At 42.7% G+C, this 108,195-nt stretch overlaps 2 protein-coding genes across 2 annotated transcripts; one reads left to right on the forward strand and one right to left on the reverse strand.

Annotated features, from left to right (window-relative positions):
- Positions 1–301: 301 nt before the first annotated feature.
- Positions 302–68,962, reverse strand: ATP6V0A2 (ATPase H+ transporting V0 subunit a2). Its single transcript, XM_068244116.1, is given in 21 exon segments — positions 302–438; positions 5,013–5,034; positions 5,037–5,186; positions 7,914–8,031; positions 11,498–11,620; positions 18,284–18,403; positions 20,476–20,689; positions 21,731–21,849; positions 22,994–23,084; positions 23,168–23,310; positions 28,092–28,231; positions 29,150–29,300; positions 33,140–33,352; positions 33,924–34,017; positions 34,647–34,729; positions 48,105–48,231; positions 50,277–50,377; positions 54,273–54,410; positions 56,743–56,840; positions 62,225–62,303; positions 68,588–68,962. Coding segments are annotated over 21 exon segments (2,544 nt in total). The 5' UTR covers positions 68,705–68,962; the 3' UTR covers positions 302–335.
- TCTN2 (tectonic family member 2) lies at positions 68,884–100,706 on the forward strand. Its single transcript, XM_068244128.1, has 18 exons — positions 68,884–69,185; positions 72,136–72,240; positions 72,437–72,516; positions 80,246–80,441; positions 82,714–82,814; positions 83,127–83,326; positions 86,141–86,267; positions 89,286–89,427; positions 89,542–89,598; positions 89,678–89,812; positions 91,115–91,189; positions 91,871–91,951; positions 92,659–92,767; positions 93,578–93,681; positions 95,460–95,613; positions 98,494–98,604; positions 98,895–98,983; positions 100,493–100,706. The coding sequence occupies exons 1-18, from the start codon at positions 69,104–69,106 to the stop codon at positions 100,612–100,614; spliced, it is 2,070 nt and encodes a 689-aa protein (XP_068100229.1). The 5' UTR covers positions 68,884–69,103; the 3' UTR covers positions 100,615–100,706.
- Positions 100,707–108,195: the final 7,489 nt, after the last annotated feature.

Genomic DNA, 108,195 nt, shown 5'->3' on the forward strand with positions numbered 1-108,195 from the left:
GGACAGACAAAAAATGGAGAGACAGTATTAATTTGTAAGGAAATACTAAGTATTTTTGTCAACAGAAAGCACTTGGGTAAACCTTTAATTATTTTCTCCGTGCCCATTTAGACAACGTTATCTATATCATTTTTACTTTCTATGTGACATTAACAATAAACAAATGTTTATCCAAATGCTTTTCTTTACCAAAATAAAAATTTGACCTAGATAAAAGATTTAGAAAAGGAAAAATATATATATTAAAAAAAAAAAACTTGGGAAGAAAAAGTTGAAACACATTTCACTATGAAGTGAAGAATTCGTTCACAGTCTTTAATAGATAGGGCGTAGGTCTATGGAAAGCATTCTTTGTCCAGGTCCACAGACATGTGTTGAAAAGAGAAAGGATTAAATTTGTATCCGGAACCAGAATAAAACTTGTTCTGGAATTCCACCCTGTAGAGAGAAAAAAAAACAGCTGTGTTAGTTAATATATGGTTATATTAATAAACACAGAGCACTTAAGTGGTCACTTTATATTGCCAGTTTAACTTCAGGGACACTTTAAAACATGAAACTGTACACAATTCCTTAAAGGCCTTGCTTACTTTCTTACACCTTGATGGAGTACTAAAGTTAGAGGAATATGAACAGAACCATTAATTCATCAGACTAACTTGAGCTGTATTGAGTGGTGTTAAAAAATAAAATAAAAAAAAAGTTATATATATATATCTTCTGTATCTGGGGGAGAACAGAGCACTTTCTCTACTTTGTTTACACAGCAATTACTTAAAGCAGGGGTGTCAAACTCAAATAGATGGAGGGCCCAAAAAGTATAACTTACACCAGGTCGAGAGCCAACAATTACATTTATTTCCCCCCCCCCCCCCCCCATTTGGAATGATCACAAAACACCTCACAATTTGCACCGCATGTTGGAGCCGTAGGTAGCCAGGCATAGGTACCCCCAGTATAGGTAGCCAGGCAGAGGTGCTCCCAGTATAGGTTAGCCAGGTATGCGTCCCCAGTATAGGGAAGCCAAGAATAGGTGCCTCCAGTATAGATAGCCAGACATAGGTGCCCCCTGTATAGGATAGCCAGGCATAGATGCCCCAGAATAGGTAGCTAGACATAGTAGGTGCCCCAGTACAGGTAGCCAGGCATAGGAGCCACAGTATAGGTAGCCAGGCACAAGTTCCCCAGTATAGGTAGCCAGGCATAGCAGGTGGCCCAGTATAGGTAGCTAGGCATAGCAGGTGGCCCAGTATAGGTTGCCAGGCACAAGTGTCCCAGTATAGGTAGCCAGGCATGGCAGGTGCCCGAGTATAGGTAACCAGGCATGGCAGGTTACCCAGTATAGGTTTCCAAGCATAGCAGGTGCCCCAGTGTAGGCAGCCAGGCAAAACAGGTGCTCCAGTATAGGTAATAGCTAGGCATAGGTGCCCACTATAGAAAGCCAGCCAGCCTGCGCCACCCGTGGGCGGCGGAAGTTCTTTAGTCTGCACACCAGCATGACCCCCACGCTGAAGAATGACACCGGAGAACAGTGTGTCCCTGTCTGATGGTGCGCGTGTACAGGAACTTCTTCTCCTGTGTTCATTGCGGGGGGTCACACTGGTGTGTAGACTAAAGAACTGCCACCGCGCCCGAGTGTGCAGCAGCCAGCGGGGATGCTAAGAGAAGGTGGGGGAAGCAGATCAGCTGCTCCGGGGAAGACGCCACCTGAATGGGTGGCTCGGTGCTGACCTCATGGTGTTGGGAGGCGGAGCAAGGAGCTAGGAATAATCACTTGTACAAGGAGGGCGGAGCAAGTCAGGAGGGGGCAGAGTCACGAGTGTGGCCGCGTGCCATGCTAATTGCCTGTTTGCGGGTCAGGGTATACAGCGCCGCGGGCCACAAACCATGTTAACTGCAGGAGGCACTGGCGGGCCAATTTGGCAAGAGTTTGACACATAGGACTTAAAATGAACGTGAAGCAAGAGGTATATAGAGGCTGGCTGCCATATTTATTTCTGGTTAAACAATACCAGTTGCCAGGCTGCCTTGCTGAACAATGTTTGAATCACACACCTAAAACAGTCAATCTTATCATAAAACTCTGACCTGCATGCTTGCTCAGGGTCTATGGCTAAAAGTATTCTAGCGAAAATCAGCAGGACTGCCACGCAACTGATATTGTTTAAAGTTACATAAATATGGCAGCCTCCGTATCGCCCTTACTTTAGACTCCCTTGTATTAAAAGCCAATCTGATAATTTGTCCTGCAACCAGCAATGCGGCCATCTATCTATATGCTGTTTTTAATGTAAAAATTATTAGACTAGGCGTGGAAAGGTGTCAGGTGGAATTGTGCACTTATACTACAAGCATTAAACATATGACAGATGCATATGGTTTTTCACCATTTACCCGCAACTACATTTATAACTGGCACACTTTAAAGGACCCTGAAGTGAGAGGAATATGAAGGCTGCCATCTTCATTCACAAAAAACAAAACATCCCAGTTGCCTAACTTCTGAACTGATGTTCTTCTACTACTCTACTAAGTCACTGGCCCAGAATGATCATGCAGATCAGATGCCTTGACTCAGGTCTGACTCCACTGTCTGCATGCTTGATGCGGGTGTGTAAAAACTAAAAAGTCAGCATGACAGCCAGGCCAGGCAACTGGCATTATTTATAAGGGAGTGAAGATGGCCCCCTCCATATAACTCTCACTTTAGGTTCTCTTAAAGCGGATCAGAGATGAAAAACTAACTAAAACATGTAACTTGTCTATATATCTTATCTAAAGTTTAGATAGTTTACTCAACAAAATCTAGCTGCAAACAGCTTCAACAGTTTATTTATTCCTGGGATACGAGGGCAGCCATGTTCTGTTTGTCACATTACACACAGGCAAGCTAATCTGCATCTCCAGCCCTAAGCCTGTGAAAACTTCACTCCCCTCTCCTCCTCCCGTCTGCCTCTGAAATCTCTGGCTAGTAACCTCCTCCTCCTCCTCCTGCCCAGACTGAGCTCCCATAAGCCCGTGCTACTAAGGCTGAGAGTGCCAAGGCTCTCTGGAGAAGCTGTGGGCGAGGCTTGTTTAGTTTATAGGGAATTAAGAGTATTAAAAAAAAATAAAATTAAAAAAATTAAAAAGAAAAGTATTTGGCTTGAGGAATGCCCTATAAACTATATGAAAGGAACACAATTATGCAATAAGTAAAAGTTTATCTCGGATCCACTTTAAGGCTCCTTTCACACTGCAACGACCATCACAACAGACAATATCAGTGAATACTAATGCGATGCAGTGATATTTCTATGGTACATTCACATCATGTGCAGTGAGCATGCTGTGCAATTACTAAGCAACATGCATGTTAACAGTGGCAGTGTATTCACAGTATGGTTGCTTCACAGATAACAGTGGCAAAAGGTGGTATTACATCTGTAAAGTGACCTATTGCCACCATTGCATTGCAATTGTATCACAATGCAACATGTACAGTGTGAAAGAAGCCTTAAAGAAAACCTGAACTGAAAATTAAAAAAGTCAAAATAAGCATACACAAGTCATACTTACCTCTCATGTAGTCTACTGCTCGGTGTCTTTCTCCTTTCCCGAATCCTGTTTGTTCACTGTGATCAAGGGAATTTTCCGTCCTCCATTTGAAAATGGCCATTACCCATAACAGCTTTCTGGTCAGCACACAGTTAAACTGTAACATCGCCCACTTGAACCATAGGGAAACATGGACATTACCTGGTACATCAGTTTTCCTCTCAGCTATAACTGACAGCAACTGATATTTTACTGACAGCAACTGATATATTTCAGATCTGACAAAATATTGTCAGAACTGGAAGGGATTATTGTCAGAAGAAAATGGTAAACTTCTGGGAGGAACTGATGACAAGGTAACTATGTAATGTTCATTTTAAGTACCTCATGTGTTTATTTTAAATATTTTTACTCAGTACAGGTTTCTCTTTAACTATTTGACATTCCTGGACGTGAAACTCACGTCCAGGAAGCCATGTGCGCTCCTGCGCGTCCACGCGGCCAATCGCGCGCGTGCACGCGCGCTCCCAGCCCGGCGGTTTGTTAGCCAGTGAATCAGTGAAATCGGGCAACGGTGCCCGATCACTGATTCCTCTCCCCGCAGAAAAAGCGACAGCTTCTCTCGGAAGCTATGCTTTTTCTGCTTCCTATGTCGCTCTAAGCGTACGTGGTACGCTTAGAGTGACGTCACTGTAAACAACTCATGGCTGCCATCTTGTGGCCAAAAAGTAAACTACATCTAAATGTTAAATAAAAATAAAAATACACATATTTACAAAAAAAAAAATACAATTTCAATCCCACCCTCCCAAAAATACCCACATAAAACGTTTAATTAAAAAAAAAACAAAAAAAACATTACAATAAAAAAAAAAAAAAAAACACAAATATTTACCTAAGGGTCTAAACTTTTTAAATATCTATGTAAAGATGAAATATTTCTTTTTTTTTTATTATTATAAGCTTGTAAATAGTGATGAATGCAAAACGGAAAAAATGCACTTTATTTCCAAATAAAATATTGTCGCCATACATTGTGATAGGGGACATAATTTAAATGGTGTAATAACCGGGACAAATGGGCATATACAATACGTGGGTTTTAATTATGGAGGCATGTATTATTTTAAAACTATAATTGCCGAAAAGTGAGAAATAATGATTTGTTTCCGTTTTTTTCTTATTCTTCCTTTTAAAATGCATTTACAGTAAAGTGGCTCTTAGTAAAATGTACCCCCCAAAGAAAGCCTAATTGGTGGCGGAAAAAACAAGATATAGATCAGTTCATTGTGATAAGTAGTAATAAAGTTATAGGCTAATGAATGGGAGGTGAACATTGTTCGGATGCATGAAGCGAAAAACGACTGAATGCGAACTGGTTAAGTTGCAAATATGTTGTCAACAGAACATAGGAAATATATTATAGTTTAGACCGAACAGTATAATGGATGTAAGTTATACCTGAACCAACTTACCAGTGTAAACGGATTGCATGTAGAAGGCAGACAGTCCCTCCATTACTAGAAGGATGAAAACGGTCAATGCAGCAAAGGCAGCCATAGCTGGTACCAGAAAAAATGCACCAACACTGGTGGGGTTCACTTTGAGTCCCAACCTCATCACCATCGTCCACAAGACTTCAGATAGCTCTAAAGAAAGGTAATTCATATGAATAAAGTGTAATCTAATCAGTGTTACAAAATCAAAGAAGCAGTTGGGATGGTTAGTGTACTGGTTAAGGGCACCGCTTCTGACATAGAAGACAAGGGTTTGAAATCTTGGCTCTTCCTATTCAGTAACTCAGTACCTAGTCTGTGGGAGAGACTCCCTAACACTGCTACTGCCTACTAAGCACACCCCTAGTGCCTGCCCTCCCTAACACTGCTACTGTCTTCTGTGCGTTCCCCTAGTGCCTCCTCTCCCTAACATGGCTACTGCCTACTGAGCGCACCCCTTAGTGCCTCCTCTCCCTAACACTGCTACTGCCTTCTGAGCGCACCTCTACTGCCTGCCCTCCCTAACACTGCTACTGCCTTCTGAGCGCACCCCTTGTGCCTTCTCTCCCTAATGTTGCTAATGCCTATTGAGCGCACCCCTAATGCCTGCCCTCCCTAACACTGCCACTGCCTACTGAGCGCACCCCTAGTGCCTGCCCTCCCTAACACTGCTACTGCCTTCTGAGCACTCCCCTAGTGCCTTCTCTCCCTAATGTTGCTACTGCCTACTGAGCGCACCGCTAGTGCCTGCCCTCCCCAACACGGCTACTGCCTTCTGATTCCCCCGCTAGTTCCTTCCTTCCCTAACACAGCTACTGCCTACCGAGTACGCCCCTAGTGGCTGCAGCTTTCAAGCACTTTGAGTCCGACAGGAGAAACAGGTTATATAAATGTTGGAATTACTATTGGAATTAAAAGCAAAGAGCAGGCCTACTGCCGACTGGTTCAACACTGCCCTGTAATCTTCACGTTTTCCTAGTTTTCCATAGTGTTTGTTTTCTTATTTGGTGGCTAATCAGGATTATGCTGCATTATATATTTCAAGCAACTGGACTCTTGTGGATGTATATTAGCCTGCATAAACTATAAACCTTCTATTACTGGAATAACCTAAGTTTGTCCTAATGCAGCGTATAGTGGGAGTGGTTTATGATACTTCTCCATCCATCCATGTAACTATACTTTGTAATGGTTGTTATATTAGTTATTACAATTATTAAAATTAACTGCGACATTACATAGGAGGTCTTTGATATAATTATTAGTTGTAATAAGTGTATATCCTATATAGAAATATTTTTGAGGGTAATGAGAAATACTTCTATATTAAGGCCCAGTTCACACTTGCATTAAAAAAAACAGTCCATTTGAGAACTGGAATGGATCCTAATGGATCCAATGTTAACTGTTCACATTGGTCTGTTAGAACGGATCCGCTCCACACGATCCGCTGAATAGACCCCCAATTGGGTTTTACAGCAATTTTCCGAACCGCTGAGCCCAGCGGAACAGTTATGGAAGCTGAAACACTATATTGGGGGCAATGAGAAAAAGAACGTTTCTTCACACTAGTGAAGAAACATACCGTTCTATCCAACAAAATTCACTTTGCTGATTGGGGTCGGGGGGGGGGGGGGGGGGGGGGGATATGGGGAAACGGAATAGAAGCAGCTGAAGGCAAACGGATCCGATCAATTGGTAATCAGAACCGGTTTCACAGATCAGTTTGCCACTTAACACAAGAGTGAACCGGGCTTCATACATAATTCTAAGATGTTTCAACATTGTAATGCTTATATTATCCACTAGATGGAAGCAATGCATTAATTGTGGAATACTGTAGTAAAATACCGCACATTCCTGATTTAAAACTTCTTGCATAGATCATATAGGTTGATCATATAGGGGTCCCCAACTTTTTTCTTCCCGGGGACCGCTATCCAGACAAAAAAAAACTTTTTCGGGGGGTGGGGTGCACCCTGGTATAGGGAGTATAGTCGCCCCAGTATAGGGAGTATAGTTTCCTCCAGTAAAGCTAGTATAGTTTCCCCAGTTACCTAGTGGCGGCCGCTTTCTTTTTTATTTACCGCCGGTCGGCCCCTCTCCTCCGTCGTCTTCTCTTACAGCAGCGTGTCCTGCGGCTGCTGTTAAGAGGCAGGAAGCAAGAGAGCAGTTCCCCATGGTAACGGCAATATACATCGCCACCACAGGAAGCCGCTCTCCTGCTCCCTGCCTCTTCACAGCAGCCGCAGGACGTGCTGCTGTGAGAGAAGAAGACAGAGGAGAGGGGCCGACTGGCTGTATATGAAATATGAAGCGGCTGCCAGGTAAGCTAACATGAGGGACGGCCGTGGGGGTGAGGGGGGGAGCAAGAGGCTGTGGATCGGCAGAAAAAAAACCCATGGACCGGCAGTGGGCCACGAACTCGGGGTTGGGGACCCTGGGTTAAATGACATAAGGGTATGTTGTGGATGTTGTGGATGAATCTGAAGTGGGAGGAATATGGCGGTGAACATACTGCAAAGTTCCCGTTCTCTGGAACTCAGACAACTGGAAGTCTCAACTAACCGGCATGTCCGAGTATGGGGAGAAAGCTGCTTGCGGGCTATAAAATACTAACAGAGCCTTCAGCGCTGTCTTATAACCTTCCTGTAACTCCGTGCTCAGATGCAGGAAAGCCGCTAGGAGCTGTCCCACCTGTCAGAAAAATATTCTAGGGAGACTGAATTTGCATATCCAAGCTGAGAAGAATGGGAGAATCTCCCATTAAGTTACCACAAATTCTTACAATCTATGGAGCTGTTCAATTATTTGTTTAACAAAACAATGATTTCAAAGGTTGTTAACTGTCACACATTTCAGAAAGAAAAAAAAAATTACCTGCATGTGCCAAGCTTAATGCCCAAAGTCGTAGATAGGATGCTGTATTAGAAATACACCCCAGGCAATATTCTATGGTGTGAATGGCCTGATGAATGCACACTTCAGTTATGTCAAACTGCAAAGCAGAAGGGAGATTATCTATTAAAAATAAAGACTACCCAGGCAGCTCATGGTTACCCAGAGCCACTAGGAAAGTATACAGGGCTAAAGGTAACCAAAATTCACTCTGTACAAAAGCAAAGCTAAATGTAGTGTTGCCTTCTTAAAACACATCTTTTGTAAAAGGAAATAACTATTTTTACTGATCATCTCTGAAGCGAAATGGGTATATGCTTCTAACTCCATATTTCACAGATTTACCTTGGTTGCTTTTTTTATTTTTATTTTTATTTTTTTTCCCTTCCCTTTAAGCCGAATGCAAAAGGGTTGCTATTAAGGTGGCCACTAACGATCCAATCTCCAGCGAAAAATCATTTGAGCGATCAGTGAAATCGTTCACTACACCATCAACGGACCAATATTTGCTTCCTATCTATCACAACCAACAAGAAAATCCAAATTTTGGTTTGACAAAAATCCAATCGGACGACTGTTTTTTATAATAGTTTGTAACTGATTGTGTCCATCAACGGAGAATATTTACAACCAATCCAATCAGAATTTCTGATCGTTCAAACAATTTTTCGCTAGAAATTGGACCATTAGTGGCTACCTTTAGAATATCTAAGTGAAATTGTATCCGTTAAGTTTTAACAACCTTAATTTGAAAAAATAAATAAATTCTATAACATCTACTGCACTTATATCACAATAAGATTTGTGCATTACAAGTTATTATAAGAAGGCATTATTGTTGGCAATATCATATTATTACCAGATATGAAAATTATTCAACAATGACTCCGGCTTTATAGGGTCTAGGTCAGCCTTTCTCAACCTTTTTACCCTGGAGGGACCCTGCAAAAAAAATGTTGGATCTCAAGGAACCCCTGCATTTATTTTTTCAGGAGGCATGGACTTTAACCACTTTGCATCCAGACCTTTTTTCCCACTTATTGACCAGAGCAGTTTGACAGTTTAGCTATGTCCTTATTTAATCAGAAATAACTTTATCCCTACTTAGGACACAGAAATGAAATATTTTTTTTCAAGACAAACTAGGCTTTCATTGTATGCCATTTTTTTCCCTCGAACAATTTTGAGAGAAAATTTATTTTTAAACTGGTATTGGTAAAATTGAGAAATGGTTTTTCTATTTTATTTCTTTGTTTTCCCATTAAAATTTTTAGAGAATGTTAATGGGAAAACAAAGAAAAAAAATAGAAAAACCATTTCTCAGTTTTACCAATTCCAGTTTAAAAATAAAAAGTGCTACTGTAGATAAAAAATACAAATTTTGTTTGGCTATTCTTACTGCTTATCACAAAACTTCGATTATGTTGTGGTCACAATTTATGGTGAAGATATTTGATTCTGAAATAATGCTACAGAGTGTAGTTTTCACTATGAAATGAGAAAATAAAAGTATTTTTAATAGTAAAAATCTATCTCATTAGCTCAGAGAACATGTATTCCCATTCACCAATTAGTGCTGCATCAGATAGTGCCAGAAATGTGCACAGGAGCAAGCCCAATCCTGCACAGCACTGCTTCTGTAAAAGTCAGTAAATCTACTGACTTGTGGCTTAGATGAAGTCACAGAGGACGTATATCTACTGATTTGTGGATAAAGTGGTTAAAAGTAGGAGTGGCTGTGTATTTCACTACCACCTATTACACTGGCACTTATTATACTGTCTTTTTTTCTAGGGCTTTTTATTATAATGTGCTCATTATTATTCTGACCCTCAATTTAGTGCTTCTTTTTACAGTATCCCCTATTATAATGTGCTCTATCATACTTCCCTCATGATGGGAGAAAATGCCAAGGAACCCCAGCAGAGTGTTCAAGGGAACCTTGGTTGAGAAATTCTGGTCTAGGTGGTTATTTGACTATCAGGTGTCTGCTGCTAAAAATTCCACAATCTGCTGTAGGTCTTCAATAGTCTCATATGCAATACTATACATTTATTACTATGTTTTACCCGCCTCCTACCTGCACTTGCCATTTATATAAAGAAGACAGTCATTGTCGGAAATATCATATCCTGACTAATAAAAGATTATGCAACAATAGCAGCTCCGTTTTAGACTCCAGGTTGTTTGGCTAACAAATAACATTTTAAGAATATTGGACAAAACAAAGAAATAAAATGCACAAAATAATACACAAAATAAAACTCCTTAACGACTGCAACTAAGAATCCATCTTTGTGGTGCAAACACTGTCCTTGGTACAGTCACAAAATCATGCTTTAGCTTTACAACAGAAGGCCAGGATCCAAAAGAGACCCCTTTCCCTACTGGCAGATTTCAGTTGACTTCACCCCGTTTGCTCACCTCGTGTCCTTAATGTGTTTCTGCTGCACAGAGCAAGATTGTTGCTGAGGAGGAGGAATAATCACCTTCACTAAGCTCAAAACCAGAAAAAATAACAAAAAATATTCACGGCTCTGGCAAAAAGGCTGAACTATGCATGTGGCCTTCTCTACTGATAAAATCTGAACGAAGGGGTTTCCTTTGTTTGTTTTTTAAATCAACAGTGGATTATCATTAAAATATCAGTTCAAAGGGACCCTGACCTCGTTCATAAAAAAAAAAACTGGACTTACCTGGGGCTTCCTCCAGCCCAGCGTAGGCCGTGAGGTCCTCGGCATCCTCCTGGCACCCTCCGCGGTCTCACTGGCAGCTCTGGTAATGCGTGACATCGGGTAAATTCGCACGTGTTCGCCCCCACAGCGCACCTGTTGTATCTTCACGCCGGCCGCTATAAGAGTCCTGCGTGTGCGCTGTTCAGTCTTTAGAAAATCATGCAGGACTCTTACGGCGACTGGCAGGATGACGCGACGGGTACACATGGGGGTGAGCATGTCACGACTTCACCCAAAGTCAGCGCATTACCGCAACCGCCAGCGGGACTGCAGAGAGGGCCCAGAGGATGTCGGGGGAGCTTGCAGGCTACGGTGGCCTGGAGGAAGACCCAGGCAAGTTCAATTTTATTTTTTATCAACTAGCTCAGGGTCCCTTTAACTCTCAAAAGCTGCAGAGTACAATGCAGGCACATTGAATGAACATAAAATGTGATTGTAGTCAAGCTTAAAGTCCTACTATTTATAATGACAGTTATTACCCATAAAACATTAGCGAGCTTGCCTATTGCAACCAATATTGCTCCTGGTCTTCTCCCTTGTAAACTAGTTTGATAGGTTTCTACAGGTATCCAACATAAGAGTAACGGATAGTTCTGTGCTCCAATTTTCCATAAAATCTCTGAGCAGCTGAAATGATGCACTCTCCGGTCACTTACCTAGCCCTCTGCAATAAACATTTGATTTGGAACCCTGGTGATATAGTGGTATCCTTTAAGGAAGTATTCTGCTGCAGAACTGTACCAATTTTTTTTTTTTTATGGCTGGCTTTATCAAAGGCATCAGGATCAATTAGACTTAAAGTTAGAGATAGGTTAGCCAAGCTCTTCTTACCTTTTCCTTTTCTATGTCTCTTGGGACCTCATGCACTGTATGGATGTCCCCTTCCTCCAGGTCATTTGCCCGTAGCAGTGACAGCTCTTCCTCACTTCCTCGGCGGACTAAAGTGTATCCTTTCTGCAGATTACAGGAGAGAACAGCAAACAACCAAATTGAGCCTTGGAATGCAGTTACTATACATTTCAAAAAGTAAGGAACAGTACACAAAAAGGCAAGCTTCAGCAGTTAAAATCCCATCAGTGTACTAAAGTGTATACTGTACACAAGTAAAATAGACATCACTTATAGAATTGCAGGTATACCAAGCAAATAAAGTTCTTAACATTCATGTTCATAAATAATATACAAAATACAGAAGTCATCAGCACTCAAGCCCTGTCAGTCGTCAATATATGCTGCAGAAAAAATCATTTCTACAAGAAAAAGAACAAGTCTACAATATGATGCACGTGAGAAACCACATGGAAGCATCCCTGTAAATCTGAGGAACAGACACATTCCAGGAGTCAAGTAGCCAATGCACCACCTTAAAATTACAGCTGAAAGTGAAGTTTCAAGTTTTTCTGTTTGATGGAAATGGCATTGGCTCCTAAAAAGGTGTATGTGTCACAGATACGGCCTCACTCAGCAAGTGCTGAGATACCAAGAACATGTAAAGCTTTACGTGTAACCCTGTAAAGGTACTGTATGTATATCCTTGGCTAGAAATCAAGATATGTAGGCCCAACATGTGTATGTGCAGAAGACCCCAATTGACGTGACAACCAGTTACCGAGGCTGATTGCGGCTGAACGGCAGACCGTGGGAGGACAGCGAAGGACTCAGACGTGTTTATGGGGCTGGACGAAGCCCCGGGTATCAATTCTTGTGACTGTTTGATCCCTGGTTTACTTTAATGCCCAGGGATGTGCGGCAGGAAATCTGGAGAGATACAGCTAAATGTTCAGTAAATATATAGAGCATTGGAATCAGCGATACAATACAATGTGTATTGGTTTCCAGCTACAGTAATGCAGGGAGCCCACTTGTCTGCACATTTTCCTGCACACTATTTAAGTTTGCATGTCGGAAAACATACTTTTTTTTCCACAGAAGCGAATGTAATGGACAGGGAAAATGCACAGTGCTGAACTGCTGTCAGTTTTTTTCTGCATGTGAAAAAGTGTGAACAATCCCACTGATTAACATGGGTTCTCAGTTTAAATGTTTTCTTGAGCAGACAAAATGCATGAAAACAGATAAGTGTGCTTCCTGCCAAAGATTGCCATAATAGTGACAGATGTTTTAGGGGATGCAGTGGGCTAGGACACATAAAAGATCTCATCATTTTTCAATCACAACAAGGATCCCTAGATTGCTCTGTTGTGAACGTACAGCACATCACCTTACTAAAAGCAAGTATGTCTGGGCACACACTACTCTAATCCAGTGCCACTTCCCTATGGGGTTCCACAGGGTTCTGTACTATCACCATTACTCTTTGCAGTCTACATGCTCCCACTGGGCAAAATAATCCAGAACTATGGCCTAGGATACCATTGTTATGCAGATGACACACAACTGTATCTGTCCTTCAAGCCTGGCACCCAAGACCCATCAGCATCCATAAATGCGTGTCTAGTGGATTTACAAAATTGGATGAACGCCAGCTGGCTGAGGCTGAACTCTGACAAAACAGAGGTGTTGGTGGTAGGTGGTCCACACATGATGGATAAAGTTCAAAACGCTCACCACCTCAAACTAGCAATTGGGGGAGATACTGTACAGTATAAAGACTCTGTGCGAAACCTTGGGGTGATCCTGGATGGAAATCTAAAACTCAAACAGCAGATATCAGCTGTCGTCAAGTCTTCCTTCTTCCATCTAAGAAATACAGCGAAAATCAAACACCTTATCCCAGCTGAAGACCTACCTGCCCTAGTTCATGCATTTGTATCCTCCCGCCTAGACTACTGCAACGCCCTGTTCATCGGATCTTCAGAAAAGGTTCTGCGCCCCTTACAGCTAGTACAGAATGCTGCAGCCAGACTCCTAGCCAATGCCCCCCGCAGCTCACACATCACCCCAGTACTGCAAACTCTTCACTGGTTACCAGTAAAATGGAGAATCAATTTTAAGATCTGCCTGCTGACATTCAAGGCTCTACACCACATGGGATCCAAATACATAGCGGATCTATTGGAACTTTATGCCCCTCCACGCACCCTCCGCTCTGCCAACAAGATGAAGCTGATTATTCCCAGGATACACTTAACATTTGGTGCTCGGGCCTTTTCCTACGCAGCCCCTACTCTATGGAACTCACTTCCACAATCAGTATGAGAGGCTCCCTCTCTGGACAGCTTTAAAAAAAGGCTAAAAACTCACCTCTTTTCCCGAGCCTTTGAGACTGCATAATGCAGGGTCACAGCGCTTTGAGTCCCCAGGGAGAAAAGCGCTATATAAATATTATTGTTATTGTTATAAAAGACTACAATAAAGTAGTTGGACTTCTTGTCCCACTTGATCCACTTGTCTTGATCCCACTTTTAGACATAAATAGAACTTTTTCCAATAATTTTTTTTCTCCTTTTTCGTTCTTAATGAGAAGATTAATTGTTTCCTTACGGAGTTCTCCAGTGCAAATTACAACAAGTGTTGAACCCATTAAAACAAGTGGGTTGATTCGCTATAACAAATAACGTGCCTTATCAGAGTCAGCGTGCCTTATCAGAGCCTGCGTGCCTTATCAGAGTCTGCGTGCCTTATCAGAGTCAGCGTGCCTTAGAATAGCATAGCTAATTGCCAATGACGAGAGCTCCACTCGTCCTGTCCTGAGCCCCTGCGGGTCCAATAACTTTAGGGTAGGTGCACACATAACATGAAAGGCTGCGTTTTATGTCACGTGTAAATTGTATTTTGGGTGCATTTTTGCGGCATTTGCGTTTAACCGCAGATGCGGTTTTCAAGCATTTTGTGTGCGTTTTAATGCATTTGTGGTTCGCAATATGTGTTTTATGTAAATTGATAGGAAGACAACAGGAAGCAGAAATACATCACAAAACAATTTTTTATTTTGTGATGCATGAAAAATGCATATCATTGCGTTTCCATTGACTTTCATTATGCACGCATACAAAAAGCATATGGGTTTTTTCCATGCGGCCCATAGACTTCCATTAGCGGCAAAAACGCAGCGTTTTACGCAACGCTTGCGTTTCTGCTATGTGTGCACCTAGCCATAAAGGACATTATCCCCAAACTTCAAGTTTCCTGTCAAGTGACAGGCAGCCTATTGGGCCAATCAAAGTGCGGGGATAATGTCCGTATAAGTGATTGTACCCGCAGGGGCTCAGGGCAGGACGAGTGAAGCTCTCGTCATTGCCAATTAGCAGGCATAAGTTCATAGCACTTGCCATGCCACTCTGATAAGGCATGCTAACTCTGGTAAGGTATTCTAACTCTGATAAGGCATGTTAACTCTCTGAATGGCAAAAGACAGACTGGGTTCCTAAACTCCCTTTTTCCTCTCTTTGCTAGACTCATCCTGCACTACCATTCTCCTCATCTGAAAGGACCCTGAACTAAGAAGGATATGGAGGCTGCCATCTTTATTTCCTTTAAACCAGTGCAAATTGCCTGGCAGCCTTGCTGATCTCTTTGGCTGCAGTAGTGTCTGAATCACATACCTGAAACAAACATGTGGCTAACCCAGTCAGACTCGAGTCTGACCTGATCTGCATGCTTGATCTGGGTCTATGACTAAACATATTAGAGACAGAGGATCAGCAGGACAGCCAGGAGACAACTGATATTGTTTAAAGCGGTACTGTCACCATAAAAATCAATTTTCAACAGCAACTGGTCTGAGTGTATTAAGAGATAAAGATGCTAATCTTGCATTCAAAACTTGCAAAACTTTTTCTGCTGTTATAGTTTGGAGTTATCACATACTTTAGGAGCACTGGCCCTAGTGCCAAACAGTTGAATGCTGGGAGTTTTTTTTATCTATAATATATTCCTCTTCCATTTATTTCCCTGCCTTGCTGCTTATCAGGAACACCCTCTGATCACTTGTGTTTACAGGCAAGGCTGAGGTGTCTCAGTGATTGGACGTGTAAATAAAAAAAATAAAAAAAGTCAGTGCAGTAGTTAGTATACACCACAGTGGGAGTGCCTGAAGACTCTGGGAGGAGGGCAGCTAACGAATACACAATAAGCAAGAGAAGGGAAGGGGGGAAAACAAGAGTCAGGAAGGATATGATGTCAGCATTAGCTTGGCAAGATGGCCACTGCCTAGAATAGGATTTTCTGCTTTTCCTTTGTAAAATTCACAGGAATCATTATGTGGATAGCACAATACATCTGTTATGTAAGTAGAGTAGTATTTATCTACTTATAGGGCTGGTGCACACCAAAACCCGCTAGCAGATCCGCAAAATGCTAGCAGATTTTTAAACGCTTTTTTTTATTTTTATGAGGCGTTTTGCTAGCGTTTTGCGGATTGCTGCTGCGGTTTTCAGTATAGTAGATTTCATATATTGTTACAGTAAAGCTGTTACTGAACAGCTTCTGTAACAAAAACGCCTGCAAAACCGCTCTGAAGTGCCGTTTTTCAGAGCGGTTTGCGTTTTTCCTATACTTAACATTGAGGCAGAAACGCATCCGAAATCCAAAAAATGCCTCACCCAGGCATTTTTCGTTTCTGCAAAACGCCTGCCGCTCTGGTGTGCACCACCCCATTGAGATACATTGACCAAGCAGATCCGCAGCCGCAAGCGGATCTGAAAACGCCCAAAAAGCCGCTCGGTGTGCACCAGCCCATATATGTGTTTTTTATTTCTAGGTTAGCATGGGTATCACTTGTTCTTTAAAGAGACTCTGTAACACCAAAAAACTCCCCTGGGGGGTACTCACCTCGGGTGGGGGAAGCCTCCGGATCCTAATGAGGCTTCCAACGCCGTCCTCTGTCCCACGGGGGTCTCGCTGCAGCCCTCCAAACAGCCGGCGACAGAGCCGACTGTCAGTTCAATATTTACCTCTGCAGGCTATAGCGGGGGCGCTGTGGCGACTTTCGGCACGGAAATAGACGGAAATACCCGATCTCCGTCGGGTCCGCTCTACTGCACAGGCGCCGGAAACTTGCGCCTGCGCAGTAGAGCAGAACCGACGGCGATCGGGTATTTCCGCCTACTTCGGCGCCGACAGCCATCAGAGCGCCTGCGCAGGAGCCAGGAAGGTAAATATTGCGTCACGGCTGTACGGAGGGCTACAGCGAGACCCCCGAGGGACGCAGGACGGCGTGGGAAGCCTCATTAGGATCCTGAGGCTTCCCCCACCCGAGGTGAGTACCCCCCAGGGGCCGTTTTGTCGTTACAGTTCCTCTTTAAGAAGAAATAAATAGGTCAGCCTCCATCCTTTAGAAATCAGTGTCCTTTAATTACAACAAATAACTGAGTAATCCCAGTTTTCACTACAATTAGGCCTGGAACCAACTACATGTTGCAAATGGAAATCGCTGGCATTTTGTAATTAGCATTTTGTAAGCAATTACATGACCGTTTTCTGGCGATTTTGGTAGTAATTTTGAAGTGTAAGCTTTTCCAGTTATTGTGATTAGTGATTTTAATTCTGATTGGTTGTTTCAAACTTTTTTTTTTTTTTTAAAGTTTACAGTAATTCAAAAATCACACACAAATCACTATGTGTAGTGACTCATTAGCAATTTGCCAGCGCTTATATAGATGTTACATTGGAGCGCAAACACCTCAAAAATGCTGCATGTCCTGTGTAAGCCATTTCCCTAATCCCAATCGCTCCTGTGGAAACTGTCCCATCCATTTACATTGGCAGAGCATTTTGGGAAAATCGCTAGCCATTTAAAGCGATCCCTAAACGCTCAAAAAAACGCTGTAGTGGGTTCCTACCCTTAATGAGATTTGGTGAGTTTCTTCAGGCAAGCATGGGAAATCCAACCTAAACTGGCCTTCTGTGGACTGACAGACAGCCTATAAACTGTATGAGGCTCCCTGCACACTGCAAATCCGTTTTGCAATTCTGATTCCGTTTCCGATTTGCAATTCCGATTTTCCCTGAATGCAATCAACAGAAAAACGGAGGAAAAAACGCAGCATGCAGTAACTATTAAAAATCGGAATCAGATGTAAAAACCAATTAGAAATCGGAATTGCATGCAGTGTGCAGGAAGCCTGAGGGCCTTTTTCCACTAGCCTGCGATTTGCTTCTGATCGCAAATCGCAAGGTACATTAAACTAATGGAAACTGCAGCAGCAATTTCCATTAGTGCGATCCGATTGCGATGCGATTTTGGTCAAAGCGCAATCGTCGTCCTGCCGCGTTTTGTATGCGATTGAGCTGGACTATAATGAATATAGTAGCTCAATCGCAATTGCAATCGCATGGTGGAAATTGAAACGCGATTGCGATCGCATTTCATAGTGGAAAAGAGCCCTGAGGCTGACTGTACGATGAACAGTGACAATAGTTCGCACCACTTAACTAAATAAGCGAATAGCAGGAGATACGGTTTAATGCTCAAATGGGATGCTTACATTTAAAAGCTGACTTTAAATTATGATGATATCGGTTGGGATATTTGGTGTTATTTTTGACTTCAATAAAAACTTAAAAGATAAAAAAAAAAAAATACATTTTACAATACTAATAAAACTAATGATTATGAAATTAGCAAAACAGACTAAAAGGAATAACAAAATGCTTGAACTAGTCTTCATTAAAGGGATACAAAACAAAACCAGGAGCTAAAGACATGCCACCTACCCTATAATTCCCAAAAGTCTGTCCTCCATGGTGTTGCCAGTACAGGTACAGAGGTTTCCCCAAGAGCAGCACAGGTATACAGAGGAACACAATAACCACCAGAAGTATTTGGAAAATAAACTAGACAAAGAAAGAACAAACACCATCAAAACTGGCCATCATCACCACTGTACACAGTACCACCATTCCTTGTGAAATGTCGTTTCAATCAAAAACAGTACAAAGGTAATTAGAATGTGCAATCAAAATAATGAAAAAGATTTAGGGCTGTTTTATAATACACATGATTTTGCTGCATTCTCAAATGACATGCAAATTGCAAGGACATCAGCAAAATAATGAGAATTGTAGGGTCATGCTGTAATTTACACATGGTTGATTCAGTTGCCCATGTGATCGGGCTTTTTAGGGTACTCAACCATCTGGCTTCAGTTCATGATATTTAAAGGGGCATTATGGCGAAAAATTGTAAAATGTAAAATATATGTAAACATACACAATTAAGAAGTAGGTTTCTTCCAGAGTAAAATGAGTCATAAATTACTTTTCTCCTATGTTGCTGTTACTTACAGTAAGTAGTAGAAATCTGACATTCGACAGATTTTGGACTAGCCCATCTTCTCGTAGGGGGTTCTCAGGGTTTTCTTTATTTTTAAAAGCACTCAGTGAATGGCAGTTGCTCCTTCCAACTGCCAAAATAGTGTACGGTGAGCAGGGAGGCCAGCATCTTCGTATAAATATTTTTCAGGGAATGTCTTTATATAGAAGATGATGCTGAGAATCCCCCATAAAACGATGGACTATCCCAAAACCTGTCAGTAATGTCAGATTTCTACTACCTACTGTTAGTGATAGCAACATAGGAGAGAAGTAATGTATGGCTCATTTTACTCTGGAAGAAATGTACTGCTTATTTGTATGCGTTTTAAATTTTAAGATTTTCACGACAGTTCCTCTTAAGTTAACTGATCGATTTTTTTCAAGTGCACACTGAACTTTATTCTTCAGTTGGCTTCAGAAATCAGAAAGCAAACTGAACTGAAAGGACTTTGTACATGAGCCCTTAGGTTAGTCATAGATATTTCAGATATAAGGCCCACTTCTGTTATGGAAGCAAAGGGGAGATAAAAGGGAAACATCCACAATACCAGCTAACATCAAATAAATCAGCACTAATGCTGGGGATACACGGTACGTTTCTGTACCGTGTATCGGCCAGCTGATAATAATCATCTAGCCCGATCATGCCGCTCGACCCCCGCACGTTCGATTCCCGCCGGCGGACAATGGCAGGGAATCGAGCGGTTGATAAGGACCGGCGGGGACGAGCGCGAATCGATCCACGCAGACGAGTGGTGACGCGCGGGGGGGGGGGGGGGGGGGGGGGGGAGGATGGGGGGTATCGATCCAGCGGCTAACCGGCCGCCGGATCGATCCATGTATGCCCAGCATAAGTCAATATTTTCTCAACAAGCCTGATGACTTTCTTCGTAAATCAGTGGTGTGTACTAGGGATGAGCTGCGCAAATCGAATTTCTAATTCCAAGTTTAGAATAAAACAGAGGTTTTACAAATGCAGGACGTGGCAGGGGTGGGTTAACTTAACGCTCCACAATGTGTTCCATCACTCTGATACTTCCTGCTTCATAGCCGGAAGTAGGAAGTACTGAAATAATGTGGAACATGACACAGAGCACGGCAGTCAGAGGCGGTGAGTGACAAGAGCGAGTTAACCCCCTCTGCCACCGTCATATGTAAGGCCTCGGTTTTATCTGAAACTTATGCTAGGTACACACATTACATTTTTCCGCTCGATAGATGCGTTTGATAAATTCCATCATGTCCGATATTACTCTTGATCGTTTTACTGCTCAATTTCTCATAGACGTGAATGGAAAAATATAAGAAAAACGAGCGGAAGAGAATCAAGCGAAGGATCAAGCTGACAATCGAGCGGAAAAAACATATCGTGTGTACCCAGCAACAGAATTTGAGTTGTGGAGCTCATCCCTAGCGTCTACACCACAGATATAAGTACATTATCTACACCACAGATATAAGTACTTTATACTGGTTGAACTCGATGGACGTATGTCTTTTTTCAACCAAAATAACTATGTAACTATATTGCATGATCTGTCTGGGATTCACAGCATTAACAAAAAACCAGTACCAGTCTGGTGGTTACTGACCTGTCCTGGGTAGAGTTCAAGGTTACTGTAATCCCGGGTGAACATAAACATGTTTATAAAATGCAGGAGGATACTAGGCGCACGATGGGAATTCTCTGCAGAACACGTCAGCCACTTGAGCACAATCATAAAGACAAGATAACCAAACATACATGTCATGAAGACTAGCTCAGGAATGAAGACCAAATACACACAGAATTTCTTCTTGAAGTGCCTGGAAACACACAGAACATGACAGAAAATTATTTCTAACAAGTAAAAGTTTTCTGAAAGATTCGCTTCAACAAAGCAAAAATACTGGACACTAAAAAACCTACAATCATTTTATTATAAATCTTATTTCAAATGAAACCCAGATTGGCCTATACTATGAATAAAGCTATAGTTACCTTCACTGAATTAACCTCCCAGGTGGTATGGACAAAGGCCAATTCGTCCAGGGGAAAATAGTAAAAAGCAGTATGGACGAATCAGACACATCCAGCAGTTCAAAGACAGGGTTCCATTTTTTTTGCATGCCTTTTAATACATCAAAATTCCCATTCGTATGCAAATTTTCAAATGCTCAGGAAACCTCCAGGTGAAAATTCGCACTCAAACATGACTTTTAATGTGATAAAACTGCATGTTTTCAGCCAAAAGGCTGAAGAATGGGGACATTGTGTCCTGCCACAAAGGCAAAACTAAATAAAATTCATATTTTGACACAATTTTAGGTTTGAAACTAATTGTACCCTAAATGTATGCTAGACTTTTGCTTGACACATTTTGGTAACTTACAGGCAAACATTCCATAAAAATTATTTGGAGCACATTTTGCATAGAAATCCAGAAATTTAACGCCAAGGAGGTTAATAAAAGTAATTATCTTTAAGTTCATTCTAGACAAGATGTTCAAAAACAATATTAATAGGTCAGCAAGATGTGTAGATGGATGTTCCTCCTCACGTGTGCTCAGTACCAGGTTCCTTGGTGATTTCCCAGGTGAGTCAGCTCCTACTGTAGGTATTAACATGCATCAATTACCACAGCAGCTGTAGTCTGACAGACAGGTCACACCTGCAATATGCTAAAAAAAAAAAAAGAATCTAGATCACATAGCCATTTGGCTATGATGCTGAATGACTCTTATAGACCAAGTATGCATACAGAGCCAGATCAGCATTACAGCCAGGAAACTAGAACTTTCTAGAAGGAAGTCATGATGGCAACCTCCACAAATGTGTTTTCATGAAAAGCAGCTGTGTCCACTTACATGTAGTTGAAAGTGCTCAGAACTACTCCAAATGTCATGTGTACCACACCTAGGATGATGGACATTTTCATCTTGAAAGAGTTCAAGAAAGAAAGACGATTTGTTGCCAGATTCCAGATCTAATGTATGAAAATAAAGGTGAGGGGGAAAAAAAAAAGACAATCTTCGGAAATCTGGTATTGTTTATATAACAAAGAGTGGATATGTAAAACTAGCGAAAAGAAAGGGGGGTTTACGTTGGTGAAACTTTAGCTGTGAGAACAAACAGAATTCAAAGAGGTGGCACTAATGGCAAAAAAATAAACGGAGATTAGTTGTGAGAAAGAAGGGGGAGGGGGAGTGGCAAATCACGCTGACATGAAAGGAACTCTGAAGAAGGAAGTAGCTTGAGAAAAGACAAGCAAACAAACAGAGAAAAGACAGGTGGCAGCATATCAAAGAAAAACAGGAATCAGGTCAAGAAGAGTAAAGCTGGTCACATGCACAACTTACATAGAAGATGATTTAGAAACAATCTGATAAGCAAAATATATCTTTTTTTTACCCCCAACCCCCCCTATTTTATATGAACAAGTGCTGATAAATCTGACCCCCCACCCCCCAAATTGGAAAAACTATTTTTAAACTCAAAGTAAGTTTATTTAAAATGGTGGATAGTACACAAGCACAGATACAGAAAGTCAGAAAGTATGCATTATGCCATTCCGGTTATAAAATGGCTGGTTTTACCGATAAATCCATTGTTAATTACCAGTTAATGTCAATCTCTTGCTAATACAATCATTTCAGATTAAAATGCTATTTATCAGACAAGTCCTCATCCACTGTGTGGTAAACATAAAGCCCTGTACACATGCCTGACTAAAGTTGTCCGAGGTAGCCGACTATTACCGCCTCAGCCAATAGTCAGGCATGTGTACAGCGACCCCCAACCAGTGATCCGCCCACCAATACCACTTGGCCAACTCCTTTGAAGCTGCCGCTCCCCCACCCGCCACATGAGGTCATGCATGTGCCATAATCCTTCCAAGCCCCCGCATAGCAACAGAACGTGTTGTCCGCTACACAGCTGACATGCACCTGTATAGGCCGGCCCAGCTATGTCGCCCAAGGGGATCGTATCCCAATCACGAAGGGCGACAACAATTGTCAGGTGTGTAGGAACATTAAGAAGCACCAAACGTTACATCAGAAACACCAAAACTCAGAGTTAAGAATCAGAAACCATTAGAAAGTCAATGGAATAAAAATGACATTACTTACAGGGTCTATTCCAAAGGGGTAAACTCCAGCAAACACTCCAGGTTTGATTGGATCCAGAGATGCAACAGAGTCATGGATAATTTCACTTTTACTGGTGTGAAGGAGGAAACACATTTAAAGGTTTTCTGAAATTATACAATATCCGTACATCCCCTACAAAATCCATAAACTTACTTATACATGGCTGACACATTCCAACCAGACCCAAATATGTTCAGAGACTTTGAAAAGCAGTCATTGTAGATAAGTCCAGTGTAAACTGAAAACAGCCCCATGAGTAAGATAATGTATCGACCGTCAAAAAAGGTCCTTGTAATCTGTTGTGATAAAGGGAAAAAAAATAATAAAAAAAAATAAAACTGCAAAAGAGCAAAAATTTCAAGTGAACGTAGATTTATTTACTTTACATACAGTAAAATCCCTTTAGAATCCCTTTATAGCAAACTCCAAGGGACCAGGAAAAGTAGTTTACTATATCAGAATTGATCATACATTGTATATTTTTACATACACATTTGTTGGGACATGAACACTGAGTTTACTGTACCAGACTTTACTATAACGAGATTCTACTGTATTATAGGCATTGCTTTCAAACTGCTGGTCCTGGATACAACAGAGTTTGGATTGGGCATGCTTACTTATGTAATGCCTGGTACACACTGAGATTTTCTGGCAGATTTACTGTCAGATCGATTATTTCCAACATGTCCGATCTGATGTCCGATTGATTTCCGATCATTTTCCGACCGGTTTCCATTCACTCCAATAGGAAATCGATCGGAAAATTATCTGTAATCGATCGGAAATCAGATTGGACATGTTGGAAATAATCGATCTGCCAGTAAATCTGCCAGAAAATCTCATAGTGTGTACCTAGCATTAAAGAGGAACTTCAGCCTAAACAAAAATACTGTCATTAAGTTACATTAGTTATGTTCATTAAAATAGATAGGTAATATAATCTCTTACCCACTCTGTTTTAATAGAACAGGCAAATGTTTGTGATTTCATGAGGGCAGCCATCTTTTTGGTTGAAAGGAGGTGACAGGGAGCATGAGACACAGTTCCAACTGTCCTGTGCCCTGATCACCCCTCCCAGTTGCTAGGCAACGAGAACATCAGAAATCCCATCATGCTTTGCACAGCATTAGGGGAAAAATGCACGGGCAGTTCTTTGATGGGCGGAGCTTCTGTGCAGCTAAAAATTAGGCTTTGGTAAGAAAAACAAAGTTCTGATGCTGTGAAACGGTTAAAGGGAAGGTTCAGGGAAACATTTAAAAAAATAAAAATCCCTATCCACTTACCTGGAGCTTCCTCCAGCCCGTGGCAGGCAGGAGGTGCCCTCGCCGCCGCTCCAGAGGCTTCCGGTCGTCTTCGGTGGCCGACCCGACCTGGCCAGGCCAGAACTACTGCGCATGCGCAGTACAGCCCGGAGGACGTCCGATGACGTCAGCGCGCCCGCGTGGGACGCAGAAGTGCCGGGATTTGGAGCGCAGAAGAGCCCGACCTGGCAGCCGGCCTGGCCAGGTCGGGTCGGCCACCGAAGACGACCGGAAGCCTCTGGAGCGGCGGCGAGGGCACCTCCTGCCTGCCACGGGCTGGAGGAAGCCCCAGGTAAGTGGATAGGGATTTTTATTTTTTTAAACGTTTCCCTGAACCTTCCCTTTAAAGAAACACCAAGCCTTTTCAGTGCTGCTGAGTAGATTTTTAGTCTGGAGGTTCACTTTAAGTGCTCAGTGGCTGTTCAGGTAAAGAATGGGCCAAATGAAGGATTTCTGCAAAGTGTACAAAGGGTCAAGATGAACTTAAACTCTGGTTGTCTTTGTAACTAAAAATGTATTTGTATGTTCTTCAATGAAACAGGATTAGCTACATACTTTTACTCGGTGTGTGATTACCCATTGCTGAAATGCCCTGAGATATTTAGACTAGCATACCACAAAAAAAGTCAATTGTTCCTTACAAGCAGGGAGATTTCCCACCTGTCTGAAAAAAGCAACCATCAGGTCACTATTCAAGAAACCATCCTTACACCCAGATGCTCTAAACAGCTACAGACCTGGCCCCAAACTAACCTTTCTGGGGAAAGTTCTTGAAAAAGTTGTCTATCTTCAACTTGAAGCCAGACTCTCAAGAAACAACATCCTTGACCCTCTTCAATTCGGCTTAAAAAACATCACAGCTGTGAAACAGCCCTTATTCAGATTTCCCACGATCTGCTCATGGCAAGAAACAGAGGCCAATGTTCCATCATGATTTTGCTCGGCCTCTCCACGGCTTATGACAGTTGATCATGAAATCTTGCTGAACAGGCTACAACAGTACTGTGGCATAGATGGCCTAGTTCTCCAGTGGTTCAACTCCCTCCTGGCTGGCAGAATACAAAGGGTATTTTGGGGGCCTTCCCTCTCCAACCCTGTACACCACTAAAATAGGGTGTACTCCAGGGTGCAAAACTATCCCGTTTGCTGTTCACAATATACATGCTGCTAATTGGAAAAATCGTCCAAAACATGGCCTGAAATACCAGTGCTATGCTGAGGACACCCAACTATATTTATTATTCATACCTGGCATCACAGACTCTACTCCACAAATAAAAACGTTGTTAGCTGAGATTCAGCAGTGGATGAATAACTGCTGGCTAAAATTAAATGCTGATAAAACTGAGGTTCTTGTTATTGGAGGTGAGCGCCCAACAGCAAAGCAGTTCCAGTCTCAGCTAGCACCCCTAAGGATAGGGAGTTCAGACCTGAACAACTCAGACAAATCAAAAGTTGGATGACAAGTCACTAATTTACCACAGTCACAGTACTTAATTTCATAAATGAGGGCACTAATCCTTTATGCATTGGGCGCCTCCACCCGTTTTAAGTGCCTCAGTCTGTGTTCACTTCTGCGGCTGGACGATGGGGAGTGGTAATAAAGATTAGCCAGCTGCAGTAGACAGAACATACAGGATCCCTCAGTCTTCTAGATACAGGAAGACACATGATACAAGATGAAGATCTGAAACAGAGGAATTGTGCTGGGAGTGCCAGATAGAGGCTAGACCAAAAATAATTTATTTGGACCACACGATTAGGCAGAACTATAATAAAATGTAAGTATTGTACTTGGTTTCAATGAGTGGTTGCAGGAAAAAAAAAAAAGGTGTGTTAAATAGGACAAAAATCTTTGTCATTGTGACAACCGAAATTGTACAACGAAATTCTAAAGTGCAATTTTCCAGCAAAAGCAAAACATAACATTCCATTCCTACATACATTACACACACCCCTTAAAGAGTAACTGTTAGGCATAATATGTTAAATTATTTTCTATTTTAGCCTATTACATACACAAAAAGGATTGCAATAAGGCAATGCAAAAAGTTAAAATCCTTCTTACTTTTTTCCCTAGGAGGTTTTTCTCTCCCCATGCCTGCAGGACGCAAGCCGCAGAACAGAAATGACAGGCAGGCTGATTGGCTAAAGCCTCTGTCAATCACCGCTCTGCTCTGCGATTGGCCGCCTGCTCTCCCCTTGTCTGCGGCGGTGTAGCCGCTGTAAGAGCGCACGGAGGGGGGCTCACTGTCACTGTCCTCTGCCCCCCTCCTCCAGTGTGATGTCCGCGCCCCCCTTCTGCCGCCCGCCGCATTATCCTTCTTCCCCGCACAGAACTTTGGGGAAGGATAAAGGCAGCGCATAGACTCCAGGAATAATGTTCCCAGGCGCTGCAGTTCCTCCCATACTCTCTGCACTGCCGCCGGTGGTAGTGCAGAGAGTATGGGGGGAACTGCAGCGCTTGGATCTATTGTTAGGCGAGTCTTTGCCAGCTGCAGCTTTTCCTCCCCACTGTGCTGAGGATAAGTGCGGGGAGGAGGGGGGTGCGGGGAGGGGGAAGAATATACCCGGAGGAAGCAAGATGGCCCCTGCCATGAAGAGAATGTCCCTTTATTTATAATCTAAAATGATACGGATGGAAACCGAGGACAGTGCAATACATCTGTTATGTAAGTAGAGGAAGTATTTATCCTCTAATTATCATAATTATTTATGTGTTTTCTTTGATGGGCATGTTTTTGCTAATAGTGCCTCTTTAACATGGCCACTTAGCAGTATTTAACATAGTAATGGGAGAAGGATAAAAACTGTCCTTTAATCTATTTGTCTTAGTTTTCATAAAACTAAAACAGTTTCCAGAGGGCAGACGTACAAATAACACGTGTCCTGGATGTGAGGCGTCTCTTAAAGAGAAACCGTAACCAAGGACTGAACTTTATCCCAATCAGTAGCTGATGCCCCCTTTCCCATGAGAAATCTTTTCCTTTTCACAAACGGATCATCAGGGGGCTCTGTATGGATGATATTGTGGTGAAACCCCCTCCCACAGTGTGATGTCAGCACCAGGGTGCTGACATCACACTGTGGGAGCCTTGCTGCATTGTGGGAAACAAGAACTGTTTCCAACTGCCGAAAATGCATCATCTCTTTCCACAGACATCACCTGCCAGCGATGTGGTGTTCAGTGGTAATCGTAATGCTAAACAAGGTTGGTGATGGTATGGGATAGATATACAGATGTTACATTTGAAAAAGTCATATTAAAAATAAAAACAGGTCAAAAGTTGATTGAGTAAAATGTCTTTCAATTGAGCCAACTTTTTTTTTCTATGAAATTGCGGCAATCTTAAACAACTTCCTCAGAATTTTCAATCCACTGAAAAATTGGATTGATTTGGTTGAATCAGAATTTAGAAAAAAAATAAAAAATAAAATTGTAACATGTGTGGCCACCTTTAGAATCATTCTTCAGTTCACTTGCAACTGTAATGACAGTAATAGGCGACGCTACAACGTACTGACTTGTTTGGAGGTAGTGGTGCATACCTATGCAAACTCACGACTTCTGTCTTTGTGTCATAGTAAGACTTTAGAGAGATAAGCATGTTGGGTAAATGAAGGGGTGCTTACCCACACAATTCCATTTTAATTCAAGGTTGTAGTGAGACAAAACATGACAAATATGAAAGGGTTTTTCCTCAGTAACAACAACTTTTAATGGGACTCTTTCTCCTACAAAATAGCTGGAAATGAAAATTATTTTCCTTTACCTCATCTTGAGTACGTTGTAATCTTGGACTGTTTTCAAAGTAGACCAGTAACAAAGCAAATAGAGACATCAGGAGTCCATGGCCAAAATCTCCAAACATGACCGCAAACAGGAAAGGGAATGTAATTATGGTATAGGGTGCTGTTACAAAACAAAAAATAGTTAAAAATCTTCAAGTCTGAGTGTAAAGGAGCCTACAGAGACAGGAATATGGAACCAGGCACTAATTTCCTTTAAAAAATACTGGGTACCTTAATGTCATGCTGGCTTTTTAGTTTTAGCACTTCATACAACATGTATGCAGCACACCTGATCGGCATAACAATTCTTAGGCAATTATTCAGAGACTGTTAACCCTTTAGCAGCCAATTTATTTAGAGGCTTGCAAGAACTGCAGGCTAATTTATTTTAGCATATTTTTAAGTCCTATTTGTTACATTTTCTTACTACTAATTACTACTGTTCACGCATATCAATTATCGTACACCCATCCTATGGATCTGAGTGAAGTTTTAAGTGAACTTGACTTGCCTAATCTCCATGCTCCCATCCAGTGACTGACTAAGCATTACCTTATAGTCATACTGTGCTGCGTGATCTGGTTTTTCTTGTATTCCTGTATTGTCATATTGCTGTTTGTCAACCCTAAATATTGTCTGTAACCTTAACTAATGTACAGCGCTGCGTAATATGTTGGCGCTTTATAAATATAATAAATAATGTATGTATATTTATGGACACCTGTCACTAGGGGGCTGTGTGAGACAATAACAGAGGACTTCTGCTTTCGGTTTCTGTATCCTCTGCTAGCAGAGTATCATCAAAGCATTCCAAGAATTAACAGTACAACGAGTTCTGCCGGTTGAGGTGAAAAGCAGTGCACTTATCTCAAACAAGATCATTCCTTTGTAGCTGCTAATGGATTAAAGGCTGACATTTAGCACAAAAGTTAAGTCAAGCAGTATTTTAAAAGGAATTTGACTGTATTAACATCCACATTCTATACACTGCTGGTTTTGTTTACTTCCATAAACAGCTAGAGGTTAATGGTGAATTTACCTGGATTTACTTCTCCATAGGCCCCCACTCCATAGGCATCTACAATGCTCTGAAAACCAGCAGTGAACTTGTTTGTTCGGATTAAGGTTGGTGGTGTGTCATTGGTGGGAATACGATTTATGAAAGATGGTACAGATGCACCACTCTTTCTCTGAAGAACAAAAAAAAAAAATAATAATAATTATGTAATGCTAACATTATTTAATCACTTTCCCCGCCCCAGGACGAGTAACTACATCCCTGCAAAATCCCATATCTCCTTACTACGTTTCTACCCGAACACAGTTCCCATTCATTGATCTAAGTCCTTGTGTGAATGTCCACAGCCATCTAAAGGTGGCCACTAACGGTCCAATTTCTAGTGAAAAATCATTAGAGCGATAAGACATTCTGATCGGATTGGTTGTAAATAATCTCCATTGGTGGACACAATTGATTATGAACGAGTGAAAAAAATGTCGCCCGAATGAAATTTCGCCGAACCAAAATTTGGATTTTCTTGTTGGTTGTGATAGATAGGAAGCAAAGATTGGTTCGTTGATGATGTAGTGAATGATGTATTACAATATTTCCCTTCCGATCAGAATTTCTGATTGCTCAAACGATTTTTCGATAGAAATTGGACCGTTTGTGGCCAGCTTTAGACGCTGCCATTCACAAAAACAGATACTTACACATCCACGTATCACTTCCTCTTTGCGTAGTAATACTACGTGCAGGGAAGTTATGCATGAGGACATCTTGAGGGTAAATTGTAAAATTACATCTACATTTTTTCTGCATTAAAATACTTTTTTTTTTTTTAAACATTTAAAATTAACCCCTTACCTCCCACACTCCCCCCCCCCTCATTTTTTTCCGCAATTTTTTTTTATAAGAAAAATATACAATTAAAAAAAATTACATAACTAGTTACCTTAGGGACTAAACTTTTTTAATACGTATGTCAAGAGGGTAAATTACTGTTACATTATAAATTATGGGCTTGTATTAGGGATGGACGCAAAACTGAAATAATGCACCTCGATTTCCAAATAAAATACTGGCGCCATGCAATGTACAAGGGGAAAAATTTTAAACGATTCAATAACCGGGACAAATTGGCAAATAAAATGTGTGGGTTTTAATTACGGCAGTATGCATTTTAAAACTATAATGGCCGAAAACTGAGAAATTATTTTTTATCTTATGTTTCCTGTTAAAACACATTAAGAATAAAATAATTCTTAACAAAAAGTACCCCCTTCCCCCCCCCAAAGTAAGCATACTTGGTGGCGGAAAAAAAAACCCAGGATATAGATTGTTTCGTTGCGATAAGTAGTAATAAAGTTATAGGTGAATCAATGGAAGGAGCACTGACAGGTGAAAATTGCTCTGTTTTTTTAAGGGGAAAACCCCTCCGAGTTGAAGTGGTTAAAGATCTGTCTATTGAACATCCTTTCTTGAATCTGTAACAAACACAACAAAGAAACCTCATATATCCTATAACTTTGTACAGTCAAATCAACTAGGCAAAAAGACAAAAACCATATTTAGGTGCTCCTCAGTATGTACTTTGGACATGATAACCAATGAATTTCATCATATCCTTAATAGCATCCTGTAAAATACATATTTTATATTGCCAGAATCCTTTTACAAGTAACATATTAATTCAGATTGCTAGTGTGTATTGCATACCCAAAAGCCATCCATAACATTATCTAGTATTTTCATAGATCTGACACCTTCCACAGTCCTTTACAGAGCACAGAAAATCCCTTTATAGTAAATTCCAAAGGGACCTGGCCAGGTGGTTTGCTGTATCAGAAGTTTACTATATAAGGATTCATTATATTTTGTATATCCATACAGGTGCATGGTCGGGACCCGGGGACTGAGTTCATTATAGGCAGGGGCTTACTATAACAAGATCCTACTGTACATAGTATACTCTTAAAGGGCCCCTCAGATCCATATGTTCTCTCCCCCCAAAAAATAAAAACATTTTTTTGACAAAACAGCAAATAATTCAAAGGTATCTTTATTTTTGTAATTATTCAATCAAGTGGAAAAATTACTCTGGGCAAAACAAAAAAGATGTTAGATTCCTTCAGATCTCCAATGCTTGCACTTTTGCTGCTGTATTATTTCCAGATCCTTTTCTATCAGGGAGATGACCTTTCCAATGATCATCACAAAATGTAGCCTATTTAATTAAGTATCCTGTAGGCATAAGAGGTGTCAGCCAATTGGATGCAATGCAGCATCTTATACTAGTAGTGACCTTGCTAGTTTTCAGTATTGTTTAGGGAGGTCTAGCATCATTAAAATTGTTCACCAAGGAATCTCCCCTAATCCATCTTCTCCTGTTATGCGGGACTGGCTGAACCAGATCTTATGCTCAGTTTTATCACAGGTATCCTTTGCAGGAAATCATATATCTCCGTGAAAGATGGGTGACAAACTAACCCTTGATTATCCGTGAGCAGTTCTGAGGGTTTATGCAGGGATAAAGCAGGCCATATACACATTGATTTTCCCATTCGATCCTCTGAAGATTTAATCACCATCATCAAATTGATGCCACAAAAATCTACAAATCAATTAAATTGGAATCAAATTTGGCCTTAAATCAATTGGAAGTATTGATCGGACCGGTCTGGAAGTAGAGTAGGAGCAGCAGTCATTCGTCGGCCTATGGTGATGCAAAAAACAGTGCAAAGCTGTGGTTCAATCATTTTCAACAAATTCCCTGCTGGAATCTATTAAATATTGTTCAACAGTGTGTAGACAGACTGCCCTCCGATCAGAGAGAAAAATCAATCTTTTGGGACCTCGGAGCAAAAATCTATGTGTGCATGGCTAGCTTTAGCATCTACGCAGCTGCCAATACCAAAAACTGTTGGACACATCAACACCGACCAACCAACCAAATTTGGCTCTGAACAAGTGCCCTTACACTTCTAGCCTTCCTGTAAATACAGGGGTTTAAACACTTTAAACAAGAACTTCACAACTAGGCTTCCACAAAAATGCCTCATGGGTTTTGTGTCATTTCTGCCACTTCTGTAAAACAAAATAAAATCAGGCTGTCCAATTTTTACAGGAGAAAATAATCCAGTTTGCCTGCCAGTTGGGACACAGGGGATGGAATGCTAGATGTTCTTATTAGCACATAGTTATTATTGATTAGTATTTATATAGCGCTGACATCTTCCGCAGCACTGCACAGAGTATATTATCTTGTCACGCAACTGTCCCTCAGAGGGTCTCACAATCTATTCTCTACCATAGTTATTTGTCTATATTGTGTAGTACTGTAGTCTACAGCATATTTTAGGGGGAAGCCAGTTAACTTATCTGTATGTTTTTGGTATGTGGGAGGAAACCGGAGTGCCCGGAGAAAACTCTTGCAGACATGGGGAGAACATACAAACTGTGTGTAGCTAGTGCCCTGGCTGGGATTCAAGCCGGGGACCCAGTGATGCAAGGCAAGAGTGCTAACCCACTTTGGCATTGTGCTCCCCCTACGCCACTGTGCTGCCCAACCCATGCTTGCCAACCAACTTCAAAGTCAGCTACCTCCTGTGTGCCACCAAGAAATCTTCCTACTGCCAAGTGCTAATATCCAAACCTCTGCAACAAACTGTCACGCTTCACTGTATGTATCTGTGTCCACTGGAATCTCCAGGTGTCAGACATTAACTGAAAACCTCCAATGTACAAGTCAATGAGAGCTCATCACCTGCTCATAAACACATGGATTATTGGTTTGTAAAATACAGCAGGATGGAGGATGGAGCTCCAAATCAGAGAAGTCACTGAAATAAGGATCCTTCTATGCCAGTGTGGTGCAGTGTGGTTCTGAATTAAGCAGCAATAAAACTTTATAAACACTGTAAATACTGTCTTCCTCAAAATATTTAATATGTCAAGTTGTAAGCAGTTGTATCATGAACCATCAATCACTAAGCTTAAACAGGAGGGGGAAAATGCAATTAATCTTACCGAGCCTTCTTCAAGAGCTTGCTTCAAGTTCTGGAGATCCACTACAGGGCACCAAACCTCAGCAATTAGGCACTTATTGGTGACATCAAAACTGCACAAGTTCAGGACATGATATATAGCTTTCATCTTCTTCACCTGAATAACCCACTGGAAGATGGACTCTGATGCCTTGTAAAGAACTTGTCTAAGATAATCCTCGGTCTGGGATATCACCTGCACAGAGACATACATATGTGGAAATGTATCCAAAGATTGGGTATACAGTTAGGAAAGTAAAGTGGTGGCGGTAAAATGTAGAAGTGCAGGTCTAGTGACATTATTAAATGCTTCCACTGTTCTAAAACAACAGTGAACCTTGGAATGTTTAGTAATGAGGATATTTCACAAAGTGATTTCTTACACAGGTGGCGTCCTGTCACAGGACCATGTTGGAATTCACCTCTTCCTTTTACAAATGTTTTAAAAGTGGTCTGCATGCATTTTTTTAAAGGGGGTGTCCCATCTTATCAATCATCTCAAATAATCTGAGTACGTGTATTTTCAAGCCCCCCCTCCCTCCCCCCCAAATAAAAAGCAGCCATGTACAGTAGGAAGGTGCTAAAAGTGAAGTACAGATTCCTTCCTAATTATTCACTCAACGTCAGTATAATGAAAATGACAAAATAAGTACACCGATCTAAAAACCAAAGTATAAACAGCTTCCCCATTATTCTACAAAAAGTAGATAGAAATGCCCATCCACTAGTTTTTAAAGACACTGTCTGTATAAAACAAATTTTCTTACTGCTTGCAAGTCTTGAATTCTTGTATTTAGCCCCAAGATGATCTCTTGGCGTTCCTCAGAGGAGTTTGGATAAGGGTACACATGACAGTGGAAACTGGAACAACAAAAATACAATTTATTAACAGAGACCTCTATGAAGTGCCATCGGATTGGACAAAGAACACAAACATTTGTGAAACCTTTCAAATAAAATTTGACTTCAAAAGTGATTAGCTCCAGAAGTTTGAAAAGTAATCAGCTGGTTGACTATTTGTACGAGTCAAGAGATCACCAGAGAAAAGACGAATCCATTCACAGACGCAATAGTCTCTTTACATGCAGTAGCATGGCTGAGCTCAGCCTGAGAGAAGTTGCTCACGATTAACACAATGGGTGGTGTGAATGTTTATTTAAAACTCACTCACATTATACACTGTGTCAACAGAACAGGAAATACTGTTTACATTACTAAAAATGATTATTAGGAAAGAAAAACCATAATGTAACTGGACAATAAGATAATATAGTGCTTCATAAATCAGGGATAAAATGGGGGCACCTACACCGTAAGCCAATCTCATTATACACTACTAATACAACTGCGATGCATATATTCAAGATTAATATAACTTTTGGTTTGTAATCAGGTACTCTGGAGGTCTTGAGTAGTGCGGTGTACTTGATCTGGCAAGGAAGAGATGACAGGTGACAGATTCAGTTCACCTCCCACAGAATAGCACTTACCATTCACAGATCTTTTTCACTTTTTGTCCAATCTGATCTCCCCAATAGGAAATTAAAAACACAAACCATTTTGATGGTTCTTCCTATAAAGTAAATAAACAAGACATGTAAACAAAAAAAGCGCTCACACAGAAATATCAGAACAAATACTCTCCAATATTAGTGATGCAATAGCAACAATGAATGCAAATCACAGCAGAACCTCCAGTAGCAAGAAAAAGTATGTGAACCCTTTGGAATTATATGGATTTCTGCACAAATTGGTCACAAAATGTGATCTGATCTTCATCTAAGTCATAACAATAGACTATTACAGTCTGCTTAAACTTATACCACACAAATAATTAAATGTTTCCATGTTTTTATTGAACACACCATGTAAACATTCACAGCCCAGGTGGAAAAAGTTTGTGAACTCTGATTTAATAACTGGTTTAACCTCCTTTGGCAGTAATAACTTCAACCAAACGTTTCCTGTAGTTGCAGATCAGACGTGCACAAGAGTAATTCTTGACCATTCCTTTTTTCAGTACTTTTCCAGTTCAGCAATATTCTTAGTCTGGTGTAAATAGCTTTCTTGAAGTCATGCCACAGCATCTCAATTGGGTTGGTCAGGACTCTGACTGGGCCACTCCAGAAGGTGTATTTTCTTCTGTTGTTGATTTACTTCTATGCTTTGGGTCGCTGTCCTGTTGTCACACCCATCTTCTGCTAAGCTTCAGCTGGTGGACAGATGGCCTTAACCACCCTGGCGTTCTGATTAAATCGCCAGGGTGGCTGCGGGAGGGTTTTTTTTATATAAAAAAAAAACTATTTCATGCAGCCAACTGAAAGTTGGCTGCATGAAAGCCCACTAGAGGGCGCTCCGGAGGCGATCTTCCGATCGCCTCCGGCGCCCAGAATAAACAAGGAAGGCCGCAATGAGCGGCCTTCCTTGTTTTGCTTATATCGTCGCCATAGCGACGAGCGGAGTGACGTCATCGACGTCAGCCGACGTCCTGACGTCAGCCGCCTCCGATCCAGCCCTTAGCGCTGGCCGGAACTTTTTGTTCCGGCTACGCTGGGCTCAGGCGGCTGGGGGGACCCTCTTTCGCCGCTGCTCGCGGCGAATCGCCGCAGAGCGGCGGCGATCAGGCAGCACACGCGGCTGGCAAAGTGCCGGCTGCGTGTGCTGCTTTTTATTTCATTCAAATCGGCCCAGCAGGGCCTGAGCGGCAGCCGCTGGCGGTGTTGGACGAGCTGAGCTCGTCCAGACCGCTCAGCTGGTTAAGTTCTCCTGCAAAATGTCTTGATAAACTTTGCAATTCATTTTTCCTTCGACGATAGCAATCCGCCCAGGCCCCAATGCAGCCCCAAACCATGATGCCCCCACCACCATACTTCACAGTTGGGATGAGGCTTTGATGTTGGTGTGCTGTGCCTCTTTTTCGCCACACATGGGGCTTTATTCACAAAACTTCTCATGCATGACTTATTTATTACCTAATTGACAAAAGCCAAAATTACTTACGGTAATTTCTTTTCCAGAAGTCGGAAGGACAGCAACCCTGAGACTTGTCTCCATCCACATTCACTGGACAGGAACTAGATTAAAAGATTTGCATAATTGATTAGGCAGAGAGCACATATAACAAGCATCATGTCCTTACCCCTTCAGTTATTAAAAAAAGACTCCACACCATATGATGCTTCAAATAATTTTAATAGAAACAGCGGTGGGTTATAAGGGTGCTGTCCTTCCGACTTCTGGAAAAGAAATTACCGTAAGTAATTTTGGCTTTCCCAGAACGTCTCAGGACAGCAACCCTGAGATGATATACAAGACATAACTTTTAGGGGGGGGACTACAGCTTGCAATACTTTTCTGCCGAAACTTAAATCAGTACTAGACATTACGTCCAGCCTGTAAGGTCTTACGAAAGTATTCTGACTCGACCAGGTGGCTGCCTTGCAGATTTGCTCAACAGATGCTCCTGCCCTCTCTGCCCAAGAGGTCGAAACTGCCCTGGTCGAATGTGCCTTGATTGAAGATGAAAGCTGCTTGCCTTGTTGGGTATAGGCCACTGTAATAGCCTGTTTGATCCATCTGGCTATGGTTGCTTTTGAGGCCTGTTTACCCCTGAATTTTCCCGCAAATAGCACTAGCAGTGCATTAGATTTTCTCCAGGACTTGGACCGATTGAGATATTCCAACACACACCTTCTGACATCCAAGCAATGTAACTTCTCCTCCTCCTGATTTGCCAGGTTGGCGCAAAAAAAGGGAAGGAAGATTTCTTGAGACCTGTGAAATTCTGAGACCACCTTGGGAAGGAAAGTAGTATCCAGTTTAAGAGTGATCCTGTCATCTGATATTATACAGTAAGGCTCCAGAACAGATAATGCCTGTAACTCCCCCACCCTCCTGGCCGATGTTATTGCCAAGAGGAACGCTGTTTTTAGGGACAAGTGTTTGTCTGAACTCTCTTCCATTGGCTCAAAGGGGGGTTCACATAAGCCTTGTAACACTGTGTTTAGATCCCAGGGAGGCACTCTGTTCTGAATAGTAGGTCTCAGTCTTTTAATTGCCTTAAAGAACCTGATTATATACTCTTCTTCAGCTAATTTCCTATCAAGAAACACACTCAAGGCTGAAACTTGCACCTTTAAAGTACTAGTGCTTAACCCTTTCTGAAATCCACTTTGGAGAAATTCTAGAACTGAATTAGACTGGGAAGTGTCCCTAGTGTTGGATTCACACCAGGTATTGTATACCCTCCAGGCTTTATAGTAAATCTGACGTGTTACTTTTTTCCTGCATTGCAAAAGTGTCTCTGATAATTTATTTGAGAAACCTTTACTCTTCAATAATTGCCACTCAGGCTCCATGCAGTAAGGTGAAGCAGGTTCGGATTGGGATGCATTGCTGGTCCCTGTGACAATAAGTCTCTCTGTTCTGGAAGGATTAAATGCTCCGTAGCTAACCGTTGTAGCAGAGCAAACCATGGTCTTTTGGGCCAATATGGGACAATCAAGATTGCTTGAGCACGGTCTCGATGAATCTTGTTTATTACCCTTGAGATCAAATGTAGAGGAGGAAAGATGTACATCCTGTGATGACTCCAGGTGATCGAAAAAGCGTCCACCGCCCAGGGCTTGTCCTGGGGACATAGAGAGCAAAACAGACTGCATTTGGCGTTGTTCTTTCTGGCAAACAAATCTACCTGCGGAACCATCAAGTGTTCCGTTATCTGTTGAAACACCTGTTCGTTCAAACTCCATTCGTCCTGGGAAAGAACTCCTCTGCTCAGGAAATCTGCCAGACAATTCAGAGTTTCTTTTAGGTGAACTGCCCTTAGGGATCTCAGATTCCGTTCTGCCCAATGCAGAATTCTTGACGCCTGAAGCTGTAGCGATCTGCTCCTCGTGCCTCCTTGATGGTTTATGTACGCTACAACTGTACTGTTGTCCGTGCGCATCGTCACATGTGACTGAAGAATCTGTATACTGAAGGCTTGTAGAGCTTCCCAGACCGCTTGCAGTTCTCTGCTGTTTGATGAACGATTTTGAAACCTGCTTGACCACTGCCCCTGGGCTGTGAAAGAATCCAGATGAGCTCCCCATCCCCAAGAGCTCGCATCCGTTGTGATAACAATTTGCGTTGGAAACTCCCACAGATTCCCCTTTAGTCCATGTTGTGGCTCTGTCCACCAGAGTAGTGACTGCTTGACACTCCAGGGAATCATGAATCTCTTGTCCAGCGATGAGAGATGCTTGTCCCATTTGGAAAGTATCCAACACTGCAGGCCTCTTGAGTGTAGTTGACCCTATTGAATCGCTGGGAAAGATGATGTTATTGTCCCCAATAAAGCCATAGCCTTCCTCAGAGATATTGCCTTTAAGCTCTGAAAAGAGAGAACAGACTTTAATAACAGAGAAGATTTTCTTTTAGGTAGGAACAGTCTTGTCAGCAGTACAGATCTCAAACCCCAAAAATTCCATGTTTTGGAGAGGCTGTAAGGATGATTTCTCCCAATTAATTAACCACCCCATGGTCTGAAGAAATTTTAAGGTGAAATCTGTTTGTGCCTTAAAGGGGAACTGAAGAGAGAGGTATATGGAGGCTGTCATGTTTATTTCCTTTTAGACAATACCAGTTGCCTGGCAGCCCTGCTGATCCTCTGCCTCTAATACTATTAGCCATAGACCCTGAACAAGCATGCAGCAGATCAGGTGTTTCAGTGGTTCAGACTTATAAGTCTGATCTGACAAGACTAGCTGCATGCTTGTTTCTGGTTTTAATCAGATACTACTGCAGAGAAATAGACCAGCAGGGCTGCCAGCCAACTGGTATTGATTAAAAGGAAATACACATGACAGCCTCCATATACCTCTCTCTTCAGTTCCCCTTTAACTAACTGCACAGAAGGTCCCCATATAAGTAAATCATCCAGGTAAGACATAATGTGAATAGACTGAAGCCTAAGCACTGCTAGAACTTCGGCCATGACTTTTGTAAATAGCCAAGGGGCTGAGGACAACCCAAAGGGAAGAGCCACAAACAGGAAATGTCTTACCTCTCCGTGTAACCTCACTGCGAATCTCAGGAACTGCTGCGATTCCAGGTGAATTGGCAAGTGAAGGTAGGCATCCTTGAGATCCAGAGACGTTAAGTAACAGTTCTCCTGCAGAAGGTTCAACACTGAACGGATGTTGTCCATCCGAAACTTTCTGTATCTGACCACTCTGTTTAGCCTTTTCAGATTTAAGATGAATCTGTAGCTTCCTTGAGGTTTCTTTATGAGGAAGACCGGTGAGTAAAATCCTAGTCTTTCTTGACATCTGGGGACTCTTCGAATGACTCTCTTTTCTAATAGAGAATGGACTTCGTTTTGGAGTGCTTGGGCCTGAGCTGGAACTCTTGGGGAGGGGGTTACAAAGAATTGAGCTGGAGGTGGAGCTACAAAGTCTATTCTGTAACCCTGCAGAATAATGTCCAATAACCATTTGTTTGTGATTTTTACCTGCCATTGTTCGTAGAAGTGAGCCAGTCTGCCTCCTACTGGAATCCTGGCGTCATTGTTTTGGCTGTTGATTTGTAGTGGCGTAATGAGGGTTGCTCTTGGATCGTTGGGACTTATTGGGGAGCCACTTCCTTCTCTGGTTCCCTTTATTTTCTTGCTCACCTTTCCCACGAAAGGAACGGTTAGGGCGAAAGACCTTTCTTTTATACGGAAAATTCTTTTTCTTATCAGCTGATCTTTCCAGAGTCTCTTCCAGCTTTGTCCCGAATAACAAACCTCCTTCACACGGAATACTACACAGCTTAGATTTAGATGAAATGTCCCCCTGCCATGTCTTCACACAGATCCCTCTTCTGGCTGAGTTCACTAGGGCCGTGGACCTCGCTGTGAGCCTCACAGAGTCATCTGCTGCATCAGACAAATAATTAGTCGCATGTAATATCTTTGGAAAGGAATTTAAAATCTCCTCCCTAGGCTCCCCTGAGGCGATCTGTGATTGAACCCCCAACAGCCACAGTTTCAAGGATCTTGCCACTGCTGTAGAAGCAACAGAAGGTTTAAAGTTCAAAGATGTTGCCTCCCAGGCTCTCCTCAGATTATTATCCATTTTCTTATCTAATGGATCTTTGAGACTACCAAAGTCCTCAAACTGAAGGTCTGATCTTCTAGAAACCTTTGACAGGGACGGGTCTAATTTAGGTGCAGAACCCCAAAATTTCTGGTCTTCCGGACTATACGGATATCTCTTATTTAAAGATTTTGGCCAAAACGCCCTTTTATCAGGATTTTCCCATTCTTTCTTGATAATATTTTTAAGGCTGCTGTGTACCGGTATAAAGGAAGTCTGAGGTTCTGACAGGGTTTCATACATCTGGTCAAGGGGGGATAAGGTTTTACGTTCTATCGTAATTCCCATAGCTTTATGCATAGCTTCTAACAGTTCCTTCATAAAATCAGTAGAAAAAGCAAACTTCTGATTTTTAACAGACTTATCTGTAGACCTTTCAGTCTCTGAGGGGATATCCTCCAGAGAGGAAATTTCTAATACTCCATCTGACATCTCTGAATCCTCGGATTCGTCCCCCTTTCTCTTTTTCTTTAAGCTGGGGTTCTCTATAGGAGCTGAACCCGACGGGCCCGGTATATCCGAACCTGCCGGAGGAGTAGGAACTGACACAGGAGTATGAGCAGTCTCTATATTAGATACCACCACCTCTGGGGCCTTAATAGTCTGCACCGCAGATGAAATTTCTGACCTTATCCATCCTTTTAACTCCATCATAGTGGGGGTCTCGTCCCTGACCACCTTCTTAGTACAATCTTGACACAACATTTTTGAAGTAGAAGACATATAATTTCCACAAACAGCACATTTCTTTCCAGCTTTATGTGTAGATTTTGAACCTGAGTGTTGTACAGATTTATCAGGTTTATCAGGCTTATCAGCTCTCTCCTGTCTTGAAGCAGATGATTTAGAGTCTGATTTTTCCATTTTAGGCTGAAATGAGATAAAGATATAGCAGCCATTAGCCCGACTAAGCCTAATAACCCCCCCAAACAGATATGTAACAATATCCATCATGAAACATACCAGAGAGGGTACGGAGCTTGACTCCACAGAGCCCTGGGAGGAAGATCCGGAGGCAGCCTCCATAGTCACAGCATGTCAGAGTGACTAAAAACCGAAGCTTTATATAGCTCACCTTAGCTTTGGCCCGCCCATCCTTCCAGTGCTGATCCGGTGGACTACTGATCCCAGAAGCGCTATCGCTTGCTGCGCCTGCATAGGCAGCCTGGACGCTGAGATCCACGCTGTACCGCTCTGGAGCGCACGCCGGGCTAGGAACTTCCTGCTTCCGGCGTCTGGTCACGTGGGCGCCGGTCACGTGATCCGCGGTGCGGGACTTCCTGCACGCCGAACTCTTCGCCGCTCAGTCACTTCAGGGGGAGGCAGATAGCGAGTAGCATGACCCCGCGCCAGACAACTAGCTGCCGCAGACTCAGGGGATCACACAGCCCGCGGCTCCTGCAACTAGCATGGGTGGCCAGCCATCCCCCACATCTAGATCCTGCTGGACAGGAAAACAACTGAAGGGGTAAGGACATGATGCTTGTTATATGTGCTCTCTGCCTAATCAATTATGCAAATCTTTTAATCTAGTTCCTGTCCAGTGAATGTGGATGGAGACAAGTCTCAGGGTTGCTGTCCTGAGACGTTCTGGGAAAATAACATTTCAGCACATAACAAGCAAAATAATCACTCAAAGTTGTTCCTGATTAAATTCCTTTCAACATTACTTTGCTTACCTTAATTATATTATGTTTTTGCTCATAATTTCAAAGGGTTCAAAAACTTTTTTTTTTTTTTTTTTGCTACTGTAGGCCATATGCAATTCACTTTTTCTCCTGAGTTTTCTCCTAGGAGATAATTTTTCATCTTCGATTTACAATACCTTTCTAGCACTTTGCAATAGAAAAAGTACCAAAAATGCTAGAAAAAGTACTATCAAAATTATTTTGAGCATTTGTTTGCTTGCTGGAGATTTAAAGGACATTTTATTGACAAGTTTGAAAATTTTACCTAGGTGAAAACTCAGGTGAAAAAGTGAATTGCATATGGCCCCGTATCTCTTACCAATTGGTGGTCCTTATCACCAGTCAAGAATTGCATATACAGATCAACAGAGTAGCGCTTAAGTGGCAGGGGTTGGCCATACACCCCACACAAGCTTACAGACCCAAGCGGTTTCACTTACTTGCGGCTTCCAACAGTCCCCTGCAGACTTCCTGTGACCACACCGTCACTCACTGATCATCCGGTCATCCGCCATGGGACAACTGAGCCACGGCAGGGGACCGAATGATTGGCGAGTGAAGCTTTTTATTTTTTGTTTGCTGGCTCAGTTAAGGTTAACTTTAAGCAAAATATATGAGATGCTTAAAGTGGAACTCCGAACATTGAAGAAAACTTGCCAGTGTAAAGAAAGGTACATAGCTGCCCCCTCTATTGCAGTGACAGACAGTCCTCATATCTGACCTAGCTAGATAGTGAAAAAAGAGGATTCACAAAAGCCAAGTCACATATGCCCCAGTCATGCCAGTCTTGTTTCTCCTATTATCAAGTACTAGAAAAACAGATAGGCTAATGAAAGCTGCAACATTTTCATCTTGCATTGTGCTGAAGAGATAGAGTCACAGTGACAGGAAGGAAAGACTGCAAGAGCCACATTAAGATCTGATCGTATTCCTGAGTCAAATGGTCTGTTAAACTACATTTACTGTAAGCATGACACTCTCCATTAGCAAGTATTAAGAGCCCTTTGCAAACTAAATCTTCTGTAGAACCAGAAAAGGCTGATATCAAATGAAAGTTCTGCGGCAGTGAAAAGTCAAAATGTGAATCCATTTAAACTCTGTGAGCAGAACGTTTCACCTTGCAGACTTGAGAAATGTTCCAAGAATGGTAGAACACAACTGCAAATTATTTCTCACAGATTATGGATAAACACTGCACTTCAACCTGTCAACTAAAAAGGAACGGAGCCTAAGTTCTATGTTTCTCTGTTCTGGAACAAACTTCCCATAATTACGCTGAGAATATATCTGTAACAGGGATATAAAACCTATGGAAGGTCTAACTACCATAAAATTGCTCATAAACACTTTAAGCATGAAACACCAAACCTTTTACAGTGAGTGTCAGGAACCGGCCCGTGGCACTCCTGCGTATACGGTTCCCAACTGCCGGTTTGACCAGATCAAGCGGGGAGCAGCCTTATTCAAGCTAAAAACAAGCCTGGGACCCCTCAAACACTTCTCACTGCCACCACTAGCTGTTGCTAGACACGTTCACTCTGCTGTCGAGTGCTCAGCACGCAATCCGCGTTTTCGTACTCGGGTCAGCTTTGTGCTTTAAGCCGAATACGAGAACGCCACGCACACACACACACAGTTGCAATCTTACACTGTAGTGAAGCAAAACCACTAACAGTCGTTCCGAACAATACTGTTAGCCACTCAGACTTCCCACTCTGCTGTCAAGCGCAGAAGTGCCGCATACACACAATGCAATTACAATCTTATACGGTAGTGTTGCTCAGTCATACAATCAGGCATGGACTTATACACAGTTACACTTCAGTCTCTTCTAGGCTATGAGTGTTAGTTTAGTACAGCAGAAGTCAAACTTATTAAATAACGATTTAATATTCCAGGGGGAAAAAAAAGTGGAACAATGCAGAAAATAATATATACAAAAGATGTATAAAAACAAAGTAACAGTTACAAAATAAAAGTTACAAGGATACACACAAAACAAGTTGCAAAAATAAAAAGGGAAATAAACGTAAAGTGAACTTTTACCAGCGCAAATGTCCAACCGTGGAGGGACACGGATTTACCGATTCGATCGGGATCAGCTCTGGCGATGTGCTACCCTCAAGAGAAGATAATTTTTAGGCATCTGGCCCTGCTTTTTATACTGGGATATATGCCTGGAGGCTGCAACTTCATTGGGAAGGGGAGGAACTAGTTTTAATTAACTTTTCCAGGGCTGTGGAGTCGGTACAAAAATCTTCCGACTCCAACTCCGACTCCTCAGTTTATGAAACCACGACTCCGACTTCAACTCCAACTCCGGGTACCCAAAATGGCTCAGACTCCGACTCCTTAGTCTAATACTTAACAGGGCTGTGGATTTTGTACAAAAATCATCCGACTCCTGACTCTGACTCCTCAGTTTATGAAATCAACGACTCCGACTCAGACTCCGGGTGCCCAAAATTGCCCCGGCTCCAACTCCTCGACTCCGACTCCAAAGCCCTGAACTTTTCAGACATAATTTAATTCCCAGAGATCTAACTTCCACATGTAAAAGTGTATTTTTGCACACACATCAAAGACTTTTTGAGTAAGGCTGTCATATGTAAACTCCTGGCTCAGGCTGGTGTGGTCTGCAGCCAGTCTAGGTGACACATCTGAGACAGTATTCAGACCAAAGGGTCTGACCACCTGTATAGGCTTCAAAAGCAACTGTCTGATTAAGTGTTATCTAATTAGAAGCAGACAATGGTAGCTTCCCCCTGCTGGACAATGAATGCAGAGTTAATTTACATCTACATACAGACTCACATTAGCCTTCAGTTTCCTCTGGCCAGGTGACCAATTACCCTGAAGCCCGCTGGCTTCGATCAGACGTACACATGACATAGGCAGGAAAATGAAAGAATATGTTCCTGTATCATACTTAACATCATCAGCACCCCAATATATCACCACAGTGAGTAGTCAAAATAAAAAGGCAAAAAGAGGCCTCAATGAAAATACAAAAAAAATGTAAACTGATACAAAGCAGCAAATAATTGGCAATAATTACACATGCCAATTTATAATTTTGGTTAATATTCAACCAGCATTTAAAATAGACTTAAAAGCAAACCTGTGTTGTTTTCTGAAGTGTATTTTGGATACTTACCTTGAAAAAGGGGTTCTCCTGTCCTCCTAAGCTGGCCGATGCAGCAATGAGACCCCAAAAAGTGGCTACACTGCGCCGTAGCACTGAACTGCTCGGGCGTGTGTTTTTTTCTGTCCGAGCAGGTCCGAGCTAGTGCACATATGAGAGACATCAACAAGCGGCTTTTCGGGGATCCCAGTGCTGGAACGGGCTTGGTGGAGTAGGACAGGGGAAGCCTCTCCAGGATCCAGAGGCTTCCCCCTCCTGAGGTGAGTACCCCATAGGAGCACTTTTTTCCCTACAGGTACACTTTAAAAACAATCTTGGATGTTTGGGAAAAGCTGGAGATCCCTGCTGAAGGTATCCTTACTTTGTCGTAGTGGTGGAGCTAGCATGAACAAATGATCCTGAGAGCCATGCCGGCGGTAGCCTAGCTAATCTGTAAGATTAGAATAAAATTAGAATGGAGGAACATAGGATCCTAAAAAAGATCTTTACAAGGTGCATGGATGGCCCAATTGGAAGACATAGAGAGATGGGCAGATGAAGTTGACAAAGATGTCAAAGAACTACTAAAGATACGCGAATGGAAGGAGGCAGCAATAGACATATGGATGTGGCCAGGAAACTGAAGGAGGCCAGGGCTCAAATTGGACTGTAGTGTCATTGGAGGAGGATGTGGGGAAAACAAACAAACAAACAAATAAAGCATTTATTTATCAGATAAATAATAGCTTGTGAACTTTACAGCTCTGTCTTGTTATTAGCAACGATTTCTCAACCAAGCAAAAGTGTTTGGGTTTCTATTTAATTTTCCAGGAGAGCCAGGGATGAATTTGACTGGTGTTCAATACCATCATCTGCATAAGCAAAAGCATTGGTTTGTTTAACCCTTGCAATAAGAAAAAAGGGGGGGGGGGGGGGGGGAGAATACCTCACACGAATTATTACCGGTAGTAGGAGAAGCAAATTATGTATCCATGTTTACCTCATCATGTCATTTGTCAGATCAGGTACACTTTAAAGGGAGTTTATTTAACCTCCTTGGTGGTTAATTTTTTTTTGCCTAATTGGCAAAAATCCTTTTTTAAAAAAAAAATAAAAATTTTTTTGTTTCATGTAAAGCTACCAGAGTGGTAGCTACATGAAACACCACTAGAGGGCGCATGTGTCCCTCTAGTGCGATCGTCGCCGGCATCTATAGCAAACAGGGGAACGCGTATATAACGCGTTCCCGTTTGGCTTCTCCTGTCGCCATGGCGACGATCGGGATGACGTCATGGACGTCAGCCGACGTCCTGACGTCATGCGCACTCGATCCAGCCCATAGCGCTGCCCGGAACTCATTGGTCCGGGCAGCGCAGGGCTCTGGCGGGGGGCCCTCTTTCGCCGCTGCGTGCGGCCGATCGCCGCAGAGCGGCGGCGATCAAGCTGTGCGCGCGGCTAGCAAAGTGCTGGCTGCGCGCACAGCACTTTACAGAATAAAAATCGCCCCACCAGGGGCTGAGATCTCCCCCTGCGCGGCATAGCCCGAGCTCAGCTCGGGCTTACCGCCAGGGAGGTTAAGAAAGAACGTCTAATGATTATAAATGTACATGTCACAGACTGGTTTAGTGTAATAAAAATAAGTAAATAAAAAAAAAAAAAAGTCTGACCTAATATGGAAAAATATGTTATGCTGGGAATACACGGTTCGTTTTTGCCTTCGTTTAAACCTTCGATTCGTTCGGTAAACGAATCGAGTGTTGAAAACGTATGTGAAAATAGTCATAATCTCATTATAGTTTCGATTAATAGACCCCAAAAACGAACGACTAGTGATCGAACATGTTTGATATTATCTCTCTTTATCCATCTAATCGAGCCATTGGTAGGCTTGATGGCTGTTCAGATCGATTATATATTCGTTTATGCTAGTCCGTCCCTGTAAAAAGGGATTTTCGTTTCTTTGCAGCCTTCGATCATTGGAAAAACGAAACCATCAGAATCGAAAAAAAAAACGAAACCGTGGGTGGTGATATTAACCGTATGACCGATTATTTCGGGATCGAAAAGGACAAAAGGCACAATCGAAACGAAGGCAAAAACGAACCGTGTATTCCCAGCATTAACGTTCATGTTCAATTTCACTGTACTGAACATACTCAAGGTTCTACTTCATAAGTGTACCTTACCATACCTATCATCAACCTAATTATTTTCTTTCACCTACACAGGATACATTTTACTGAAAATAAAAAGATAGTCTGGTAACAGACCTGACTAAGGCTTTTGTTTGCTGCCTGGGGGTAATGTAGAATGAGTGGGTGAGCTGGCCTTTCTCCTTTGCACTTTCCATTGTTTGTCAGTGCTGGAGTAATGATCCGAGATAAAATCCATTATCCCATTCAGTGATGCCGTTCTCAGTGTGACCCTTGCCTAGTAGGCATTATGCTGGATACACACCATGCGTTTCCGCGTTCGATGCGGCCGTCGATACGCATCGATGCGATTATTTCCGACATGTCCGATTCAAGCTTCGATGGATCGTTAGGTCGACTTGCCATACTTTACATGGCATTCGACCTAAAAATCATCGAAATTCGTTTGGACATGTTCGGAAATAATCGAATCGACGCGTATCGACGGCCGCGTGCGACGCGGAAACTCATGGTGTGTATCCAGCATAAGACAGCCCCAGTCAGACAAGGAGAGTATGCTGCAGACCCCAGATAGGCACCATGTATTTTAGATCGGCAGCCGCCTTGTATGAATGGAGAAGGATTAGGCTAGGACAGAGGACACAGGAAAGGTAGAAGAAGACAGGAAGCTGGAAGGTCAGTACAATGCACAATGGGACTACTCAGGGACAGGTTTTAATGATGCAGAATAGCAGAACACCAGGCACAGTTACCTCTCTAAGAGGGACACAGTAATTGGGGGGTGAACATCCCTATAATGCCTCTGGGGCATCTTTCCTTTATGGTAGTAATCAAGTCAGTGAAATGTGAAACGTCTACTCACAGTTTCGGGGTCTTTCAGGGATTCTTCCAACTCCTTGTGAGTAAGAATTGTGTAGCCCTTACAAACTCTCCACAGCATTTTTTGAAAAGACTCAAGTTTTGCACAGTGAACTAAGCCAGAGACAAAGCTGCACGGGAAAAAAAAAAAAAAAAGCTTGGTTATGTCAGAGGAGATTTACTAAAACTTAGCTTTTGTTAATAAAATTTAAAAGAGGAGCATCAACCACTTCACTAGATCTCTAAAGTGACTAATAAATAATTGGCTGAGGAGGAGAAACCACATAATAATAAGCTAATAGTTCCTAAGAGCAGCTATTGCAATAAGTAGGAGCCAATTCTCCCCTTTACCTAGAGCCGTGACATCGCCACCCCACACAACCCAGGGCCACAACACAGTCACTTTACAGACGTACATTAATAAATGCTAAATTATAGTAAATCTCCTCTGAAAGGCATTTCATGTCTTATTTATCTAGAGTCAAACTTTGTGGCACATAAAAATACACAAAATCAACTTATGAACCTATGAAATAGACAAGAAAAACACCCTAATATAGCTGGTAAAATATCCGAGGTAGAAACAGCTTCTGTACTTTAGGACAATTGTAAAAACAAAGGCGCCAGTTGAGGATAAAACTATTTAAAATAGTTAAAATGGAGGTTAGTGGTGGACTTACCTCCCCAAAACAGACTCGAACAGTCCAAATTCACTGTGATTCAATTCTTTAATCAAATAACTCCCAAAAAGTGCAACGCACTTTGGGGATAATTTGATAAAAAAAAATTGATTCACAGTGAATTTGGACTGTTCGAGTCGGTTTTGGGGAGGCAAGTCCACCACTAACCTCCATTTTAACTGTTCTATATTTGAGTCCACCCCTGTTGGAGGGGTTTTTACCCCCTTTTTCCCCATATCTACAGAGAGTGATACTCTTAACCTGAGTGGGGTCAGATTTAATCGCCCCACCTGTGAATACAGTGGTTGCTTTAGCGGCAACGTACCTTTGTGAATATGTGTCTACTTCCCCAATTTACCAATTTAACATGTCACACTATTGGGGCTCTTTTTTCCCCCCAAGCTTCTGTATTTTATACAGCCACTAAAGTGGGAGTCTTTAGAGCCATAGCACACAAGAAACCTTGTTGCTGCTACTAGTTACAGCTACTAAATGGCTAAGCATCTGCTATTAATGCTATCCAATTAGGTTACTAAAAACTAAGATACACCAACAACTAGTTGCCATCATGTCTCATAGCTTTTAGCAATTACATTGGAGAACAGTAGTAGTAACAGCAATTAAGGTCCTGATGCCTGAACCACCAGTAACATTGCCATGCGCAGGTAGGGCGTAGCAATATTACCGGTACTAACGCTAGCAGTGAAGCAGACTAATTGCGCAACACATGGCACTCTGCTGGTGTTACGGTACTATTGCCACGCACTACCTGCACACAAGAATACTACTGCCAGTTTATACATCAGGCCCACTTAAAAACATCTCTTTCTTGACTTGGCCCGCAGGTGTGTACATCCCTGACAACTAACATCTAACTTTGCTTCGAATATTACCTCCTTCCTGACACCTAACATGTTCAGATCCATAGAGAGAAGAGGAGGTGGACATAAAGTGGGAGAGATGCCAAAACCTGCAGTAGTGCATTGACTTTTCAGCATGTTCACTTAATAGTTGATTGTGGACAATGGATGACACCTTTACGCAATTTGCAAGCATTTCAAGTAACCTGATCAGCAAATGCAAACATGCCTCAACTTTCTAATCAGCAGAGGAAAGTGCATTCCTGCCAAGCAACATCTCACAATGGCAAACTCAGTAAGCCAGGTAATAAAAAATAAATAATGGCAGAATGGTTTATGTGAAATGCACAAACTTTGTGCTTTGGAAATGAGGACAATGCTTTGAGAATAGTGCAGCGCTTCTTTGGATGAGGCACATCTGCAATTCCTGGCTTCACCATTCAAGACTGTTGCAGGTTACAGTCTGATATCTGTGGAGGCATCTCTGCCCCAGACCATGTTGGATTTAAAGTATGGTATGTAAGAAAATTTAGAGATATAAATTGAACTGTGATCGCAGTAATCAGGAGGAGGCACTTTTCTTCTGAGAGGCCTGAACGATTTCCAGATCAAAACTTATCAGATATTGCGATTTACCCCAGTTTTGCACCAAGTCTCTGCATGGAGGTATAGTCCATTAAAGATTCCTTCTCCAAGGTTGGGAACTCTTCGTAAGTGGAATGGGAAGAGGTTTCATACTAAACAGAAGAAAACACACATAAAAATGAAAATGTATATATTTTTTAAAATCAGGTTAGCCGCACATTTACCTTTATTAAATAAAAGATATGAAAGAACACTAAAGTATATATGTCAAATCGGTTGTTACAGTCTATTCCGCAGCTTGTTTCGATGGTTCAAGTTGGATTTGTCCCTGGCTGGGAAGGCCGGGACAACACGATTAAAACTCTTGATATCCAACACTGACTCTCTCCACAGATGCTTCTCTCCACATACGCTGAGAAGGCTTTTGACCGTGTCGCCTGGGACAGCGTGCTACGCTGGGGATGATCTTCTGGGCCATAATATGATGAGGTGGATTTCCCTACTCTATAGCGATCCCACAGCATGGGTAAAGGTAATTTGCCCTCTGATGGCTTTTTGCTGTGCAATGGTACAAGACAGGGATGTCTCCTCTCTCCACAGATTTTCATGCTATAGCTTGAGCCCTTTTTAAAATTTGTTAGGAAAGACAGTGCCATACATGGTGCTACTATTGGGCAAAGAGAGTTTAACTTGGCTGCATTCGCAGACAACATGATTTTCTATCTTACCCAACCTCTGATCTATTTGCCACACCTCTTGAAAGCATTTGATCTTTTTGGTGAAATTTGTAACCTTAAGATAAACTTTGGTAAATCAGTTGCTATGGCTGTTACCCTGCCAGAGAGGCTTGTAGATATTTGCAAGGCCTTGTTCCCGTTTTTATGGGCGAATGAGAAATTTACCTATTGGGGAATTCAGGTCTCACACAATTCAAAAGATCTCTTTAAGAATAATTTCTTGCCCCTTACGGCTATTGCTTGTGAGGGGAGTTGGGTCAGTGGAGAGGACACTATCCTGGTTTGGCAGAGTGGCTAGTCTGAAAATGACAGTCCTTCCTCGTATTCTTTCAAACGGTTCCTATTTTTCTCAAAAAAGCTTGGATTACTGAGCTTCAGAAAATCCTCCTCGACTGTCTGGCTGGACAAACCAGCTAGAAAACGTATGGATCCTAAGGATAAAGGGGGTTTGGGTTTACCAAACTTGCTTTTATACGATCAGGCTGCTATTCGCTCTAATTGTGTACTGGCATTGTAATGCCGATAATAAGGATTGGGTCCAACTGGAGGAGGCAATTTTTGGCCCCCATTTGAAATGGTCACCCTGGTCTCCACTGCTGAAGAAAACTGGATTGACTCTGCCGGATTTATGTTCTCATCCTACGATTGCCCATTCGGTCAAGGTATTTGGCCGGATGTGCTTAGAAATTTCCTCTGTATCGGGCCCTTTAACTTCCTTGAGATTTAATGGAAAATTCCCTCCTGGGACTGATTGAATACTTAGAGTAATTTTTCAGAAAATTCCAGACTTGTCCTCCGGCATGAAACCTATGTTGGAACTTAAAGAAAACCTGAACTGAAAATTAAAAGTCAAAATAAGCATACACAAGTCATACTTACCTTCCATGTAGTCTACACCTCAGTGTCTTTCTCCTGTCCCGTGTCCTGTTTGTTCACTGTGATCAAGGGAATTTTCCATCCTCCATTTTGAAAATGGCCATTACCCATAACAGCTTTCTGGTCAGCACACAGTTGAACTGTAACATCGCCCACTTGAGCCATAGGGAAACATGGACATTACCTGGTACATCAGTTTTCCTCTCAGCTATAACTGACAGCAACTGATATTTTACTGACAGCAACTGATATATTTCAGTTCTGACAAAATATTGTCAGAACTGGAAGGGATTATTGTCAGAAGAAAATGGTGAGCTTCTGAAAGGAACTGATGCCAAGGTAACTATGGAATGCTCATTTGAAGTTACCTCATGTGTTTATTTTAAATATTTTTACTCAGTACAGGTTCTCTTTAACTCAGACTCTGAAGTACCAATGCCCTTTTGGTCATATTTTCAAATTTGTAGCTAGGTCTGGGCTTTAAGAGGACCTTACAATTGTTACTCGTCCCTATACATTCCTTGAGCAACTGTGTATGCAGCAGAACCCCCAGAGACATCTATTATCACGCATATATGAAGAATTCTTAGATCACACTCAGATTCCTGCATATTTGTTTAAAGACCCATGGGAGCATATTGGGAAGGCATTTACCTTGTCGGAATGGGCTAAGGTCTGTGAACTGGTACATAGGAGCTCGCTGAATGTCTCTACATAGGAATCCTCTATAATAAAACCCCCTTTGTCTCTGCATCCCATCCCTGCACTTCCTGTGTATGTGTGTGTGTGTCCCGTGTTTTGCGCTACTGCGCATGTGCAGGGAGGGATGCATAGACTGAGGGACAGGGCCAGAAGGGGCGAGCAGCGGGTGCGTGCATGCGCGGTGACTGTGCGGTGGTCACAGGGGAGAATGAGTGGGAAGGAAGGGTAGGAGAACTACTGCGCATGTGCAGGGAGGGACGCAGAGACAGAGGAGAGCTGAGGGAGGACGGTGACAGAAGGGGCACGCGCGGCGGGCGCATGCACTGTGACTGTGCGGTAGTGGCGGCGGTTATGTGAGGATGAGAGGGAAGCGAGGGGAGGAGAGGGAGGCGGGGTTTAAACAGACCTAGAGCCCGTTTTTAAACGGGCTTAGGTCTACTAGTGTAACTATAAGGTGCTGTTGCATTGGCACAAAACCCCTTCGAACCCTTCATACATTTTCAGAGGCTTTTCCTGACGAGTGTTGGAGGTGTGAGGAGAGCCCTGGATATTTGATGCATATCTGGTGGTACTGTCCTGTGATCATTGACTACTGGCAAAACATTCAATCCTTGGTGAAATCAATAGCTGAATTTTATATTTCCTGGGAACCTGACAATTTTTTGCTTCAAAGAAAGGCTAAAATGGGGAGGGTCTAATAGAAAATTGCTTCTTTGTCATTTATTGAATGTGGCCATGGCATGTATGCCCCAATTGTGAAAATCCCCAGAACCTCCAATAATTAAAATGTGTCCGGAAAGAGTTCAGACTATAGCGTTTAGAGTGGGACCGACACCACAAATGTTATTTTTATTTTATATCACTGCACTTAAAGTGAATGTTTACCAATAAAAAAATAAAAAAGTCAGATACTCACCTAAGGAGAGGGAAGGCTCGGTCCTAATGAGCCTTCCCTCTCCTCTCCCGGTGCCCGGTCCCGCGCAGGATCCCCCGTGGCAGTATTCGACCAGGTCGGTCAAATACTGCCACTTCCGCAGCCGAAGGGAGCTTTCGGAAGCCTTCGGGAGCACTCGGGCTCCCAAAGATGGGCCGCTCCATACTACGCATGCGCGAGCGCCCTCTATGACGCACTCGCGCGTGCGTAGTATAGAGCGGCCCGTCTTCGGAAGCCCGAGTGCTCCCGAAGACCTCCGAAGTCCCTGCGGCGGCGGACGCGTACGGGGGAGCCAGCGCAGCACCGAGGGCACCGGGAGAGGAGAGGGAAGGCTCATTAGGACCGAGCCTTCCCTCTCCTTAGGTGAGTATCTGACTTTTTTATTTTTAACTTGGTAAACACTGGCTTTAAGAGATTCGATTGAGTTTTTCTATATTACGTTTGTCTTTTGGCCTCTTCAAGTATAGATCTTTTTTGCTTAAGCTTATTAATTTTTCTTCCACAGATTTGGTTATATAATGTGATTTTGACCCTGTTCTTTCTTACTGTTCATATTTGAGTTTTTTAACTGTTTTATTATGACTGACAGGCCATGTATGGCACTCATGGGAGTGACTCATGCAGAGTTGGATTTCATCTGTCTTACTTTGTGTCTTTTTGCTCTGGACTTGATAACTGTACTTGTTTTATTTTTGATGGATGTTTTTTCTATCTATATGCTTTTGCTAAAATAAGATCGTTACAAAGAAAAAAAAACCAAAAACATTAAAATGTTAGGTGACTTTCATAGCTGGATACCTCTGACGTTCTCTGCACAAAACTTCTGGTCACACGCAGCATGTGTGTATACTCTGTTAACTCAAACAGGTTTTTCCGTAACTTCTCCTTGTTTTTATTTACTTCCCTCAGTTCAGATTCCAACTTTTGTAACTGTTCCTAAAGGAAAAAATAAATAAAAATTATTAATATATGATGGCCCAAACTATTATGCGAACAATCACGGTTTCTAAAAAAAAAAAAAAATTATATATATATATATATATATATATATATATATATATATATATATATATATATATATATATATATATATATATATATATATATATATATATATATATATATATATATATATATATATAGGATGGTCCAAACTAATATGCAAACAATCACATGACTGAATGCAAATTCTCCTCATCTGTGTTGAATGATTCTTAATTAGAGACAGGTTAGAATGCCTACATGTCAAGCACATTTCTAGGCTGATCTTGAAACTGAGCCAGTGAAGAAGTGAAGATCAACAGCAGATGATAAATCAGGTGGCAACCAATTAATTATCCTGCAGTTACAGAGCTTGATTGGAAGAGTTTTAAATCAATGGAAATTTGCATGGAAAGTCAGAATTCAAGCTCTTCACTTGAGCTGTAGAGATGTCAGCGAACCCTTCACCCTGTACTATTTCCAGGTCGCTATGACCCAGGGTAGTACGGCTGTGCTTGGCCGGCGGTGCGCGTCCTTGATCGCGTCCTTGTTGCCGGGCACTTTCTGCGCATGTGCGTGACGTCATGCTCATGCGCAGAGAGTGCCCGGCAACAGGCGCGCGATCAAAGACGTGCACCCCCGGCCCAGCGCAGCCGTACTACCCCAGGTCGTAGCGACCCGGAAGTAGTAGCTGCCCATAGAGATCTCTATTGAACTGTTTTAACAGACTGAAAGAAAAAAAAAAAAAAACACACACACACACACACACACACACACACACACAAAAGCGTGATAACTGCTATCACAGCAGTTATCACGCAATGTGCCGCTCACAAAGGTGTACACGCGAACAGCGTTAGTTCACGTGATAAAGGTCCGTGCATGAATGGTGCAAGTGATCGCGTGCAAACCTTAGTTTGTCGCGCAAACTAATGTTGTTCATGTGTAAACCTTTGCGAGCGGCACATCACGTGATAGCAGTTCTCACGCTTTTGAGAATCAAGCACATAGTGTGTATATATAAACACACACATACATCTGTAAAGCGCTTTTCTCCCATAGGACTCAAAGCGCATAGTTGTGTTTCAGATCAATACAGGATTGCAGGTTGGACTTTGTTACAGAGGAGACAGTCAGGTGTTCATAAACTGAAGAGGTGGGTTTTCAGTTTGGATTTAAAGGGACCCCAATGTGAGAGGGATATGGAGGCTGCCATATTTATTTCCTTGTAAACAGTGCCAGTTGCCTGGCAGCCCTGTTGATCTTCTCAAATAGTGGCTGAGTCAAAACCCTGAAACAAGCATATGGCTAATGCAGTAAAACCCGAGTCAGTCTACCTGATCTGCTGCATGCTTGTTCAGGGTCTACGGATAAAGTATTAGAGACACAGATTCAGGAGGACTGCCGGGCAACGGGTATGGTTTAAAGGAAATAAATAAGGTAGCCTCCATGTCCCTCTCCCTCCAGGATCCCTTTAAATGCTTCCAGGGATGGAGCTGTCCTGATTGAGTGTGGCAGGGAGTTCCAAAGTGTATGGACACCATGACAGAAGGCTCGGTCTCCAAAGGTTTTGAGGTTTACTCTGGGGTGACCAAGGCATTGCATCCTTTTGATCTGAAATTGTGGGGGGTGTGATGCAGCTGCAACATTCCCTTCAGGTATCCAGGGCCAGATTGTGCAAGGATTTGAATGACAGTAAGGCAATGGCGGGGTTGGCTTGTTAACAGCCTTGTGGCAGCATTCTGTACTAATTTCAGGTGGCGTAGGTCTTTGTTTGGAAGGCCTGTAAAAAGCACATTGCAGTAGACCAGCCTTGATGTGATGAAGGTATGAACTAGGATTGGAAGATCCTCTGAAGGAATGAGGTGTTTAATCCTTGCAATATTCCTTAGGTAAAAAGGAGGAATGTTTCACAACAGGCTACGCACACAGTCTGAGTTGTTCAGGTCTGAGCTTCCTTCGCTGACCTTCAATAACAAGAACCTCAATTTTGTCAGCATTTAGTTTTAGCCAGTTATTATTCATCCACTCCTGATAAATATATCTCAAATGTTTCAATACCCAGCCACCCATTCCAGCTGTAGCAGGTTGAAGCCGGTGTTTACAGGCATTTACAGTATAATTCTGCTGTAATTCTCTCTTCTAGTGACAGAAAGCTGCTCCACAGGTGATCACCTTTGTTCTCACTTGTGTAAGTCAAGAGATCAGAGTATGAAGTCATCCAGCTGGCTGCATTCCTTGTGTGCAGTGCTGTCATCTACTACAGTATCTCTCCTAGAAAAATTACCTGAATTTCCAGCACATGCTTTGGAAGAGGGGCTGCCGGTATCATATTCCCTTCTGGGACTGGGATGTCTGCTTTCTTAATTTCTTGGACTAGATAGCCTGTTAAAACAAATATGTAAAATAGAGAGAGTTCGGTTTAATTAAAATCTACAACCATAAAATCAAAACTTTCACAATAGGACAGTAACTGAATTTAAACTGGTTCCAGCCAAAATGTTACAGGATTTTACCACTGTCTGGCTCCCCACTGGGGAGATTTCCCCTGACCTTCTGCCAACACGCCCAACAGGACGTTACAGGAAATCCCGCCTTTGAAAATAGTCAATGGAAAAATGTGCCACATTTGCAACATCCTCAGTTCTTATTCTTTTGAAAACAAAAACATTTTTGGAATATTCCTCCCGGTCTTAGAACCAAGTGCCAAAAAGCAGAGGGAGGGAAAACCTGTTAAGCTTTCTTCATGCAAAGTAAGACTAGAAAAAATGCAATGGCTTCAATTCACTAAGGGCTGTTTAAAGAAAATAAAAAAAAATAAATAAAATAAAAAAATTAGTAACAAACTAGGCAGAATTGCATATGCGTTTGCCGCTATGTGCTATGGAAAACCGCATATGCGATTCTGCCTAGTGTGTTCCTACCCTCAAACTCAAAGGAGATAAGGACAGACTGCTTTTAGAAAGACCACAAAGCAAACAGATCAAATGCAGCAAAAAATAGCATCTGATCTCAGGAGATGACGTCGACAATATCTGTTATGCATGTACAGTGCCATTTTACCATTCAGTTTATTGAACAGATTGTTCATAGTTCTTTTTTTGCATTAATATTATGCAGTTATATAGCTCAAACCTGTTCTTCTGAAAATCACAATACATCTGAAGATTTATATCACCAACTAATGCATAGAGGGGCTTGCTATCTAATATAAAACTCTAGTCTTACTTTATGGGAATCTCAATCCCCTACCAGGATTTGGAATGTAGACAGAAACTGGAGCACATAGTGTAAACAGACACAGACACACACACACACACACACACACACACACACAAGCGAGGGGGGTCATAAAACCCCCATACAGTGCCAGCCACTTAACAAGGTTCATAGAATAAACAGCTCATGCATCAATATGGTAACATCGTTTAAGTTTAGGGAAAAAGAAAAAAAAATGATTGCCATTAGTAAAAGCATTCAAACTACTCTGGGTTACTAAAGCAATCAGTTTTCCTGTGATGTTACTATGTGCAGTCTTACTGATTAGATAATGCTTGTCATGTGCTTGTTACAGTAGATACAACTGAACTTGTGACTTTCATAAAGAGCAGCATTATTACAATGTAGCAATTGCTGTACTGGACATAAGCTAGACGTACTTTAGGAGAAGCAGTTTATCCTGCAGTCACTGGAAAGACATATACCCCAAAGGGCTGAATGCTTTACCATGCATTCAGTTTAATCGAGACAAATAAAAAAAATAAAAAAAAAAAAATCATTTTTTCTCTTTTTTAAGCTCTATAAACTACAGACTAATGCTGCGCACACACTTGCGATAACTATTGTTTGCTAGGAACGATAGTTACCAGACGAACGATATTGGAAAGATTGGAATGCAACGATGGGATGCAGCGATCATCATACACATTTTAACGATCGTTCTCGCAGAAAAGAACGATCAGACGGATATGTTGCGTACAAATTTATATATATAAAAAAAAAAAAACACTGACATGGAGTTACAATAGATACAAATATATGATTGTTAACTTGAGCACAAAGTTTAATTGAAATGAGCAATGTAACAATCTTTACGGCCGCGCTGCAAAGGAAGTACAGAAGCTGGGCAGAATTCAATGCAGGCGCATTGGCCCTTGTAACGATCGTTCTCGGCCGATGTCTGTACACACTATAGTTTTGTAACGATTGTCGGTAGATACGATCCGTCAGGTTGGATATTTCCATCTTCCCGATGTCGTTCTTTTGTCGTTCGTGTTAATGATCGTTTGGTAAAGTTCTTTCCCCGATTGTCGGCGGAACGATCGTTAATTAGCTGTTTCAAACGACCGTAGTCGCCAGTGTGTACGCAGCATAAGGATGTTCAATGAGATGCAAATGCAAAATGTATGCAATTTGAAAATGCACCAATTAAATCGTAAGAAGGTGGAATTCAATTGGTCCATTTCAAGCTGCATAAATCTGTATGCAAAATTTGCATAATCCTGCTTCAATTTGCATCTCGTTCACCATCGCTACTACTGAGGCCTGAAACCCACTAGAGCATTTAGGGAGTGCTTGAAATCACTAGCGATTTCCTTAATCGCTCTGCCAATATAAATGGATGGGACAGAATCCACTAGAGCGATTGTGATTAAGGAAATCGCAATTGCAGGACATGCAGCATTTTGGGAGCGTTTCCATTTTAATAAATAGTATAGGAGGAGGGAAATTGCTTGCAAAACGCTATCACAAATCGCTAGCGATAGCGATATATCACTTTGTAGTGAATTCCAGGCCTGATAGCACCACTGGGAACTGTTCTGTAAACAAGTCTGCCTAGTTCTTAGGTTTGGTACACACCTTATATTTTGTTTGGCCAATCTGACCCCCTCCCTATAGTATGAGAGCTAACATATTTTGTATACTATGAACAGATTGTGTAAGCAAACTCTCATACTACACGGTGGTAAAACTGACCAGTGATTGGCCAATCAAAGTTGAAGGTGTGTGCCAGGCTTTAGTCTAACCTTCCCCACATCAGGCTGGCTGAGAAAGCTGCACTTCTGTAAGGCCTGGAACCCACTAGCAGTACGTTACTAAGCAGCTGTGATTGGAAAAGCTCTTGCTAATGTAATGCTATGGGTGCGATCCCACTTGAGCAATGTGATCTTATAAAAATCCCCCATGGCATTGCAAATCACTGGAGCTTAGAAAAGGTTTCTAGTGGGTTTGAGCCCTAACTGATCCATATAAAGAATATGCAAACTCTAGAGACTATTCGGTAATGCTGAAAACAGCTGACTTTACGGAGCACTTAGTAAAATGTTAATTCATCAAAGCAGTTACCGCATGAGAAGCAGACATTCCTGTGCAGAGAGATAAATTACCGACTTGTTAAGTGATTACCTCAGCACATGTCAGTAAAATGTCAGCAAATGTTAATTCATCAAGCTCACAGCATTCGTTAACATGTGCGGTGTTTATCTCCAGCTCTCCCCTGTCGATAAGGAGCTTGGAATGCCTTCTCCGTGTGTGACAGGACCATAGAAACCCCCCCTGTCCCCTGCAAGTGCTGCTGATAGGTTGGCCAGGCTTCTCGGGTGGAACAGACCCCCCCCAGGCAGCCAGGGGAGAGAAAATAATTAGTTATTTTCCAGGCACCCTTCTTTTCTAGGCACCCTTCGGTAGTGTAACCCCTTGAGTGCCTGTTTAAATATGCAGGGATGCAAGTGGGAGCTCGTGGCAAAATGACCTAAGCAGGGAATGTGTAATGTTTCTCAGCAGTTCATCTAAGCTGTGGCAAGTAAATAGAAACTTAAGACTAATGAGACAGATTCAGCAAGAGCAGAGGCAGCACAACAAACATAAAAGGCACATGTATAGAGATGTCGGTGCTGCCTCTTTCCTATTGTAATGCCCTCACTGCACGGACCTCTTCGGTAACTTACCGAACATCTACCACATGTGTGAAAATATTGATGAATTAGCACAGTGCAGTGTAAAATACCGAATGCGGTATTTTAAGGACTGGGATTTTGTTATCGAACACCCTTTGATGAATTGAAGCCTTAGGCTGGTTTCACACCAGGACGTTGTGTTTTAGGGGACGTTATGGTCGCATAACATGCCCCTAACGCAACGCCTGGTGCTCTCTAATGTGGACATCAAGAGTGAGACGCGTTGTGCAGCTCACTCTGGCGTCCGTGATGCGTACTCTTGGACGCATGCGGCATCACGTGGTCCCGCCCGGCCAATCGCCGCACAGAGCAGCAGCTCCAGGAAGTAAACACTGCACATCACTGAGTGCAGTGAATATTAATTAGCCATGTGCCTGGCCGCTCTCCACTACTCCCCAACATTACTGAGCATGTGCAAGCAGTCAAATGCGGCTCTGCCGTGTGTAAAGTTCTGCATGCAGTACGTTGTCTAATGGCGCAGCGTTACTAAGTAACGCAATGTGGGCACTGTGAACAGCCCATTGATTGTTCATTACTGTGCGGTGGGGTGCGTTACAGGCTGCACTAACGTGCGCCTGTAACGTCCCACTGTGAAACCAGCCTAAAGCAATTCTAACCTCCAAAATGTAGATTTTTTTTTTTTTTTTTTTTTTTTTTTTAAGGACAACTGAAGAGAGAGGTACATGGAGACTGCGGTGTTTATTTCCTTTTAAGCAATACCAGTTGCCGGGCAGCCCTGCTGACACTCTGCCTCTAATACTTTCAGCCATAGACCCTGAACAAGCATGCTGCAGATCAGGTGTTTCTGGCATTATTGTCAGATCTGACAGATTAGCTGCATGCTTGTTTCTGGTGTTAGTCAGACACTTCTGAAGCCAAACAGACCAGCAGGGCTGCCAGGCAACTGGTATTGTTTAAAAGCAAATTAACTTGGCAGCCTCCATAATCTTCTCACTTCAGTTGTCCTTTAACCCTCCTGGCGGTAAGCCCGAGCTGAGCTCGGGGTAAGCCGCCGGGAGGCACCGCTCAGGCCCCGCTGGGCCGATTTGCATAATTTTTTTTTTCCTGCACGCAGCTAGCACTTTGCTAGCTGCGTGCAGTGTCCGATCGCCGCCGCTACCCGCCGATCCGCCGCTACCCGTCGCGCCGCAGCCGCCCCCCCCCCCCCCAGACCCCGTGCGCTGCCTGGCCAATCAGTGCCAGGCAGCGCCGTGGGGTGGATCGGAGTCCCCTTTGACGTCACGACGTCGATGACGTCAGTGACGTCATCCCGCCCCGTCGCCATGGCGACGGGGGAAGCCCTTCAAGAGATCCCGTTCTTTGAACGGGATCTCTTGATCTCCGATCGCCGGCGGCGATCGGAGGGGCTGGGGGGATGCCGCTGAGCAGCGGCTATCATGTAACGAGACCTCGTCTCGCTACATGAAAAAAATTTTTTTTTTTAAAAAACGTATTTGCTGCCCCCTGGCGGATTTTGTCAAACCGCCAGGAGGGTTAAAGTAGGGCTACATTTTAGTCAATATCAGAAGCAGAAAAGTTTCCCTCTGTAAATTAGACAAGGTTACTGCATTTCTCACATGCAATATTGCAAAATCACGGCAAAAGATCTGAAGCGTTTTTATTTTAATTTTTCATTTACAGAAAGTAAGATACACAACATATGTCTTGAACCAGCTGAAACAATTTTTCCAGTTTCCGTATTTTATTCTCAATAAACTGAGAACAAAATTACCTACCCCTCTAGGGAGTCTTATCTGAAAGGAAGTAAAATACAAGACAAAGACATATTTCTCAAATACAGAAAACACATACCTAATATTCTCTCCAGCTCTTCACATTTCTTTACTTCACCAACAAATTTTCTCTGGAAGGCACTTACATGTGGATTGAGCTGTCGTTACAATAACAGTGTTAAAACAGACAAGGGATGAAAGCACAAACTGCAACAAATTGCTTTATGTAGATTTATACATTTTCCTGATTCAAGTCAAATCAAATTACAGACATAGTTCAGGGCCATTTAAAGAAAAAAAAATTGTCTCAACATGAGGGTACATGAGTCTGTCTGGTCTCAGAGCTCACCCCATGCAGAGGCGTTAACTCAATCTCACAGAGAGCATGCCATGAGAAGAGAGGCCTGTGCAGGAATGGGAGTGTGAGGCTATAGGTGGCAGCAAGTAGAAACAGAAAGACCTGGAGCCCACTATAGCTCTTTCAGCAGTGAATCATGCTTTATAGGAATTACTTTCCGCAAGCACAACGCTGCTGAAAGTGAATGGCTATGATCCCACAGAAGCCAATACGTTTTACCGAAATAGCAATCACTCTTTATGAAGCATTTTCCAGCGCTTACACGAGGGAAAGCACAGCCCAAAATAATTTCCCCTGAAATTGCTCCGCTTTTAAAGAGACACTGAAGCGAAAAAAAATATATGATATAATGAATTGGTTGTGTACTATGAATAATTACTAGAAGATTAGCAGCAAAGAAAATATTCTCATATTTATTTTCAGGTATATAGTGTTTTTTCTAACATTGCATCACTCTATAATATGTGCAGATTACACAACGCTCAGCATTCAAAATGAGTCTTTCAGAGCAGTCTGTGAAGTAATGACATCTCCTCTGGCAGAGGAAAAGTAAACAGTTCAATTACAGTTGAGATAATAAAAAAGTCAGATAACAGCCTTCTCCAGGACTAAGTTAAGGCCCATACACACGTCGGATTTGCGCGAACGACGGGTCGTTTGAACGTTCCGTCGTTCGCACGTTTCCGCATGAAATCCGGCGTGTGTACAGACTATCGTTCGGGAGATAAGACTGGTTACCAACGATCCGCCGGGCGGATCGCTGGTAACCAGTCTTATCTCCCGAACGATAGTCTGTACACACGCCGGATTTCATGCGGAAACGTGCGAACGACGGAACGTTCAAACGACCCGTCGTTCGCGCAAATCCGACGTGTGTACGGACCTTTAGTCAGAGAGCTTAATAGCTTTTTTGCATAGAGATAACAACTGGAGTTTCTCAACTCTTCCTGTACTGGAAACAATTACACTGATGTATCTGATCTTAATGTTTTTTTTCTTAGCTGTACTACACATACAAATCATAATATCATCATTTTTTTTCCGCTTCAGTGTCTCTTTAAAAGTGGCATTATACTCCCGAATCTAAAACTGCAGTAACTACTCTGCAGTGAAAGTATACATTTTTACACTCAGAATGTATGGAATTTCTTCCAAATGTTCTTTTATATAACAAATAGTTACAGAAATATCTTTGGGAGTATAATACCACTTAATGGTACAAAATCTAAAAACAATGCTAGCATCTTTAGAGCTTTTTACAATTGCAAATAGGTTCCAAGCCAAAGGCACTCGGATACAGTTTAACTGTTTAGTCAGGGTTGGACGAATATTCTTTGGAAAAAAATATATAATTAATTGGGGGGGGGGGGGGGGGGGCGCCCCATGGGCTGTTTGTGATAGAGAGATGGGCAGGGCAGGTACTCTGGATTGACTGTCTCTCTCTCTCTATGGGCCATATGCAATTTACTTTTTCACCTGAGTTTTCTCCTAGGTGATAATTTTTCATCTTTTTAAAATAACCTTCCAGCACTTTTCAATTAAAAAAGTACCACAAAATAAACCAAAGTACTATTAAATTTATTTTGAGTATTTTCTTGCTTTCTGGTGGCTTAAAGGGCATTTTATTGACAAGTTGTGAAAATATCACCTAGGAGAAAACTCAGGAGAAAAAGTGAATTGCATATGGGCCTATATGTCCAGAGTACAATGTGATCCATGGAGTATAAAAAGCATGTGAGCCAGGTTTCATTACTACAGTGTACTGTGAGGGCTGCATCATTTAACACACGATACATGTACAAAAGACGAACAGTGAAAATTGGGGCTCTGTTTAGAATTTCATATAGTCGTATTTAGAAACATGTTAAGCTGGGCTGTTCACTTTTTATTTGTCTTTACTACACTATCAGTTTGTCAGACGCTATGAGCTTGTGACGTTCATTATCTAACAAGGGTCACTGGAGAACACGTGTGTAATAAGTTGCAGATGGTGCATTTTAAAGCTTCACAATCAATTTCTCCCCACTGTAACAGATAGAAATTTAAAGGCTTTTCTTTAGATTGTTATTCCTTTTGAGTAGAGATATTTCTTATTTGACTAATAACAGAAACCAAACACAGGGAATGGCAGACCAACAACTTCTTTCAATGGTCTAGACTTCTTCCCAATGCTATATAACTACAATATATGCAAGTCCTACATCATCCCTGTGTGTATCTGAGTAGAGATACAGCAGCAATACTATAGGAAATACAGGGCATTTACAGCCAAAGCATACATTTTAAAGATCCAATTCTGGGTTAGGTTTACCAATGCATTAGCTGCCAGCGCACAACATTGCAGACCAGGAGGACAGCAAGGGACCTGATAGATTGTAGGGACTTTAAGAAGCCCCAGGTAAGTAAATCTCAGGGTTTTTTTTTTTGGTTTTTTTTTTAATATTTCCTTTCCTAGTTCAAATAAAGGACAAATGCAAATCACACCTCTGTACTAACTTAAGGCTTATGGAGGTGCGGGAAGTGAGTAGGGATCTGAACATCAGCACAAGGAGATCAATTCCAGTACACCACTGCACCAGATGTTCTACATTATTAAAGTGTACCTAAAACAAATTGTTAAAATAAGATTAGATAGATATTAACCACAGTAGTGGTAACCCTCAGATTAGTCCAGAGGTTTCCTTGATACTATTACAGCCCACCGATCCAGTGCTGGGTCCCTCTAAAAGTATTCAACAAAAGCTTGTCGAATATGCTTCTCGTGGCCGTGCTCCTGCGGTGTACAAGCGCATCTGCACTGGGCACAGCATTCTCCTCTGTGCACGAGCGGCTTTGTTCTATTGATTATACCCAGACTGTACTCTAGCATGCCCAGTACAGATGTGCTCATACACGGCCGAGAGCACAGCCAGAACAAAAGAGGGTCCTGTGCAGAAGCAGTAGTTTTTGGGTGGATCTGTGAAGTCTCTTTAACAAAATCTTTAATTATTAACAGTTGTTTATGAAATATACATATAATTTCTAGTATAGAACACAAGGTGAACAGTCCAGCAGCAATAGATTCAATTCTCAAATTCTTTTTGAAATGTTTTGATCTCCACATCAAGGTAGCGAAATTTCACAGGATGGAAGAAAATTCCTTCACCTTTACTATTTGGCACTCCATGCTCGGAGTGCCAAATAGTAAAAGGTGAAGGAATTTTCATTGCTTCCCTATCTGTCACTTTACTGATGAGTTTTAACTGAAAGCTTTTTCACAATGCACTAGTGCAAGCATTTATGGCACTGGTCTACTTTAGGGAACCCAACAGGAGCCCGCAAAGGGAACAGTTCCCCAATTATCAGCACCCTCTACAGCATGAAGCGCTGTGATTGGTCAAATAATATGGGTATAGTTTTCTACAACCTGTCTGAAAACTAAAAGTTACGGGAGGGTGCCAATGCCATCCACGCAATCACGTTAGAGAAATTTCACTATGAGGTTTCCTGCTATATCCTCTAAACTAGACTAATGCAACATATTTTTGTGCATTGTAATCCCAATACACACAGAAGTGCATGAAAATGCACAGTAACATAAAGAGAAGCTCAGAACAACTAATCAGTCAAAATGTGTACGGCTTTATGCACTTTCAATGTAAAAAAAGCCATAAGATGCTACCATTGACCAACTATCTTGTCATGATACTGGTGACAACATTAGTGGACACTTTGGTACTTATCCGTTAGCCGGGCGCATCCGGCAGGTGGCGCTAATTACTATTCCCCCTCCAGGCCGACATGGATAGTAGGGAAAGATGTAACTCTGGTGGAGTTTTGTCGCCACCTAGAGGATGCACCCGGCTAACGGATAAGTACCGACACTTTTCTGCAATCAGCCTTAGGTCTGGAACTCACTAGGAGCGCTTTTCTGAGTGCTTTGTGATTTGAAAAGCTCTTGCTAAAGTAATGCTATGGGTGTGATATTATAAAATCCCCCATAGCATTGCATTAGCAATAGCTTTTGCATATCACTAGCTCTTAGAAAAGGCTGCTAGTGGGTTTGAGCCCTCATATGAGATTAAAGTGGACCCAAACCAAACATTTTTTTTAATTCAAAATATTTAGTTGCACCACTCTGACACATACAAAGATAAATAAACACTCCTTCAAACCTATGATCATTTCAGTGCATGCTTTTCACCCTTCTCTTTTCATAGCTAGGGTTATACTGGAGGCAGCCATTAGCAATTCCTCCATTGCAGGACACCATCTACTCCACCAGTTTGCCGGAAAAATCCCGGCAATTTGAAAGGAAGGGAGGGGTTCCTCCAATAAATGTAAAATATTTTATATTTGTCATCATGCAGCTGAAAAAAGGCTGCTATTTATTATTATAATTTAGAAAATAGATTTTATTTCTGAAATCTTGTATTTTTAATTTGGGTCCACTTTAATGAGCCTAATGAGAGCCAAAAGCTGCAGAACAGGGCCACCTGCCAGTAGAGAATTTGTGCCTGATTCCCATAGGAACCAATCATATTTTTAGTAAATCAGCACTGTAAAAGTGACAGTTAAAATGGGGGGGGGACACCATTTTTCAAGGAACCTACAATTGGCAAAGGCAAACCCAGAAAAAAAAGCCTTAGGCCCGGTTCACACTTGCGGTGGCCCTCCGGAATCGCCGTGCCGGAGCCGCACCGCCTGCAGAACGGACGGAACGGACGCACGGCATAGCAATTTAAGCCTATGCGTCCGTTCACATGGGTCCGTTCTGCAGAACCGGAGCCGGGCCGGATCCGGACTCCGGCCTCCGTTCCAACATGCGCTATTTTTTCATCCGGCCCCTCCGGCAGCCATATCCGGGGCGGAGCCGGACTGCACCATCCGGCCAATACAAACAAATGGGAACCGGAGGCCGCACAACACACTGGCTGAGAAATCCGGATGTTCTACCCCACTTCCTATGCGGATTTTTGCGGCGATATTGGCTGGGGACACATGGGCAAGCATTTTGGAGTGGAGCAGCACGAGCTGGAGGTGTTGGCAGGATGTTGGCAGCATGTCGGAGGTGGAGGTGAGTGCTAAACAGCAGAGGGCCTGATTCCACAGGTCCCCCTTCTGCTGACCTCCCAGACCCCAACGGTTTTTTTTTTTTTACGTTAACTTTGCCAAACGGATCCGGATCGCATCCTGATTACCACCTGATGCAACCTGACCGGATCGGATCCGGATCAGAACCGTACGGTTCCGATCCGGATCCGGTCCGGATCCGGTCAGGTCATCCGGTCCGTTTGGCAAACAACCGCTAATGTGAACCGGGCCTTATGGTGTCCATCAGAGTTAAAACATGAATTTATATTTCAACCTACAGGCCATGGAACAAGAATAGGAAGAGAAGTTAAAAAACATGTAAAATGGCTCATCCAATAACAACTCTTGGAAATACCTCAACAACCTAACTCTTCTCTGGTGAGTCCGTACCCCTTGCCTACTATTGACACTGACAGGACATTTGAGTGACAGCTTGGTCAAACCCCCTTCCAGAACATCACAGAAGATGCCCACTCAAAGAAGTGCCATGTTTAACTCAAAATTAAAACATTAAGGGGTCATTCCACTTGTACAAACGTATACTACATTCCTATTGTTCAGGGAGAGAGGACTTAAATTAGAAACATACTAGCCAGCACATTTTTAATACAAGCTTGATTTAATCTGTCCATACAATATAAAATGAATTCAACTATCCAACAAAAATATAAACAGATAATAAAAATGACTAAACTGACCCTGGCAATAAATGCACACATTTCCTCTCTTAATTGATATTTTCTTCTCCAGAAGTTTGTCATGGTATGTGTGATCAATATTATTATTATTATTTGGCATTTATATAGCACCAACATGCTCTGCAGCACTTTACCGATTACATATGGTCTTTGTCACTGACTGTCCCTCAGTGGAGCTTGCACTCCTTACCAGTCATTTTCTAACTTTTTTTTAGTTTTATCTTACTTTCGTTTAACTGATCAATTCAAACAACTCAACCTGTTGGGAAAACCAACATCAAGCAGCAATTGAATGAGCTAAAAAAATACTCACATCCCTGAACTCTGCCAGTCCCATTTCCCCCAGCTCGCTGACACAATCATAAGCCGAGCTGGACTGGAGGAATAGCTGTGCCAGGCACATCGTCTCACTCCGGAACGGCGATCCCATTGCTGCCTATACTCTCTGCCACTCCGAAGCCTCAGATACACTCTGCCACTCAGAAGCCTCTGGTGGGCAACAGGCTCTATCACATCCGCAATATTACGTGCAAGTGCGCTCCACGTCTCCCACTTCGCCTCATTCCTACCAGTGCACTGCACTTCCGGGAACTACACACTTCCGTCTCTGCCTCCACGTGATCTACACCACAGACAGAGACAGACTCGGAAGGGAAGTCTATTTGGGAGGGACGGAGTGCGACCAAGTTCAGCGTCCACGTGACTGTGTTCCTGACGAATCAGTGCATCACGCCCGTGGTTACCATGGAAAACTACGCGCCTACTGTCATGGCGTCTTAGCAACGAAGCTGTGCGCCCTGGATGGGTGGCTGACAGAGCGCAAAAAGAAATGGTACCCCAAGTGGGCGCCTGCATAGTCCTTATCGGCATCAGCGTGCTAATATCGGCTACAGAGGCATTCACTGTCTCAGGTTTGTACTTACATTACTGACTGAACCAACAGTTATTTTTGTAGGTTGATAGAGGCAAGGCTTGCGTGCCTTCTCTTGTATTGGCAAGGAGAGCACTCGTACTGACTCGGAGAGATGAGCTTAAATTTAGAGTTGGGCCGAACCTCCGATTTTAGGTTCGCGAACCGGGTTCGCGAACTTCCGCGGAAGGTTCGGTTCGCGTTAAAGTTCGCGAACCGCAATAGACTTCAATGGGGATGCGAACTTTGAAAGAAAAAAAAAATTATGCTGGCCACAAAAGTAATGGAAAAGATGTTTCAAGGGGTCTAACACCTGGAGGGGGGCATGGCGGAGTGGGATACACGCCAAAAGTCCCCGGGAAAAATCTGGATTTGACGCAAAGCAGCGTTTTAAGGGCAAAAATCATATTGAATGCTAAATGACAGGCCTAAAGTGCTTTAAAACATCTTGCATGTGTATTCATCAATCAGGTAGTGTAATTAAGGTACTGCTTCACACTGACACACCAAACTGTTCACTGAACAGAACAGGTATGCAGTGGCGGGTTCACTGAACAGAACAGGTATACAGTGGCGGGTTCACTGAACAGAACAGGTATACAGTGGCGGGTTCACTGAACAGAACAGGTATACAGTGGCGGGTTCACTGAACAGAACAGGTATGCAGTGGCGGGTTCACTGAACAGTACAGGTATGCAGTGGCAGGTTCACTGAACAGGTATGCAGTGGTGGGTTCACAGAACAGGTATGCAGTGGTGGGTTCACAGAACAGGTATGCAGTGGTGGGTTCACAGAACAGGTATGCAGTGGTGGGTTCACTGAACAGGTATGCAGTGGTGGGTTCACAGAACAGGTATGCAGTGGTGGGTTCACAGAACAGGTATGCAGTGGTGGGTTCACAGTACAGGTATGCAGTGGTGGGTTCACAGAACAGGTATGCAGTGGTGGGTTCACAGAACAGTTATGCAGTGGTGGGTTCACAGAACAGGTATGCAGTGGTGGGTTCACAGAACAGGTATGCAGTGGTGGGTTCACAGAACAGGTATGCAGTGGTGGGTTCACAGAACAGGCATGCAGTGGTGGGTTCACAGAACAGGCATGCAGTGGTGGGTTCACAGAACAGGTATGCAGTGGTGGGTTCACAGAACAGGTATGCAGTGGTGGGTTCACAGTACAAGTATGCAGTGGTGGGTTCACAGAACAGGTATGCAGTCAGGGACAAGCTACGCCTAACTAATCTTTCCCTATGAGAGACAGTGCAGCAGCTCGCCCTACTCTCACTAATGCAGGCAGGCAGTGGCACACGAGTGACCGTAATGGCCACCGCTGCCTGCCTTATATAAGGGGGGTGGCGCTCCAGGGGTTAGTGTAGCCTAATTGGCTACACTGGGCCTGCTGACTATGATGTAGAGGGTCAAAGTTGACCCTCATGGTGCATAATGGGGCGAACCGACCTTCCGCAAAAGTTCGCCTGCGTCAGTTTGTGAGGCACGGAGGACGCCGTCCACGCCCTCCGTGCCGTTCCGCCGGGTCCCCGCCGCTCAGTATCCCCCCGAACGTCCCCCGACCGCACGGCCCGGGTCGGGCTCTTCAACCTTCACAAAGATGGCCGCCAGAGCTGGCCGCGGCTGTGCAGTCCGCATAGCCGCAAGTGCGACTGCGCACCTCTAAGGCCAACCCCCAATCCACGTAACAGGCTGTTTCCTGTAGCGTGGATCGGGGGGTTGGCCTTAGAACTGCGCAGCCGCGGCCAGCTCCGGCGGCCATCTTTGTGAAGGCTGGAGAGCCCGACCCGGGCAGTGCGGTCGGGGGACGTTCGGGGGGATACTGACCGGCGGGGACCCGGCGGAACGGCACGGAGGGCGTGGACAGCGTCCTCCGTGCCTCACAAACTGACACAGGTATCTAACTTTTTTTTATTGTTTTTTGAGCAAACAGGCCTCATAAGTCCTTTAAAGGGGTTCTTTCGCAAAAAAAAGTAGGCAGTTAAAAAATGTGACAGATGACAGGTTTTGGGCCAGTCCATCTTTTTAAGGGGGATTCTCAGGGCTTTATTTGTTTTCAAAAGCATTTCCTGAACAACAGTTTAACTGCCAAAATAGCAAGATACCAGCAGGTCTCCCTAATCACTTGCACACTATTATGTCAGTTAAATTTTGCAACTGTTGTTCAGGAAATGCTGTTGAAAACAAAGAAAGCCCTGAGAACCCCCCTTAAAAAGATGGACTGGCCCATAACCTGTCATCTGTTACATTTTTTAACTGCCTACTTTTTTCGTGAAAGAACTCCTTTAAGGACCAGAGACCGCTGGTACAATACCGACGGAATCCCAACGAATCACTGTGCGTACCGCCATCACCGCCGTGCGCCGGGATCCTCCTGACATAGACTCTGCCGACTGCCGTCCCTTTGACGGCAGTCTCATGTGAGCCGGGCAGGAGCCACTTTCATTGGCTCCTGACTGTGTCTATCAATGTAAGCCAATGGGAGTGGCTTACATTGGCTATCATGGACAGTGAACTGAATTGCTGCTCCCATTGGCTATCAAAGTAAGCCAATGGGAGCAGCTTACATTGATAGACACAGTCTTGAGCCATTGAAATTGGCTCCTGACTGGCTCACACGGCTGTGCCGTCACAGAGATAGGCAGAGCCTGTGAGCTGTGGCGAGAAACGTCGGTTTGAGCGGTGCGATCGGCGGGGAGCAACGGAAACGGCGAATGCACGCTGTGGGCGGTGATTGAAATCTACGCCCTGCCAGCCAGGAGCCCACCAAAACAGGGCGTAGATTTCAATCACTGTGGTTCTAAAGAAGTTAATGAGTTATGTCTCTAGCAGTCCACTTCAGAGTGTGCAATATTTCTTCAATTACTCTCTTATGTACCTATGTTAATTTTGACTCCACTTAATTATAGATAATAAAATAATTATGGATCTGTACCCTTTCTACAGGATTCTACCCTTCCAAAATATTTATGTCTGGGCCGCAAGTGACTTCATTTCTTGTTGCAAATACAACTAACTTCAGCTTATCCATTTCAGTCATTACAGATCCTGGTAAGTTGTTGTTATTATCATTATTACTGTTCATCTGTATAGTGCTGATACATTTTCCACTGAGCTTTTGCTTTTGCAGTTAATTTTTCTAATAGTCCCTCGGCGGGACTTACAAACTAACGATCTAATTTATTCATATCTGTAACAATGTTATGGTTTGAATTATTTGCCCATAAAATCAGTTTTCTTCTTTCAGCTTCTATACCTGCCCAGAGCTGCAATGGAAAGAGTAGCACAGACAACTGGAATTCAGAGTCTACATCTTTGACTCTGTCGGTAGGAAAAATGAATTCAGAATTTTTTAAAATTATTTTTAACTTGCAAAGCATCTTCCCTTTCTTAGCTCTAGTGAACACTGTCAGAGAGATAAAACATTGCTGGTGTTCTTTTTCAGTTTTTAGGCTGCTTTCTCACCAAGACGTTGCGTTTAGGGGACGTTATAGGGCACCTGGTGGTGTTGGAGCAAGGGGTGAAATAATTGTAGTGGTAAAGAGGAAATGAATAAATGACACACGTCACTGATACTGGTGGGGGTAAAAAGATAACTAGCCATAAATCACATGAAATGAGATAATGGTGATAGTAGCTCACTACTTTCATGGTTAAGCACACTAAATGGCAGCAATGTAAGTAGCAACCTTATGAGAGCAGTAACCAAAAGTGGTAGTGACAGGACTAACCTACTGAAAGAGTTAACACTCCACAGGACTCGAGAGCTGACAGCAGCAGTCATTGGGGGTGGTGAGTATATGGGTCAGGAGAAGATGACTGGTGTGAACGGACAGTGGCAGTAACAGGAATGATAGCTCTGGGTAAGACTAGGTGACAGTAGTGGATCGAGAGCAGTCACTGGTAGGAGGAGGTGAACCAACAGGTAAATGTGGCATCAGTCGAGGGAAAGTAGCAGTTGCTGAAGTGAGGACAATAGAGTATTATAGGAACAGCAGCACAGCAGCAGTTTTTAGGAGCAGGAAGTTATGAAGGCACCAGAAGGTTGTTATAAGAATGGCACAGGCAGTCACAGGAGATGACACTGGACAATAACAGGTGAAGGAAGTGGTGGAGGGGGGCAGAAGCCTGTAAACAGGCAAGAAAATGTTACAGAAGTGGAGTTACATTGGCACTCACAGGTTTGGAGGCAGGAGGAGGTGACAGTTGCAGTTACAGGAGAGGGGGAGATTAATTAATGAAAGGGCCGGAGGAGTTGAGTGAGCAGGAAGGTGGAACGTGACATTAAAAAATGGTGCAGGAGAAGAGTAAAGGAACACCCTATTTACTGGAGATGGTGAGATTGTTTGTGAAAGGGCAGGAGGAAGTTTAGTCATTTGAATACAGGATTTTCATAATCATGTGTCTACTCAAAATTATTTGCATTAAGTTTACCATCCCTATCTACTTGTACCTTTTATAAATAACTCCTGTATAATTGGACAAAATAGAACTATTGTATTTAGTCTATTCCTACATTTTATTTTTTAAGTTAACCACTTGCCGACCGCGCACTCATAACGCGCGTCGGCAAAGTGGCAGCTGCAGGACCAGCGACGCAGTATTGCGTCGCCAGCTGCAGGCTGATTAATCAGGAAGCAGCCGCTCGTGCGAGCGGCTGCTTCCTGTCAATTCACGGCGGGGGGCTCCGTGAATAGCCTGCGGGCCGCCGATGGCGGCTCGCAGGCTTAATGTAAACACAAGCGGAAATAATCCGCTTTGTTTACATTTGTACGGCGCTGCTGCGCAGCAGCGCCGTAAGGCAGATCGGCGATCCCCGGCCAATCAGCGGCCGGGGATCGCCGCCATGTGACAGGGGACGTCCCGTCACTGGCTGCACAGGACGGATAGCGTCCTGTGCAGCCCGGAACACCAGGGGGGCCAGGTAGGAGAGGGAGGGGGAGGATTTCGCCGCGGAGGGGGGCTTTGAGGTGCCCCCCCCCCCGCAACACCCGCAGGCAGGAGCGATCAGACCCCCCCAGCACATCATCCCCCTAGTGGGGAAAAAAGAGGGGCGATCTGGTCGCTCTGCCTGCACGCTGATCTGTGCTGGGGGCTGGAGAGCCCACCCAGCACAGATCAGCAACAACAGCGCTGGTCGTTAAGCGGGGGTAAAGGGTGGGTCCTCAAGTGGTTAAAGAACTACAGTGCTGTTTTGAAAATCAGGATACCTGTTCTAAGGCTACACACCTGCTACTTAGGTTGCTGTGATGGTTTCAGGCAGCTTGTCACAGTGTGTACCGGTGTGCCCAGATGCCTACCTGGTGTACTGCTTGTTAGCAATCAGACACACAGTTCAGCCATGTGACGTAATTGTATAGCCTACAACCCGCCCCTCTCATTAAAAAAAAAAACTGAGAGGGGCTGGAGATAGACGCGAATGGAGGCAGAGCTGCAGCTCAAAGCTCTGCCTCCAACAGGAAGGAGCCCTGCAATTTGCCCCGGGCATTTTGGGGTGATTAACCTCCCTGGCGGTTTGATTCCCGCGGCCGTGGGTGGTTTTTATTTTAACCTAATTTTTTTTTATCATGTAGCTAGCCTAGCGTTAGCTACATGATTCCCCCTCCCTGCGGCATCCCTCCCACCCCTCCGATCGCCGCCGGCGATCAAGCCCATCAGGAAATCCCATTCTGAATGGGATTTCCTTCAGGGCTTCCCCTGTCGCCATGGCGATGCACGGAATGACGTCATCAATGTCGTGACGTCACAGGGAGTCCCAATCCACCCCGTAGCGCAGCCTGGCGGCAATTGGCCAGGCTGCGCACGGGGTCTGCGGGGGGGGGGGTCCTCTTTCGCGGCGGATCGGCGGCGAGCGGATCGGCGGCGAGCGGCAGCAAGTGGAGAAACACACAGCCAGCAAAGTGCTAGCTGCGTGTTTAAAAAAAAAAAATATTCCAATAGGCCCACCAGGGCCCGAGCAGTGCCCTGCGGCGTTACTGGATGAGCTGAGCTCGTCTGTAATGCCCAGGAGGTTAAAACCTCGTTTTGCCGCAGGATAGCAGCGTTTCAGCTAACCCATTAATGCTTAAACAGGACTGGCTAAAAAAAAGGGTCATTTTCGGAGGCTTCAGTCTCTCTTTAACCATTATGTAGCAGATCGTTTCTTCTGCTTTAGCCTATTAAACCTGAAAAATAGTTCAGGGAGACATTTTTGCTCTTTGAAATGCAAACATGAAGAGTTTGCAAGTCCCTTAGGGCTTGGTCACAGTGCTCAGTTTTGCTGTAGAGTTATTCTGTATGTCATCTTACTGCCCATACAATTCCATAGGTCTGTTTACAGTGCTGTATTGTAACTGATCATGTTCAGACTGCCTTCTCAGATCAAAGTAAAGAAAAACATTTGTGTACACCAGGAAAAGGGAAGAAAATTACCTCATACAGTAGCTGCCCTGCAGGCGAGCTGCACTGAAACTAGGGCTAACATTACACCTAACGGGAGAGAAAGGTCCTGTATATACCCCACATACAGTTCCTGTATTTATGCAATGCAGCCATGCTGTATAAGAACTGCTGGGCAAGGTACACAAACTTAACTTGTTTGAAAAACATGAATTTATTTTATTATGTGGTAAAAAGAAAAATGTAGAGGTCATTTATAAGCCAAGCCCAGTCACAGTTTATATGCGTTTTAATAGAACTTTGTTTTATTATCTGCCGAAAGGAATTTAAATTTGATTTTCCAAGCGACATTTGTAACCCCCTGTGAGGGAATGTTCATTTGTATTAACCCTGCTAGCGGTTTGCTAAAAAATCGCCAGGGGGCAGCAAATCTTTTTTTTTTTATTTTTATTTTTTTGTTTTTTCATGTAGCGAGACAAAGTCTCGCTACATGATAGCCGCTGCTCAGCGGCATCCCCCCAGCCCCTCCGATCGCCTCCGGCGATCGGCGATCAGGAGATCCCGTTCAAAGAACGGGATCTCCTGGAGGGCTTCCCCCGTCGCCATGGCGACGGGGCGGGATGACGTCATCGACGTCGTGACGTCAAAGGGGATTCCGATCCACCCCATAGAGCTGCCTGGCACTGATTGGCCAGGCAGCGCACGGGGTCTGGGGGGGGGGGGGGGGGCGGCTGCGGCGCGACGGATAGCGGCGGATCGGCGGGTAGCGGCGGCGATCGGGCACTGCACGCAGCTAGCAAAGTGCTAGCTGCGTGCAGCAAAAAAAAAATTATGCAAATCGGCCCAGCGGGGCCTGAGCGGTGCCTTCCGGCGGCATAGCCCGAGCTCAGCTCGGGCTTACCGCCAGGAAGGTTAACACCCGTTTACCTCTTGGTATTTTATGTCATGTATCTGTTCAACTGTTTATATTTTGTAAAATTTACAATATAAACAATGAAACAGAAAAAAGTGGGCAAAAATTGTAGTTTTTGCAAAATAAAAATAAAATAACTTGTAAAGTAAGATAACTTTATCCAGAAATGGCGCTGATGGGTGTTTCTTAAAAGCTGCATGTCAAACAGGGATCCCTTTAACCTTGTGAATTAAACGTACATATGTAAAATAACTTTTCCATGCGCTAACCAAAATCAAAAGCTGTTTTATTGTACACAATTGTCAATGGTCATGCAATGCATATGAATCCAAATTTATCCACTCACACCTCATAAATTCACACACATATCACCATCTAGATTCTAGAAGGGTCCTTCTACCTTTCTACTTCAAAAATGTCTACAAAATAGTGCCCAAGCCTAGATGAGCCCTCAGTATCAGACACAGTTCTATTGAAAAGACAATCTCAAAAATATCCAAAAAAAAAGCACAATACGATCCGCTTTCACAAGCATCAAAAAAAGTTCCTGTTGATATATAAAATCGCAGAACAATTTCCTTCTGATTTCCAAGTTACTTCTATACCTTTTCCACTATGGATTCAGAGCGTTATACCAAACTCTCCAAGTCTTTAGTCAATATAACTCACAGTTTGGTGTTTTAATCAATTATGCTCTCACCATTTTTTCACGTGTATAGAAGACTCAGGTCCCCCACGTGCTCTTATACATTGGATCCTTATAACTTTTTCCACAGTCTGTCTGCCGCCTCCCAGCTTTTGCGGTGTATCTCAGCTGTAAGTCCCAGAGTGCTGTTCTCTGTACTTCCGCTCCACTACGCTGGTTCCGGCAGGCTTCTCTGATTGGGTGACGTCACCACTGGGGTTTGGAACTTTGTTTGAAATGTGGCCGCTACGCGATGCAGCCGATTGATTCCAATGATCCCCACTCCTTTCCAGATCGTTGAATCGATAGTATAGCAACCACATACGTTAACCTCGATGCGTTTCGACCAATGAAGCGTTGGTCTTCATCAGAATGATAACTTGTAAATTAATCTACTGCCTCATTCTCTTAAACAATCTCCAGGTGCCTGCTCACCCCCTGTCTCCCCTCCTCCCAGTTCGTCTGAAGCCATGATAGGCTGTCAATCAGTAGCAATCTGTAACGAGTGCAGCCGCGGCGGACTGCATCGCCACCGCGGCTGCCTCTGGGCCCCTGTCCGTCTCTCCGGTGTCTAGGACGCCGGAGACGGAACTATCTTTGCCCTGCAAGGTCGCTGTCTCACGCGGGCGTGCGCATAGACAGGACCTTTATTCCAGGAGAGGGCTCGTCAGCTGACCTGCTGGTCAGCTGACATCAGAGGAGACTCACGGCGCCCCGGATTGGCTGCTGCAGGGGGCGTGCCAGTGAGATCTCCTCTGCTTCTTAAGCCTTCGGGCTTCAGTCTAGCGCTGTCTGCTGTCGTGTATACTTGTGTGTCAGCGCTCAGATCTTAGACTAGTTCCGGTGTGTTTTGATCTGGGAGGAAACCAGGGATTTCACACAAGACTAGGAACTCTGTTCATTGTAGCGAGGTTCCAGTTGATGATAGATGTATATGCAGTGGTTGCAATATACATCTATCTATAGTTAGTTCTTCATTGCATTATTCTGTATTGATTTCCTGTGTATGACTCTGGCTAAACTCTGACTCTGATCTTGTTCTCTGACCCTGTACTTCTGCCTATCTGCCTTACTAGTTGCTGAACCTCTGCCTGATTTCCGATTACTCTCTTGTCTCACGATTCTGTACCGTTACTTATCTCTCTGTTGCCGAACCTTGCCTGTCAGACCACGCTACTCAACAGTGGGCCCTCGCCACTGGTGAGGTGCTAGCGTTACCAGCGTCTCTGGTGAAGTTATTCTTAATGCAGTCTGTCTCACCTGCCCCTAGGCTGCAGTACGATCTGAACCACCTACTCCTTAGGCTACCATCAGTTACAGTATTGTCTGTGCCTCCTGCTCCTGGGCTGCAGTACGGTCTGAGTCACCCGCTCCTTGGGAGATTCTATCTCAGTTTCAGTTTCCCCAGCTTGCTGGGGTTTGTACTTTTTATACGGACGGCCTATGTATTTTTAGTACCTCGCCAGCACCTCTGGCGAGGTCTTGCCACACTATACTGTTACCATATCTGTTAGTATGTTCTTGGAGCCTCCCGGAGGTCTGGCCGTATTTAGCAGTGCTGTGTAGCTAGTGCCAGCCAGCACCCCTGTAGAGGTCTAGCCGTTATTAGTTTCATCTAGTGCCAGCCTGCATCTCTGTAGGGGCCTAGTCTGTGTGGTTTCTGAAGCTCATCACCTCCACTGATGAGCACTGCTTATTTATTTATTATCCTCACCTGCTCCACTGGTGAGGTATAAGCTTAGTGATTCATAGTACCTTCTCAGCTCCTCTGGAAGGTTTAGTTAAAGCTGTCTGAGTCACTTGTGTCACCTTTCCAGCTCCACTGGAAAGGTCTGGGGTAGCTTCTTGCTGCCAAGTTTAGCTAGTTCCTTGCCGGCTCCTCTGATAGGACTAGCCGGTCTAATTCTGAAGGCTACCTAGTAGACCTTCCAGGCTATCTGGTAAACGTCTGTTTTTATCTGTCTGATTGGTTCTTGTCTCTCGCCGGTACCCCTGGCAGAGATCAGCCAAACTATCTCTGTATTCTCTGTCTGTATCATTCCCAGCCCCACTGGGGAGCCTTTTGTCTAAATCTGTCTTGTTTGTGTCCAGATTGTACCTTACCCATTCCTCTGGTAAGGTCTTCTAAAACCATTAAAGTTACGGTTGCACCAAACACTACACACTCTACTCTTGGTCTTGCTATACTGGTATTATTGGTGATTATGCGGATCACACATAATCAGGTATAGCGTCTGCATTATTGGTTATTCCGCAGATCACCAAATAATCAGACATCTGAGTTGTGGCACTAAACCATCACACAATCCCTGTCTCGCTGCTTGCCCATATGTGAGTGGGGAGGAGGTTTTCAACCTGGTTGGGTATAAGCAACAAAGCAGGTCATTTTGGTGCACGCTGTAACCCGCTCTGTGCCTGACCTGGTTGTTATTATGTCTATCGCCACACAAGGGTAATTCAGGGCTCCAGCTATCGTTGGATTCCAATTGACTTCTCCCTCCAAGTTGCTACGACTCGGAGGGGGATATAGTAATTAATGCTGCCCAGGATTTGTGTGGCAGGAGGGAGAGCCATCATTTGGCTCACCCTGCGCCAAAATGATGGGCGGCTTACATCCATGTACACATAAGTAATGAGTTGTCAGTTGCTAAATCTTTTTCAACTCTTTGGCTGGAAAGTGTAATGGTTAAGGGCTCTGCCTCTGACACAGGAGACCTGGGATCAAATCTCTTCCTATTCAGTAAGCCAGAAGCTATTCAGTAAGGATTTCTTGAGCAAGACTCCCTAACACTGCTACTTCCTACTCAGCGCATCCTAGTGGCTCCAGCTCTCAAGTGCTTTGAGTCAGACAGGAGAAAATCACTATACAAATACTGGAATTATTATTATTACTTTACTTTTTTTTAAGTTATTTTGCAAAAAAAGACATTTATTTCTTAAAAAAAACAACATTTTTATGCATAATTTATTGAACTGTGACTGAACTTCATAACCAAAAGCATAAACTAGCTTGAAAGATGAGCCAAAAATAGGAAGTGAATAGTCATTATCACATTGACACATTTATGTTTTGTTGGCAGAATGTTTTCAAAGTAACGGTCACATCAAAGAAGAATTTAACTCTCTGTGGTGTCAATGAAACCAATTGCTGTACCGGGGATCTCTGTGTTGTGGAAGCTCTTCAGGTTACAGCTTGCCAGAGTAGCACGCCCTTCACCAGTCTACTTATTTATGCTGAAATTTATGTCAACACCACTTTTGTAGGGACCGTGTCAGGTAAGAATTCATTACATCTGCATTTAAAGTCTACATAAGTTATAATTAAATTGTTCATGTTAACTGAGTGCAGGTACAAACATTAGGCCCACTGTGTTCTGTAAAAGTAAACTGTTGTTGCTAAATAAAAATAATGCCAAAGAAAAACATTTTCAAGAGGCCAAAGATTTGGGAATTGTCATTTTAATTTACAGTGAGGGACTAAGCTGCAGGGGGAGGGTTGTTTTTGCTCACCACACTCAAGCAAAGTGCAAAGCGGTTGATTCAATAAAAGTTGCTGTGTACAGGCAACTTTACCGATACTTCCACCAGGTGTGTAACGCTACTTGCATAACATGTGTAGTAAGCCAGCAAGATGTGCGTTATCTAGATAATGGGAGATGCATTATTTGTGCATTTCGACATACTGTATGTATTTTATGTAAGCATTAGTAAAAGTGTTGTGTGCTACTTGCACTCAGCAACTTAACTGAACATAAGTGAATCAATCCCAAAATGTCCACAGAAATACAGTGAAAATTTGTCCTGCATTTGCACATCACTGTACTGAGCCAACAGTACAAACATAGATTTAAGATCAGGGTAATTTACAGGTTATATTCAGATGAAGAAGGTGGGTCAGAGACCAGCATTTAATGTTCCAAGGCTGAACATGGCAATAAAATGTAATTTTTAAAGTGGACCTGAACTCATAACTTCTCTGCTGTGGCAGGCAGCTGATACAGGTGAGGGATCAAATTACAACTTAGTGCTTAGTCACAAATGAGGGGGAATTAGACAGGCTAAACTCTCTAAATAGAGAGTTCAGGTTCACTTTAAATAGAAGGCCTGTATCCTACAAAAAAACCCAACATGTAATGTATCTTACCATATACCAATAGATAGCGCCAGTGGGGAACTAAGAGCTGCACCATGGGATAAGGACCCCTTCAAGCCTTATACAATGAAATGTAGTGCGATAAACTTCTATCGAAAACCACTGTGCGCTACAACATCTTCTTAATTGCCCAATAAAAAAAAATGAAAGCTCATGAATTAAATTTCTCAGATATATAATTACACTTTCAGTCGTTAAGATGCAAGATTAGTCATCCATCTGTGTCTATTTCCTGACTCCAATCATTCATCTCTTTGATGACACAGAAGGAGGGCCTCTCTGAAAACAAAGCGTGTACACATCTATAAAAAGTTTACAGCCACACTTTAAATGAAAATAAAAAGTTTCCAAGTTATTATTATTTATTGTATTTATAAAGCGCCAACATATTATGCAGCGCTGGACATTAATTTAGGTTACAGACAATATTTAGGGGTGACAAACAGCAATATGACAATACAGGAATACAAGAAAACCAGATCACACAGCACAATATGAGTACAAGGTAATGCTTAGTCAGTCACTGGAGGGGAGCATGGAGATTAGTCAAGTTAGGTTCACTCAAATGCATAGCATGGGTGCATGATCTGGTAGGACACAAAAGCAGTAGGAGCCTGCCCAAAGGCTTACAATCTAGAGGGAGAGGTAGAGACACGAAAGCTAGGGACCAGAGTTCAGCTGCGGGTTTAGAGCAATTGTGAGGGGTGGTAGGCCAGAGTGAAAAGGTGAGTTTTAAGGGCCTTCTTGAAGGTGTTGAAGGAGGGGGCTACCCTAATGGGTGGAGGTAGGGAGTTCCATAGTGTTGGAGCGGCTCTTGAGAAGTCTTGGAGGCGTGCATGGGACTGGGTGATGCGGGGGACGGTCAGGTGAATTTCATTGGAGGAGCGGAGTGAGCAGCTTGGTGTGTATCTCTGAGTATCTCAAGTTCCACAAATGTTATACAGGGCAGTCTGCAAAGGTATATTTGGTATTTTCCTTATTTGCGGCAATACATGGTTAAAGTACACCTGAACTGAGAGGGATACGGTGGCTGATATACTATTTCCGATTAAACAGTACAGATTGCCTCCTCTGTCTCTTAACAACAACAATAACACTTTTATTGGCCATAGACCCTGAAGAAGCAGATCAGATGCTTCTGACTCAAGTCTGACTGGATTAGCTGCTTGCTTGTTTCAGGTGTGTGATTTGTGCACTACTGCAGCCAAATGAATTAGCAGGACTTCCAGGCAACTGGTAGTGTTTAAAAGAAAATAAATATGGCAATCTCCATATCCCGCTCAGTTCATGGACACTTTAGGCACATATACTGTACAGTATATTATGGTATGTTAGACACTTCCTCATTAATCGTTCACATTTTAGATTTGGTCTAACGGTATGTATTTTTTACAGATAACCAAACTGTCATACCCAATCAAGTGTACCAACCACTAGGGTCTTGCCCATGTAACCTGACTGCTGGGGCGTGTGACATCCTCTGCTGCTGTGATCAAGTAATATGTTTATTGCAATACTATCCATATCTGTGCTATAATTACATCCATCTCTTAAAATGCTATTAGCATTGCCTTGTCCACTGATGTGATTAACAGTAGGCATGGCAATAATGTAATGTAATTCAATTTAATTACTTACCAGGTACAATGCATATAGTGTATAGACACAGAAACTACAAATAGAGCTTTCTGGATATTTTCTATACTTTAGTTGGTTTGTTGCATTTGACTGTTTCTCTTAAGCTGTGATTCTAATAATTTATGTGAAAGAAAAAAAATAACTGGATGTTGTCTCCTTGTTCATTACAGGAATGTAATTCAAGTACAAAAGCATTGTTTAATGGCTCCTGTTACTCTGGAGTTTTTGGTGGCAACGTCTCCCCACCATTTGACCAGCTATGTAGTGTTCAGGAAAAGAACCATGCTCCAGATTGGTTTCCCTTCCTCTGTGTCCAGTCCTCCGTGGATAATTCACCATTTCTTGGGTACTTCTATCAGGGATACACTATGTAAGTAGTTATTCTGCACATATAGGTGGCAAGTTACAGATGTTTCAAGATGTCTTTGCAGTACTGCCCTGTGGCCAATATGGTGTAACCTAAAAGTGCCACCTCCAAGAACATAATGAAGTCACCATTTAAACAGCTTATAAGCGTTCTAGTGGACAATTAGAAAATTTTTTTGGTTATAGATGTGGTTGTGCAGGTTGGTGGGATATGTTCTAATTCTTACTACAGATGACTGGAATTGTGATGGTGGTAACATAGGAGAATGTTGGAAACACTGATAAATAAGTCATTATGGATTGATTGACTATAACTGAAAATTAAACCTTAAAGCAGAACTGTAGATAGAAAATAAACATGCTGTTTCACTTACCTGGGGCTTCCCCAAGCCCCCAGCAGCCGTCCTGTCCCGTGCCGCTTCTCGATGAGCCTCCGTTCTCCCGCCGCCAGCTACTTTCGGTTTCGCCGCCGGGTCACTGCGCCTGCGCGGCTCTGGCCACGCGTATCCTTTCTTCGCATTCCCCGCTATTGCAGAGGGGAAAGAAAGGATACGCTTGGCAGGGCTGCGTTGGCCTCGGCTTGCAAGTCGAGGTACCGGAAGGAGCGGCGGCGGGAGAACAGAGGCTCGGGCAGGACCGGCGTGGGACAGGACAACTGCTGGGGGCTTGGGGAAGCCCCAGGTAAGTGAAACAATGTGTTTATTTTCTGTCTACAGTTCCGCTTTAAACTGAACTGAACTGAAAAATAAACTTGTCATCATCATTTTGCCAAATGGACCACTTTTCACCAATATTCAAGGGCACCTCAGTAGTCTGTTTTTGTGGGTACGTTCTTGTTCCCTATCTATGAATTACAACCTGTTTTTCAACCCCTATTACATGGATTGATTCTAATCACAACAATCACCTAAAACTTGCTTTTACTGCTGCCATGTGACAGGAAATAGTGTGGCATCAGCCATATTACAAGTGTTAAAGGACCACTATTGCAAAAATCTTAACATTTAAAGGAAACCTAAACTGAGAAGGATATGGATTTTTCCTTTTAAAATAATTGCCTGACTCTCCTGCTGATTCTGTGTCTCTAATACTTTTAGCCACAGCCCCTCAACAAGCATGCAGATCAGATTATCTGGCTGAAGTCAGACTGGATTAGCTGCATGCTTGTTTCAGGTGTGTGATTCAGCCACTACTACAGCCAAAGATATCAGTAGGATGCCAGGCAACTGGTATTGTTTAAAAGGAAACATCCATATCCCTCTGAGTTAAGGTTCCCTTTAAAGTACATGCATACGAATACAAATAAGAAGTACATTTTTTCAAGAGGAAAAGGAGACATAAATTACTTTTTCTTCTATGTTGCTGTCACTTAGTAGGTAATAGAAATCTGACAGAACTGACAGGTTTTAGGCCAGCTCATCTCCTCATAGGGGATTCTCAGTGTTTTCTATGTTTTCAAAAGCACTTAGTAAATGGCAGTTGCTCCATCCAACTACCAAAAAAAAAACTGCTACGAACTGGGAGGCTGGCCAGCATATTTGTATCAATCCTTTTCAGGGAGTGTCTTTTAAAAAAAATAAAGGCCGTGATGAGAATCCCCCCTGAGGAAATGAGCTGGTCCAAAACCTGTCGGTTCTGTCAGATTTCTACTACCTACTGTAAGCGACAGCAACATAGGAGAAAAGTAATTTATGGCTCATTTTACTCTGGAAGAAACATACTTCTCATTTGTATGTGTTTCCATTTGTTTTAAATTTTACACTTTTTTGTAATAGTGGTTCTTTAATGATCAATAGAGTAATACAGTAAATTGAGTGCACACATGTCTCAGAAAGCTTGAGTGACCCCAGCTGAGCCACTGTAGCTTGATTTATCTCAGTTGTGTCAGAAAAGCTTTGGTGTCCACATCTATTCACAGGAACCTGAGTGACTGTTGACATTTTGCAAGAGGCTGAGCACTCACGGTAGTGCAGGTATGTCAAACCGGTCCTACGAGGGCCGAGGTCCTCACACATTTTTGACACAGCTCAAATTAATGGATGGGTCTGAATCGGGAAAGGTGTGGTCCATCAGGAAGAACACATTCCTCTCTTTCTTAGTCCATCCTAAACACTGGCATGGATCTGGCCCTCCAGGCCTGGAGTTCGACATTCGTGCCGTAGTATCATAGGAAACATAATGAGCATGTCGCAGCAGCATAAGTAACTATAACTTTGAGTGGCAATAGCGTCAATGTCATAGCATCATAAATAACTATAGTCACAAGAGTCCGTTCGCGGGAGACCAAGTGACAGCTGCATCAATTAATAAAGATTGTACTTAAAGTGTATAAAATGAATTAGACCTCATTCAAATTGATGGATAAGATTAATAACTTGTTCAGGCAGTTAGCATTTCTTTCCAGCAATTGCTAAATGCTTTCGAGCTTTGGTGTAACTGAGAATGTACACATCAAGCTCAGAGGTTGCTCACAGCAGATAACTGTGTGGTCATTGTGTGTGTGTAAAAACAGGCTTGTACAATCTCTCTGGGGCAATGACTTGGCTATGCCTCGACATTAGACTGTGAACACTTGGTAGGCACAATGTTATGACCAACTGCACAGAAAAGCACAAGCAATAGTTAGAGGCAATAGTTTAAGAGATGTATTAATAATTTACCTGATCTAATAGTTTATGGGTACATTAAGGTGTTTTAATGCATCTCTATTAAGGCTTAACCCCAGGAAAATACTTTGTTTTAGTCTGTAATGTAGACACCGTTTTGATTAACTACAGTGTTATTTTCTAAATGACTGTTTGGTCTACCTTATTTACAGGAGTCCCTCTCAGACTTCAGCTTTCAATCTGACCTTCCAGTCTATTTCTCAAGGAGCTATTAGTGGCTATAAACAAGGAAAGCCCATTTTGACTTATGGATCCAATGAATATTTAACTATCCCACAAGTAAGCGCTGTTTTATGTAGCTGAAACTCTCAAGGGAAACTTGGTAGTAAGAGGAATACTAAGGTCGCCAGATTTGCTATGTTTTACAAAAAGCTACTTGCATGGTTGGTGGGCTGATCCTCTGGCTCTAGTCCTGAACCAGGGAGAGCTGATGCCATCATGGACAAACTGGGCAACTGCTTTAAGGGCCCAAACGCTTTTATGACACGTCAGGGGTCACGGAGGTTGGCAGGACTTATATATGATGGCCCAGTTGGGACACTTCTTCATCTCTCATATCAATGCAGATTGGCAGGGAAGAGTGGTAAACATATGTTAAGTCTTGCGGTGTCTTCAGTCTCTGTTGACCCTCCCACGAAGAAAGAGGTGTTACCCAGTAGTGAAGTCTAAGTGACCACGGGTCTTCACCCACACCCCCTTGAGGGGAGTGCAGGACTTCGCTTCCTAGTGCCCACTAGGTCACTACTGGGATTACCTCAGCAAGTGGTCAGGAGAACAGGGATACTAATTTTGGAGTAGACTTGGTCAGACGGTATCCAAGATCCTGGGCAGGCGGCGTTCTACAGAGGTTGGGGTCACAGGCCAAAGGTCGGGGCAGGCGGCGATCAACATTTGTCCACAAACAGAGCCGAGGGTCAGGGCAGGCGGAGAAAGCAGAAGTCGGGGTCACAACAGGAAATCCAATCAGAAGTCTCACAAGCAGGAACAGTTCACTGAACACGGTTAGCCAAGCTGTCAGAACGAGCAGAAATGCAGTTGAGGGCAGTGTTGCTTTTATACTAGACATTGGTGCTGAACGCATGCAATACTTTGCGCACGCGCAGCGCCATATGCTGTGCCGGAAGTGAACAAAGAAGAGCCAGCCAACCCCCGTGCGTGCGCACAATGGAACACGCAGGAGAACGCCGCGGACGCCCGCCATGGTAAGTGTGACAATATAATAAACTTACCAGGTTCACCCCAGTCCCCTCTGTTGCGTATTTATTTTTGGCTGATTGTGTATGTCCAGAGACATCACTTGAGGTGCCACAGGGGAGAAAGAAGGATGCAATATAGGAGAGGACTGAAGATCGGCCACCATTTGGAACCTGTTTTGTATTTTCTAAATCTGAAATTATACATGAAACTTTAATGTTTAGTACTTGGAGAAAGCAGGTGGAACTTCATAAAATAAATTGTAAATCTCATCATTCCTGTAGGACTTGCTGTGTGATAAGATTTTCCATAATTGATGTAAAGATATACCGGTGTGCTTTGTCATCTGAAAACCCATAAGACTTTGCAAAATGAGTAACATGGGTGCTTCCTGTATTGAACATATATTTGTTAAATAAAGTTCTACCGCACATATTAAAAATACTATATCCGGTTTGTAAGTAATATAAGATTTTTTTCTCCCTGACTTTGTCATGGGAAATAATAGAACAATAAAACAGGAAGAAGCAGAACATTCCTGCACTGCCTCATCAAACTGCTGATTTTATCATATGCCTCCCAGGAAATACATCCAGGCATCTACTTTTCTCAACAATTCTGTTTTGGAGTCATTGTTATTCTTTGGCACCACTAGGCTGATTAAATACAATACTGCCTTTTTTAATGTACCATATACCAGTGGTGTAGCAATACGGGATGCAGATGTTGTGACTGCACTGGGGCCCCTGGACCAGAGGGGCCCACTAGGGGCCCTCATTCATCCATCTTATTAGCTTTTCATTGGTGCTATGCTGGAAATTAACACCTCTATATGTGCATTGCATAGTAGTAATCCTTAACAAACTGTTTCCTTCCTCTGATTACACCTCTTTGACACTGCAGCTGCCCTTGGCTGTTATTGGTGCACTATATCAATACAGTGCTTGGGGTCCCATGTTAAACTTGCACTGGGGCTCCAAGATCCTTAGTTTCGCCACTGCCATATACCCTGCTCACATGTTTAAAAACCTACATGTATTTAGTGTCTTTGTAAAAAGGTTTACGCAGAGATTTTAATTAAAATACTTCCATGCTAGTTATGGAAAAAATGTTCCACATGAAATAAGCACAAACGTGCAGTCAGTCAGGTGACCCCGGAAGCTGCACTGCTATCCGTGCGAGTGGCTGCTAGCAAGAAGCTATTACAAGTTTTTTTTTTTAAACGGAGAGCGCAATCTACCTTTCTTTTCACCGGATGACTGCAGCATTAGGTAATTACAGCTCTGCCTGACACCCGGCACTCCCTGACACTCTGTGTATAAGACGACCCCCCACTTTTCAGAAGATTTTTTAGGGTTAAAAAGTCATCGGTATATACGGTACCTACAGATAAAATACTGGATAATGTCCCTAATTCAGAACAAAGACCCTCCTCTTAATGTTATACCATACAAAAACATCTGCCTCCAAGGGGCTATATCCCCAGAAAGTTGGATATAGTCCTCTGGGGCATATCTCAAGCGATCATAGACATATATTACCTTGTTCATCCACAGTTTTAAATTGTTAATTTGTTTACTTCTTGTTGACTTTGAATGCTGTGCATCTTGTTTACATTCGCAATCTCTATTATTATCTTTTTACATTTTTTTCAGGGTTTTTTTATTGCATTGTTGTATATCTTTACAAAAATTCAATCAAAAATCTTTGAAAACAAAAAAAAACACCAAAAAGTTGGTTTAGTTGCTTAGTTTTCAATTACCCTGTGGTAAGAAAAGGATTGTGCAGTTAATTCCTTCATGATGTATCCTGGCCAGGTGTACAGGATTCCTTGCTGTATTTTCAGTCCTGATCTTTAGCCTATGAGAATATTATTCATTTAAGCCCAATGGTTTCTGGTTGTGAAATCACCTGTTGACAGAAGTGGCTCAGTCCTAAACCAAGCATGCATCACATTATGCCTTACCTCAGGTGGGCTGAGATTCTAGGTTCATTAGTATAGCTATCATACTTCTCAGATTGCTTTAGTGATCATCCTCTATTGCTTGAATTGATTTACATGACATGAACTGATGCCTAATGATTCTTCTTCTGGTGTTCCAGCAATCCACCATTGGAGCATGCGTGAACTCTGCTCCTGTAGCTTACTTGCAGGATTTCAACATCACCTGTATCACTACTGTAACAGCATGCTCAGATATACTGACACTTAACTTGAGTGCGACAGTTAATGATGGGAATGGAGGTAAGTCTTGTTTATTACATTTCTATAAAATATTGCTTTTGAACTCCTCTTAAAATGCATTTGGTGTTTGTTCTGAATTATAGTGATGCTCTTTTTACCCCTGAATTATTTTAGGAGTCATTCCTGTGGTCTCACAGATTCAGAACACTAATATAAACATTACTAATACAGGTATAACCATCATTTATAGTATTACACAGTCTGATCAGCTTATTGCAAGGAATAATTTTAATGTTTCTTGTGTTGTTAGGAGCTGCCCTCTCTCAGGCTGTGCAGTGTGATGGCATTGTGGTGTCAGCTGATTACACATTCATTTGGAATGCCAGTGTCCTAAAAGAAATACACGTCTCTCTTGCCATTGCTAATATAAGTCTAACTCATCAAGGTACTTTTCACTTATTAGGCCATGTGGGATGTTCATGCTTGGCTGACAACGTAATTATTCTGTTAATGTGATGGTATGTAAGTGCTATTCTGCCTTTGTTGATAAAAATAAAAACTATACCCTCAATTCAGATCTATACATTACAAAGAAACTTCTTTTATATTTATAAAAAATATCAAAATACCAATAAAAGGAAACCTTCAGACCAGTTTAACATTGGAAACTGGCGGTAACACCGCAACTGCGCACACACACACGTCTAACTTTTTCGACCAACTTGACGTCCAACTTGTCTTTTGAACGACAAGTTGGATGTGTGTACGCGTTGTCGAGCGACTGATAACAGCCGGTTTGCCCAGTTCTCTTAGCGGATTCGTTGGACCAACTGTCCTTCAAAAGACTGTCAGGTCTGTATGTGTGTACTAATAGATGTTCAAACATACAGTCGTTTGATCAGTTGTTTAATCTAGTCCATTGTTCTATCCAGTCCATTGTCCATTATCAAGTTGGTTAAATGACATGTAAATTAGCATATCAGCCGCTTTGTTGGTCAGTGTGTACAGGTCGTTTGAACGACTTGATGTTTGCACTTCAAGTCGTTCAAAGGACTAGTGTAAACAATAGTCAGGCGTAAAGTTGGATGTTTTTATGCACCTTTAGAATAGCTTTCGGGATTTCCGCGTTAATACGTCCCACGTCTGGCTAAAAGCAAATCAAAAGTGAGGCTCTCTTGCAATCACTTTCTGTGACCAAAATAAGAATTGGTCAGAAGTGTATTAACAAAATATGCTGCCACACATGCACGCCACAACGTGACCGTGAAAATGGTTTAAAAAACCTGCATTGCCATAGACTTACATGACTTCTGGTCCGCAGCATGTCACCATGCGTGTTGCCCTACATGGCACGGATGCTCTAGCGTTAGATGCGCCATTCTGTCGCATCGCATCTAGTCTGAAAGGTCTCATAGACTTTCATTGCCCTAGCGTCAACCTGCGGTAAAAAAGGGCAATGCACCACATGAAAACGTTCCAGTGTGAAAGGGGCCTCAGACTGTTCTGTGAATAGATGGTCCAAAACCATTGAGGTCAGAGCTATCCGATAAGTTGTACTACTTACTGTTAGTGACAGCTAGACAGGAAGAATAATTTACACTTTATTTTACTGTGGCACAAATGCACACGTGATATTTATGTGAACATAGCACATATATTCCCCTAGCATTTTGTACATCCATACCCAAGTTAAATAAGCAACTCTCATAAGCTGGTGATCTTGTTCTTATTCTCTTTGTCTGTGCAGCAAAACTTTCACAACGATTTTCAGCTACATTTCTCATCAGTAATACTACATCTGAAGCCCTCTCAGGAAACCCAGGTAACTTGCATGAAGCTAAGGTAAATTTTACATATAAAATCAATTACCTTAGTTTAGCTGTGCGTATCCCAAAAAAATTTGAGATGATACTGTATATTTACATAAATAAACATTATTATTTTTATTGATTTACATAACATTTTCAGTAGCACTGTAAAATATAATTACAAGACAGTGCATAACAGAAAGGAGTACAACATAAATATGACAATCCAAAATGTTCTACTATACAAAAACAGCCATTTTGTAAAACAGTAAGGGATGGAGCCGTGTCCTCATGATTTACAATCTAATCCTTACCAGGGATGTGTAGACAGGAACTGGAATTTACAATATGCAAATTCAATCTAATCCAGGCATTGCCAATTGACTGCAGCTGAATCATTTGCCCATTAATTTTTCAGTACTGGTATTTCCGAACTCTGATTAGCCCTTTGCAAAGTTCTGGATCTGCAGCTGAAAATTCTGGTTCCTTTTCAATCAAATTTTAATATTCAGCTAACTTTTTCCTCCATAATTGTTCATCACATAAGCAGGCATGTTTCATGCTATGCAGTGTTATTCAATAGTAGTGCGTCACTGAATTCTATGGGTCGCATAGCCTATGATTACATGGCACTGCACTCAGATATTCTTTAAAGTCATTGTTTTCTTTACTACATCCATTTCTGTTTATTGCAGGTTATCAGATAGGAAAACCAGTCATAGTTGCTAATGGAAGTACTCCATTTACTAGAAGAACTCTGAACACCTGGAAGCCTGGTAAACTGCATGTATTTATTTTCTTTTAACCTATCAATATCACATTTCGCTTCTCTTCTCAGGTCCGCTTTAAGGAAAATTCAAATGTTTGTTGAGAAAACAGACTCCATTCAATTCATAGGTTCAACCTTATATATTGCAAGGTCTAATATTATTTCATGTTGATTACATTGCTTCTACGTGTGTGTGTGTGTGTGTGTGTGTGTGTGTGTGTGTGTGTGTGTGTGTGTGTGTGTGTGTGTGTGTGTGTGTGTGTGTGTGTGTGTGTGTGTGTGTGTGTGTGTGTGTGTGTGTGTGTGTGTGTGTGTGTGTCTGGCTTTATTGCAGCCTGCGTCGCCGGTATTCCCTGCCATATAGGTAACGGTTTCATACGGCAGTGAACCCCGGCAACACAGGCTGCAATAAGACCTGAGACCACGCATACACACACCAGGAAGGGAGAGCGTACAGGCACAGGGACTGGCTGGCCAGCATCTGCCTCACGAGCTTGTGGCAGGCAGTTGGGGACAGTTTTAATTGCACCACCCAGTGGAAGCAGTGACTAAATTGAAAAGCAAATATATGTTTGCTCGGAGAAATCCGTTAACTTCTTTCTATTTCAGCTTTTTGCCTAGAAATTAGATGTTACTTTATTTATAACAATGCATGTTGTTATTTTTTTTGTATTGCTTTACATTGTTTGACTAAATGATCTGCTTTTATTTCAGTTGGGGATAGTTTGTGTTCCACAGTGGCTAAGACGCCTGTCCTGTTCAGACAGAACTCTATTTCTGGATGTCTCTTTACAGTTCACAATGAGAACTGCACTCAGCTGAGGTTTGGCATTCTTTTACTATTTTACCTTTCCTTTAGCCACTTAACCTCATCCATTGAAGGCTAATGTGTGCGCGTGTGTGTGCATTTCAGCAGAACATCTATTAAACATTTTATTTGCACTAGTTTGTGCAGAAATAGGACATTTATAAACACCCATGTTTTATCAAGTGGTTAAATGCTCTACAAGCAAAATTCTTAAACATTTGTAAAATAAGGGAGTCAGCCATTAAACGTTTTTTGACGGAAGTTGGCATTGTGTTACCGTATATATAACTACTAGTAAAAAGGCCCGCCCTTTAAAAAACGGGCACTAGGCCAGGGCCATTCTAGAGACATTAAATGTCCTTTTCAATTTGTTAGCTTAAAAAAAAAGCAATAAGGTCATTTTGCAGCTGTAAAAATCTCAACAACAAAAAGAAAACACATGGCTGACAGCAGCCTTAGAAAACACACACACACACCACACCACAACACACCACACCACACACACACACACACCACACACACACACACACACACCACACACGCACACTCTATTCTAGTTCTAATAGCAGTTAGTCAAGACCTCTTATCCTCCACAGGGTCTAGAATAGATTTCTGAGACCTACAAGTCAGCTGATTTTTCATGTTTTACTTTTCATGGGCTCTCTTAATACTAGCCTGAAAGCACAAGTTATAATATCAGTTGCTTATATATACTATCAACCTTGAATTTTACAGTACTTTGTAATTCTGGGAATGTAGTTTTTCTGGAAGCTGCAGCTTATATAAGCAGCATGTCATAGTCTAATAAAAGTGTCTTTGTTACAGGGGGAATGTACTGTTGTTTCTCCAAACATTGGTGACATATAATTACATATCTATGAGAGGCAACTCAAATGTCAGTGATGCAACTGAATGGGCATCTATATACCGTAAGTATTATGAATTTCAGGATAAAAAAAATTATATTATGAATAAACAGAGTATCTGCTTACATATCAACACGCATGCATTTAGCTGCATACATTTAGAATTATTTTACAAATAATAGAAGAGAATATTGAAATGCTCGTGAACGGTATTTAAAAATCCAGTATGGTGCCACTAATTATTCAGCTGCTTTTCCTAAACCTGTTTAGATCCTCCAAAAGTACTGGACTTGTAGAAGTGGAATCTATTACAAGCTAATGTGAGGCCTAAGGCAAGATGTAGAACACTTGCTAAGGGACTTGCTAGGGCAGTGTGCCATGGTGAACAAATGGTTGTTACTATTATGAAAGTGGGCCTAGAGAGTGGGTTTGGTTTCAACATGGGCATGGCTATACTGTAGAGTGACAGAAGTCCTGGAGACTAAATAGATTAAAATAGCATTCATTGCTTAATTGATCTGTCCTCCATCACAACACGCACAGCAGTAACCCCCCCCCCCCCCCCCCCAATGAGAACAAGTGCTACATTATTGTCCCCCATTACCCGAGTACAGCAACAATATCCCCCATCATAATAAGTGCAGCTGTAATATTCACCATAATAAGTAGAGAAGTACTACTGTCCCCGATCATAACAAGTGCAGCAGTTGTTTCCCTCAGCAATCAAGTGCAGCATTAATATGGCAACACAAGTGCTGTCCTGTCCAGCCATCTGTCCCCTCAGTGACAGACTACAGGTTAGCAGCAGTGTTTGTACAGCCACACAGTGTTCAGGAAAGCTGCTGATGTAGTCCTTCCACAGCTGCGGAGGAAAAGCACTGGTTTATTAACCGTTGCAATGAAGAAGGAAAAAAAAACACAGGCAAGTTCCAAGTAGGATTGTAGACATTTATCTCATAACCTCTTACTTGCCACTACCAGCTGATCACCCTATTGCTGAACATCCACTCCCTGCATGCCACTTATCATGGCTGGTTAGGTTGCATCATGTAGGAGGAGACAATTGCGCTGAAACTGATATTTTCTAGGTAAAAGTTCTGGATTTATGGGCATAAGAGTAGTGGATATCCTTCCAGTCATCTTGTACTGATCCAGGGCACCTGCATTCTTGGAGTACTGAATGTGTTGTCTATAGCAGAAAGTCAGGATCCAGCTCATTTTTCTACTGTAATTCAGAATTTGAAATCTCCCATCTGATGATTAATTAACATAGTAGGGGCTGCGCTAGTGAAGTTTCGCAATATTTCACAGCGCGTGACATGTAAATGAGCATGCGTAACTAAGTAAACATCGCACATAGCTAAGGAACGCACGCTATGCAGCACGGCGCAGTTTCATGAATTGACCCCGATGAATTTTACTTCTGCTGTTTATTTCTTTCAGACTTGGGGCTCGATTCACAAAGCGGTGCTAACCTAGTTAGAGACTTTAGGCGTGATAACCATTGCACCACGCTGGTGAAAAGCCAGTTTAGGCGTGATAAGTTTAGATCGCGCGCAAAGTCCCGCACGCAAAGCAGCGCCATTAAACTCTATGTGAAGTGCACCAGACTTTGCTAGCGCAAAACTTTGATCAGCTGTGCACTGCGGTGCTAACCCAGTTGGTGCTATAGTTATCACACCTAAACTTATCACGCCTAAACTTATCACACCACAAACTTTTCACCAGCGTGCTAACTGTTAGCACCGCTTTGGGAATCAAGCCCTAAGTGTTTTCAGATATGATGAAATTCACTTAAATATGACCAGTGAATTAATAAACTGTTTTGTTTTTTTATGTAGATGAGCTACCCAATGCAACATGTACAGGAGATTGTGCTGCAGAGGCAGTTACGTGTTTAAAGGTTCCATCGAACATGAACATTGAGATAATTACAGCAGCGACAGGTGCAGTGGAAGGAATTCCTCAAGAGGTGATCCTGGCAGCCAGAGTAAGGTAATGTTTAGTAGTATATTAGTAGTAGTACTTTAGTAGTATATAAAGTAGTATACTTTATATCATTTAGAAGATAAAAGCATCAAGATGTGTATTGACATTTAGGTTACGTTCACAGTGGTGCGGGATAATGGCTGCATTGTAACGCAGCTTACTGAGATGCACCACGTATGCAACATTCACAGTGTGGTGGGTGTGTTGTGGTATAACTTTGAGCGGCATCCTAACTCACTGCATGCAGTGCATTACTGCTAAACACACGTGTTAACTGTTACCGTGAAGCATTATTATTATTATTATTTAGTATTTATATAGCGGCCAAAACCTTCCATAGCACTGTACAGAGTATATATTGTCTTGTCACTTATCTGTCCCTCAGAGGGGCTCACAATCTAATCCCTACCATAGTCATATGTCAAAGTATGTATCATGTAGCACATGTATTGTAGTCTAGGGCCTATTTTAGGGGGAAGCCAGTTAACTTATCTGTATATTTTTCTCCCCAGATAACTCCATGCAGATAGTGCCCTGGCTAAGATTTGAACTGGGGACTCAGCGCTGCAAGGCAAGAGCGCTAACCATTATCCCACTGTGCTGCCCACTTAAAAAGCATACTTTTTATTGACTGTATGCTTCACTGTATGCGAGGCAATGACCAATGTGAACCTAGTCTTAAAGTCAAACTCTACTATTGCTGAAAAAAGGCAATTCTCTTTAGTCCAGCTTTGCCTGTGGCAAGGATGAATGGCTAGCCATTTTTCAACTGGATTACGTGTAAGCAAGCAAAACTTTCTTGCTAAACATAACAGGGTTTATAACAGAGACTTTGATATGGAGGTGTCCACATTTGCTTCCAGTTAATGGATTAGTCCAGTTGTTGAATATCAGTAAAAATCTTCTACTCTGTGCAGATAACCACTCATGCAGCAAGATGGGAAGTTTCTGACCAATCTATACTCCACAAGAAGGGTACAGATTCATAGCTGCCTGCACATAGAAATAGAACGCTGCAGCAGTGGGGTAGCAATAGGGGTTGCAGAGGTAGCGATCGCATCGGGGCCCTTGGGTCAGAGGGGCCCTCTTTCAAGCACAGTATTAGCTCTCTATTGGCCCTGTGTTGGTAATAATCACTTCTATAGATGCTTTAAATAGTAGTAATCATTAACAAAACTATTTCCCATCCCCTACTTGCACCTCTGACACTGTTGTTGTCCTTGGCAGGTTTTGGTGCGCTTTATCAATTGTTATGTATAGAGTGCTTGGGGGGGGGCCCTATGTAAAACTTGCACCGGGGCCCATAGCTCCTTAGCTACGCCACTGCGCTGCAGTGTATTTGTACTGAGGTTTGTGTATATAGGCCTATAGCGTGGCCTTGCAATAACATTATTTCCTACAAACCCTGCCCGCAAAGTAACCTTAACCAGTGTTGTAAACCCTAAACATTGGTATTCTTACTTTGCTGGCACCAACAAAATTGAGCTGCTTGCATCTGAAACTGACCATACCATATTTTTCAGACCATAAGATGCTCCTGATCATAAGACTCACCTAGGTTTAGAGGACAAAAAATGGAAAAATAATATACTAACCCTGGTGCTTTTATGGTGCAGGGGTGTCTTATGGATCTTCTTCCCCCAATTATTATGTCCCTCTTGTACCTTGTGTCCTGCTGTGTCCCCCCCCATGTCCTCCTGTGTCCACCATGTACCTATTGTGTCCCCTTGTACCTATTGTGTCCTTCTGTGTCCCCCTAGTACTTATTCTGTCCTCCCGTGTCCCCCTAGTACCTTTTGTGTCCTCTGTTGCATCCTCCTCTGTCCCTGTTGCGTCCTCCTCATTCCCGTGTGCTGTGTAGTGTCATGTGCAGCAGAAATTACCCCAACAAGCCTGCCTTCGATCTACACTCTGCTGCAGCCTGCAGCAATGATCAGCGTTACTCATGCTCCAACTGGGAGAGCGGTGGCTCTGCTCGCTAGACCCCGGAGCGTTCTTCCGTACTGTAGCTTAGGGTCCCTCAATCTCATCAGTACAGAAGAGTGCCCTGGGGTATAGCGAGCAGAGCCGCCGCTTTCCCTGATGGAGAGTAACACTGATCATCGCTGCAGGCTGCAGCACAATATATATTGGAGGGAGGCTTGCTGGGGTCATTGCCGCTATTGGCACTATCGGAGGGAGGGAGGCTTGCAGGGGTCATTGCTGCTGTAAATAGCACAACACAGCAAACATGACCAGCAGAGCTGCCACAGGAGGACACGTGTATAGCCAGCAGAGCCGCTACATGGCATACATGAGGACAGGGGACCACTAGACTGCCAGGGATTTAGGGGAGGCAGTTTTGTGGCGGCACATGCGGACCATAGGATGCACCAACATTTTCCCCCTCTTTTTTGAGGAAAAAAAGTGCGTCTTATGGTCCAAAACAATATGTTATGCTATCCCATTCTGACTGCACAATTGTATGCAAAGTTTTTAGTAGGAGTGCATACCTACGGTAAACAATTTTTTCAAAGTTTAGCCAATCTATTTACCCTTATACTATACAAATGTAGTAAAACTGTTCAAGACTGCACAGCTTATGGCCACCTTATGCTGGGAATACACAATGAGATTTTTCAGTCGATATATCGATCAGAAAAACGATCAGACATGTCGGAAATTATCTATAGAACCATTTATCTGCTGAAAAAACTTATGATGTATTCCCAGCATTATACACTCTTTCAAAGTTGGACCAATACAGGACCCCTTATAGTCTGCACTGAATTAAGAGCATTACATATCTTGTGTCAAGTACGCCTGCTGTGCCGAATTTCATGTCCGTGAATTATAGGGAATCTGTAATCTGTTTTAATTGACATACACTCTAAATTTATTTTTTAGTTTCTCAACTATTAACGTGGAATGTGTGTCTTCCTGTAACTTGTCACTGCCACTCACAACCTCGGTGCAATTCATCCAAGTTCCAGCCCAATCTACGCCCAGTATCACAAGGTAAATAAGGAAAATTGTTTTTATGCGTTTGCATTGGTCATAGTGTTGCTCAGTTTATCTGAATATTTGTTTAGTTAAGACAGTTTACTCAGCAGTCAGCCATCACATGGAACATTATATATCATGGTCTATATCATCCTCCCATGTTAGCTAAGCATAGTGTGGAAGGAAAAAGAAGATTTTTACCACTGTTGACATGCAAAATGTGGTGCTGCTCATGATAATCAGTATTTGTGGGTGGTTGGTGAGGACCCACCACTCCTACTTACCATATTGCTTCTGCCTTTCAGATTCCAGATAAATTACACAGAGTATGATTGTGAGAAGAATGATGTGTGCTGGCAGCAGCTTGCATATCCTTTGACTAAGTACTACACAGGTATATTTACTTTTTACATGGATAAATGACATTTTTGTGCTCAGAAATGTTTGACCTGTGTAAAACGTTGTACAGATCTTGCTCAGAGAATGTTACCTCCCGGGTCTGTTTACTCCAACTCACTCCCAGACTTCTGGCTCGTAGCCCCACCCCTTGCAGAGAAATGCTGTGATGCTTCCGTGGTACTTTTTATTTTGAGATAGTGTCATGGTGGTTTGCTGCAAGGGGGCGGGGCTACACGTTGGAAGCCGGCAAATACAGGGCTTGGGGAGTGAGGAAATTATAACTTTCTTTGAGAGGAGGATTTGTAGAATGTTTGTTTATTTTACACTGAATAGTCTCTTTAGTTTTCTGGATTATTGGCATTTGAAAGGACAGTTAAACATTAAAAGGACAAGTAAAGTGAACAGAATATGAAGGCTGCCATATTTATTTTCTTTTAAACAATACTAGTTGCCTGGCAGCCCTGCTGATTACTGCAGCCAAATAGATCAGTGTCTGAGAACAGGACGACACTAAAGGTACAAAGGGGACACAGGGGCACACAAGAGGTGGATTCAGCGGAGGAAGAGGCAGCACGGTGGGGAAGGCAGGAGGACACAAAGCACAGGAACTTGTGTGTTCATAGAAATATAAGACATGCCCTAAAAATAAGCCCTAGCACAACATTTGGAGCAAAAATGAATATGAAACACGGCATTATTGAATCTGTTCTAAGATATGCTTTGATATGATAGCAGTACTGTATTTGTATGCTTACAACTGCTACTCAGAATCCCGCTCCACACTGCCTGTGTGCACTCCTAACCGAAAACTAAACTAACCTGCGGAGGGGGAACAGAGGATCATAGAGGACCGGCGCGGGCACAGTATGGCTGCAGGGGGCTTGGGGAAGCCCTAGGTAAGTGAAATTTTTTTTTAAGTACTGTTAAGGTTCCATATAAGCACACACTGGAGACTGGAGCTCAACCTCACAATAGTGGATATCAAATGAATAGCTAAAATCAAACTGATAGCCCATTCATATACTAGTAGTATATCTGTACAATCCTTACTAAAAAGCAAAAATGCTGCTATGGCAACATTTCATCAGTGCATATTACTATTCTTTATAGGATCACTTTATCACGTTTTCAGCCTGAAATGTTGGGGTTTCCTTGAAAAACAAATGTGTTATTTTGTTTTCCACAATTCAGCCTTTTTACTTTGGATGCTATTACTTGCATTGAAACTACTAAAGACACAGTCTAACTTTCCTACAATCAAGTTTTAATGAAGTGTGTCAAGTCATTTTAAAACCACTCCCAACCTGCCAGTTATGTAATCATTCCCTCACAAATCTGATTGACCATGGATAGCCTTCCATTTCCATGGCTTTAGATAGGAAAAATGTTACATTGAAATCAAGTGCAATCTCTGCTAGGCAACCAGCAGGATAGTACTTATCCAGCTGGCTCTTTTGGCTCGTCTAATCAAAAATGCTTCATTAATACACTTGTTTTGTTTCAGGGGAGCCCTACAATTTAACACTAGCTAAAGGAATGATCCTGGTTTTTTTCTTTATAAGTGCTGCAGTACTGGGTGGTCCGTGGAACAGAATACGGAAAGCTTGGAATTACACTACATTGTAATTATGTGTTTCTTGTTCTGATGTATACATTTGTAAAAACATTTTTAGATATTTCTATATTTTCTGCAGTGAAAATAAATATTTATCTTTTAATTTCAGTCTATCCATTTTGTTAATAATGGGGGAAATGTATATTTAAGAAACCTGCTGAAGTGAGCGTTGTGTCCCTGGTCTGCAACTACATTTACTATTTGAAGGGACCATCCCTTGGTCACAGTTGGAGAGAACCCACCCTCACATGTGCCTCCACCCCACAGACCTAACAGCCTCTTAAGCCCATTAGCATGCTAGATGAAACTCAGGTCAAGGCTACGCTATCACAAATAGAACCATGTGGCATAATTATCACATATATAAATGACATTGTTGGGTTTAAAGATGGGAGGTGGGAGAAAGAGGGGCTCTTGGCTTTCCTATGGCTGTATAATTTTCCTATGGAGTAGAAAGCACGACTGCCAAACACCTCGCACCCATAGCTTTGAGACACCAAATGACCTGCAATAGAGACGACAATAAGGAAAAACTGGGCAACCCAATAACACCCATATTAAGTATTTTCTACAACCTCTGGAACAGCACATTGCTGACACACGAAGCCCCAAAATGAACCCCAAGTGAGGCCACAAAAGCCACAGTACATCCTGGACCTGGCTTCTCCAACGGCCACCCCAGTGGAGCAATCATTGTTCCCAACCAAGCCAGACATGGAAGATTCCTACATTGGGGTAGAACTCCACGATTACATCTAATCCTTACTCACTGAAGGGGTTTAAAGAGATGCAGGGACTGGGTAGAAGCCGAGATCAATGACTTGAAACTAGATTGACCATATTGGACACAGGTATGAAGAAAACGCAGAGTAACATAGAAATCCAACAAACTCACAGATGAGCAAGAGCCAGATATAATCCCTTCTTCTTCATGCCGACAATATAAAAACAGACACAGAAGGAATAACATATTGGTAAGAGGTCTTCCTAAAGGCTCGGACAAACATCCAACAAATTTGCCTGATGGTTGTCTGAATTTGGTCTTTTGGACAACAATCAGGGTGTGTATGCGTGGCAAATGACCAATTGATAAAGGCAGTTTGTCCTTTCCATCAGATCAACTCACATGCCTGTTGGGTTGATATCATGTAGTTGGCCACATGTGTACTAGTCGTTTAAGCAATGTGCTCTTGTTTTGAATGCGGCCGCATGTTGTGGAGTCCATTGTTGCGCTTGTTCCCGCAGTATTTAAATGAGTTAGTCATTCAGTTGGTTGGTGCTCGGAAAATAGGTGTTAACGGTTTGTTGTGGGTTGGACATGTCGTGGAGTTGGTTGTGTACTTTGTTGGATGTGTACCTTTAGACTACCAAATCACCAGATCTCCCTATTTTGGTAAACCATTTACTAGGATAGTCAGAATATGCACAAATAGAAATAGAACACAAACTCAAAGAAAAAATAATGCGAGCAGCTAGATTTAAAGAAATTAACTTTGGTGGGGCAAAACTCCACCCAATTTATCACAAAAACGCATTGTCCTACAGATGACAAAAGCTTTTTGCCCTTTGCTTATAAACCTCAGGGAAAAATTATATATTGTAACATACAAACGGATGTGCTTACGAGTAGCTAGCTATTCGAATTCGTGATTCTAATGAGGCTTAATTGCCTCAGGTGTGCGGCTGGGAGAGAGGGTTAATTACCCAGCTGCCCGCCACTTCTATGCGTATCACAGCCTCGCACACGTCCAATGGAACGCATTCAACGACTCCATACCGGCGTCTGAAAAGGGCGCCTGGTGTAGCCCATATATGCCAAATTTGGCTACAAAAAGGGCGCCTGGTGTAGCCCATATACCAACTTCAGCTACAAAGGGCGCATGGTGTAGCCCATATATGTCAAATTCAGCTACAAAGGGCGCCTGGTGTAACCCATATATGCCAAATTCAGCTGCAAAGGGTGCCTGGTGTAGCCCATATATGCCAAATTCGGCTACAAAGGGCTCCTGGTGTAGCCGAAAAAGCTAGTTTTAGTTTATAAAAAGGATGCTGTTCTGAGCTATAAAAGGGCTTTAGATATAGCTGAGAAAAGTGATTACTATGACCTAACTTATCCCTACTCTCACACAGAGCCCTCCCCTGATGGTGCCTAACCCTAAAGGGGCCCATACACCTAACTATTTTCCCGCCGATATACAGCAGATTCGATCACTGTGATCGAATCTGCTGTGAAATCATTGCGCAAACGCTGACAGAACGATCGATTTCCGTCCGAAATCAATCGTTCCCGTTGATCCGTCTGTGCAGAAGATTTTCCTCAATCGCCGGCGGGTCGGGAGTGCATCGATAGCGGCGTTCAAATGCCCGATGACCGACAATACATTACCTGCTACGGCCGGCGCGACTCCCCCTCTGTCCCCGCAGCTTCTTCTCCGCGCTGGGTTTTGGACCGGCTGCTGCTTCATTGAACTTCCTGTCCCGGCAGGAAGTTTAAACAGTAGAGCGCCCTCTACTGTTTAAACTTACCCGGCAGGACGTTCAATGAAGCAGTAGCCAGTCCGGAACCCAGCGCGGAGAAGAAGCTGCGGGGACAGAGGGGGAGTCTCGCCGGCCAGAGCAGGTAATGTATGCGGGCGCAGTGGCAGCACCACCACCACAGATTGTGATCGGTTTCAGGCTGAAATCGATTCATAATCTGTTTGCAGTAAAGGCAGCCATACGATCCCTCTCTGATCAGATTCGATCAGAGAGGGATCTATCTGTTGGTTGAATCTGATGGCAAATCGACCAGTGTATGGCTACCTTAACCACTTCGCATCCAGACCTTGTATTCCCCTTATTGACCAGAGCAGTTTTGACACTTTAGCGGTGTCCCTTTTTAATCAGCAATAACTCCATCTGTACTCGTGCCACTTAAATTATCTATATATCGTTTTTTTCAAGACAAACTAAGCTTTCATTGGGGGTATTTGGTACGAAGTAAAATGTTCCTCTCTATGCATTTTAGTGGGAAAAAGTGGGAACATTTTTAAAAAATGCATTGTTTCTCAATTGTGACCAATTCCTGTTTGGAAATAAAAAATGCGATTGACATAAAAACTGTGCCACCAATTAAAGTCGCCCCAGTATAGATATAGATGACGTCATCAAGCCGGGACCCGGGTTTCCGGCAATATGCCTCTGAATGCAGAGCGGTGATCGGAGGATCGTCGCAGGAACGAGGTAGGTGAGTGAGGCTGCTTGCTGGATGAATTTTTTTTTACTATTTGTGCGCCGAGGGGGACAGATGAAGGATCGCTGCAGTTTACTACTGCAGCGATCATTCATGGGAGGGGGGTGGACTAATTGGCCAAAAGGGAACATGTTCCCTTCCACCAATTAGTATTGCAGCTGACAGTGCCGGAGGGTGTGCTCTGAAGCACACCCGACCGTGCACAGCAGGGCTGCAGCCAGGTCAGTATATCTACGTCACTGTGGCTTGGAGGGTGCCACAGCTGACTTAGATATACTGTAGTGGTGGGGAAAGTGGTTAAAGAGACTCTGTATCTGTAACAAATTTTTCAGCCTTAGTTCTTCTATCCTATAAGTTCCTATGCCTGTTCTAATGTGTTCTGGCTTACTGCAGCCTTTCCTAATTGCACTGTCTCTGTAATAAATCTTATCTCCTTTCCTCTGTCGTGTCTGTCGGGCTAAGGCTTGAATGTGTAGAATGTGCAGGGCTGCTTGTGATTGGATAGAAGCGATACACACCCTCTGCAGGCCCCCTGCACACTCTGTATGACTCACACACTGTTTATGTAAGCCTATCACAAGCTGGTTAGTTTGTTTGTAAACACTGCCTAAAACTGTTAATTACAAGCCAGGATTGCAGCAGAGTGGCAGAAACAGCACAGAGGGGCACAGGAGAAAATAAGGAATAGAATGGTATGCTTTTTAGTGTAAGAATATTAGAGTACAGATTCTCTTTAAGACAGCCCTTTTTCACCACCTTGTAGCCGATACTTGCAGAAATAACAGTGATGTCTATGGAGGCGCCCTTTTCATACAGGCAGCTCAGGCGCCCTTTTTAACAGATCCCCCATACCGCGCACTTCCTCGGTACTAAGTCATGGAACGTGTCCCATTGGACATGTGCAAGGCTGTGATACGCATAGAAGTGGCTGGCAGCTGGGTAATTAACCCCCTCTCTCCCAGCCGCACACCTGAGGCAATTAAGCCTCATTAGAATCACGAATTTGAGTAGCTAGTTGCTCGTGAGCACATCCCTACATACGAATAAATGGGTTTTATTCCACCTTCTGGTGAGACATGAAGGTAAAACTATTGGTCTACACTGGAAAAATTACTATAGCTCTTGCACATTTTAGAGTTTTTTTTTTTTTAAAGTTAAGTATAGGGCTTGTTGCAGAGGGGAAAAAAGCCTACAAGCATTTAGAAGCAGGAGACCACCTTATAAGCCATGAGGACCACTGCAAGGACCCTTGTGATGCTCGTTCTTAGAATCTATTTGTGTTCACATTTCATCATCACATGCTATTTGGGATTGGGAATATAGAGTTAATCTGCCTGAATACCTTTTTCAAGACTGGGCCTTCTGACAATACATTAAAGGAATACTATCGATACCAAGTGTTCTAAAATGACAGTGTGCTAATAATGTCTAAGTAGCTGTGTAAACATTTTCCTACTTTTCATGTTAAATATCAGAGGCAAAAGCTGTCATTTATTAAGGGTAGGATTTAGCTATATTGGGACAAATCAATTGCAGAAGGGGTGTCTGCTTCAATGCACAGCCAGAGTTGCATATCGGACTACAGAAAGCAAATATCAAACATATCAAACTCTGAAAGCAAAAACAGTATGAAAAAGCTGTGACAATTAGTTACATTTCCTCTGCTCTCTTCAGACTGCAGCTGTTGGGAGCTCTCTTCTCTGTCACACACAGAGCTACACAGAGTTAACTGATCAAGTGTGAGGGGAATTTCCCCTCTCCTCATGGCTCAGTCAGTTTTGGCGTCAGTAAAGTTTGAATGTATTTTGATAACAGTAAACAAAGAAGTTGCTACTAAAATGTATACACCAGTACATAGCAGCAATTCCTGTGTCAATTGAAAAAATATGTGAATCGATAGTATTCCTTTAATTTACTAATGACCTGCCTTATATATTCCCAGCTAAGTAACAGGCAGTTTCTTTAGTCTGCCTGCATACTTTTATCTCCACTCGTCTTACAGATAATCTTCGCTTGTACCTATCCACAGTTAAAAAAAAATGAAACATTGGGAATTGCTGCCGTTCCCTCCCCAGGACTCTTCCGTTATGATCTCCCAGACACTACAGGTCCCGCATGTAAACATAAACTGAGAAAAAGTAAGGTAAAGTTCCGCTCAATGTTCCAAAAAATTAGCTATGACTAAGGACCAGTGTGCGTCCGAAACATGTCAGTGGACTTTTTATGCTGTGTCATTTGTATTAACAAAGATTTTTGATAATTTTTTGGAACATTGAGCGGAACTTCACCTTACTTTTTCTCATGGTCTTGGCAACGAGTCACCTGGTTCCAGCTCTGTTCTTAATATCAAGGTATGAGCGGATGTCACATTGAACTTAAAAATAAACTGACTCACATTGCATTAAACATGTCCACAAATCTCTGTGTAGACCACCTTGCTGAACCTCTTCTCAGGAAAGTACGTTTCTAAACCAGAGCTTCAGTTTGGGTTCTCTTTAAACTCAAAAAATGACTCTTTTTCTGGCATTTTATCTATCTTTCATATCTTTAAGTGGACCTGAACTCTTGCAAAGGACAGAAGGAAAACAGAGAAGTGCACCCTGTATGTATTTAGAGTTTAGTCTGTTTAATTACCCCTCATTTGTGTCTAATCACAAGTTGTAATCGGATCTGTGCCATGTCACATGACTGCCTATGGTAGAGATGGCTGATAAGGCCATTTGAAAGTACAGGTTGTAAACAATATGTCTGCTTCCATGAATCAGGAAGTAGAAACAGTGCAGCTTTCTTTTAGGATTTGTATCAGCTGTAACAAAGAAATGTTTTTGTTTAAAGAGTAACTGTCAGGCTGCAAAAGCTAATTTAAACCTCTATTCTCCTGTGTTAAACAGTTTAGAAGGAAGCCAAAAAGGCAATACTGAAGTTAAAAATCTCTTACTATGATGTGTGCTGAACAGCAAGGCTAGTTATTCCCAAGCTCTGAAGGAGGCCGGCAGGATACTGCAAAGCATTCTGGGGCTGCCTCTTCTCCCCACTGCAGTACCTTGGGTCATCCCCTTCATTTCCCTATCACGCCCTAAGGCTGCTTTCATTCACAGTGAGAAGTTACAGGCTCATGTTACAGCAGCTTGTAACAGCAGCCAGCACTGAAAAATCACAGGGCACATGTTCCATTAGAATATTCCATTATACTGCATGAGTCCGCTATTATTCCTAGCTACATGGCTAATTAATATTCACTGAAATATATACAGAAATGACTCGCACACCAGCAAGGATATACATGCAAAAAGTCTGTATTCAAAATATCAATAAATAGCAACACAGTATAACATGCCAGAAAGGATTACATACAATGGCCTGCTTAGCAGACATCACAGTTAATGAGCATCACACTAATCAATCACATGGAGTCAAGTTGAAATAAGTATAAATTGATAAATACATGACACTGGCAACAAACATGATGGTGAGCTGTACAAATCAAATCAAGCGAAAGAGCAAAACAAGGACTCCATAGTGAGAAAAGTATACCCTGACAGCGCGCTGTTTCGTAACCTTCGTCAGAGAGTATACACAATGAGCTCCTTCTGGCTGCTGCAAGAAAGCACTATGACACACTAGTTTAAATACCTGAAGCAAACGCCGACCGCCCGCCCTGGACACCTGGGCTAGCCCTTTTGGCGCATGAGAGACTACGCGGCGGCCGCCGCGAGTCCCACCGCGTCACTTCCGGTATCGCGAATCCCCGCTTCCTGTACCACCAACCATACGGGGACAGACATCCCCAATATGGCCGCCACACATGCGCAAAGCGGGGACACCAAGCCGGGACACATAAGCTACATACAATAACAGTAATGAGCAACATAAGATAGGCAGGTAGCGATGTGGATGTTCCAGAAGGCGGGTCTTCAATTCTTTATACAAAACGGTGTCCAAGAGCAAGGCTTTCCCGTACAGGTTACCAAGATATAAATCTAAAAAGTAAAAACACAAAAATACATTATAAATCTACAGGAGCAGCACCGATCAGCAGCATTTAAAGGGGAAAACCTACATAAAGTACTAATGTGTAAAAACCAACAGGTAGTCTGAAAAAAACTCACATTAACCCAAAACCAAATCGAGCAGTCCCCAGAGCCTCAGTCATTATCTCAAGAAGGGTATTAAATCCACCTCCTCATTCATACCACTTGGTGATTTACTGTCTAGTTTATAAATCCAATATAACTCTCTCTGAAGCAATTTCTGCTCCAGATCACCCCCCCCCCCCCCTAAACGATGGGGGTCACCTCCTCTACTACCCTAAACCTTAACTGCGAAACATTATGGCCTGCTTCCAAAAAATGACGTGCCA

The sequence above is a fragment of the Hyperolius riggenbachi genome, chromosome 1 (genome assembly GCF_040937935.1).
Source record: "Hyperolius riggenbachi isolate aHypRig1 chromosome 1, aHypRig1.pri, whole genome shotgun sequence".
Lineage (NCBI taxonomy): Eukaryota > Metazoa > Chordata > Amphibia > Anura > Hyperoliidae > Hyperolius > Hyperolius riggenbachi.

Bases quoted from the DNA above. Each gene is read 5' to 3' on its own strand.
- TCTN2 (XM_068244128.1), top strand. From the start codon at position 69,104: ATGGTACCCCAAGTGGGCGCCTGCATAGTCCTTATCGGCATCAGCGTG. The intron at 91,190-91,870 runs GTAACTTGCATG...TGTTTATTGCAG, and splicing joins AGCCCTCTCAGGAAACCCAG to GTTATCAGATAGGAAAACCA. The intron at 91,952-92,658 runs GTAAACTGCATG...CTTTTATTTCAG, and splicing joins TCTGAACACCTGGAAGCCTG to TTGGGGATAGTTTGTGTTCC.